This window comes from Apteryx mantelli, chromosome 18 (genome assembly GCF_036417845.1).
Source record: "Apteryx mantelli isolate bAptMan1 chromosome 18, bAptMan1.hap1, whole genome shotgun sequence".
NCBI classification, from domain to species: Eukaryota; Metazoa; Chordata; class Aves; order Apterygiformes; family Apterygidae; genus Apteryx; species Apteryx mantelli.
In genome coordinates, this window is record NC_089995.1 from 12,649,920 (window position 1) to 12,764,324 (window position 114,405).

Genomic DNA, 114,405 nt, shown 5'->3' on the forward strand with positions numbered 1-114,405 from the left:
TCTGCTCACCCACATGCATGACAAGGAGGGCACATGAAATCATCAATAGGTCATATAAATATATGCAATTTCAATGCTTACACCTCTATTTTCATCTTATTTTAAGCCTGTTTTTTCCCAGTTAGATCAGGGGGTCACTGAGCAATGAAGAAGCTCTGCTTAGAAGGTGAAATTCATCTTTGTGCAGAGGCTGCCACAAACGTCATCCCTTACATCCTCAGAATGGCTTGTAGAGGGATTTAGGTTGAAGTCATAGGCCACAGCTCCTCTAGCATGGACAATCAGTGGTCTGCTGTGCAGGGTCCCACATATTTCCAGGAATCAGAAATGAAACAGGACCCCACAGCCCCGTTCTTCAAGGATTTGTAGGTGACTAAAGTAAACCATTCCCTAGTCACACTCACAATTTACTATCATCACTTAAGGATACGTGATAAAGAACAAACCAGAGAGATACACATGCTTTACATACATTTACTTTACTTTCCTCATCACTGATGTAAGCCTTCTTTGGGCTTGGGTCAGAGTTGTTTAAGAAATGAAGATTTTCCCTTCCACCACATGGCTATTTCTTTCTTTCTTTCTTTTTTTCTTTCCTTCCTTCCTTCCTCTCTTTTTCTTTCTCTTTCTCTTTTTCTCTCTTTCTCCCTTCCTTTCCTTTCTTTCCTTTTTTTCTTTTTCTTTCTCTTTCCTGTTCATCCAAGTTCATTCCTGTTCAGCCAGTTCTACAGATAAATCTCCCCATTTGCTACAAAAACATGCCAATGTCTTCCCCTGCTTCCTCATTTTTCTCCGACATACCCTCTGTTCTTGGTACCAAAGTCTTGCAAGGTGCTATATTAACATCTGAGTTCTTTGTTTTCCTGTTTGGAAATTTATCTCACTCCAAATTCCTTTCTCATAGACAAACATACCTGGACTGGCTTCCTTTGGCTTAAGCTATCCTGGCAGTGCAGTATTCTCCCATTTGAATACAGAGTATCAACTTTTAATGATTTTCCACTGTTTTTGCTTTAGAAGGAAGACGACCCATCCCTGAAAGCTAACCATATGCACTGAGGAATTCACAACACAGAAATTTCCTACCAAATACATTTATAAACTGTACACAGATTCCTCAAATAATACACATGCACTGTGTTATACATTGAACAGATATAAATTTTAATTTCAGAGAGCTAATAAAAGCTTTACTGATATTTAAATTTCTGATCTGCCTATCAACTATCCATATTATCTCATCTTCGTAATCTCAGCAGCTTTGGAACATAATGTGAAAAAGCCAATGTATTAAAGAACTGGATCACTTAAAACTACTTCACATGCCATGCCCTTAGTTTATTATAATATAAAAAGAAATTATCTTAGCTTCTTTTCTGAATGAGATTCATGATCAGGTCCCAACTTTTCTCATTATATTTATGGTACAGAGCATTTCTACATTTGTAATAATATTAAATGATACAGCTTCCATCATGCATAAGCAATCGCCTCTCACTCATATACCGGTACTAATTCTCAGTTGCCCATTAGAGGGCATTATATTTTGGAACTATCACACCCACAATCTTTGAATTATTTGTAGATGAAAAGATTTGTAAAATGTGTAATGAATTTGCTCTTGTGCAATTTATAAAACTTAAAAAACTTCTAAGATTTCTTCATCCTCAAACATCATTGTAGTCTGACTGAGACATTATTAAAACTGAGCTGTTACTGGATTACTAATTATGTTCATTCCTATAAATGAACTTAACTTCTGAACGAGCTCATTGCAGGGTCATAAGAGCACGAATAGCATTACTTAGCTGCATTGTTGGCAGATAACAAATTAAACTGAAAAGGAGCATGGATTTCTAGTTATAGCAATTGCAGGTCATAGAATACTTTAGTTCTGTCATTGCTCCTACAGTACTTTAATGGCAACAAAGATTTTGACTTTAAAAGGTCAAATTATGTGAGGAAAAGTGTCATGTAAGTGTTTTAACACAGATATCTTGCTTAGATATCCCTATGTTACTTCACGATAAATTTTCTGATAAAAGCATGACGAACATTCTGAGACAAATTATGAGAATAATCATTATGGAGAAAGCCTGAAATCCATTGAAATCCAAATACATTTTCTGGCGACATTGTATTTGGCAGTCTCTTAATTCCTGCCTTTACTCCTACTGATGATAAACAATAATGATGTAATAGTAACAGGAATAACTCAAAACCAGAGCAACACTCTCTGGCTGCTGGAAAATTACAAAAGGAAAATTACAGTAAATCTACATAGCAACGAGCTGAGAGAACAAGCGGTGATGCAGATGGAAGATGAGTGCAGCAGAACAAATGCATAGTAAATCTACAAAGTCAGTTTTAAAATAATGGATTTCTATGCCATCTTGATTTGAGGTTCACATCTTGGCACACTGTGGGCTTGTTCAGAACTACGAAACAGAATTTGGGGATCTATAAATATTTTAGCACGTAGTAATTCTGTAGCAACTATTTTTTCAGTTTATCTTATATTTAGTATAAATCATTTTGATATACATGCACTTATAGAAAAATGAATGATAGAGAAAGAAGCACATTTATATCATAATGCACCTGCTTGAAAAAACAACATATTATGAAGGCTGATATTCTAATTATCGAAGAGCAGTAAAACAATTTGAATTAATTTTAAAAAGTGAAAATTACCATGGTCAGTCCTGATCTTCACTAAAGCCAATAGTGGTAACCTTTATTTACATGAAAGATAAACATGCTGTATCAGTGCAACAGAGAAATCCAGTAACCAAAAAGTGGATTTCTTCACATTCAATTGCTATTGCACCTACTGTGATGGATATAATGTCAAGTCATCTCACAGTATCTATCATGTTAACAGCTAGTAAATACAAGTTCAAGGTGGCCCTTCATTAGACCAAAGGTACTGAGAAGGCTGAAAAGGTCCTGTTCTCCCACTGGCCCCACAAGTTTCAGGTGAGTTCTGGGGCTCACTAGCCTTCTCTTGAGCTTTTTATCTGCCAAGATGCCTTTCAATTGCACCATCAGGATTACCTGTACTTCCAGGTTTACAGGTTAGATCTTAGGTATCCTGCGAATGCCTAAAGATTTCAGGCAGGTGATAACAACTTGGTGGAACCTGCAAATAGGAGATGGCTACAAGTCTTACTATTGCAGGTGAAAAGAGGTGAATATAGTGACATGCAAGGAGTAAATGGTTGATGTACATATTACAGAGGGACCTTCACATCCAGGACAAGGCAAATGTGTGTCTGTGGGGAAGCATATTTTGGGCTGTCTTTGAAGGCTGTATCTCCTCCCGTTTGTCTTAGTTACAGTGAGCAGGATGGAGCTATGTATCTTTTTTTCTCTGCTCTTTTATGCCTCATTAACTAAGCTATTGCTCTTTTCTCCACTTGCCCAGGATTTCTAGATGGCCAGCAGCATAACACATGTACCACGGGAGAGCAGCTCTGTACTCTCTACGATGCAAGTGCTCTAATGGGTCTGCAAGACAAACGCAGGGAAGTGTCATGTACATGTGCAGATCACCTCTACATCACACACACAGCCAATTCATATCCAGAGTGTGCCAGACCTACTACACCTACGTTTTGTTGCATCTGCCCATGTATTTCTTTCAGGGAAATCTCAGACAGAAACATGGCTCCCAGCACTTCCTTCATATCAAATGCTTGCAGCTACGATTCCAACTGATACTCTGCAGGGTTGCTAGAATTGATCTGGCTTTAAAGGAATAGAAAGTTATTAAACCAAAAGCCCAGGAGTGATCCACACCAGCAGAACTCAACTGACATCTCCTTTACTGAGTGAGACCAGAATTAGCCCATGGGATTTTTTATAATTCAGACCAAAACTGTGGTGTGCTATGACTATGGCATTGCCATGTTAATATCGTTGCCTACTCAGACGGTAAGTGCTACTGTATAAATAGGCAAAGAAAACATATTAACAAATTGCTTGGAACAGTAATAGAAGAATGTGACAAACGTGAAATTGCGTTCTGGGAAACTATTCCTCAAAAAAGCATTTGGAGAGAGACTAGATTTATGAGGCAATAATTAAAGAAAGCATAAAACCCTAGACCTTGGAGCGCTGTCCTCCTGGAACAGACTCTTATTTTAATGCATGCAAAGCTTGTTACTCTCTTCCTGCAAGATACTCCTCAAAACAAATCCATCTGTTCTGCAGGGCATCCTACTTAACAAGAAGGCTGTTTCAGCATTGACCCACTCAGCGCTGTCCTGTGCAATTCCAGCATGTGCTCCTGACGGCGAGCTCTTCCGGAGGGGAAACCTCCCACTTACCAGACACAGTTCTCCTATTGTACCGAGCCCTGCGCGCTTACTTCACTGTAAAACAACAGCGTGCTTGAAAAGCAAAGGCCTAGTAATTAGGAAAAGAGAAGTATTTCACAGCCAGAGCTAAACATTTAGATGCATTCGATACTTCTGCACAGTAATGTTGTCACACAGCATCGGCTCTCCCCCAGCAGTGAGCAGCTTTGTCCGCGATGTCAGGGAGCCCCCCTTTCGCAGAGCTGCGGTTAGGAAGCCTTGGCACCGTGCGGAGGGGCAGCTAACCCGCCGTATTGAACCACGCCAGCGGCGCTGGCACCGAGTGGCTGAGACCTCGCAAGAGGCCTGGAAACTGCCACCGTTATGCGCTGGCCCTGAAGATTACCCCGTGCGGACAGCTCTTTCCCTTCAGCCACAGCCCTGCTGGTTAAAAGAGAGCCCCCCGGGCACAAAGAGCTGCGGGGTGTAGTACTCTGCTGGCGTTTTTACTCCTTATTTTTACGTTACGGTTTTAATACAGAACGCTACAGAACCGCCCTCAGGTAGACAGCTCGCCTCAGGGAGACAGCCCGCCTCAGGGAGACAGCTCGCCTCAGGGAGACAGCCCGCCTCAGGGAGACAGCTAGCCTCAGGGAGACAGCTCGCCTCAGGGAGACAGCTCGCCTCAGGGAGACAGCCCGCCTCAGGGAGACAGCCCGCCTCAGGGAGACAGCCAGCCTCAGGGAGACAGCCCGCCTCAGGGAGACAGCTCGCCTCAGGGAGACAGCCCGCCTCAGGGAGACAGCTCGCCTCAGGGAGACAGCTCGCCTCAGGGCGGCAGCGCCACGCGCGGCGGCGGCGGCTCCGTCTCCGTAAAGGTCCAGCGCCCCCGCAGCGGCGCCCTGTGCGCTGTCCCTTTAAGGAGGCGGGCACCGGCAGCGGGCCGGGCGGGGCCGGCGCTCGGCTGGTCGGGTCTGCCCGCCCGCCGGCTGGGCGCGCAGAGCCGGGGCCGTTGCTATGCTGCGGCTGGTGCGCCTGGGCCCCCCGCGCCTGGCGGCCCTCGCCGCCCTGCCCCTGCCCCTGCCGCCGCCGCGGGGCTGCGGCGGCGCCGCCCGGCCGCGCCTCGGCCCGCCGCCGCCCCTCGTAGCGCCGCGGCGCGCGGCCGGCAGCGCCGCCAAGGTAGGTGAGCGGGGTGCGGCGGGGTCCTGCCGCCTCCCCCGCCGCGCGGCTCCGGCAGCGCCCGGCCCGGCCCGGCGGAACCGCTCCGGGGCGGCCGGGCCCCGCTCGGCGGGGAGCAGCGTGGGCCCGGCCCCAGCCGCCGCCGCCGCTCGGAAGCGCTGTCCGCGCGTGGGTGCGCAGCCTCGGGGCGGGCGGTGTTTCCACGTTCCGGCTCCGGCGCGGAGCGGCGCAAGCGAAGGCCTGGCGCCGAGCCGAGCCGCGCTCTCCGCTCCGCGTCGCGCCGGCCCGCGGGGTCGCGGCGCTTCCCCGTGGCAGGCGGCGGCCGTAGTTGTTTAAACCCGCTTACGCCCGGGTAGTCTGAGCTTTGCACGGAAAGCTTCGCTTACAGGTTGGCGTCTGTAGCTTAATTTTCAGGTTAATTCGTAGCGCCCCATTGCACAACATAAAAACTGCTGGTTTAGATTTGTTTTCATGCCTTAGTTCTTCCTAATGTTGAAATTTTTCTCTTTCTGAATGATAGGAATAAAACTGGTTTCCTAGAAGAAATATTATAGCAGAGTTATACTGAAAACAGTGTGGCTTTCTTTATTACTTTCCTTACATTATTCATGACATGACCATACTGAATAGTCAGTATCTGCTGAAGTGGTGCTTGTTTAGCATCTTCCTCCAATATCCATTCAGACATTGCCTGCATATGAGTCAGAGAGTGTGAGTGAATTAAAAGCTACTTGGGTGATGGGAACGAGCTGTTTTTCAGTCCTTGTGGCTCCATCCTGCAGACTGCCTGTAATACAGTGACCCTGGTGCACCTCTGAGGTTCCGGTGTGGCTGTGGCGTGTCAACAGCTCTCTGAAAAAGCTCCTCATATTTGGTTCCTTAAATAGATTGTGATCATCTTCAGATGAAAAAGTCATTATACGCTATTAAACTTTAAGATACCATTCAAACCTCACTTGGTTTTTTTTGTTTGTTTGTTTGTTTTTTAAGAAAATCATAGTGTTGAATAAACAGATCTTCTTGACTAAGCATGTGGAAACAGTGCTGGTTGAATTGTTAGGACAGCTTTTTGCAGAAGACATTGTGAGAAAATTGTGTTCAGTTTATGAGCTGGTTCTATTCAATAACTTGGTCATTTAAAGAATGCAGAAATACCTATTTTAACTCCTGTTGTTTTCCTCCTTCTCTATAATAAAACTGAAGAGTGAGAGAATGAGCTCTATAGTACTTGGTAACTTGAAGTAATCTGACTAACTGTGAATCCTTTCTTTTGCATAAGGACTTTGCTTTAAAATATATTTTAACATTTATTTACTTTCTAGTATTAACACTGTTTGGTTTAAGCAATAAAGGATTTTTTTTCTACTGAACATTTTTCTTTTTTAATCAAGTTTCAGTTTCTGTACAAATGTTGCATGGTACAAATCATGAGCCCCCCAAAATCATCTAACATCCTTTGTTATGTTTAACCATTTTTTATAAATGCAAATCAGAATAAATACATGTTAAGCTACACAGTTCCATAAATACATTTTTATGCATCAGTATTCTCTCAGTAAGAAGTACAAACTAATGCAAATTACAATTGAAAAGAAAGAAGCAGCAGCAAACTTCTTTTTTTGGTATGGTTAAAATCACTGACTGAACAAATTTATCCTACTATGAGCATCATAAGAAGAGCTTGAATTGCCTTCTAATTGACAAGTCCAAGAATGAATCAAAAGTGTTTTTCTTCTGGAGATCACAGTTTCAAGACACACAAATTAGCAGGACAAAGTGGTGCCAGGCACTCTGTAGCTGTACCTGTCCTGTGGGCCACAGCGGCCTTTAGTCCAGCTGCCACATTGTCACAACTGCTACTGAGTTCGGCTGAAAAGAAAGAACACTTCTGATCTTTCCTAATGACTTTTCACTAATTGGGGAAAGATCTGTGTGGAAACTTTCTCTTTTTCCGGCTAGTGTTTCTTCTATGGCAAGTCCAAGAACGTATCCAAGGGCTATATTAGTACTGTGGCCATATATATGCCCTTGTTTGTCTGCATTGCAATATCAGATTGCTTTGGGTGTATGTTAGTATAAAATTCTGCACTTTAAATTTACACAGATAAAGAAGTGTCAGTAAATTCTGCTATGACAACATTTTTTAAAGTGAAATTAGGCTGTTTAAACCAGCACTGGAATGTCTCTGTAGCCACCGTCTACACTGTGGCAATAGTATTGCTTGTTGCTGTCAACAGTAGCAGTTCCCTGGTTCTTTCTGTTCCCAGCTGATCCCCAGTGTGTGATCTGTAGGAACTTAAGTGTAGGACCTCTTTTTGTCAGCGTAAGTGCACTTGTATGTGATATCATGTAGGCTTCCAGTGCCATCAGTTGCTTAGCCCTTGAACAAAAAGTCACATTTTAAGAATACACTGTATAAAGCTGAGCAAGTGCAAGTAAAAAATCCCTTTGGCATCTCAATTTCATGTTTCAAGCAATTGTGTGGGTGTGCCATGGCACCCATTTGGGTCAGACACAGGATTGTGACCATAATAATGATGAAACTTGGATTGTGTGAGAACTTGCACCAAGCTCAGTGCATCCCTCCAATGTGATTAGGTGGAAAAAGGGGCTTGCATGGGCTTTGCCACAGAGAAAATGCTGTGCTGATGTGAAAAAACAAAAGCATGCTATTATCTTTCCCAAAGCATTCCAAACTGCACACAACCCGCTTTTTTCATTCTTCTGAACTGGTTCAACTGACTGGAATATGATACTATGCTCAATGCTAATAAATACTTTAAATTGTTTTCTTTTTAGGATGCAGGTGGAGCCTCTGAAAAGGCAGCCACAGATCCCAGTGGTGAAAACAAGAAACCCAACAAATCCCAGCAGCTCAAACAAGTTTTCAAAGAATATGGCGCTGTAGGGGTTTCATTCCATGTTGGAATTTCATTAGTATCTCTAGGAATCTTCTACCTGGCTGTGTCAAGGTGCGGTTTGTACTGTTGTCTGTAGCCTCTAGGTGACAGTTTAGCCAAGAAAAAAGTCTTACCATTGTGTGTACTTCTGGAAGGAGACATGGGCTCTGTGCCTGTTTGATCTATAAAGAAAAGTCTTTTGAATTTCAAGTATAAACTGTTGATAAGTAGAAGCAGATTTAATCTCAAATCAGGCATAAGTAAAGATGGATGCACTTTGTCCTTTCACATAGCTTCATAGTCCATAGGTGGGCTGGGAAAGAACAGAATGGAGACTGCACCAGAGTACTAGCCAGGCGAGAGAATTTATTCTTGTTCTGTGGAGATATCTTTTGTTATCAAATAGTAGTATGGCCTGTAGAGATAGAGCTACACGAAAGTGCTGGAGCTTACAAATGAGCTTATCTTTCTGGGTGTGAACTCAGTTCAAACTGCAGAAGCAACAGGCACTAAAACAAAAGTTTGGGAGACAAGTGGGATATTGTTTACGTGGCTTCTGGTGGGGTTGCATTAGTTGTAGAAATGTCTGTTGAGCACGAGATATTTCCATTGAGGAGACGGGGGCAGAGAATGTTTTGAGAAACTGTGTTTCTACCTAACTCTTGACTTCAGTGGGAATATGCAAACACTTGATTTCTGTCATTTATACATCAGGGCTCATGGTGGCAGTGAAAACTTTTTCCTTCAGGTACTATTTAAATCCCAGTTACAAAATATTGCACTGGCAAGTGAAGGGGAGGAAAATTGCAGTAACAACTTCTTCTGGAATATTACCCTGAATATGGGGACTACCATGAAAAGTGCTGTGTCTGTAGACAGTGAAAATGTTTATGGACTTGGTGGATAACAGTTATTTAATATCCGTAATACTTACTTTGCTTACTAGTTTTTAGATAAGATACTTGGCATTCAAACAGCTTTGTACTCTTCTGTTAGAAAACTCTAAGCCTAACAACAGGTATCTTGGTTTGGATCAAGTATCTTTAACTGGTACGTTTCATCAAGATACAAGACTAGACTTTATTTTAAATATTGAGAAAGTGAATTTCTAACATAAATTCACAAATTTCTAACTTTTTAAAACTCAAAAGTAGAGGAATTTTGATTTTTGATTGTTTTTTGAGGAAGTTGAGCATGTGTCTGAGTAGTCTCCATGCGTGCACTGCAGCTATACAGTTGCAAAACAGCGAAGATATTTGACTTCATAGGGACTTTCTCAATTTAATAAAAAAGTGCTTGTCTGAAAGTATTTGATATGTTGTTATTACAGAAGCAACTTGGGTGGTTACTGCTGAATTAATTTGTTGGGTTTATTCCTTATGTATTTAGCACTTAGATTCAAACTGACTTTCCAGAGTTGGAAGGGTAGTTGCTTTCTGTTGAATTCCCTGAACAAATAACATTTTTAATTCATATTCTTTAGTGTGTAATTTCAAAATAAACTAAAAAGTCTTGTTTTCTTCTTCCACAGTGGAGTGGATATGACTGCAATTCTCTTCAAACTTGGTTTCAGCGAATCATCGTTGCAATCTAAAATGGCTGCTGGTACAAGCACTTTTGTGTTGGCATATGCTGTTCACAAACTGTTTGCTCCAGTACGAATCAGCATTACTGTAGTTTCTGTGCCATTTATTGTCCGATACTTCCGAAAGACTGGTTTCTTTAAACCTCCTGCCCCAAAGTCATGATGATTTCCTGTTGGTTTTTGCTCAGTTTTTAACTGCTGTATATCCATGTAGCTTTTCCGTTTGCCAGATTTCTTTAGAAAATTTACTTGGATCATGTTAATGCTGACCTCCTCTTGCATTTCTTACCCATTCTTTCAGGTAAATGTGATACTGTGAGAAGTGCTGTCCTTATCTTCTGTCCCTTTTGCCACCTCTTCATTAGAAAAACCTGTTAAAAGTAGTATCAGGTATTCCCTGCAAGTGATAATATAAATGCTTGACAATGAGCAGCCTCTTTCGAACATGTAGTTCTGTGTCTTTATAATCTAGATTTTTGGGCCTTAACTTTTCTCTCGTTGAAACACAGTTGCTACAGTTCAGCACTTGTTTGTTATTGTACAGTCAGGAATTAAAATAAGATTAAGTTTCTCCCTAGTAGTCCTGTGGAACAAACAGTATCCTACTATATGAATAGTTCTTTGGGTAAATATAAATATTAGGATCCAAATTTGTATATAGGTATTTCTTTTGTTATGAAAGGCAGATGCTACGCCCCAGTCCTGCAGTATTAACACATATGCCTAACTAACTTCAGTGGGAGTTATGCATATGCTTAATTCTGCACAGTGATAATTGTTTTTGCCAGAATAGATGATGCAGTGCTCTGAAACTGTACCTCATTCGTGGTGCTTCCATATTTTACAATTTTGTTGTTTGAAAAAGTGCTTTCTTTATAGCTTAGTAACTGGTCTTACTGAAGTCTTTTTATTTTCTCTTTTTGATGTTTTTTTTTTTTTAATATGTGTACGCATAGACTCTGAAGAAATCCTGAGTCTATTGAAATCAGTGTAACCAGAATTACCTCCTATGCGAACATATTCCAAAGATCATCAAGTCAGAGGCAAGGTATCTATGGGCTTTAATGTGTTGAGATCTGACTTTGTACTGGGGACACATTTTTATATGAAAACTAACCATAGCAGCTTTCTGCTCCTGTGGCTGAAACTCAGACCTGCAACCTGAAGTCCAGACATTACAATTCATAGCTTCTCAAGAGCAATTCCTGTGCTTTTGTCTGACAGTGTGTTGAATGTACCAGTTAGAGATGCTTTTCATTTTCGTATTTGGATAGTATTCCCATACCATTTTTCAGCTGACCTAAGGATTGGATTCCAAAACTGGGTAGTCTAGTAAACGTGGCTTTCAGAGTTAGGGCTATGCTTCTGTGAGATGACTTGAGCCAGATTTAACAGTCTTTTGGATCTGTGCCTTCCTCCAGCTCCGTTCTTTTTACCCTATCTTTGTCTGTCTTCATGCTTCTGACACCTACCCCAAGGTGGCTGTGACACAGATCTGTTCATACAGGAACCTGATTCAACTAAAATTTTAGAAAATTACCCTGGTGGTCAAAATGACTTTTTTTTGCCAGGTTAGTGAATGGAGGGAGTCATGTGGTTGGGATGACAGCTGGCTGTAGGAGGGAAGGAAGAGCAGTTCATTTCTTTTTGTTATCAGAAAGCTATTAAATCAGGTCAGCCCTGATGTTAAACTGCATCCTAACTCCTCTCACATTCAAAACCAGTCCAAACCATGGACAGGTTTGAAGCTCCGCAAATCCTTAGGATCACAAGTGAACAAACTTAGTTTGTGCTCTAGGAAGACAAGTCATAGCCACATCTCTCCTTGGACCTCTCTTTTATTGCTGCTGCTTGGTTAACCCGAGTTTTTCTGTAGGACAAAAGAGGTAAAACTGGAGACATCTGATTTTCTTCCTCTCTGTCCTTTGAAAGCAAGCTGCTCTGTGAGCCTGCTTCCTAAAAACAGTCCCTTGACAATGGTTTCATCCTAGTTGGGCTGTGCTGCTTAGCCCAGATAAGACTTTGGTGTCTTATGATAGAAACACTTGCAGCAGTGAGCAGGTACACAGGCTAGAGGCTGATGTACAGTGTAAAGGTGGCCATATGTGACATATATCTAGAGATACATTATATAGTTTAAACACCTTTCAGTACCAGCCTTAGGAGTAGGACAGGAACCATACTGAGATTCAGCATTGCAGTCTGGACTGCTTCCATGAGAACAGTAAGCTGTGTCGTTCCTCTAACAGAGCTTATGTCGCGCACAACTGTTTGGCTTGCTCATTAGAGTGTGAAGCTAATGCTCTGCTGTTTTGTGTGCCAATGTGTACAGGAGGAGTAGCTGTCAAGTTCATTTTAAATAGCTTGTTTTCAACAAACAAACAAACTGGAATTGTCCCATTTAGTGCCTGCTTTGCATTATGGTTGCTGAAGCTGTCAGCTTCTCCAGAGTGCTAGTGGTCACCTTGCTGCTGTCTGAGCCTGCTCATAATTTGAGCCATTTGTCCCTTGAGAAAAAAAGCTTTCTGAAATCAGCTTGCCTGTCAGGGAAGCTCTGCCTTTTAGCCTTGATTTAGCTGCAAGACTATTATGTCTGTTACTTGGAGGGAAGTTTTTTGCTTTCTGATGATAATGGGATGTTTATTAGGTAAAAGTAGCAGTGTGTACATACACAGCTGTTGAAGGGTTACTATGCTGTGATAACATGCAACAAACTTCTGTAGTATTCTGTGACATATCACTTTCTAGAGTGGTCAGAGTTTGGGGTTTTTTTAAGCTTCAGCTGGGCTGTCAGTTTTTCTTAAGAGTGAATTTTACTCTGGCTTTTTTTTTTTTCCTGTTCACAGAAACTTTGTGCTCTTCTGTACATGCCTTCTGTCTTCTCTATGTGTTTAGGGGCACATTTTGTTATTCTTAAGAATAACAAATCAGTTCCAGAATAATCAGATGATAGCACCCTTGTTTTCCTTATTTGACCAGTCATTTCTAACAAGCATGTTTATTACTAAAGCTGGAAAAATAGCATTCCTTCTCACTTTTTCCCAAAAATAATTTTCTGTAAAGCAGATATAATTTAAAGCATATGCATCTAGAAGTTACTAAAAAAGTCACCAGCAGTAACTAGAGATTTTCTTGTAATAAAGAAACTAAGTTTCATTTAAATTATGATCAAACTTCAGATTACCTGTTAATTAGGTAAATTTGGTTGTATAAACTACTGGCTGTGTTTGTTTAGATAAACTTTTTGAAAAGTATATTTTAAATTAATTTGAGAATATATTTTGAATTTCAGAATCTTCAACTGTAAAGGATCACTTTTTAAAAATATTTGTAAAATAGTGGAAAAGGTCTTAAAAGTCCTATGATAATGAAAATACAATAAATGGTTTTCTCTTACAGTGTGTTTGCTTGAAGTGTTTTATTGGAAAATATTTGATTTGCATGTTTTGTCTTAAACTTTCTCCTGTAAATGGGGGGCGAGGGGGTATTATACAAGAAGTTAAAAACAAGTCACATTTATGCTAGTCTATTTTTAAGCAGTGAATTTTTGAATATCCTTTTTAAAACTGAAGTCAGAGCTGTAGCAGTAGTGATACCAGAATAAAATTTCTCTTCATGCTGTGTTTATTGCCACACAGCCTGGATTATACTTGAAAACAAAATTACTTACCCTGTTTCTTTTCCTCCCAGTTTAATTAGCTGGTACTACTTTGGTAAATGGGGGTCCAGACCAAAATAACAATGCAAGTCTTCCCGTTAGAATGGCATAACCTCTTTGCAACTTGTATGAGCTGACCAAGAGTCTTATAACAGCAGGTATGATTATTAGTTCTAAGTGCATAAAATATGGTTGGTTTGATAACAATGCTTTCCTGACCTTTTTCTTTAAAGTGCTTCCAAACCCTGCATGGTGGCTCTTGTGCCTGAATAACTGCATAAAAACTAACAGAATTGAGCCAGGTAAGTAGCCATGGCTGTGGTACTTCCCTTGATATCCTGTGTTTCAGTTGGATTCACCTTTAGATTAGAGAGTGACCAGAGCTACTTCAGCAATACCCACACTTTGAGGGAGAATATTGTTGGCTTACTTCTCAACACAGAGGAAGGTGAAGCATACTATTACTTTGTGATCACAGATGAGTCTCAGAGGGTACTGTAGTCTGGGTTTAAAGTTAAGTGCGCAGAAGCAGGCAGATGAACTTGATACAAGTACACTAGTAACTCTTACAGTACTAGTGACAGTATATAAGAAGTCTTTATTTAAGGAGTTGAGTGCTCACATATAAGACAAAGATTAATAGAGACAAAACACACACATCATTTTAGGACACTTAAGAGAAATGCATTCACCTCACTCAGTTTCAGATTACACCACAGTTGTGATACCCTTAGCAGCCCAATAAGTTAGGAGGCAGGTATCTCTGGGATTTGTTATTGCACTGTTCAGTAAGCTAGAACCACAACTGCCTCTTACTATTGGAGCAAGGAACCAATAATTAAGACAGACCACATCATAAGGGCCTTTGACAGCTTAATATTTAGCTTTACCCTTTATCAACATACCTGGCCCACATGTAATTGGATTTCAAGTATATTAAATATTCCACAACCTCCAGCTAAAGAGTCAAACAATTTTACATTGCTATTGCATTTTAAAATGACAACCAGCTCAAAGACTTATGTTCTCCTTCAACCACCCTTGGATTCCAAGGCCTGCTCTTTCTCTTGTAAGCATTACAGTAGTCACATTACAAGACTTGTCTCTCGTTGATCCAATGCAGTTACCCGTTACGACTATGTTCTTGATGTGGCAGCAACATCACTCTTTCTGCTGTTGGGCATCTTTGTAGAGTTTGCTGTAAGCCAGGGATGAACAAGTACATCCTTCAGGGGCAGCCGATGGAATGGGTTATGCTTTAGAAGCTTTGAAATTAAATCTCTTGCACCTTCTGTTACAAATGGAGGAAATCTGAATTCCACCTAAGAAAAGGAAATGACACTAAAGATGCAGAATTTCTTTGGTAATGACTAGAGAACTGAAGGGCTATAACTTTCTTCCTAGTTGTACTTGGGATGGTATGTCAGTCTTGTGGGCTATACACCTTAAACCTATTGAGATAAGGTAACTTCAGCATTATCTTAATAAAGCTTAACTTCCACAAGCATCAGAAAAGCTTGTAGCATTTTTTTTGTGCACTTTTGTCACAAGACTAGTTTGCTGGAGCCTTTCTATGATATGAAACAGGAAAATTAAAGCTTGCATTTTTTAGTAACAGCCTGAATGTTAAATACTCATTTTATAAACCAGAAAAGGAAAGAGGTAGAGAGCCTACATGGAGAAGGCTAACTGCTTTATGAAAGAGATAGGAGTTCCGATGCAGGTAGAAACAGGGTGGAACCAAGGAAGTCAAGCAAGGCAACTTGAGGTCTTTTACAGTCATTCCATAGAGCAACTAAAGACAGTTTTAGGAATTTAGTTTTGTCAGTATCTCATTAAGCCATACTACAATTCTAGTTAACTGACATTTGTTAAGCTTGAATAATACAAGAGAGCTGAAGGGCCACAAAAATCAGCTAGTTCAAGTAAGTGATGGCACATACCTTGGAAATAGCTCTGTAGGTTTCCTGGTATGTGTCTGCTTCAAAAGGTGGTTTCCCTACTAGGAACTCATAGCATAGAACCCCCAAGCTCCAAATATCCACCTTTTCATCATGTGTTCTTCCCTCAATCATTTCAGGAGGCAGATAGTCAAGTGTCCCACAAAGAGTTGTTCTCCTGAAGAAGAATTTATGTTTCAATTTGTCATCATTTATTCTTTATGGCAATTAGTATCTGTTTCAAGAGCCAGATAGAAGCTAATGCTGGCAGCCACCTGTACTTCTGTGCAGTCTACTCTAAATAGATGCAGCACCACCATAATATTTGGTAAAGAAATCCCAGCAGTAACTTCTCCTTTAAACAGGAAAGAAAAAGAGCCACATCCCAGTCATTGCAGTCACACTCCTACACTTCTCTCTTCATCTCGCTGGCTAGGTGAGATACAGGCTTCCTTTCTGTCAGATGCAATTCAGACTTTGAGGAATAATCCTAAATATATTGCTAGGGCCCAAGTTCTTTACTGCAGTGGCCCTGTTTTAAAAATTAAAGGATGGGTGTTTTCCAGTAGTTTTACAAGTTCACATTTACCTCTGTTTCACAGCTATAGATGTGACAAGAAAGCTAGTGTTTTCACCACAGAAGTATTTCACTGCATAAGGTTTTTATGCATTACATTCTTACCTAGAAGATGGAGCATGCACTGACCATCCAAAGTCAGCAATTTTTAATTCTCCATTTGAGCCAAGCAGCAAGTTTTCTGGTTTGATGTCTCGGTGAATCACACTCTTTGAATGACAGTATGACAGGGCATCTGCTAGTTCTGTGATGTACTGTATTTAAGAAGAAAGCAAATTTTCAAGTACGAAGGCACTGTTACTCTAGCTTTGTTGGCTACAGCATAGTACCAATTATGTAATACCTGGAAAATGCTATTAATTTAAATTTGAGTAATTATCTTAAGCCCTTGAAGTCTAACAATACAGCATCCACTTTGAGTGACCAAGCACTTGAAGTGACCAAGCACTTGAAGCACTAGGCAACACTGAACATTCGGTTATGTTAATGCTGCAGAGTAATTTGTCTTCCCAATTTATTCCTAAATATATTACAAGTGCATGAGCAAATAAATATCTAGGGAATCTCGGCTTCATACAACTAAGGACAGAATTTCATCCAAAGAGCTAGCTCTATGCTGCAGGTATTCCAAATATGAAGAGCAGATGTTTAAGAAGGTAGAACAACCTACAGTAGCAGTTCTTTGCTCATCAAACTTGGTAAGCTTCTGAAGCTCTTTGTAGACTTCTCCACGAGGTGCATACTCTAGAATAAGGTAGACTCTTGTAACATCATGGAAGTAGCCGTATAGTCTGAGAATGTTGGGATGCCTGCAAGAAGATAGAAATATTCCTCTGAACAAAGTATTTGTATGTATTACTTGATTCTTAGTTATAGGAGACAGTACAGTGGGTTTCTTTTTAGTTTCACTGTGAGAAATAATTCATTTAGTGCGTATACTCAGCAGTTTTGCTGTGCATACTGTGGGCTGGCAAGATAATGAACTTCATTTCCCTTTCCTGCTTCCCCTGCTTTCAAGGAAGGTCAGTATTGGTCTTCAGCATCTTGCAAGTACTCCTCAGCAATCTAGGGCTTTTTGCCACACTATACGATCATGTGTTTATGCTCCACTCTGTGTTGCTAAGCATGGGAAACAAACCCAGCACTGTGGGGACCCTAGCATTAGCGTTCAGTGGGAGCATGAATTATTTCAGCTCACATATCCGTTACGAGAGCTTTAATAGCAGATAAGCGCTATTTATCATAGGAACAGTTTAGGCTTCCTCATGGCAAGAGGCCAGCCCAGAGTTATGCTCAAGAAGATATGCATTAGCTTATCTCTCTACAGCACCTGGAAAAGTAGATTGCCATTAGAAAGTGCCTGTTCCTATTGTGTTTGAATTTAAGTTTAAAAGCTTTAAATGATTTTGTGGAACACACTCAATTTGATCAGCAAATTAGGCTTGTTTTCTAGGAAGCCAAATACTAGAATCAAGCTTAGACTCCTGAGAAGTTGCAGAGTTACCCATATAAATGCAATAAGTAGGAATAGCAGTAAGGAAGATTTTTATTACTGTGGTTGCTTCAGAGCAAACTAGACAAAGGTAAGATTTACGCCCTTGTACAAGAAGGCAAGAATTTTAACTAGCAATTTAAAGTTTTGTTTGTTTGGTTTTTTGTTTTTATTAAATAGCCTGTCTTCAAAAGGTCACTGTATGTTACCAGGAACAAGCTTATTTTATGGTTTTTCTTTGGGCACAAGCGAGGCAAACAATGTAATTGTTTACTAAACTTTACCTAAGATGAGACTGTATTTCAACTTCTCTTCGTAGCTGATGTTCTACTCCAGCTTCCTCCAATTGTGTTTTAAATAGCACTTTCAGTGCAAGAATAAATTTACTCTGCTTTTCACGTGCCAGGTAGACATTTCCAAATTTTCCTTTCCCCAGAGGTCGACCAATTTCAAAGTCATCAAGAGACCACTGCCTTCTGCAAAGAGATACGTTAAAGTATCAGAAGCCATACAAAGTATCCAGCTGTATTCTGGGTTTTCATTAATAGTGTTCCTGTTCAATAGGATACTTCCTGACCTGAGCTAGATTTTAGTCTTTAAGAGAACACCACCAAGAGGACAAAACATGCACTGAGACTTCAGAAGAGGAGCCTGAAAGCTGATCTCTTCCTTTCTAAAGCTTGCATGTAGAGATGCTAACATCAGCCACACGTTACTGCAAAAATCAAGACTGCATGTACCAGACCAGGCATATTTCAGTACAGTAAATACACAGGCACTTACTAGTGCATGTCAGAACTGTGTTTTAGAGCTAGCTATACTAAAAGTCTAATTCATCCCTAATCAGATTCCAACCTCTTGCACATATGAAGGAGGTGTATTTTCAATTGTACATCTTGTGATTAGAATAGTGTTTATCAGAGTTCTCTCAAGGGAAGAGCCATTACTCATTTAGCAAAAAGCTTTTCTTTAAATTACAGGAAGTTCCAGTTCCTGAGGATTTTCAGGTCAAAGTAAGCTTTCCCAGAGTTTCATTAAGAAATGTTATAGCTTTAAAGTGTTTGAACACTGTTCTCAACAATCAAGGGCCTTGAGTACTTAACTACGGCTAACTTGCTTAGGCACAGCATGTAGTCCTAGAAGTTAAAAGAAAGCCTAATTCAATGGGGCTCCATTAGCTAGAACATTTAGGTACACAACAACTTACTTTTTTGTCTCTTCATTTTTCTTTTTAGTAGTCTCTTCATTTTTCTGTTTAGATGTGCTTTCTGCTTCAGGATTTTTTGCTATGTATAAGTAAGGGGAGACTTATGAAACAAATCCATGAGCACAGTACAAAAATGCATGTGGGGAACAAGTATAATCTCAGTGTAGTATCAGCACCAATTCTTAGATGGCATCCAGTGTTATTTAAAAAAAGTAAACTTACTATTGCAAGGCAGCATAGCAGTTGAATTATCACTGCTATCGAGATGGAATTCCAAGAAAGCTTTTTTAAATTAAGAGAAACATTTAGAAGCTTCCCCCTCCCCGCCACCATCAATATAGCACTCTATTATTCATGTTAATCTCTTTGGTACACAAGATTATGATGAATTAGTGCTAATTTCTTTAATTCACAATTGACTAATAAGTATCTGGAAGTCTTTCAAGAGCAAGAAACACCCATATTGGCTCTAAACACATAATCCTGGCAACAGAAAGACAGTGCAGCAACATCCAAGATCAAGTGTTACAATTCTGTTTCTGGGTGCAGCCAGATATTTCTGTACAGGACTCCCACATATCATTAAGCTCAGCTTCAGAATTTTTGCACTGTATTCTGCTTCATAGAATAGAAGCATCCTGAGTGTCACAGCCATTTAAAAACATATACATCTTCATAATTACCAGATACTGGAGCCTGCTGAGGTTTTTCATTGTTCTTGCTTGGAACCTGAGGCCTAGTAGTTGGTTGGACCAGAGATTTTGGTCGAGGCTGCTGCACTGTCTGGTTGTTAGACAGTTTTTGGTTTGACAGTGCAGATTTTTGTGACTGTACAGGAACTCGCTGGGCCAAGTTTGAAGGACACAGAACACGTTGTGCTTGAACTCCACTGCTTAGTAACCGGCTCTGAGCAGAATGCTGAGGCACAGGGACACGTTTCGGGCCATCCCCGATGGGATTTACAGTCTTCAAAAAGAAAACATGATATTTTAATTATAGAATAGCACACTATAACCTTTATGGCCCCGTTCAATAGACATTGATATGGGTTGGGCGCAGGGAGAAGGGAATGTAGCACACTAATGAGAGGTGCTAGGATGTTCCGATCTTATGCTTTAAGGATGAAGTTGACTTATAGAATGCTGACATTTTCTTGTGGACAGCACATTCACTTACAGCTAGTGGAAAATCTTCAAATAAGTCTGAAGAGTATCAGTCAACAGTAGTAAGACTGACAGACCCCTTTTTCAAAGTCTTATCACTTGCCTACCCTGCTTTCTTTTGAGTCATTGATCCCTTGAATGCTATGCATCTTAATTTGCCTTGCTCAACATAAGAGGAGTTCAGCATTTTTTTTCCAGTCAGCAAAAGCTAGAGGTAGTCAAGGCTTATACTTAAGAAGTTCTTAGCTCTTCTAGGAAACTTTGCTTAAAATTCAGTTCAAACATTGATAATTAGCTTCTCACATTTATTTTGACCCTCAAATGATACCTATGTAATAGTTTATACTTCTTTCTTCCCCTAGACATTACTTAGTCTTCTGGTTCAGTTCACTAAAAATGTACTGACAGCTTGATTAAAAAAATATATATATATATATGTAGTATGTATGCACATGTGTATGTATATATATTAGTTTTACTCATGCTAATTCTAAAGCCTTACCAAAGATCTTTTTGTTTCTGAATTAAAAGAATGAGAAAGTATTTGTGCATCTGTATGCAAAAATTATTCAGTCAGGGTTATCTTGAGCACTCTTCACATGGATATGCTAGTAGCAACATTGACACAGTACTTGTTTTTGGAAATCATATCTGGAATAAATTACCCACATGCACTTGCTGTCCAGTTAAAGGCTATTAGATTATAAGCAAGATACAAGGAGGATTTCTTAATTAGAGAATGACATATCAATACCAGCAAGAAGGCGAGCAAGCCTTGGGCAATGTCCCCCCCCCCCCCCAAAAAAAAAATAAAATAAAATAAGGTTGGGAATTGTTTCCTGTGAACAGGAATCGCTACTTCAAGAGAAGTTTCCTGTTTTTGCTATTTAGAACAGTTACCAATAATCACCATAAACAACTTTAAGCCTATAGCTCTTGTAGGAGCATGTAAAACAGGACAATCAACCCGGCAAGTTATTTACCTTAGTAGCATGGCTATGGTGTCCAGAATGGTTCTCTTTAGTATTCTTGTCCATGATGCCTGAGGAGAAGGGCACATATAGATTAGCCTATACGTGACGCACAATTAACACAAACCAGCTCCACAGACAACACTGCGTCTCGGATCTTTCCCTCTGAGGCTCCCCGCCTGCACCCCGCCGCCTCCTCGCAGGCCGGGCAGCCTCTGAGGCCGGGCCTGCGCTCCACGCCGCAGCGCCCTTGCCCCCGGCTCCTAGTCTGCGCTCGCCGCCTGCCTGCCTGCCTGCCTCTCTCCCTCCCTCCGGCCGGGCCCTGAAGACACCTCCCGCGGGCACGGCCCTCCGGGGCATGGTCCCGGGCCCCGTCCCGCCACGGTCCCAGGCCCCGTCCCGCCACGGTCCCGGGCGCCCGCTCACCCCCGGCCTCGGCTCCCTCCGGCCGCCAACGCTGTTTGAATTCAAACCGCCCTCCCTTAAATACCCTTTAAACTACCGCCGCTTTCCATTGGCCCGTCTCCCGCCGCCCGCGCCCGCTGATTGGCTCCTTTTCAACCGACCCGCCCGCCCATTGGCTCGCCAAACGCTCCGCTCGTTGCGAGGCTGCGCCTCGTCGTGGTGAGACTCTGGGGCGCATGCGCAACGGCAGCCTGCTGCGTATCCCGCGTAGGGCCAACCCGCCCGCCCCCAAGGGCGGTGTTTGCGCTACATGCGTATTTTACGTACCGTCTCTCCGCCGCTGGCTCCTTCCGTACTCCAACTGCGTGGATCGGCGCCCCGTTTACACACTTTTCTCCGCAAAGTCTCTGCTTGGCCGGGTCTTCCGTTACGCAAATCGCGTACGTCCAGACCACCCACCTGTGGCAACGCTACAGCTACCATCCCTTCCTCACAGCCATTGAGGCCTCAGAGCGTGCAGCCGGCTGTGGGGGGAAGGGCTTCAGGTTAGTCCTGCATCCTGTGAGGCACGAACCCGCTTCCCTCGCCTCCTCCACACACACACCCTCCGCCTTGGGCTGAGGGAGAGGCTGTGCTGCCACCTCGCGTGAAGCCGAGCGCGAGTGGGGCTCGGGGCCATTGTGTCCTGCCAGCGAGGTAGGTGCCACGGGTGGCAGCTCCCAGCCCGGAGGACCCGCAGGACAGGCAGAGGGGAGAAGCAGGCCTCTGTCTCGCACTGCCCAGACGTGCAGCCCAGGGCAGCGCTCCGCGTGCCGTGAGCTCTTGAGGATAAGTGCGAAGGGGACGCCCACCGCCGCACAGCCCGCGAGGTGACGCCTGGCCAGAGGTACCTTCACCAGCCCGCGGACACGTGTGAGGGGGACAAGCAGACCGTCGTGTTACACCAGTGGTGACGTGCAGTTGCTTGCAGCTTCCAAAGCCTGACAGGTATTTGAAGAGACACGGAGTGGCAGTGAAGGATCAGTGCAGTCTGTGAGGACAAGCGTAACAGGAGCTTGGGGCTGTTGTGTTGTCTCAGAGGCCAGCTGCCTACGTGGTCCCACTCACACCTGTGAGGAGGACCCCAGCCACTGAGTGGCAAGCGACAGCCAAAACTAGGTTGAGTACGTTGAGCCTCTGAAGAAGCGTGATTGAAGGCAACTCTAACTGGCTCTGCAGCGTTGAGAACGAGTGGAAAGGCGAGTCTGGTGTGTCGGCTTTTACAAGTGATACAGGATAGGTAAAAAGAAGATGTCAGGTCGTCGTGTCGCTGCAGCATGTGATAGACGACAGCTCCCACGGGGCATGGGTAGCATGGCATCCCCCCTCCTTGACCCACGTCCACTTCGACTACCGTTTCTTGAGGCTGACGTGAGTAGGACTTCTGGGAGGGTGGTGTTTGTACTCTTGGGACAGGCTCTCAGCCTGCTGAGAGCCCGTGAAGTGCGGCAGCGTGAGGTGCTTGTTACTGTGTTGCCTAAGTTGTAGAACTCATCAGAGAGCCCTGCAGCACAGAGCAGCAATGCCAGGAACTTTGGTTTTTTAGCCCCTGTGAATGTCCCCGTGCTTGGGATACTGGTGTCCCAGCAGAAGCAGCGTTTCGAAGCGTTGCAGCTGGGACAGTAAAGAATCCTGGCTCCCGGTCTGCTGAGTTGAGTCACCCTCCTGCCAAGACCCGCACTGAGCTCCAGTGGGCCCCCCCACGCAGGTCACCTGGGCTGCCCGGTCACCTAGGCCTGCCTCCCGCATCCCACCCCGGAACACCGCCGCGCCTTCTCCAGCCGGGGCGCTGCCCTCCCCGGGGGCGGGCCGCGCTCGACGCCGCCGAGGGGCCCGGCCGCCCGCCCGGCCAAGCCGTGCCCCCCGGCCGCCCCATCGCTGCCCCCCATTGCCCCCCCGCCCCCCCCCCCAGGGCGCTCGGGGCGCGCTTGGCGCGTCACCGCTCACGTGACGGGGGGACCTGCCAGTGCCCGGGCGCGCGCGTGGTGTCACTGTCATGTGATGCTGCAATTCTCTCCTTCAAGAGTCGCCTCCAATCGATTTGCGGGCGCTCGATGCAGCAGCCTTCGCGGAGGAGCATTCTTCGGTCTCGGCCGCCGCCGCCACCTCCTCCCCTGCCGCCGCCGCCAATCGATGCGCTCAGGGCTCCGGTCGCCATTTTAGGGGGAGAGCGAGGGAGGCAGAAGGAAGGGTCGGTAGGTACCGGTGCTGCTCTGGGCGCTCCCTTGCTCTCGTCTCCGCTGCCTTGGCCGGGTTTCGCCCTCTGCAGCTCCCGCCCGAAGCTGCCTGTCCGCCCCCGGTGTCTGAAGCCTGCTCTCTGTGACCGCTGTGCTCCGGCTGAGCACTCTCCCCGCCCTCATTCAGTCCCTTTCCCCCACGCCCCCTCCCTCCCTGGTTATTGGTCCCCGAAACTGGTTATTGGTCTTATTACTCGGGGCTGGGAGAGGGTGCAGGGGAGGAAGAGGAGCATGTGCTGGGCGGGAGGAGGTGTGGAGAGGACGTGAGAGCCTCGGATGAAAGGGAGGGAACGGTCTGGGGCTGTGCGAGGGTGGTTAGCGTTTTGACTTCCCTGCACGTTTTCTGTTAATCGCCTTCCTGGCTCTGCGTGCCCGGGTCCACCTGTCTGCCGGCACTAGCAAGGCTAAATGAAAGATACTGACAGAATAATCTTGCTAAGTAATCCTGCCTTTTTTCACTAGATCATTTTCTTTATTGCTCCTTAATATGGTTCCCGTTCTATTTAATGGCAATATTTTAATTTCTGCAGCAAACAAGTGCAACAAGTTTCTTTCATTTTATAGCATTTTTCATTTCTCTGTTTAATACCGAATCTTACCTAAAATATGATAGTGTTAGCTATGGTCTTCTACTCAGAAGTTCAGCAGAAGGTCCTTTATGCTTTATTACAGTTGTTATATGTAACCCTCTTACCTGTGATTTTTCTTGTTTATTTGTTTATTTCAGGCCCCTCCAAGGCATTCCTTGCTCACAATGTATAGAACAAAAGTCAGCTTGAAAGATCGTCAGCAACTTTATAAACTAATCATTAGTCAGCTGTTATATGATGGGTACATAAATATTGCAAATGGTTTGATAAATGAGATAAAACCACAGTCAGTCTGTGCACCGTCTGAGCAACTGCTGCACCTAATTAAATTAGGTAAGCTAGAATAAAAAAATAACATAAAATTCCAGTTTCTAAATCCATAGTTTAAATCCATGTGAATTAAGACTTTAATGTTACTGAGAATACAAAGCTCATGTTTAGTGGTACTATAACATTTTTACATGTTTAGATACAGCCTTTGCCTCTGTGTTTTTTTGAGGTGCATTTCAGTTCTATGTTTCTTCTCTTAATATGCACTGAAAGCAAAAGAGATAAGTGAATGCTGTCAAAGTCTGTCTGTTTGAACTTCTGTAGCATGTAGGATTACCTGTCCAGGGTCCTGGGTGACTGACAGCCTTCTAAAAAGTATACTTCAGTAAACAGGATCATTGAGTCTACAGATGTGATAGAAATAGGTTGACCCACACAGTTCTCTATCAACAGTAGAAAATTTTTCAATATTACTCTCACTGAAAGAGTTGAAAAGGGAGTAAGCCCTTCTGTTGGCCATCCTTATTAGCCTTTATACGCTGGTCTGACAAAAACAAGCTTCACAGTCTAGGGCCTCAGCCAGGGTACAGTCTATTCTCTCTCTCTCTGAGAGTACATCTGTGCCATAGTATATAGTCAAAATACCTGAGCTGCTGTTAAAACAAAGTTATTGGAAGAGGCCTAGGCATAGCAGTATGTCCTCTGTGTATTGTAACTGAGCTGGTTCTGCTGCCTGAACTAGTTGAGTTCCAAGGGTATAAATATGTGAAGCTTTGTTTCTGTGTGAAATAAGAATAGTAGACTTGATTTGTAGATGAAAGCAATGAAAACTTTTCCATCACCTGTGATAGGTTGATGAGCACAGTTAGGCACATAGCTGAAAATTCTTGCATCCTGCCTTATTACAAGTTCCAGGCCTGACCTGTCTTCATCCTGTAGATGCATGCTGGAAATCAAAAAGTTAAATCTGTAGGGTGGGTGTGAACAGGAGTAATCATTTTTATTAGCAATGCTAGGGTAGTTTGTGGGATGGGATTTTTTTTCCTCAATACAATAAAACAAAAATTAAAAGAATCAGTAAAAAATCTGATCTAAAACATTTTTAACTTTAAATCTCATGTAATAATAGCGTTGAGGTTTGTTTCTCCCTTCTGTAAAAAGCTTGCTATAGGTCTGTCCATGGCTTCCCAAAGTGATTGGTAGTGCATTTATCAGTACTTAGTATAATATGATATTTGCTGGGTATATTTCTAAGGTTAAAATTACAAAGCTATGTTCTGCTCTAGTGTAGCCAAATTACCTCTCGTTTCGCATGACAAGTGTTGCTGTATAACTTCGTATGTTCTGCTAGCTCAGCTTTGAATAGGAGGGCTCATCTCTTTTAATGTCTGACTCATATAGCTGTTAGAGAAATCTGTAGCACAGATCTGGCCACAGCCTATCTGTCTATGGGGAAAGTTAGCATACTTTAAGTACATTAACTTCTCTTTTCAGGAATGGAGAACGATGACAGTGCTGTTCAATATGCAATTGGACGGTCAGATACGGTAGCACCAGGCACAGGAATTGACTTAGAATTTGATGCAGATGTACAAACCATGTCTCCTGAGGCTTCTGAATATGAAACTTGTTATGTCACATCTCATAAAGGACCATGTCGTGTAGCTACGTATAGCAGAGATGGACAGTTAATAGCTACAGGATCTGCTGATGCCTCAATAAAAATTCTTGATACGGAGAGAATGTTGGCCAAAAGTGCTATGCCTATTGAGGTAAAATATCACTTGAATTATAGCCACGTGGTTAATTTTTTGAAGTATTGTCTCTATTTTATGCTGTGTCTGTGCCTTATGGTTGGCCCAGTGGGTTGGACCAAATGTCTGTCTTGCCATATTTCCTATTCCAATTCCTATACTTACTTCTAACAGTTGTTGATGATTGCTATCTTGTGTGAACACAGTTTATTTTTGAACTCACTTACATTTTTGACCTTTACAGCCTCCAGTGCCTGTGTGTTTCACAACTTACTGTTTCACAGAACTCATATTTGTTCATGTTCATTTTTCTCTAATAAAGTTATCGAGTAGCAATTTAAAGGTTTGGGGGAGGGGTTTTTTTTTTGGTTTGGGGTTTATTTTTGCTTAGACATACCAAATTCTCAGCAGTATGCCATGTGAATAAAAGTTGCAGCTTTCCCCAGTTGGTACAGCTTCCTCTAATTCCCACGGCAATACAGTGCCTTGATTTGGACTGTTGAGGATGAAGGTGATGCTTAGTACCCTTGGACTGTGTTTTCTTGTGTCAGCTCTCTGCTATTGATACTGGTTTGGACAAGTCAATCTTTGTAAAGATACAGGGATGTTATTTGGTAATAATGTGTCATGGGCCTTCAAATAATTAAGACAATCACTATTGATTGTATGCCGAGTTATATGTCAGAAAGCTGGTTTTTGGCTGCTCAAGCATATACTAAAACTACATTTCCTGTCAGAAGTATGTTCTGCCTTCTAGGACTCTAACTTGTTGAATGTTCTTTGTAGGTCATGATGAATGAGACAGCACAGCAGAACATGGAAAATCACCCTGTTATTCGGACTCTGTATGATCATGTGGATGAAGTTACGTGTTTAGCTTTTCATCCAACAGAACAGATTCTAGCATCTGGTTCAAGGGACTACACACTTAAATTGTTTGACTATTCAAAACCTTCTGCCAAAAGAGCCTTCAAATATATACAGGTTAGATACAATAGTCCCATTCAGAGCAACCAAAGCTTGAATCTATAAGTACTGAGGTATCAGTGGCCGAATTGCATCTGATTTTTATATATGGCTAGGTAGGCAGGAGTATGCAATTACACAATTTACCGGCATTGTAGTAATTATATGTTAAGAGTTCATGCATAATAGATACCTATAGTCTTTAAAAATCTAGTGCCTGTTTAGTTTTTGTTACTCTAGACCTAATGTAATATTGATAGCTTTGAAGTCAATTATATTATCTTGGTTTTGGAGGGCAGTTTGGAATTATGTGGTGGTGGGGTTCGGGGTATGTGACTGGCTGACAAAACCTCCTCTCACAGTTATGTCATCCTTAAAATGAGTGGGCACTGCAAGCTGCTCAAGGACAAAAACTGTGATGCGCTTAAATGTTTTGTCTCATGTTGATACTCTGTGAAGCATTTTCTATTTTGTGAAAACATAACACATTATGCTAATGGATAATTTAACTTTTTTATAGCACTTTAACATCATTAGAATTAACCTTTTCTTGCAGATTTTTTTTTTCTTACTGATACTGATTATGTGTTTTTTGACCAAACAGGAGGCAGAGATGTTACGCTCGATCTCTTTTCATCCTTCTGGAGATTTCATACTTGTTGGTACCCAGCATCCTACCTTACGCCTTTATGATATCAATACTTTTCAGTGTTTTGTGTCTTGCAATCCTCAAGATCAGCATACTGATGCTATATGTTCAGTAAATTACAATGCAAGTGCAAATATGTACGTGACAGGAAGTAAGGATGGGTGCATCAAACTGTGGGATGGTGTTTCAAATCGCTGTATCACTACTTTTGAGAAGGCACATGATGGAGCTGAAGTCTGTTCTGCTATTTTTTCCAAAAATTCAAAGTATATCTTGTCAAGTGGAAAAGACTCTGTAGCTAAACTATGGGAGATATCCACTGGTCGAACGCTGGTCAAATATACAGGTATGTGGCAGGTGACCTTCAAAGTATCTTCTTTTTCAGGTTCTAACCAATGAGGGGGTGGTATTGTCAGAAGAATTAAGTCTTACTGCTGAAAAATAAATTGCGTCTAGAAGAGAAGCTGTGATTGTTGCATATCAGCCAGTGTCATAAACTGTTTAGTCTAGGTGGATTTACTTCATTGTTTTCAAAGGAAACTTATCTTTTAAAAATAGGGAAAGTAAAAAAGGAACATGAATAGCCTGTAATGATTAGGGCATCTGTGCAAAGGGTTTTGTTCTCTAGGTTTTCTTCTGAAATGTGTTAGAAACAGTGATTATTAAAGCAAAGCAGCATCGTGGCTTTTCTTGCTTGTGATCATTTTGATTTTTGTCGTTGTTGTATTTATGGCTAGGCTAGGGGCACAGCTTCAACTGGAAGGGTCAAAAGTGGCCTAATCCACTTCTGGCTAGAATAGGCCACTTGCCTGAAGAGTACCCCAGACTGAGGGGGAATTGAACATGCCTTCAAACAGTTGTTTTAACCATTAGACTGTAGTGCAAAAGATGGGTCTGGTAAGCCATGGAAATATTCTGAAAAATGGCTACATCTGTATGTTTTTGGAGGATGCAGTTGTGTGCAAGGTAAGCATACTCAGAGCATGCTGACAATATGATACTTTGATCTCAGTGGGACTTGGAAGCGAGTGAAAGATATGAAAACTTTGCACATAATAGCAGCTGTGTGAATGAAGAAGCTATTGGGTTGAACAGTAGTGTGCTTAAATATTATTAGACACAGTGGTAGCAGATAAGATGAGAGCAGGTTGGAATTTTGTATCTCAGCTTCTGGGACCAGTGTGTAGAGTACTTTATGTATACTAGCTGTGTTTTGCTCTCAACCAGCAGGGTGCAGCACCTCCTTAATAAACCTTGCAAAATGTCAGGTAGGATGGTGCTATGTTCCTTGCAAAAGAAATATCTACATATGAAACACAAATGCCAAAATTGGAGGGGTGTAGAGTGGAGGTATGACCAAGCTAGGTCATACAATGTGATACACACACATAAAAGAAACAAAAGTTGTCATTGACAGTGAGGATCTGTACATTCTACTAACAGTGGCCTTTCAAGTTAGTTACGGTTGCAAGCCTCATACAAAAAACGAATGTAAAACTGCTATTCAAGCAAAGTATTTGTGCTCAGACTGTGAATGGTGTGCCTTGATCTGCACAGTTGGAGTAGTTAAATCCCTTCTGTCCTCAATCTCTAAGAAATTCTAGAGTATACTATGTATGTAACTACAAAACAATATGCATAATTGATTTGACTGTTCTATGCACAATTTGTATACTAACTGAGAAAATAAGTCTCTTTAGACTGTAGCAGTTGGTATCTATGGGAGGTTTACTTTTAGGTCTTTGAAAATTTCCTGAAACTGATCCTACTTGGGTTCATATTTTACTGCACATATTTACTGAATCTTTTCATTATTTTCACAGGAGCTGGTTTGAGTGGACGACAAGTACACAGGACACAGGCTGTCTTCAACCATACAGAGGACTATGTGCTGCTTCCGGACGAAAGGACCATAAGTCTCTGCTGCTGGGATTCAAGAACTGCTGAACGGAGAAATCTTCTTTCTCTTGGGCACAACAGCATTGTCCGCTGTATTGTTCATTCTCCTACCAATCCTGGTTTCATGACTTGCAGTGATGACTACAGAGCTAGATTTTGGTACAGAAGGTCAACCACAGACTAAAGACAGCTTTATAAAACAGTGATTATCCAGACTCGTTATATCATCTTGTATTGATTGTACCGCCAACAGATGCCTAGATGAGAGCCATGCTGTGTCTGTTTTTTAATTCTGTCAAATGTGGCAGAAAAATATCAGAATACTGAGACTAAGTTTTTGCCCCACACTAATTTTTTTTATTAGTGTGTATGTGGCATTAATTTTTGTAAGTCATCTCTAATTGTACTCAAGGGAGAGGAGGGGGGAATAAAATGATCCTTGCAAGAAGGATTAAACTTGTTCTCCTGTCTCTAAATCCTGTGAAAGATAATGTGACTAAATCTTGCTCAAACTGGGCAGAATGAGCCAGTTTTGCTCTGCATTGTATCTGTGCAATCCCACTGAAGTCTGTTTAAAGAATGGATTACACAAGTAACAGCAGAACTTGGCAAATACTTTAATGAAGCCTTAAGCTGCTTTCAGTTCTGACTTATGCTTTGTAAAGCTCTGTTTTGTATCTTTTTAGTCTGTTTTTTGTGGGGGTTTTGTTTTGTTTTTTAATTGGCCAAGTGGACCTTCAATTCTGAGCCAGTCTTGTGCCATAAAAATTTGAAACACAATTTTAAATTGTTTAGATGAATTCAAGAAATGGTGTTCTAGTTCTGATATTAAAGCTCAGACTTGAAATCTTGTCTTTCATTTGAATTTATCTTAACAAGTGTGACTTGAAAGGAAGCTCGTGGTATTTTCAAGGGATATCCACACTGCAACTGCAAAAGGCTTATGTGGCAGTGCTGCACCGTGTGAAGATGAGAATAATTTTGCCATGGAAACCTATAGTATCCCCTCAAAGAAATAAATTGTTGCGCGTATTGATTTTTGTGTATGTACCTCAGAAATGTCACTTCATTTTATTTAGAAATTTGTATTCTGTAGTTGCAATGTGTTACACAGCACTTGAATGACATTCTTTTTTTAGTTCAAAAAACAAAAAATTCAAATAATTCTACTTATTATTCCTAATAGTGCAAGTTTCCCAGACATCATATTCACCAGATTTACAGATTATTAAGATACTCTGTGCTTAAACCTTCTGTAAACTTGAAAATTCACTACGTCTTACAGATTATCTGGCCTGCGCAAAGCTTTAAATATGTTCTTTCAAGCATTCTGTCTGCAGCTCCAGTGATGCAGTACTCCTGGGCTTCACAGTTGGGAGGCTTTCTTTAGTCATAATCTCAGCACTTGCTTTCGTTAGGATTTCCAAATATTAGATTGTTCTTACTGTCAATTAACTTTCCATTACCACTGATGAAGTATCTTGTCAAGGGCTGAAGAGGGTACAGGTTTTGTCTGTATTTAAATAAAAATTACCTTAAAAAGTTATTTAATATATGAAGAAGGAAATGTATTAGTTTTCTTTTCTATATAACAAAGGGCAAGCGAATTAAATATCAGAAGGTTCTGTTTTGGGAATGTGGTATAGTTTGCTGAGTTGGTCTGTTGCATTGCATGTGAACATGTGAACCGGACATAACTTTAGATTTACGGTTTGGAATGTAGGGTGGGGTTTGTTTGTTTGTTTGTTTGTTTGAAACAGATAGGGAATGCAATTTGTGTTTTGTTTTGTTTTTTTAGTCTTAATTTCTTTTGCATAGCAATAACTTTTTTCTTAGGCTTAGCAATCTCCTTCCCTCCCTCTTTCCCCTGCTGTTCCTCTGCCACCACCACCCCCCTTCCTTGCCCCCAATTTTTAGAAATGTGGGAAGCAAGAGGTGGTGGTTTATGTGGCTTTTTTGGTGGAGGAGCAAGGAGAGCAGGGAGAACCAGGGCTTTGTGGGAGGGAAAAGGGAAGTCCTGCCGCGCAGTTATTAATGCATGGTGAATTAGCTCAGTAACACCCGCCGTCTGGTAGAGTCAGCCTGCTAAATTGATGGCAGTGGTAATTTTTGCTAGGTTACTGATTTTTTTTTTTTTTCCTTTTAATTCTGTTAAAGAAGTTGCCTGTAGGTAACTCATTTGCTGCTGGTGAATCTTGTCTATTTTAAAAATGTAATTTGGGGGGGGGGTTTATTTATTAAACCACTGCTGTAGTTGATAAGGTAGCAAGCTGCTAGCTTTCACCTCATGCTTCCTTAGGTCTGTGGTCTTTTAGCTTGTAACATAAAAGCAGAGGTTTGTTCCTTAGGGCAAAAACATACTGAAGCAAACCCTTTTATTTCTTTTCGTATTGTGTATCATTTTGGTTGAGGCCAGGGGTTTGGGTTTGTGGAAGGGGGGGTTGTTCAGGGGAATAAAGACAGGAAAAAACTTACTCATCCTATATAAATAGATAATGCAATCAGGAGTAAAATACTTTTGGAGTGCGAAATGCCAGTGGCACTATGTGATGGCTGGAGGTGATTGATTTGGGATGAGAATGAGAAGGCAAGTTTGCTATATAAAAAGGCAGTGTTCAGAGTAAGCATGCTTTGGAAGTACTGTAAGAGGAGCTACTGCTGCATCTTGAAGAACACACCTAGTGTTCCTGTTAGATCTGCACTTGATTGAAGGGGGACATATCTCTCCACTGTACAAATTTGGAGGAATCTACATAGATGTTCTTTGTGTGATCAGACTTACTGGTCAGAGAAGCTTCACACCTGAAGCTGTGTTTGATGCTCTTGACATGTAGATGGCTACAAGTGTCACCAGTGTTTAGGGGAGAGTGGGATGCAGAAATCTGAGAGTAATGGAAGCAAGAAGGGGCTGCTGTTTTCCCTCTCTTATCTGCTGGCTATAAGGAAACTAGAAAACTGTGAAGCCATGTGTGAAGTCAAGAGAAAGCAGAGTATGCAGTTGTTGATTACTTTTTAGTGATTAATGTCCTTTTTCTTCCACTTGATGCTTTTGTAGTGGGTAGCTAGAATGTGATGGTATACTTCCAATTCAAACTAGAAGGCCTAAGGCTTGGTATAGGTTGTTCTTGTCAAGATACCTCTTTCAGGGGGATTTACTTACTTTGCTCACAGTAAAAAGTTACACTTCTACAATCCTTAGCATAGATATGATTCTGTCTTTAAGCAATACTATTTTAAGTGTTTTTGTTGCTGCAGAGAGGAAGAATGAAGTGCATGTAGCTGTAAGATATTTGTATTGATTGATTAAAATGTAGGTAGTTGCGTTAAGATGCTTTGCTTTTCACAGTAAGAATAAGAGATTTGCCAAGCTAGTTACCTTGCTCCATAGCTTAGGCAGGTAGTTCAAAAAATACTTCCCATCCTGCCTTTGAGCAGACACACTCAGAGGTAAAGTCCAGACAAACTGACCTGCACCTTCTCAGAAACACTATTTATTGTCACCCTTGTGCTATAAGCATCTGTTAAAATAGCCAAAAAAAAAAAAAAGCTCCAAAATTTGTTGTTGGTCTTAGGGTGAGTTTTGGAAAGGTCAAACAATAATGACTGTTTCTAATGCTCTTTCTAGTATTAGTAAGATAGTACAAGTCTCTGCTGAACTCATCACTGCTATGAGGCAGCTTTGATAGTGTCTTTGGATCATGGAACTTACTAACAGCCTCAGAACAGCTCTGTTTATCTTAAGAAAAACAAGAACAATCCAACGTTGCAACTACAGTACTGACCTTTCATGTGGTCTGTATTGGAATTGCTCTTCCTTGAAATATTCAAACTAGTGTTAAGCAAGCCTCAACCTTCTGGACTAATACAGCTGGTGAAGAGAGCATCTTTGCCACTCACTTGTCTGTGATAATAGAGAGCAAGCCTGGTAAACCTCTTTAGAGGAAGCGTCTTTTTCTGGGTGTTTTGGAAGCATGTTCTGTTCCCAAATCTGCATTTCCTCCCTGAGCAGTTCAGTGGGATTCTAAAGACGATTCCGTGACATAGGGGAGGAAGGGAGTTGAGGGTTGTGGGAAAGCTTTATCCTGTTCCTAATAAGTGTTCCTCAGTACTCTTAAGAGAATGAAGAGCATTATAGCATGGAGACAGCTGTCTCCTCAAGCTATGAGATGTGTGCGTATACCAAGTATACTTAGTTGCTAGGTGTACCTTTGGTTTTCAGATGTTCTGTTATTATGCCCTTCCAGAGTTGGAGGCTAATAACTTTGCAATTCTACTGTCTCAAGCTCTTTGTTCCTCAAAGCTTAAGGTCAGCTCTGTTTCCAGCTTAAAGAGGAAGCAAATGTGTAAACAAGCCTTTGTAAAACAGAACTCTTGCCCAAGACCATTAGCTGTCAAGGGCTTTGAACATCTGGCAAATGTTCACTACCCTTCTACAGAAGAGCAATCTTCCATTAGACAGCAGCTTTGACTCCACCGTGATGATGCTAGTTGAACAGCAGACATCTCTCTTCTGTCTTAATCTTACAGTTTTGACAAGCCTTCATTTTACAAAGGAACATCTTAGCACCCAGTCAGGGTCTCCTCTCTTTAGTCCTTCCGCATTACGGAAGGCAATTGTTGATTAGTAATTGTAGCCACCCAGCTGAGGAAACTAGGAAGCAAGGCTTGCCTGTATTCTGATGATGGGCTTTTTCAAGTGTGAAGACCTGAGGACGGGGAAACTTAAAAATGCCTGTCACTTTGCCTTCTTGGACCACTGGCTTGAAAGTAGTCAGAGAAACATCCCTAGATTTTGCCTATTCTTTGCACAGGGGTGGTTTGAAATTAGTCTCTACTGATCAGCTAAAAGTCCAGTGCACCCACTTGCCCTCCATCAGTTTTGCCATCTGTACCTCTTGGTAGCTATACTTTAGCAAGCTTCAGGATTTATCATCTCCACAGGAATGTTTCCTTCATCTGGCTAGAGGTCAGATGTATCCATCCAGCATGTAAACTCTCCTTGGTGCTACTCAAAAGAAACTATCATGGAAATGTGGTGAGGTAATTTGACAGGTAAAGCATTAGCTCAACAAACCATGCCCATCTAAAAGCAAAACAACTTTGGAGATAAATCATAATTAAAGTTTTGTATCTTTTTGGCCTTTGGGATTCTTTGACACACTGACTTGGCAGCCTTGTAACTGGCACACAGATCTAGCGAAGGCCTTTCCTAAATGGGCACTTGTGGAATTAGACTTGTTTGCCACCAGCTGAAACCAAACTTCAAACTTTCTACTTAAGAAGGGTACTGGTCTGCGACATACATTTTTCTCATTTCCTGGACACAGATGTCATCTTTCCACCAGAGCTGCCCTGGCATAATTTAAATCCTGGGAAAAAAAATAAATGCAATAAAGGGAAAATAAGATGATCGTAGTCCAGGTTAGGAAGTTTTGGCACGTGGCTGTGATGGACCCTTCAAGTGAGCTGCACCACAATTGCTCCACTCACGAGCCTAATGTTGCAAACAGCATTTACAGCCCACATCTAGTTTGCATGTGTTTAAGCCTTGATGCAGCTTGAAGGAGTCTTTCATAAAGAATTCAGCCCCAGATAATATGCAAGATTTCTGTTACTTCACAAAGCCCCTTCTTTGCATAACAAAAGATTGTACAGGGTGTTTTAAATGGTGAGACAGCTTTGAAAGACATGAAAAAATTTGGCTTAGAAATCTTGAATTAACATGATTGTGGCACTTCTTTCTATCGAGCATTGTGCAGCCCCTTGTGGTACATAGTATTCCTGTAGTCATTGCATTTCTAAAATAGGAAATACAGGAACATGTAGCGAAACAGAAGGGTGAGACTTCTGACTGATTAATTGCGACAAGTTGGTGACAGATCAAAAAAAATTCCACTTGCAGACAGACTTTCTTCTCAGTGCTGGATGCTATTAGGGTTTTTCTGGTTTGTTTTATTTTCTTTTTAATCTTTTGTCACAGAAACTGTCTTTTACGAGAATCTTTTGTACAACTTCCTAAATGCTTTTAAGGGTATAGCTGTCAGATGTGTTTTCTTGAGAAATAGTTCCTGACACACTGTGACTGTACAAAACCGAGGTCTCTTTACCCAGTGGTAGCTATGTGCATTGCTTAAAGCAACGCTGCTGGTGAACAACAACAATGGATAAAACCAGAAGAATCGACAGAACTGCAAAGGTATGTCTAGTTTTTGAGTACAGCATATAAATGGTTACAAAAAGTCCTGGTGCAGGTTTGATGTTTTGAATTCAAAATGATGCTTGGTGATACTGCAAATGTTTAGTATTCTAATTCTGAGATGGAAGGAGGGTTCATTAGGATGCTAACGTGCCTGATGTACCTCTGTGCTTTTTGTTGTGGCAAAATCATTAAGTGAAGGAAATGCCTTTTGGGGGAGGACTCTGAATAAAGCAGGATTCACAAATAGTAAACAGCTGTGAATAAACAAATTTGTGAAATAATAAACATGTACCTTCAAGGGTCCATCTGTCTTACTGCCATCCTGTAATAACATTTGATACGTGATTATATTGTCAGAGTGATAGTCAACATGACCTATTTGCACAATAGAGAATTTTCCTACATTAGAAGTAAAACAGCAGAATGTTTAAAGTACTGTTTTGTTTATTTTGAAAGATTGAAACTAGATTATAAGGTTTTTTTGAATTTATTCATTTATTCATATTGCATCTAATATAATTTTATATACATATATATATAAATTAACTTGCCGAAGCTGTAAGAGTCAGAGAATGCTGAAGTCTTGTCTCCTAATTCAGTGCTTTGTTTGTCCTACTGTCTGCAAGCTTAATAAGCAGTGTAATAGAATGATTCTTTTCGTCTTGGATTATCATCTCAATGTCTACTGTAAATAAACTGCTGGCTGGAATTTTGAAACAAAATATAGTGGAAAAAAAGTTTAGTCCCAGCTTGATGAGCCATTTGTTGCACTCAAATTTAAGAGGACAATTTTGCATGTTAAGCCATCAGAAACTGATGGAAAGCATTTTTTACCTCTCTTCCAGATAAAAGAGTTTCTATTTCTAGGTATGATATTTTCAGTTTTATTAAATGGCTTGCTGATGGCTAAATAAATTTAATGGTAGCAAGCTGATCTCCAGTTCTGCTCCGAGATCCTTAGGCACAGCTACATCACACCCGAAGTCAGGGGAAATAACAACTGAAAAAGTCAAGTTTCTTTCTACTATATCATTCATGAACTGTTTATAAGGTTCCCACTCTCCTAGCATCAGTATATTACTGTTTATTATAATAGCTGAACACTGTACTTAGCACACAAACACTAAGCATATGGTTTTTTATAGCATCTGGGCTTATTGAAGCACCAGGTACCAACCATCAGTAGCTTTACTATGACAGGTAACACTCTGCAGTTCTTGCTGTGCTCCAACTATTCCATCTTTGCAAGGTGAACTGCTTCTGAAAATGAGTTCAGCGTATGACTGCACCCAGAAAATGATGTTTGTTGTTGTTGTTGTTGTTGTTGTTGTTGTTGTTGTGTATGTGCCAGTGACAGCCTGCACAGGAAACGTTGCATGCCTGGGTGCAATTGAAAGCACAGTTACAGAACAGGCACAGGAAACAGCTGTCTTGCTGTTTGACAACATTTACTGTGCTGTTGCCAAAAGAAAAATAGGATCGTGTCCTAAGTACACATTAAGTTGATCTGAAGTTGGTCTCTTTTTCCCAAATGCCCAGCTTACATACTCTAGTCTTGTCCACAAACAAGGGATGAGCAGCAATGTGAGATGTGTTTCTGCGAGCCCTGCCTGCCCTTAGGAACACGTCTGCCTGGAGGCCCTTGGCGCTAAGACGCCCACAGCCACGCACCCAGCCTCCCTCCGCCTCCGATACCTGGCAGCAGTGTGTGTCTCAAAATAGGGTTTGCAACAGTTAATAGGTTGAGCAAGGAGTTACTTAAATAGCCAACAGGAAATGCCACAGAGAATAGTGAAGTCTCCGTCTTTCTGGGCCTCAAATACTTAATTTGGGGATATTCCCAGGGAAGCACTCAGCTGGAAGTGAACTCTGCCCATCTTTCCCTGGGGAAATCTTAGAGGTGAAGCTAGCTCTGTCATGGGCAAAACAGACTTGACTCAAGGAATTTTTTTTAATTTATTATAGTATTTTTATAGTATAAAAAATTGTAGTATTATTATAGTTTATTGTCAGTTGACACAAACTTGTAATCACCGATTCAGGTATTGAGAAGAAAGAAAACATAAACAGTTGAGGAAACGCTTAAGTAAACACCTTTCCTCCCCCTTGCCCAGGCTCAGCTTAAGGCAAACGCTTCTCCTCCCCCAGTCCTAGTCTCAGCTTGCCTTATTTCCATCCCGTTACACTCAGTCCATCCCAGTTCCTCCAAGGAGGTGATGGGCAGCGCAGGAGGTCGGGGTCTCTGTCTGCCACTCCGCCGGGATTCATGCTGCTTTTCCTCCCCTCCTTCACGCTTCTTACTGTTGCTGCTCCAGCGTGGTTCCTCCTTGGGCTGCAGTCTTGCTACTGGTGTCCCCAGCCTCAAGAGGGTCGCCCGCAGTCCCTCAGAGTATCCCCGTCCTGGCAAGGGTCGCCACGATCCCTCAGGGCGTCCCCATCCTGGCGAGGGTCACCACGATCCCTCGGGGCGTCCCCATACTGGCGAGGGTCACCACGATCCCTCGGGGCGTCCCCATCCCGGCGAGGGTCACCACGATCCCTCGGGGCGTCCCCATCCTGGCGAGGGTCACCACGATCCCTCGGGGCGTCCCCATCCTGGCGAGAGTTGCCACAATCCCTCGGGGCGTCCCCATCCTGGCGGGGGTCACCACGATCCCTCGGGGCGTCCCCATCCTGGCGAGGGTCACCACAATCCCTCGGGGCGTCCCCATCCTGGCGAGGGTCACCACGATCCCTCGGGGCGTCCCCATCCCAGCGAGGGTCACCACAATCCCTCGGGGCGTCCCCATCCTGGCGGGGGTCACCACAATCCCTCGGGGCGTCCCCATCCTGGCGAGAGTTGCCACAATCCCTCGGGGCGTCCCCATCCCGGCGAGGGCTGCCACGATCCCTCGGGCTGTCCCCATCCCGGCGAGGGTCGCCACGATCCCTCGGGGCATCCCCATCCCGGCGAGGGCTGCCACGATCCCTCGGGGCGTCCCCATCCTGGCGAGGGTCGCCACGATCCCTCGGGGCGTCCCCATCCCGGCGAGGGCTGCCACGATCCCTCGGGGCGTCCCCATCCCGGCGAGGGTCGCCACAATCCCTCGGGGCGTCCCCATCCTGGTGAGGGTCGCCACGATCCCTCGGGGCGTCCCCATCCCGGCGAGGGCTGCCACGATCCCTCAGGGCGTCCCCATCCCGGCGAGGGTCCCCCGCGGGCTGCGGTCCCTCTGGGGCGGCGCACCCCTTGGGCATGGAGCATCTCCCGGCACGAGCGTGTCTCCAGCCACGCGTGTCCCCAACCACCTCTCCTCTGCACGTCTCCTTCAGCGTCTCCCCGCTGTCTCCTTGCACGTCTCCTCGCGTGCTTCCTCCCCCTGGGGCTGCCGCTCCTTCGTCAGCGCGTTGGAGCGGAGCTGCCCCGTGCTGCCCGGCCTGGCTGACGTGGGGTGCGCGGTGGGGTGTGACGTGGGTCTCGGGGCCGGCTGCACCCAGCCGCGGCACCTCGCGGCCTCCCCCGCGCGGGCACCGCTGCGGCCCCCGACTGCCGAGCCCTGCCGCGTGCGCCCGGCCCTGCGCCCGTGCGGGTGCTGCTTGGGCGCTCATGCTTACATTAACTGGGTGCTCAGCATGAGCTAATGGGGCGCTCACGCGTGCGTGCCGTAAGCCCTGCGATTTATACCCAATACGAGCTCCAAAGACTTTGAGGGCTGTGCTCCTGGACTAGGTGCCTAAACTCTGCCTAAATTTAGGGTGGGGGCAGTAGGGGTTTGGACCTTTGTCTTTAGAATTTGGGCTGCTACCTGCTCACCTTCATCTCCCGGGTGTGCTGAAGGCCAGATGCTCTCCAGCCTCCGCGGTGCAACGTCTCTGAGCTATGGCCATGGTGCCCTGACGGGCTGGCGGCAGGGTTGGGTGGTCCACGGCTGCGAGGACGGGTGCCGCAGCCCCGGGCGCCAGGCCAAGCGAGGCGGCGGGGGGCGTCCGCTTCGCCGCACTGCAGTGCCTAGCTGCCCTCAGTTCAGGAGGTCTTCCAAAAGCAGTTTCGCGGCCTCTAGTTGCAGCCTCGCTCCTTGTATTTCTAGAACGTTGCAAATGCTGGTGGTACCTTACAGATTTCAGGGTAGTAAATTACCGGTTGTTCTTTACCCATTGCACGATGTGGAGTGTTCACACTAGTAAAAGCGCTGGTTGTAATCATAAGACAAAGAAAACAAACAAAACCAGAAGGCATTCGAGTGGACTGCTTCGTGCTAGGTAGTTTTCTGCATTTGGACAGTTGTATTAGCTGTTTGTCTGTTCCTAGTCCCCGTCCAGTTGTGCAGATTTTGTTGAGAAAGCATTTTCAATTCAACATTTTCTATTCAAGGTACGCTTCTTTTCTGCTTGCTTGTTTGTGGGTTTGGGAGTGAGTGCCTAATTTTGTCTTGAAGCTACTACAGAAAGAGGAAGGAAAACACTGTGGCTAGAAAAAAGGCAGGATGTATAAGGGCAAAGCCAGTAACAGCGTGCAAAACCAAAGATATTCAAAAGTAAAGAAGCAGTATAAGCTGCTCACTTGTGTAAGCATAACCTTGGCAGAGCTGTTGTTGAGCAGATAGCAACAACAATAACTATGGTATTAAACAATATTATTGTTAGATAGCATTAAACAATTTTTAAAAACTAAATAATTCAAAAACAAAACCCGTAACCTGCAGCTAATGTTTAGCTTTCCTCTCAAGTTCTGTGCCTTCAAATAAGGGGATTATTTTGCAGTGATTTACACAACTACAAAGGAGACGTGCTATCTTCTAGAGAAGTGAACATGAAAATTTCAAAGCGTAAGACCAAACCGCTTTTAGGTATGAAAAATGAGGAGCAAAATAATGATGCTGCAAAGGCTGCGAATATGCCTCAAAATCCAAGAAAATCATATTCTTGGCCCCGTATTTTCTATGCTCAGATGTAGCTGCAAAACGCAGACGGCATCCCCCGTGGGTCTTGGCACCGGGGACATCTGTGTGACCCTGTGCCAGGCCCTCGTTTGCATCGGCAGCTGCAGGCCAATTGCACCGCGGAGATGATTTTATTATGCAATTAGCTCCATTCGGTCCCAATAGCTGCTCTCCTCCGGGGCTGCCTGCAAATGCGGTGTAGGTGGAAGGAGGCTGGACATTTGCTCTGCAGGCGTCCAGACCCTCGAGCATTTCTGCCTGATCTGAAGAACGGGGCTGGGGGAGACGGGGCTGGGAGCGATCGCGTTCGCCTCGTTTTAGGGGATGGAGTAACAGGGAAGTAGAAGGCAGCAAGATGAAGGTCAATGTAAGTACGAGATAATTTTATTTCTCTTGCAATTAACTGCATTGTTTATCTCCTTTCTAATGAAAGTTTATATAGTGTAAATATCTGTATCTGTTGGGATCGCTTTTCAAAGGGTGCTGAGGATCCTCTTTACGAGTTACTAACAGAACACATGGTCTTAATTTTTAAAATACAATCCATACTTAGCTGAAAAAATGCTTTATCAAGAAGAACAATAGTCTGGCCAAGAAGGGTGAGGTTTTATACCATTAATATTAGGCAATGATATGCTTTACTACAAAAATACACTGAATGCTACTGACTGGCCCTTAGATACCTCTTGCCTTTTTCATTTTCCTGGGACTAACGAGCATAAATGATTAAAACTTGTCTTGAGTTTATACATTATCCTAAAGAGGAGCCACACATGTATTTTCACCATCGATTACTAGGAAATAGCTAATGCAAATGTGTTAAGAACTGGAGTCACTCTTTGATACAGAAATGTCGAGTAATTTGAAAATGAGTTACGTGAGGCTGGGAAAGCTTTTGCACTCTAGGATAATGATTGCCCCCGTCCTGTAGTGAGTGCTCTTCTGCAAAGAGAACTGAAGCTCAAAAGAGGAAAGCACCGGTGAGAGTGTTCATTTTTAGAAAATACTGTGCTGTTCTGGGAAGAGAGGGGTACCTTTACGTGGTGGACCATATCCATTTTATAATTATTTGTTAATACTTGGCTTCCAGGCTTCCAGGAGAGCGCACACGCAGATGCCTAGCATCCGTTTGCTTTGTGGTAGGTAGAAGATAGCCTTTCTCTGGCTATGAAAGCAAGCGAGTCTTTCAGGTGAGCTCACGGCTGATCTCCGGCAGCTGCCCCGCGGGGCAGGAAGCTCTGCGGTTCCCCTGGGCGGTGTGTTAATGACAGCGGAGCGGCTGTGTGCATTAGCGATTAGGGCAGGTGAAAAAACGCCGACTTCTTTTCCCAGAAAAAAAGCTGAAATTTCAGATAAATGAAGCCTTGCCCTAACAGGCTGTCTTGAAAAAATAACGTCTGGGGGCAGGTAATGGAAATGAGGGAGACGGGGGAAGCTGGTGCGTTTGGGAGTTGCAGTGCTGCCCCTGATTCATTATGAATCAGAGGGAGCAGCCTCTCTCGACCATCTGCTCCTTCAGTTATGGGTCAGTTATTATTCAGTTATTTAGTTGTTTCTACGACGTTCGTGAAGTCCGTAGCATCTCTCCTGCAAGTAGCACGAGATCAAGGGACAGCGTCCTGTCACACCTACACACCAAGGTGGAAGAGTATACAGCAGTCACTGCAAATAAAAAATTTGTAATTAGGGACATGGCCACACGCTATTTATTCTTGGAACGGTGATTTCAGCAGTCATGAGCGGAGCCCATTTTCTTGTCTGCTGGAGAAGTACAGGAGATAGAATTAGAGCATGACTGGCTGGTTCTGTTCTCTGCTAAATTTCTCTGTAATTGGTACTTTTTGGATGGAGGGGGAACCTAGAAAATGGTTTGCTTCAAAACAAAACCTATTATATGAGCCACGGCAAGATGGTCAGCTTACCTATTTTGCTCCCACGACCTATTCCAGGAATTTCTTGCCAATTCCCTGGGCAGGCAGAGGAAGACAAGCAAGGACCCAGTTCTAAAGAGTTAAGCATCTAATACTTAGAAGCCAGAAAGAGAAAATTAATGCTCATCAGAACTTTCTTCCTATATTTTTAAATCCATGTTTGGATATAAATTTTGTGTTAACATACAATGAAGATACTAAAAAGGTTCAGAAAAGTAAATTAATTTGAAGCACATGGGTAAAGAACCATAGCATGGCAGGAGGAGCCCAAACCCAGAAATACATATATATGTATTTTTTACACATCAAGAAATGGCAGTTTGTTTTTCCTGGAACTCAGGCACGAGACAGCACGTGTAAATACGAGGAATGGGAACAAAAACTGCGTGGCACTGAAAACGGTGGGATTTTTCTGCTGGTTTTAGTACAGCTAGAATTTGATTAACTCCATTTACGGAGAAAATGGAACTGAGGAAAATTAACAAAACTGATTTATAATCCCCATCACTGCATCTAGCTAAATGTGATTCCACACAGTTCTCCTCTAAGTGGTTCTACCTGAAGCTTGAAACTAGCAGTTCTTTATTTTATCAAAGACTGATTTGACCTTTCAGAACTTAAAACCTGATGATTAGAATCTGGTTCCATCCTCCAAAAATTAGTTAAGCCTTTGAATAGGAAATAAAAGCAAGTCCTGACATTCAATCCTGGTTTAAACTCAGGTCTTTAAAATGTCCATAGAAAAAGATATGGAACTTTTGTCTAACCAGAAGAAAATACACCAGCAAAACAATAAATACAGTGTAAGGAGCTTCTGCAAGTCACAGAAAATGTAGCACAGCAAGTGGGACATACAACAGCGCCCAGCTAGAAGGAGGTCACACACATGCGGAGAAAGATCAGAGCATTTAAGGTAAATTCTTTCTTCTGCATGTGTTGAAAGATGTTAGCTCTATCTACAAATAATTGAACTGGGCAAAAGTTAAATTGACTGAATTTGTGCTTCTATTTAAAAGGGACTTCTTTGGGAAACTTGTTCCCAGCTAACAGGGCAATGGAGAATGTTTATTTCTTCAGCTTTGTTCAGAGGTGAAGAGATTAACTGGAAACAGTTATGTAAACATGTCAAAGGGTATCACTGATGCATCAGCCTGACTGGTTTGCAAACACAGCCCACTGCCCTGAATTGTAGCTTTTCCTTCTCCTCAAATATTTTAAGTCTCATTTTCCTGCAATAAAAGTGCTTCATCCACAAAAGAAACTCCCATGATTAAAACTCTCTCTTCTTTAGATTATTTCAATAGGTTTTTAAAGAAGCAAAAATAAGGCAATAGAAGACAAAATATTTGCTTTTTTAGTTTGGAAATGAAGATGCTGTGAAGTATTAGCACAGCTACAGATCAGATGAAATAGTACATAACAGCAATCCGGAGCTTCCAAATACAAATTGCAGGAGTACAGAAATTATTTTGGCAGACTTGCAGGGAAGCTACTCAAATTAGCATTACATGGATAAATTTTCTAGCGACATTTGCATATATTTTAGACGAAATTTTATTTTCTGTGAATCGTATTATAGGCTCAGGATAAGGATCAGGATAGGAAAGGGATCTGAAGTTCCTAGTAATATTAAACACTGTATGAAGTTGTAAGGTATTTTTTGTTTCGCATCAGCATAAATATGTATATAGAGCACAGATGTCAGTCTATGTGAGTATTCTCATTTTGAGATTATAGAATCGTATTTTATAGAATTGTACAAAAAGGTACAATTATCAGCCTTATTGACTCTTAATTAAAATTTTTCATCTCTTTGTTAATACACACGAGTTAGCAGCTTTCGTCCTGAAGATCCCCAAGTGCTGCCTATGTTTTGTAGTGGATGTGTTGCTGGATGAGGACATACAAACAATAAGGATGTCATAAAGCAGATTTGTAGGGAGAGTTATTATCTTGCATTAGATCATTGCATTAGTCCAAAAAAAGGAGACCCACTTCCAGGTCCACACGGACTTTTCTTCAGGCCTGAGCTAACTGAACCCATGTTAGCAGAGGTCTTACATTGTAAAGCTATCGAATATGGTCGGCTCAACACATGCAAACTCATTTGCGTTGCTGAAACGAGGTCGTGGACCCTGGCGTGGGAGAGAAGAAGGTCTCGAAAGGAGGCCGCAGAGGCCGCAGGCTCTGCCTTCTGGCTCTGAGCTCTGTCGTCGTCTTGTCAAAGTCTGCTGTGTGAGAGAGAAGAGCAACGTGCTGCCTGCCGCGGTGCTTTCTCATGCGGCGGTGAACTGGCTCGAAGATGTTCTTCGTCTTAAAAAAGTTTTTCAGGGCCGCCAAAGGGCTGACAGGGAAGAAGCAACAAACGTCAAAGCAGAAAAACACTTTCATCTCTTCTATGTTGCTTTAGTACTGATGTTGCTTATTGTAAGGACGCATTAAAGAGATCACATAAAATAGCAAAGAACTATACACAGCTGGCCTAGATGGCGTTTTGTGGATGATAGTGTTAGACAGCCAGTTTCCGCTTCTCTGGTAATAAAGAAAAAATGCAGATCCCATTGGCTGCAAAGCACAGCTTCCTCCTATCCAAGCATCCCATAAGGTCTCTGCGATCCTGGGAATGCCGGACTTGTTTATACTTAATGGCAGGTCAGAGATGCTTCTGCTTACATGATAGAAGGGGCTGCCACAGTGATTCTTTACATATGTCCTAGACAGCTGAAAGTGTAGATAGGGCCTGATTTCTGACTAATAGCCTCAACTTAGACAAGCCAGATCCTGTACTACAAACAACCTCGCTCCACATGACCGTAGATGCAATTGGTAGACCTTAGCTGTCTATCTGTTTAGTCAGATCCAGCACTCACCTGTCATAAACATCCTGTAACTTTTATCCACAAATCTGCTCCCAATGTTACCGTGGTCGCAAAATCCAGTGGCTGGGATGAGTTCTTCTAAAAATGTCTCCGAAAATAGGAGCTCTTTGGAAAGCAGATTGGAACAGTTTGGGCATTCAGTGGCTCCTCAGTGATTCACTATATTTCTTAACGTGAGTGACAGATGGAGAAGGCAGGCTGCTGCCTGCGGAGCTGGAGCGGGCTGGGTGCTGGCGGAGAGGCAGGGCACGGCCAGGGGAACGACGGCGCTTTACGCAGCCTCCCCACACTTCGGTTTATTCAGTATGACCATACTCCCTTCCTGAGAGCATTGCTAAGCGTTTGACTTCAGCGAAACGTAGTCGTCACCAGTCTAGCTTTAACAACCGATGCAGCTCTGCTGCTGTAGCAGGACTGCCTAGCACCGGGACGGGGTCGCTACCACCTCAAACCCCACCAGAAGAGCAGCTAACCTGTAACGAGCCCTTTGCTGCCAAAGCTACACGGCTTCCCAGGACCTGAGCGAGCTAGGTCACTACCTGCTTGCGTGGAGCTCCTGTCAAATAGTTAAACACAGCAGCACTGCCTGCGGTTAGGCACTGCTGTCAGCTTGTGACAGCGTGTGTTTTACCAGCCCTAGCTGATCTTCGAGGTGTGCTGTAGCATCCTGTGCTAATACGGACCGATTCCACAGCTGCGACTCCTAAAAACTGCCGGAGCCTACGCTAACGGTTTCCAAGCTGCCTGCAGCTCTCTGATGATAACAGTGCATGAAAGAAATGCTTCACAAGTCTCTTTGCGCCAGCACCTACCACTGTCGGGGCCGGAGGGGCCAGGTGAGAAAGTAACCACAACACTCGGAAAGGAAATAAGAGAAAAAAGGGGGCTTACTAGTCCTCTAAATAGAGGAGCAAAGGAGGATAAAGAACAAAACACAAAGGCAGAGTTACTCAGCCTCTTATTTCCTATGCCTTGTGAAAATGTTCCTCCTTCTGTGATTTTGGGGGGATCAGAATTCAGCAGAAGGTAAGTTACTTGAGTTACATGGCGTTGCTCATATTGGTTTTACAACATATTGATGCAACTTTCTGCCAGGCTGTGGGCACTGAAAATATATATAGAAGCGTCTGTTCAAGGGAAGAGGTTGGGGTTTAGCTCTTTTCTTTGGTGGTGGTGGTGGTGGGGGGGGTTCTTTCGTTCGTTTTTTTTTTCATCCTCATATCTCGCTGCAACATGTTTCAGAACAGATGACTGACATGGGTGTTGTGAGGCTAAAAGGAACGAGAATAAATGAAGCAATGAATAAACTCTGAGGCCTGTGTAAATAGTCTTACAGCATATCCTAGAACTGCCATACACAGCTTTGTATTTGTGCCAGTTTGCCCTATAGTAAAACAATCCATTTTAAGAGGTATCTTTTAAAAGAGCTTTGCCTGGCACCTTCCTGTAGTTTGGTGGCTACAAATTACTAATATTTTCTGTGTTACAGGTGTCCCTACCTTCTTATAAAACTCCTTCAGAGACTAGTTCCAAGGCAAATGGATAAGAAATTTTCATCAAAATACTTCCCTAAGTATCTCCGCCCTTTTTAAAATGCCCTGAAAAATGTCACCAAGGGGCTGTAAGGGAAAGGCAGGCTGCAGGGCCTGAAATTCAAGATTTCTCAGCCAGTAAGATCAGTAATGCCTTTCTCTCAGTGTTGTCTGGAATCATATTTCTAGCAATGGCTGGCACATTGCTCCAGTGATGGAGCTGGTACTCCGGAAGGAAAATCGTGAAACATGCCATGATGTTGCTGTGCACTTAGGCAATGCTGAACTTGAGGAAGGATGGAAAAGACTTGCTTTCAAACTCTATAGTACTGACCATGTGTCCTGAAACATGAAATTTAATTTAGCATTGCCTTAGATGGAAGAGCCTTTGCACTTCTCTTTTTCCTGCTTGATAGCTCAGCTAAGACCTGACAGTCTTCCAGTTCATTCGCACTCTGCAGTCTGGAGTTTGGGGCCTGTCTCCATCACTTCTCCGTATAAGGCTGAAAATTTTAAGGTTCCAGCCTTACAGATGGGAGCCGATCTATGAGAACAGATTTGTTGTTCCAGCAAGGTCAGATTTTCGAAAGTGCCCAACGATTTTGAACACCTCCTGTTTAGCTCGCAATTGAGATGATTTCAAAGGTTCCTGGGCATTCATGTCGCCTCCTGATGTGAGCCCAAATGCCCTAATTTGAGCTCCACAAATTAGAGACCACCTTTAAAAATCTGAACCACTGTGATATGCTTTGAATTGGTATCTCACTGTGGGCTACTTGCCCTTGGATGTTTGCACAGCTTTTACTAACAAAACTAAAGGGATATGTGCTGTGCTTCATGCTAAGAAGAGACCCCTGTACTGAAAAAGCTTGTGACTTTCAGGTTGTAAGCTTAAAATTTAACTTTTTGTTCACTGTGGGCACCCCTGAATATATTCATCTGACATTACCAAATGAAATATTGGTCAGCTGAGTTTTGACAACATCTTTGTGGAATATCTTTGCTGTTGAATAGGATTCTCTGTTGCTTACGCTGACCTGGCTGTTCTCTCACTTTATTTGTTTTGCAATGGAAGCAGATTTAATTTGTCTAGAAAAACAGATGAGAGAATAGCTGAAATATTTTCTCCTCCTAATACTTGCTGCAGTCACGTTTGAATGTTGCTGAAGTGTTGCTGATGGGAAGAGGACCTCCTCACTTTGTATAACTTAGGCTGTAGTGTAGAGGTACCATTTGCAGAAATTCTCACTGATGTATACAGGCCAAAATTTGTCTTAGCAAAAGTCGGCATATTTACTCTAAAACAATTGAGATTTGAAATTAGACTTGTGTAGTTTTATATGTTGATTAACTAAAAAATTTGGCCCTATGATGTGTTCAGTTTGCTATTTCCACAAGAAAGAATTAGCTGGGAAAATGATGACAACTAGATGTCTTTTAAAACTATACTGTGAAACAAATTTTCCTCTTATTTGTACTGTATTGGTGCAATTAGGAAAGATAGTCTTGTTGTCTAAGGCACTAGACAGGGCCTCAGTTCCTCCGTGTTTGGACTTCCTGGCTCTGCCACTGGTTTCCTGTGTGAGCGTGGATAAGGCTCTTAATATTTCAGTTGCCTGTTTGCAAAAGGGGGAGAGTTCTCCTCCCTCCGCCTGCCCATCCTCTTCAGATCTTAACAAGAGGGACCATCCTTTAATGTGCTTTTTACAGTGCTCAATAAAAAGGTCTCAAATTGTAAGCCAAATCTAGAAGTGTCACTGATTAATAATAGGAAAAGTTGTCTCTCTCTCTTTTTTATTTTAATTACAGTTAATTAATTTAATTACAATTGCAACAATGTGTGAAGCCCAAATGCACCCCGGGCTGCACTCTGTGGTGAGATTCCTGAAGGCCTGACTGAAACACAGGTGGTTCAGAGCATTTGCCATTGTCCAAAGAGAGAGTGGGCTACCATGTCCAAGGCAAGAAGACTGTTTTAACCACACTACGACATAAGGAAAATGGAACTGTTGTTGTCCGTCTCGGACAGCTGCTGATGGACAAACCCATGTATCATAAAAAGGCCATTGTTCGTGGTCATCCTTACGAAGAAATGTACGCTACTAACAACAGGCCACTTTCATCAGCTGAGCTGACAAATTGATTTTCTTCTGCTGTTACTTCAAACCAGCTGTTGCTTTACAGCAAATGCTCTGGACAAAAATACAAGGCGTCATGTTTCCTATTTGGACACTATCTCTTTGGACATTACTTGCTCTTTCTGATAAGAAATTAATGCTAGAAGACATCCAGTGGGGAGCAGTCAGCCTCATTTTAAAGCTGAAGGCAAATGCAATGTTGTTGTACTGAAAAACACTATGTCTGCAGTTCTTTCTACAAAACTACCTTCTGCTACTACTTTTCATTAACTGTCATCTTGTAATGATTAAGCAAATACCAAGATCCTAAATATGCTAAAAATAAAACATGGTTATCCACACACTTATAATTGCCACAAATTTATAGGCTTCAACTGAGGCAGATAGGGCTGCTCTGAGGTCAAGGAGCTCTTTAGATCCCTGGGAAATATGAAAATTTGTTATCTCACAGATTTTCTGTGATCTTAGGAAAGTCACATACTCTTCTTCCTTAGTTTCCTGTCTAAAAGAATGACAATAAGAAGCGCTGCATGAGGATGCTGAAAGATGTATTAAAGATTGAAGTATCTGGATACTGGTGGTGTCTGTATTGTGGAGAGAAACACAGATGCTGCTTCAGGTGTGCTTGCTTGAAGATGAGCCAGTGAATGCACTGCCATGCCATGAAGATTACCAAGCTAATTGGTTTGGCATTACAGTACACAAGCATATTTAGATTTGTCCCCAAGCTGATGTGTCAGGTAAGAGAATCCCATTAGTGCAGGATTCTCTGCGTTAAGTAGTATCCAGCTTTCTCATCCGGGGCTGCATGGGCACAGCTAGCTGAAGTCTGTGTCTTCACAAGTCCTGTGGCAACTCAAAGATGCCTTGTGTGGACACCATCGATCACGGGCACTTTGCCTGTGTCATTTGCAGAATGTGATGCCACAGCAAGGATGTTAGGGAAGTAAATACCACTTTGTTGTGTGAGCTCTATTAGTCTCCCAGTGCTAGGAATAATAGAAATGCTTCTGTAGGTAATTCAAAACATATTCTCCTTATAATGGCTTCTAGTGCTTCAGGGTTAGAAGATGCAGCATTCAACACACCAAATGCTGCTCTTTGCTAGTATTTATGCCACTGGAATTACCACTGGACACTTATTAAAATCTTTAGGGTTGGCGTTACTGAGAGGTCTGTCTTCGTAAGGTTTTGAGAAAAGAAAAAAGGTTAAAGGAAAATAAGAAATGTTTTTTTCAGGTAAGAAACAATTAGCCTTGTTTATGTGCAGCTGAAGTCCTCAGACAAATTAGTTAGCAGTCAGGGAGGTGTGAGTTTTATTTTTGGTTTGGTGATACATTTCCTGTGTGACTTCTGACAAAGAATTTTTAGAATACCATTGAAGAAAGTACCTATTTTTCATATAGGGATTTTCATAAGGTCAAAGTAATGAATGTTAGCAGTGTTCTTCAAGAATCTCAGCAGGAAAGATGATGAAGAAATATATAACAGTATTATATTATTTATTTCTGTACTGCACTGAACATAGCGCATGCGTGCTGAAAATGCTTAACACTATGAAACCAATGCTCTGAGAGATGTTCTTCAGCATAGAAACTGGCGGGTTAGAATTAGACTGAAATTAAGGTGGAGATAATTGCTAAACTGGCAAATAGTGTAACATTTCTTTTGGTATAAACAATGCAAAGCCCACATTTTGTTTTTTTCTCTCCAGAATACTCTGGCGAAAGCACTATATGACAACAAAGCAGAGTGCTCAGATGAGCTGGCCTTCCGCAAAGGAGACATCCTGACAGTTCTTGACCAAAATGTCATTGGCAGTGAGGGCTGGTGGAAATGTTCCCTCCATGGGAGACAGGGCCTGGCTCCTGCCAATCGCCTCCAGCTCCTTGCTGGCTCTCAGGCAGACTTGCCACCTCTTTCCACCCAGAGTGACACCGCCGAACTGCCAGCTGGCCAGCAAAACATTTACCAGGTTCCCTCCATTCCCAAGTCTACCACATCCTCATCTACATATGAAAAGATGGAAGGGTGGGTTAAATTACCAGCTAGGACCTCTACTCTACCTGCCCAAGGAATATATCAGGTACCATCCTTGGCTGCACAGCTACTCAGTGAAAGGACCCAAAGCTCAACAAATCAGGTAAGAATATGAGCAGATAATAAAGTAAAAAATGTTATAATTAAAACAATTATTGGGAGATGGAAAATAATAAAGGCTATAGGTCTGAACATTTCAGCTGAATTTGCAGCAAAGTTATTCAAATAAATGATGTTTAGGAAACTCCTATAAATTCTATTACAGTATATAGTGTTATGCAAGAAGTGCTGTTCTGGGCAAAATATGATATTCTCCATTATTCTGTAGTCCCTCACTTTTTTTGACAGTTTAGGGCAGCTGTAGAATAGGACAGTAAGTAAAGAATACACCATTTGTTTGGGGGGATCTAGAAATGATTTATAAGCCCATTCCCAAAATTAAATTAGCAAGATACAGAACTTTCTCCTCTGATGGTCTACAACATGCATCTATACAGAGTCCTCTGGGCATATGTGGGGTCTTTGCAAACATCTGTGCAAGAAGATGGTTTGTGATAAATAAGCCACTCTTTGCTGAGATGGCTGTCTTTGGTCTAGTTTCTCCTGTTTCCAGGTCTTCAGCAAGCTCAGAGTGCTGCTGCTGTCTATCTCCTCTCCTGCTATTCAAGGTTGTCATTAGACTTGCATAAAAAAGACAGCTACCTGCTTTAGACATGCTGGAGGAGACAGGGATCCATTGCTCAATAGCAATAGCAAGTGCAAGCTGCTCTGTCAGTCTGTGTTTGCGTGGGGTGAGAGCAGTCACCAGCACTCACCAGTAGTCACCAGTCCCTGCAGCTGCAGGGGAGGTTGCAAGCCCCGTTCTCTGGGGTTTCATTACAGCTTCCTGGCCTGACCCTTTTTTCTCCCTGTTCCCTGTGTTTGGCATTCAAATGAAATATGTAAGTGGAAAACATAATTTGATTAAACGGAGCATCAAGTATCTTAACATTAAAAATTGTGCTTTCTTCAGCAAAAAAATCATGAGGAATCTTTTATAATGAAAGAATAATATGGCAGGTAGAGGACTTGTCCCATGTTCAGTCCCATGAGCTCTTCAGCCCTTGGTAGCTCTTTTAAACTAACTATTCCCTATATGAAAATCACGCTATAAACACTGGTTGACAGTAGGGCAAAGAAAAGAAATTCAGCCCTGAACTATAGCCTTTGGGGCTGATTTAATGATCACTGCATTTAGGGAACTCATTTAGGCAGCTTTCCTTCCACAGTGCCAAAAGGCAAGTTACAGCAGCTGAGGTGCGGGTTCCATGTTGAAGTGGCAAATGGGTGCTAGAAAACAGAGAAACTCAGTGCATCTGTGGTGACTGAAATCCACATTTTCAGCATTTCAGTTGCACATCCAAACTCCATGTGCAGTAACTGTAACTGCAAGCTCAAATTGGGTAACATCTGCAAAAAAGCCTTTTGCACTTGGTGTGACCCGATTTCTCTTCATTCCTAACCCTAAAAAAGGCATTTACAAATAGAGTGTGATATTGATACACATTTTCCATGTTGTGTTAGCAAATCAGGCCCTGAAATTGTCATCTATTTATTTTTTATTTGAATGAGTGGCACAAGCTAAGAGTTAGCTGGCTTTTTGTGTCTGTCATTTCATGAGCTTATACTGATGCCCTCTGATACCCAAGCCTTGTTTGCTTTAATAAAGAGCAAAACCATAATGTCCTAGCCTGCTTTTACTATTTAGAAGTTCAGATTTGCCTGAGCTGCCCCTTGCACAACGTCACAGCTGTTACTACAACAACTGTACTAGCGTGGTCCCAGCCACACACAGATGCAGGTGAAGGCATAAGAGGCGAACAGCCTATGCGAGTGCAGGACACAAGCCGAGGCGCTCTGGATCGCCCCGTGTAGATCCTATGGGACAACTGGCAAAGCTCCTGACATACTCAGCTGTTCTCTGAGCAGCTGCGTAAAGCCCCTGTAAGTCTTTGAGGGAGCTGATTGAAAGCAATAGAATAAAGCAAAATCCCCCAGAGCCTGTGTGCTTTCAGCCTACATAAAAGCATTGTCACTTCTTTATTTGTTGCCTAATACAAGTGCAGTTTCTTGCCCTACTGTGACTGAAAGTACTTTAAAATAATTTATTCTCCTCAGACATGATATTTAGTGAGTTTCCTTTTTGTTACATACTGAATAAGACTTGCCCATCTGAAAACAGGCTTGGGCTAAGGATATCTTTTATCCTGTCTTCTCAGGAAATTCTCTTTTATGCCTCTGTTAGTGCAAACAAGAAAATTAATCTCTAACTGACCTAGATAATGGAATTTCTATATCACGCTTCTCTGTTTATGGAGCTGGACAGGACATTGAAGTAACCAGGTTTATTCCTTCTGAGAGAGCAAATCTTACATTACTACAAAATAATCTCCGCCTGGACCTTCTTGCTGCTCCTGCCTCCACTAAATGTGGCTTGACCTAATGGCTCTGTGAGACTGCAGAAGTAGAAATTCCCCTGATTTCTTTTTTTGGTGGTTCTGCTTTTGGGCAGTCAAAAGACTTAGATGATATCTAAAGCTGTATTTTCTCCCAATCTTTCCTCCCCCTTGGTTAATAAGGCAGATTGTCTTTAATTTGTATGTGTTGATTCCTATCAGAAATAAAGTAGAAATGCTGGCAAAGGAGAATTAGAATTACAATTACAATTACAAGAAAAAATACCAGGCTTGTTTTTAAAGTTAGTTCTTGTCTACTAGCATCAATGAACAACTGAAAGGTTTTTAATCACTTAGGAGTGTTTCCTCTATATATGGCCTATTTAACAAATTAAGTTTTAAAAGAGGTCCTGAGCTCACTGAAGCTTTCTCATGATTTCTTTTCCCCCCCTAAGCACCTGCTTACTCTTCCGAGAGTGTGCCGGGCTTCCATCCCAAATATCAGACGTGAGGTATATGATGTTCCATCAATGCAGCGCCGAGAGTCCTTATTCACGCAGGTGAGTCCCATTATGGTACCCTAGTGCAGCGGGAGCCACGTTCCACGTCCCTCACAGGAGACCTTGGAACACATTTCAAAGGAAATTCTACCATTTTTCTGTTTGTTTTGAATTCTTCTGTAAAATCTGTCAGAAACTCATGCTTTTTTAGGGAAGTTCAAAACCTAAAGCAGTTCTCTTTTGAATTTGTTAGATATTTAGAGAAACATGTCTTAAATCCGGTTATGTTTCTAATGAACACTTTTAGTTTTACCTTGACTCAGTCACGAGGCACTTTTTCCACAGATGAACTCCCAGAGTCAGACAGCGTGGCCAGCCTCTTGGTTTACCTGTCAGGAAATGAGATTTGTCTCTTTGTCTCCTTTGTTGACTGGGAAGATTAAAGTGTTTTCTACAAACTGAAATGAAATGTTTACAGAAGAGGCATTAGTGCATGTACAAATGGAAACTAAAAGGTCACCCACACCACCCTCCCTCTGGGCAACAAAATGCAAGGGATTAGATCATGTAACCCTGATACATTCAGTGCAAGAGCAGCATGCCTTTCGGAGCTACCTCTTGAAGCAACCTGTCATATGATCTTTTTCTTGACACCGTGATTCCCGGGGGAGACTGAATGTCACCACACTTTCCCCACCTCCTCTCTGCAGTGTGTCAGGGTCACCAGGCTGGGAGAGGAGCCAGGCTCTCCTGCCCATGATGGAAAGATGGGCATGCAGCAGCGGAGCAAGTCCACAGAGCCTCCCTGGGCACCTTACGCTCCCTGACAGCACCTGGCAGCGTAAGATTCAGACCAGTTTAATTGACTTATTGTCAGGTTATCAACGGACGTCTTGTTCTGCCCACTTTATATGAATGGGGTGATCCCTGTCCAGACCGATAGCCAGGAGGGTTGGTGACAGCTTCCTTGCACCACCTAGCGCCCGTCTCCCTCTCATACAGCGGTGTGCCAAAGCACTTCAGCCGCTCGCCAGCAGACTGTGTCCTGACCCAAGCTGTAGGAACCAGGAGCTACGCAGCGTATGACCTGAAGGCCTTTGATACCACCAAAGTCTTCGGTGGGCTCTAAAAAGAACTGAAGCCAACCTGTGTGTTTTCCTTTGACTAGAGCGGTGCCACTCCACCCGCGAGAAGAAAGGGGTCTGCGCTCTTCGGATCCACTGAGTGTTTCTGGGAAGAGCCAAACCAGCTTTACGACATCCCGTCCAGCCCAGAAAAGGCAGGGACCATTATCCAGAAAGACTCTGCAGTGAGCAATGTAAGTAAGAATCATTGGACTTAAGAGAATAATATCTCTTTAGTACTGTGATGTTGGGCATGTGTTGAACCTCCCTAGAGGTGTATTTGTAGGTGAGGATGACAGTGATAGGACCAGCACATCTTCAGCACAGTACTTTGTATTTCATATTAAAGGAACAAATACTCTCTGGCTTTTGGTAGTCAGGGCACCTACCAGGACTAGGACTACCACTGGATTTGTATTTGCTTTTTAGGAAAAAAAAATCTTGCCTTATCATCTATTTACAGCAATGTGAAGAGCAAATTCCATGCCCTACATTCTTGAATGTTTGACTGTTTGTAATATTTAAGCAGACAGAAACAAACTGTCCACATTCTAATGGTGAGATATAACTCAAGTATACCATGATCTGCCACTGAGTCACTGCAAAGCTTTGGACAAGACACTCAATTCCAGTTTACCTGCTTAAAATAGCAATATTATTATTATTATTATAACTATAGAGCAAAAAATGTGTACTCAACATATAGCTTGGCTGAAAACAGTTCTCCCATCTCATTAATCTTTTTCAAGATTTGAAATGTGAAATGTGTTGAAATGTCCATATCAGGATATAACAAAGCAAAGACTCACACTGGAAGATAGATGATTCAGGCTTAAATCCTTGCTTTGCTTGCTTCAATTTGCTGTCCTGCCTGCCACAGTGGTTTCCCAAACACTGAGCTATTAGCTTTCCTGAGATGAATGCTATCCTTCCCTATTAATATTTGTGAAAGTGCATTTGGATTTGTGAAGCATTGTCAGGGCAGCAAAGGCTCATAGACCCAGAAGTGCAATGTGAAACTGCACCATCTCAGCGTAAAGCCTGAGGGGAGGAAAAGGGTCTGTCTCTCCATCGCTTTGTGCAGGCAGTCTCCTGCTGCCTCATTTTGGAAGTGCAGCGTACCTGGCTCTGGGCAACGACTATGAGGGAGGAATCAGCCTTCCCAACTCTTTCCCACTGTGTGAGAAGCCTCATACTTGGAGAACGGGCTGGTCTGAAATTTCATGACAAAGCAAATGTCTGGATGGGAAATCTTGATCAGCTGAGTGTGAAATATCTCAGCTTTCCTGAAGAGTTTTAGGAACCAAGAGGATTTTGACAGGCTCCTTCACAGGTGGGGGTCCTTGATCCCAGGGCTGACCATCGCTGCACAGGGAGTCTGGTGCCTCCTGTTTTTGTGGCTTTGAAGAGAACTGCCACAGGTTCACAGCTGCCCCATGACTGGAGAAGCCATTTGTGCATAGTACGTGGCTTCAGAGGCGCCAGTAGGATTGGCTCTGCCCCCAGCCTGGGACCTGGCATATTAGGCAATAGCTCATTGAAGCTGGCATTCTTGGCAGCTTCATGGCTGTTAACAATTTTACCGACCAGCTGCAATAGCCTGGGAGCAGATTTGCTTTCAGAGACATGGTCTATCATTCTTTCCAAAATCAAATTTTCTTAGAATTCTTTGTTCGTGGGAAATTCGGAAAATTCTGGCTGTGGTCTGAAACCGTCCCGTCTGCACTCCCCTTCTCAGTCACATTTTCTGCAAATTGTGAAGCTTGACTTTACCAATTCTCTTTAAAATTTTTGTTAGGCAGCAGTCTCTTCAATAGTTTCTTGTGGCTGCACACTCCTACGGTTCCTCGTGCTCCCTCCTGCTCATGCTTGTGAGGCATCCAGGTGTGATCTGTCCCAAAGTGCCTATTATTATTACTCTAGATTTTCTTACACAAGAAGTATTCTTGCATGCACATTTTCCAGCTTACAGATTTCAGCTGTGCACAAGCATTTATTATAAGGCACTAAATAAGATCTGTATCCAGCTTAGCAAACCTCTGTCAAGTAAAAATGTAAACTCATTGCAGCTATTTGAGAATGGTCCGTTGTGCCTTTTTGTGATTTATCTCTGTGAGTGTATGCACGTGAATGTGGCGGCAGGGGGGGATACTGGAAAATCAAGTGTTTTCCTCTTATTGAGAGACTGATAAAATCTTACTTGCTTCATTCTGTAAAACTGAGGATTTAACATTATCTGGTAATAAACTGGCATTCCACTTTTTTGGGGGGTAGTCATTTCAGAGAATTATGACTGTTTCCCACCCCAAAGGAGCCAGATTTCACTGTTTGGGAACAATGCTGTATGATTTAATTACCTGTGCTCAAACTACTTTATTCTTCATATGTGCAGTTTGTACATTTTATAAAGAAAATAAAATAAGAATTATGGGCTATACTTTTCAGTGGTGCAATTGCATTGATATTACTGGAGTTGCATACATTTACACCCTCTGAAAACTCAGTCTTGTTTCTTATTTCTCTTGTTTAGAAACACTGCTTATAAATCCTGTGTGCTCTGTTGTAGTTATATGACGTTCCTCCCAAAAGAGAACCTGATGTTTCAGAAAATGGATCTCAGAAAAAGTGCTGGGGCCTTTACAATACCTTGCCAAATCCTCGAAAGTCAGAATGGATTTATGATATTCCAGTTTCACCAGAGAAAAAAGGATTAAAACAAAGCCCTCTTGGCCATTCCTTGGAGAACCAGGTGCTGTATGATATACCACCAGCCAGGTACAGGGCACTGGCAACAAATACTGAAGCCAAAGTTGTAAATCCACAGTTATATGATATTCCAGCAACACAAAACAAAGCAATGTTTCCAGATGTCCCTCTTTATGATGTTCCATCTTCTCGGGACATGTTACTTTTGAGACAAAATGGTAGCCATGATGTACCCCCAAGTCTCTTGGCTCCAAAGGTTGAGAATCAGATTTCTGAAGTGAATGTTTATGATATTCCAAAAGCTATGCCCACTGCTTCGCAGTGCAGGAAGGAGATGGAAAAAAACAACAGTTCTGGAGACCAAGCATACCATGTTCCTCCACAGCTCTCAAGAGATGTAAAATTAGAACAGGACAGAGCATCTCTTTCTAGTGTGGACAGCAGAACCAGCACTACCTCTACATCCTCAGACTCTTCTGCTGAGTCCTTTTCTGTGTCATCATCAGAAGAGCCTGGCAAAGAAATTAAACTGGACCTTGAGGTAGCCATAGAGACACTGACTAGATTGCAGCACAGTGTATCCAGCTCAGTTGCAAGTTTAATGATCTTTGTGAGCAGTAAATGGAGATTACAAGAACACCTAGAGAAAAATATTGAAGAAATCCATAGAGCAGTCGACCATATAAAAGTATCGCTGGGAGAATTCTTGGCCTTTGCTCAAGCCATAAAGGTGAATGCCTCTTACCTCACTGATAATAACCTTCAGATCAGAATTAAAAAACAGCTAGAAATTCTTGTGAACTCATTCCAAATCTTAACAGAAACAAGAGAAGCATTAAACAACTGCAACTGGTTGCTAGAGCTGTTGATTATCAAGAAACCTCAGAACAACCCAGATGATCTTGATCGCTTTGTTATGGTAGCTCGCACAATTCCAGATGATATTAAGAGATTTGTATCCATCATCATTGCCAATGGAAAGCTTCTCTTCAGAAAGAATGACAAGGAAGAAGAAATGAAGCAATCAAAAATGAACACAGAATATAAAATGGCAAAACAAATCACACTGCCCAGAAGAGTAGAATTAGATTCACTTCAAAGAAATGCTCCTGATAAACCAAACCAAAGTCAAGTCTCTTCTGACAAACCAAAAGAAAATGCCATTGACGACTGTGATTATGTTCAGCTACAGGTTAGTATAACATGATTTTACTACCTATATTCTTCTTGACTGCTTGCAGATACTAAGCTATTATCATTGTTTTAACTTTGCATTAGTACAAACTTCTTTTTCCAGACTCTGTATGAATTCAGGATTGTATTGGAGTGCTAGGGGGCGCAGGTGCAATGATCAGTAATTATAGAGAGAACTGGAGTCACAGAATTTACCCAGGCAGCCAGGCAGCACTGAGAAAACATTTTAGCTTCCCCCTTTAAATTCATTTGATACATAGCTTTTAGCTGGGGTTTAAGTAATATATTTCCTCTCTTTAGACTATTAATTCTTTTCTTGCCAGTATATTTTCTGTGTTGACTCTGACACCATGATATAGGAAATGTTAACTTTCTAACTTGGGATGTATTAGAAAACCAGTTTTGCAGAAAAAAAATCATTTATAAACAAATTAAACTCTTACTGTGAATTATTAAATTTATTTGTTAGAAAGTTTCTGGAAGATTGTTAGAGGAATGGTTCTCCTTAGAAGTACCAAAACACCTGCTAAGAATCTAACTCTTTTAATTGATTTCACAAAGAAATGGTGGTTTCAGTCTTAGATCTTGCAGGATCAGACCCAAAAAATTACAGTTGCTTATAATAAAAGTATCATTGTAGTCCATGTAGGCTGCATATCACTTTAGCAAATAAAGGCTGCAAAGCAAGCAGACATTTTCCCTGAAATAAGGGAAAACCAAATCTATGTTGAAATATTTTATGTAAACCATTTCAACTTTGTTTTCATTTTGATTTATAACAGGCACAGAAAATTCGTTCAGCTACAGAGGTAGCAAAGAAGAATACAGATTCAAAAACAAAGGTATTCTTGCTTCTGAAAACTATTACTTATAAGGACTTCTTGTCCCTGATTTCTGTGCTTGGTAAAATTCAAAATAACTTGGGTTTGGACACGTATATTAATACATAGAGAGCTATTTGTTTTCTCTTTGATCATTCTCCCAGGACTAGTTCTTAGAACTACTGCTGAAAAACTGTGCAAAACATTTGTTTATTTTCTTTGTATGTAATGAACATAAGAATGTGAGTTAATATTTCAAAACATCTTATAATGCACTGGTTTAAGGATTGACTATCTGTTTTTCTACATTTTTGATCATTAATAACCTTCATGAAGTCAGTACCATTAAAAGTCAAGTCTACATGTTTTATATTATCTGCAAGTTGGAAGTCCAGACTGTATAAAGGATTGATGTTTAACTACAGCACTTTGTGTGCTATCCATTATTAAAATTGTGTTATCAGTGAAACCTGTTTGGGAAAAAGGTATTTGGGAGAAAATACTATTTTGAAATTGAGCACTTAAAGGAAAGAGAAACAATTGCAAAAGACCTCTGGGTAGTTTCCTAACTAACAAAACTCCATGGAAGTGAAGAAACGTGAAGAATACAGGGTAGAGCAAATAAAGAAACAATCAGTGTGCTGCCAAGCTGAGTTGTTTTTTTTTTAAACCTTTTTCTAGGTCTTACCATCTGCAAAAAGGAATATAATTCAAAGCAAGCAGGACTCTGCAAAGAAAATCACTCTTTCAGAACACTGTAGGCTGTGTTTTGGAGCACTTCACAAAGCAATTGGTGTCTTTACAAATAGTCTCAGCAATAACCAGCCACCTGAAATCTTCATATCACACAGCAAACTGATCATTATGGTGGGACAGAAGTTAGTGGATTCTCTCTGCCAAGAAACTCAAGAAAAAGATGCTCGTAATGACATTCTCCACAGCAGCAGCCGATTTTGTAGCCTCCTGAAGAATCTGGCTCTTGCCACCAAAAATGCTGTAATACAATATCCAAATGCAGACACAATGAGGGAACTTCAGAACCAAACTGATGAGCTGTCTAAATACACGCAGCAGTTCAGAGCAATGATGGAATGAAAGAAACTTCACTATTTTTAGAAATATTGGTGAAAACTTGAATTTCTCCATTGTTATGATTCCCTCTTCAGTCCTTTGGCATCTGGCAGTCAAAGAGGGCAAAAGCAGCTCCAGGAGGCCAATTTCCAGTCAGCGCTGAGAAGTCCTGTTGGGCTGCTCCTGCGGGTACTGATGCACTTGCAGCAGGTGAAGACCCTACAACAGCAGACTCTGTACCCCAGAAGAGGATTTGCAGAATTAAATCTGTACTTTCTTCTCCACCGTTCAGACCCTGCTTGGAAACCTATTCTTCTTAGTGTCCTGACAAGAATGTTTGCTGCGTATTAGAGCAAAATTATTTTAGTATCTGATTCTTTAAAATTTCCAAAAAACAACAGATGATAAATTTATTTTTCTATTTTTTTTTCTATTTGGGTATGTAAAGTCTCTTTAAATTTTGTGGCATATTGATCCGTAAATTATGACATGTTGCTATGTGAAACTATCATCAACTGTTCTAGAGGACTGTACTCAAATTTTGTAATTACTTTTTTTTTTAATCCACTTTGCAGTTGTTTAATGTATAAATGCAATGAGTGTATTACAGGACAAAATCTGGCAGGTACTAGGCAAAGCACAGACATTAATCAGAAATGCTCCAGCTGAGCACAGAACAAAAAGTGACTTGGAGGAATTCTGGCTCTCAGTAAATCCAGGGGGAAACCACCTCGGTGGTCTTCATTTACAGGCTGAAGCATTTCAACGTAGTGCTCCAACTGAAAAAAGAATATTAACTGCAGTCCCTAAAAATACAGAGACTTTGGAAAAGTTATTCCTACAAACCAGAAATAGGACATTATTTCTCCCTTGACACCTATAGCAACAGCGCTAGCAAGGGCAGGCAGACATTGCTCCTGCGGGGTTCCTAAGTGTGTATTTGGTGGGCTAATCTTCAGAGTTCATTAATTTTATCCTGCAATTTGCTGGATCTGAGCTACAACAATGATGAAGGCCCGGTAAACATTGGGATGGGTTGTATGTGTGTGTTATTTGTATTTTTCTCATTAATTTATTTAAAAGTTGTATCTGCAATTTTAAAGTCTGACCTTTCTTGGCAAAGTTGTACCTGGTTTTTATTTTTTTTTTCTAAAAATGGATAGTTAGTTTTGCTAGTATTTGCAGCTCCAGCTGATCTGTAATGCAAACGTGTACACATGCAGTTGTTGTCGGGCGGGGGGGGGGGGGGGGGGAAGGAACCTGGATTAATTTTATCCTCGTATCAGTTTTCATTTTGCAGTCACCATGTTATATATATTTAAATACAGACACATGTAAATACTATTGCAGTTGAACAGTCCAATGCAGTAAGTGCGTTTTTCGCTGTCTTTGTAGGTTTTATATTAAATTCACTCCCGAGCGTTACTGACTTTTCTCACCCAAACTGCGGCGGTGTCAACCCGGTGGGGGGCGGGGGAGGGGGGAGGTCCCACCCCAGCTCCTTTCAGTGGGGGGAACTCGGGCACTTCAGAGGCCCAAAACTGCGGTTTCTGTGGGTGGTTTCTCACAGAAAAAGGGGTAAATGCGCTCTAAACTCTCGCAGATGGCGTCCGACAGTGATTCGAGGGGGAGGCTGCGAACCTGGCTGGGCACCGTGGTACGTCCCACCCCCCCCGACGCCTCCCGGATGGACTCTCCCGCCGGGCCCGCAGCCCCACCCCTCCGCCCGTCGCTTTGCTGCTAACGCGCCCCAAGCCGGGCGGTTGCTATGGCACGGCGATGACGCCATCAGGGCCCGCCGGAAGTGTTCCTCCCTGTTGCGGAAGTATGTTGCCTGTGGGAGAGTGAACCCGGAAGCGCGGCGGCGAGCGGCGCCAGCGATGGGTTGCGATGGCGGCACCATCCCCAAGCGGCACGAGCTGGTGAAGGGGCCGCGGAAGGTCGAGAAGGTCGGAGGGGGCCTCGGGAGAGCTCTGGGGCCGCGCTGGGGCCGCGCTGGGGCTGCTCTGGGGCTGGGAGGCCGGGCGGTCGGGTCCCGCCGGTGCTGCCTGCCGCGGGGCCTGCCCGCCCCGGCAGAGCTCCCTGTAGGAGGTGAAGATCCAGGAAAAAAATCACTGAGCAAACGAGAAAAACTCGTGCGAGTTAGTGTTCACCGGTGTGAAATAAATTAAAAAAATCCGTTTCGTCCCCACACCGCTCTGCGGCTATACTGCCGTGCATGACAGTTCAGGTAGCTTTTAATTTTTGCTTTTCGTTTATGGCCTAATGTGCTGTAAAGCTTACATTTTCAAACTGGGACTTCAGGTAGCACCCTGTTATCCCCAGAATTGCTTGACTTGTTACATTTATTCCTTACTGCGAGTGGTACTGGTGGCTAGCTCTAGCAGATAAGAGATGCAGAATTAAGAGTAAGACAAAGGAGAAGAAGAGGGTAGTGGAAAACATATGAAGGGCAAAAAAGAAAAGAGAAGAGAACAGATGGAAGTGGCAAAGAGTAAAAAAACTGAGTTAGAATTAGGAAGATAGGTCCCATGTCAGATGCAGAAACGTGTTTGGTAGAGTGATATATAGAGGTGGATCCTTGAAACTGAGCATGACTTTCACTAAAAAGTTTTTGGTAAATATTTCATGGAATAGCTTTGCCTGCGGAAAATAGAATTGGTAAGATGCCTGAGGATTTGATCTGAATTTATATTAAATTAATTTGCATATTATAAATTGTTTTAAAATCAAAAGTCTTATTTTTTTTCTTTCAGGTTGACAAAAATGCTGAATTGGTGGCACGATGGTACTACTGTACTCTGAGTCAAGAGAAATTATGTCGACCAATTGTAGCCTGTGAGCTAGGCAGGTATGAATGTTTCCATGTAGAGTTCCTTATTAAAAGGTACTAATTTCTAAATAAAAGAATGTTACAAGAATCAAATATTCTTTCTATTAATTTATTGTTTTAGGTTGTATAATAAAGATGCCATCATTGAATTTTTGTTGGACAAGTCATCTGATAAAGCTCTTGTGGACGCTGCATCCCATATCAGGAGCATTAAGGTAAAAAGATGTCTAATTTTAAAGAGCACCATAAAAGTTAAAACATCCTATGATAACTCAATTTGCTAGTGTTCTCACTTGGTTCTAAATAAAAAAAAAAAAAAACAATTGTAAATGCATATTAAATCCAGTATCTCTTTTTTAGGTTAATGTGCAGGATGTGTTTGCTTTCCAGTACTAGAAGGGCAAATGTGATGGGCTGAAGGCTCTTTGCTGTATATACTGCATGGCAGCAGTGACCATAGACTTAATATCTAGGCATAGAATTCTTAATTTTCTGGACAGCAAAGTCTGTGCTAGTAGATTTTAGTCATTTAGTTTTGCTCTGAATACACAAGCATGGAAAATACCCCATGTCATGGACATATTGACTTTTTTTTGAGTAAATAAAAGTGAGGTTTGAATCAGAAAAGAGTCTAATGTTGAACAAACTTGTAAATTTTCTTTCTAAACGCTGCAAGCTTATCATTTACCATGGCGGCAGTCAGAAGGAGACCTCCAATGTGTATTTTCAAATGTCTTTAAAACATGCAACTATATTTATAAATATACAGAAATTCTCTGTTGTTGAACTTGTGTTAAAAAATCTCTAACAGAACAGAAAGAAAAAACCTTTTCAGTAACTAGAAACAACATTGTTATAAGTCTGCTATCAAAAAAAAGCTGTAATATAGTAAACAACCAAGAAAAAAATATCTTCAGGAATGTTATTATGGTTCAAGAATTCTCAGTAAACAACTTAAGCCTTTCATTTGTATCTTCCAGAGTGTTACAGAACTAAACCTTGCAGATAATCCAGCTTGGAGTGGTGATAAAGAGAGTATAAAAGGTGATAAATATGATGACATCCAGTGTGCACGCTTTATATGCCCTGTGGTGGGCTTGGAGATGAACGGAAGGCATAGGTCAGTATTTATGTTTCTGAATTTAGTTTTCAAAAATGAGTTATTCAAAACTGAATATAGAGCAGATAGGGTAATTTAAATCAGTAATGTAGAAACTCATATACTTACCCCAGTCTTTTTGGAGAATCTTTGCCTTCCAGTCTGAAGGGAGTTCAGGAGATCAAGAAGAGATGTCTGTCCTTTTTTCGCTTCCAATTCAAGAGGAGAGATGAAACATACTGCCTTTCCCAAATCAAATTATCTATATAAATGAAAGGAGCAGAGAGCAATGTTTGCAGAGAAAAAGCGGTGTACCATTGTTTGAAGGCCAAACCATAGGAGGTCTGTGTGAGCAAGGGGAGGAAGGTCGGATGAGACCTTCCTTTGCATCAGATGAAGCATTCTCACCTCTCCCTATGTTAAGATCAGAATGGAGATGGACTGCGTATTTATTATAACATTGTGCTAGTATCTGTTTTTTGGGGGGCTGAGGAAGGATGCTTCCCGTGCATTCTGCTTTGGGCAAATAAGCAATTTATTTTTCTGTGTTAACCCTAATGGGTGACGGAGGTCACCCACTTGATAGTGGACAAGTGTTTCTTCCTTCAGTGGTAAATTAGTGTGCAGATATTCAAATGGAATTAAAGAGACACCCTGAAAAGTAAAACTACTTTCACCAGAGCCCTCTTAATTTTTTTTTTAATCAGATGAGGGTGATGAACTGAAATGAGGTTGAAGAGGAGAGGAGTAACAGTAGCTCTCAACAAAGAATTTGGTGTGAAGCGGAAAGGAAGATGACATGAGCCACATGCTTAATTGCTTTAGATTGGCCTGAATAAATCTTTCCTGTAGACAGGACAGACCTGGGAGAGCAGATCCTTGGCTAGGGCCACTTGTTACAGCTTCACTAGAGGGCTGGAGTCTGAGAGCAAGTGAAACCAACAGGCTTAGAGTGTTGCAGAATGCGCCGGGAGTGCTGCATGGCAGCGTGACTGATTCCGGGGAAGCAGGGTGCTGGCCAATTTGTGAAGCAACCTTTGAAATATTGCAGATCAGGCATGAACTCTGCTCGTCCATGTACTCAAAGGGGATGAACAAAGTGTCATTTTGCTTTTCAAAATTATCAGACAAGAGTGCTTAAGTGCTTAGCTTTCTTCTGGCAGCTTTCTTTTGAATATTGGCAAATGTTGCACTAAAGGGATGAAGGTAAATGCTTAAAAACTCTAGAAAAATATTTTGCTGAACTTTGTACTTGAAGAGATAGTTGTATCCCCAAGCCTGTAAATGGTACTTGGAATCATGAATTGTTTCACTATGTACTTCTTTTTCCCTTTTCCCTTTCTTTTCTTGGGACATTTAATTTATTGTCCTGATCTAGACATAAGGGGATGTACACCACCACTTACACCACCACAACTGTGTTAAAAAGATAGCTTCCTTTCTCTATCTTGCTCATTTAGTAATTAGTAGTATCTACAGTTATGCTATATATTTAAATGGTGGAACCATTTAAATGGTATAAATTTATAGAAGACAAAACATTTATCACCTGCTTATTTTTATATCAAACAGGTTATTGGTTTATACAGAATTAATTTTAGTCGAATCTCTAGATTCAATATTTTGATTTTTTTTTTTAAAGGCAGTTTTTAATCTACTTATCAACTTCCAAAAATGAATATTTAATGAAGTTCAATGATCAGACACAGTAAGAGCCATGGTGGAGAGGGTCTGTCACTCATTAGGACAGTAAGCAGCAGGTAACTGCGCTATGATGATTCAAGGGGAACCTACGTAATTCAGTAGCAAATGTACAAAAACGTCTCAAGAGAATTCATTTTTCTAAGATCCCTTTGAGTGGTTCTTATATAGAGAGAATGAAATAACAAAATACATATTGTCATTTAATGTGTTTAAGGTGCTGATATCTTGGTTAGCTGTTAGAATGCATAAAGTGAAAGGTAGCTGTTTACTATTAGCCTGTTGTAATAATGGTTTCGTGTTAAATCAGCACTGCAGATCTATGTTTTAGACGCACAGAATTTCTTAAGATGACTGTAGGACTTTTCTTCTTTTCTTTAAAGGTTTTGCTTCTTGCGAAACTGTGGCTGTGTATTCTCTGAACGTGCTCTCAAAGAAATTAAAACGGAAGTTTGCCACAGGGTGAGTTTTTCTTCAGATTTAATAACAGTAGGGTCATATATGACCCTAAGTGATATATACATACAATTGCATTCACACCTACTATTTTAAAGTGTTTTGGTTTTTTTTTTCCTTAATCTGAATATCTAGATTGAAGTAGAACTTGTAAAGTTCTATTTTTTGGTGGCCTGAAATAATTCTGTATGGCCTTTTATAATGGAAATGTGTTTCTAAATAATTAATAATTAAATAATAATGATAAATGAATAATTAAATAATAAATAATTGTCACAATAAGTATTTTTGTTCTCAAGAGAGTTAGGTTTTACAATAACTACTTTCAAATTAATATTTTTTGTTTTATTTTTCAAAGGTTTGATCATTAATGTCAGTTTAAGAGGGTTGGGGGGATTGTTTTTATTACTGAATAATTCTGGTTTGTGATGATCACTGTCTTCTTTATGCATTTGAACTGATTATATTTTCACAATATGTTTTGATCCATGTATTTTTAAAGGAAGTTTGCCATTGCCTTTTTGGGGGCAACTCTTCATGTTTTTGGCAGTTATATGAATTACTGTAGAAAATATTGACTGCATTTCATTTTGTAGTGCTAGTGGTATCTCATTATATAGATTTCTTTAGCTAAGGGCAATGATATAAGTTGCAAATATTCTTTTTCGTATCACTACTTTTGTAATCGGTGATATTTGTGGTGATTATAGCTGCCACTTTTAAGGGGAGTTACTTTTCAGCAAACACCCTGATATTTGATACGATGTACAGTGTACTTGTACTAAACAAAAAAGAGCTGTGAACCAAATGCTTTCTTGGTAAATTGTTCAAGGTGATGTGGAATATTGTTAATTAAGTTTAGTCTCATATTACTATTCAAGGCTAGTTTAATCCTGGTAATGCCTCTGCTTTCCTGTTGCCCGATAACATTTGATTTTTATTGAGGTTTTTGTTTGTTTCTAACTTTGCTGTTGATAGATGGATACTGTATGATTAGTAAATACAGAAATGAGATGTTTTAGCCACAGTTTGTCCGGTGTAGTAATCTTAGAAAAAGAAAATGAATCCTTTATATGTTTTCTGGTGTTTGTTTGTTTGTTTTGCTTTTAGTAATCAAAAACTATTGATCACAATCTTATATTTGAATGCAAGCATATATATGAGCATATGAATTCTTGGCGATGTTCAGAGATGCTTCTAAAAGCATTCGAATGTGGATAATAGCTATTCTGTCTTTTATTATTGGACCACAAAGACAAATATCTCTCCAGAAGAACATTCTTTCTGGAATATGGCTTCCAGCAACAGATAATTTTCTGTGTGCAGCGGGATTTCAGGGACCTATTCGAGAAAATTAACTCCTGTGGGATTTTCACACTGCCTTTGTTAGTGCACAGAAATATCTGTATTTTAAAATCTTGCTGGGCTACAGTAAAGTGAGGCTGGGACTTCATACTCTCTTTAGGGTAGAAGTACGAGGAAACGAAGTGTGACAGCTGTTAGTTACGCCTGTTAGTGCAGTACCTAAGTCACCCAGCTACTTCAGCAGTGTCAGCAGTATACCTTATGGCCTAAAAAAGACTTCTACCCATTTCAGTATCATGCTGAGTATCCTTATGACTGTGTTTTAACTTTTGTCAGCAGTTAATAAGTGTTCTGTTTGTTCTGTCCAAAATCAGCACTAGTTAGACAGCTCTGAGACAAAATCTTGACTCCCTGTCCTTTGCACTTTTCCCTTTAGTTAAAACATAGCAGTTACAGTTGTCAGCACAGAGAGCAATGCTGTGCTTTAATGTTTTTTGTTACTTTTTCTTCTTTTTTTTTTTTTATTCAGAGAGTTATGTGACTTCCTATATTTCCTGGACATCACTGTTTTTATATACATTCTGTGCAGTGAATACAGTAAGGTTTTTGAAGCATGTTCAACATCTAGAATTATACATTCTACCGTATAATATTTGGTGATATCTATGATATGCAATATAGATGTCTCTAGCCAAGATTTCAAAAACTCAAGATTAAGAAAGAGATTATATTAGCTAGCTCTACTGAATCAAACTTTTAAAAAGTGTTTTTTTCAGTGTCTTGTAAATAACATGTATTTTTGATTTTTAAGAAAATTTATGCTGGTGACCTGAGCATATTGGACATGATTGCTCTGTGAACATATACGTTTTAGTCTGCATTTCCTTTGATTAAGATTGAAGAGTAATTCAGTAGATTTTTGAATATGTACTGATAAAGTTCTCATTCTATATCCATAATTGAGAAGGGGAGTAGAAGTTTTTGAAACAGGATCATGGGGAACTGGTTTCTGTCTTTTCTAGCAACTAACTTTTTTATCCAAAGCACTACTTAGCTGCATTCCCCCAGCACATTCTGTCTTTATGCCAAAAAAGAAATTTTGTGTATTATATATATTTTATGATTAGGGATTTCTAATTAACAAATAAAATCCTTTTCTGGTACATGTTCTTTCAAAGCGCAAAAATCTTCTGAAGTGCCGAATGTTTGCATGTTATAGATTAGCATATATGTTATCTGGACTTGTGCTATCTGTTATATTTTAAGAGTGATGATATGCTTTCTGAACCAAAATCCAACCTATGGAATCCACGTGGGCCACAGCATTTTCTTTCATGATCTTGCCACCTTCTGGTCTGCCTGCATTCACCCAGATGCCTGGCTGTGTAAGCCACTGCCACATCTGTGTGTGAGAAGGATTCATCATGATCTAGCTTTGGAGAGTGACACATGGATGTAGTTCAAGAATAATCTTGTTTTCACTTGTGTATTCTTAGTATCCAGTCTGTCTTTTTCGGTTTGTGGAATCTGTGCTTTTCCTTTATCCCAGGGGACAAGGTATATAGCATGGATATAAACTGGAGGAGAGTCAGTCTGGGAATTGTATGGCAATTTTTTTCCCCACTACTGTAAAATCCAAAAAAATGCGTTCAAAACAAACTCTTCTGTGCATTAATCTATGAGCCTACAGAGCAAAGCAGTCCTGATAGCCTGCTAATTTGTAAACAGGGATGGTTTCCCAAAGGACTTTGTCGAACAGATGCTGTAATGATGCAGTAAAAACATTCACCACAGACCTTAGATATCCAGCAGCCCAAACAGTAATTCTGCAGTCCTCACCTTCATACTCATATACTTTGAACTAGATCATCCGAACTAGATAATTAGCATATATTTACAGGTTGCAAAATGCACATCACAAGGCGCTGTGCTTCATAAAACTATAGGAAATGATTTTCCTCTGGTCAGAGCAGGAGAGGGTTGCCTCTTTTCCACGCTTCCTGGCCTGGCTCGTAGGAATGCTCGCCACTCTGTGGAAAGTCCCACAGACAGTTGTCTCACTGCTCATTTTGCATCTTTTCTTTTTTCCCTTGAGCAGCTCATAAAAGGAGTAGAGCAATCCGTTTGCCTAGTGAAATAAGTCTTCAGAAAAATGGAATACGTATGCACATTCTGACTAACTCAAGCAAAGGGGAAAAATCCGACATAAGAATTCAGCCTCCCTCAACTTATTTCAATCACGCTTACTGTTGTGCTAGATTTGAAAGGCTTTGTAGGGTCTCAGTACATGGAAGATGTAGCAGTTTCTCTGAGTTCTCTGGAAAAAAAGAGATTTCTTTTTCCTCGAGAGAAAGTTTACATGGAGAGCTGGCAATATTAAGTGTATGTATGTATTCACCTGCTTTTACTGGAAATATTAAAAAGACTGTACTGGTGCAAGGCAAAGATGTGAAAACGCAGGATGAAATTGTCATGGTTGGAGGACTTCTAGTGAAGAAACTGTGACTGATGTGCTAGGATTTCACATCTAAGTAGCAATACTGGAGCATTCGAGTTAAAAGTAGTATAAAAATGTGAGAACTCTAGGGCAAATGATTAGTCAGAATCTGAGTGTTGAGAGAGAGTGAGATTGTCTTTTATCATCTCAGGAGTAAATGTTTTGAACTATCTTGATAAAATATAACTCTTCTTGGCCAAAAATTTTTGGAAGAGCAATGAGAATTTATTTGTTGTGGTTTGTAGTGGGGACAGAGCTCAACAGGTGAAGGGTCAGGTGCAAATTTTGAAGATTCAAGCTATTTCAACTAAAACGTGTTGAAAAGAAGCTTCATTTAAAACAGAGCAGCTTATGAATACAAATGAAACTTATAATATTCTTTTACACGGAAATATCTTTTGTTTGAGCTATACGTTTGAAGTTTTGTACAGCGAGGGGAGAAAATTTAAACTATCAGTATGAAGCCACAAGCTAAAATGGGCAGGAAATGACTTTAGTTGGCAGGAAGGAAAACAACTTTGCTTTGTGTCACAAGATAATTCCGTAGCCGGAAGCCCTGAAGAAGAGCCGGCTTTCTGCTGTCCCCTGCTTCCTGTTTGCTGATCTTTGGGAAGAAATATGTGAAACAGAAACCGTCCTTTTAAAATTTGCACTTTTAAATGGAAAGTTCTTACCTACTGTTGTTTTTAATTCTCCAATAGACTACTAACATTAAAAAGGGCAGCAAGAAAGTTTCTAATCTCTTTTGTGTGTTTGATGGTATCTTAACCAAGATTGTCAGCTAATGGTAGTCTGTGTTGGTCTGTAGATGGGGCCAAAGTGATTAAATGTTCTGGTACTTCCGTTTTCTGACTGGCTTCCTAATTCCTGCGTGGGCCATCAGTCTTTGCTACCTTTTAGTTTGCAAGTCTGTTATTTGGCAATAGGTGAGTTTATTTAGAGAAGGTGGAATAAAAGAATTATGTTTAACAGTGTATAGTATCTGATATATTTAACCTCATCTTTGGAGGGGTTGAAAAAGGAGTTGTTACCAATTTTTATGTTGACTCTCCTGTCTGAGAAGTTACTGTTAGTATAGTGGTACTATACTAGAGGTAGTTTTTTGTCAGGATAGTGGTTATTGTATTTATGGTGGAAGTCCTTCTGGGAGTTCAGGTGGTCACTCCAGAATTCAAATGCTACCTGTACAATTTAGATGTTGTGTAGATGAGGTGATACAGCTATTCGGAGTATCTTGGTAAGGGAACTTGTGAAGATGTGGCATTTGGAAGCCCACCTTAGAAACAAGGGCAGGCAGTATGTAAGCAAGTTGCTGAATGCCTGTTTTACAATATTCTGAACAGGCTCTTCATGACGCTTCTCATGGAGCAGCTACAAGGCTGTTCATTAAGGCTGCATGCTGCTGTCTGTGGTGTAATTTAATGATTAGGCTGAAGACTGGATAAATGGAAAAGAACTTTCTTACTGTATGCTCAGTGTTGGAAAACAGTATGGATCTGGCGTAATCTAAAGGGCTGTCCCATTTTTGAGTTTGATTAAATTCTCTGTGTAAGGGGAGGGGGCAGAAGGTGGAGGAGAAGCATGAATGCATTGTTTCTAGCAGGGAATCTTGTTCAGCGGAAAATTTCAGCCTGTTCAGATTGGCCATGCTGTTCAAATGCAGTTTGGGGGCGGGGGGGTGTTTGTTTTGCTTTTTTTCTCTAGTTACAAATGCTTAGAGTCTACAATCACAGGATGCAGCTGAGTATTATCAATAAACATCATAAAGAAAATATACTTGTGATGTTGCTGTGGTAATTCATATATTCATTAGACAGTACTCTTTGGTTTCATTGCCTTACTGTTTTAAACAGTAGTGATTTGCAAATTTCATTTCCAAGCCAGTTATGATTCTTTCCTAATCCAAGTATAATATTCCCTGTAGTTCATATAATTAATACCTTGCTTATGATCATCATAGAAACCTGCCTTTTTTACATACTTTTTAAAATGTGATCTCTTGCACGTCTTTAAATTTTATTTTAAAATTTTATTTTAGAAATGTTTTCAGATTCAACAGACTAATACTAATACACATACCCAAACGTTTAACTTAGATATAGAACTGTTGTACATGTGCCTCGGGTTTTTTGAAACAGAAACTATGCATACATCTTTCAGATACAGAGATCGTGTGTTTACAATACGTTATAGGACAGACTGTTTCCTTGAACAAGGTCACATTGACACTATATGCTCTTAGATCAACAGTTATCAAAAGTTAGTAAATGTGTTGCTAAGATCTCAGAGTTTTGAATGATCTACTTGTTTAAAAAAATGTTTAAAGTTCTGTAAGTATATTAAATGCTCTGGTCAGCTATCACAGTTGCATTATGACTTTTTCTAACTGCTGTTAGCAGGAAGTAATACTTTAGAATTTAATGAGACTATGCCAATTAGATTAATGAGTGGAATATTGTTTCTTAATGTTTGAGGAAAAGGTGATTTAATTAGGATTTTCTGGAGTTTTTTATATATTAACGGAAAATTCCACCTATATAATTATTTAAGTAGGGTCACACTCCAATGAATTTTCTGGATTGACAGGTGTAGAGTCATACCTAAATTATATTTTAAGATTTTTTTTTCTAGTTTGACTAGTCTGATTCTGTAAGCCAAGCCCATGTTTTATTGTGTGTTACTATCAAATTTATCCTTTTGATTAATTCAGAAGGAAGATATGCAACAATTGTTCTGTAAGATAGTGACAAAAGGTGTAAGCTAGATATTGGGTTTGCTACAAAGACAATAAGATGATGAATGTAAGAACAACATAGAGTGGAAGTTGGCAGTGCCTTACAGTGGATTGAATGTGATTTAGTGAGAGATTCATTACTAATATTGCCATGATTAATACCTGCTAGAAACGCATTAGCTTCAGTAATGGCTTTCAGAGGAACTTTCAACAAGCCCAGTGTGAACATGCTGCATGGTTTGTTTTTTTTTCTCTGTGAAAAAGCATATTCAGCAATAATTGGCCATGAAATAAGCCATGGAATATACATGAGACTGAGTACAGGCCTTTGGACTGAGTTTGTGAATTTCTGTAAATAAATAGGGACCAGATGGTCTTTCCTTAAGTGGAAGTTCATCTAAAAGAAATTATGCTTCCAAGAAACTTGTGTGGGAAAATATGCACTAGAGTTTGAAGAACCTGGGAAGAAGTTTGGAATAAGAAACTAGGCTTTTTGTGTTCTACTGCTGGCTCATTCATTGATTTGTTTTGATTTTTGGAAAGATGCTTAATCTCTAAGTCAGTTTTCCTGCAGAAAGTGAATAATTGGTGCATATTGAAGTTTACATCTAAGCCACTCATAGACATTTCTTTATAATTTGTAGTTTCTAATCTTATAACAACATGCATTTTATTAGGTCATGTCAAAGTTCATCCCAAAAATGGGAGTTTATGTGGATTTACTGGAATAAAATTTTTGTCTGTAGTCTTGCCAAAAAGTTAGTAAAGGAAGACCAACAACTTGAAATGACTTCTCAAAATTCAAGTTTCTCCTAGTCCTTTTCCATCAGCAGCACGTAACTAAGGACCTTTGAGGAAAGGGTGTAGGAGTGGTCATGTAAGACTTTTAATCCAGTGACAGTGGAAGAGTTGCCATGCTGTATAAAACGCCACTGCCTATATCTTGTTTGTTTACCGACGTTGTGCTAGTCTTTTCAGTAGTACAACTGAAGAGATTAATTTATGAGTGCTGAAGAGGAAAGACCAACTCTTGCCTAGAAGAGGGCTGGATCCTAGTTCTTTTTTTATTGCTGTTCCCTGTTTTTGCTTATGTACTGTGTGGAAAGCCACTTTCTTACTGCAGACTAGTGCTGCATTTGGTCTACAAAGGTCTGGAAACTGAGATCCTTGTCCTGACTACTGCTAGGTATTATCTCCAATCCATGCAAATGGTTGCAAGGTTCAGGGAAAGTTTCGTTTCCCTCAGGCCAGGTACACTGGCGTTGAAAGGTGGCATTTCACACAGTTTTCATTTGTTCCCCAGCTCCAAATTTCCCATGTTTTCTTCCACTAAACTTGTGCAGAGACCCAGAAAACGGGGGTCTTGGCTAAAATTGCATAGCAGGATCTCTATTACTGTTATTGATACAGACCCCCTTTTCATCAGGAGCAAAGCATGGGTAGTGCAAGAGTGATGTTACCATGCTACACAATGAAATTAGAGGTGCAACTGGCCATGAGCAAAACAGTGAAACGGACTGTGTCTGAAACCGGCTGTCATTGCTTCTCTACCAGCTCTGAAGTTCTAGTGTAAATTTCAGTATTCAAAATAAGCTGCTTCATAAGGCATACAGTAGACCCCACTTTAACTAACTTGTGCTCTTAATATTTCACCTTTGTCCGGTCTGTGCTTCCGCTTTATTACTCTCATCCCAGTTAGTTCTTTCTGCAGCAGCAGACATAAGGAATGTGTTTTTTTTCCAGTTAAGTAACTCACTTAAAGGAGGAGTAAGAACTCCCCCCTTGTCTTTAGTAGGTTATAGACCTGCTGGACTGTTGACATATAGACTTTGTCATTTTTCTTTTTATTTTTAGAATTAACCCATTAACAGTTGTTGCTCTTTATTTTACTATAATAAGTAAAACTAACTGCTTATTTCACTGGTGAACAGTAGTACAGTATTGTGCGTATCCTTATGATGTAATACACAGAGCAAAGACTATAGCTAAAAATCTTGATGGTTTCTTTCAATATTTTGAGCAATGCTTAAATGTTACTTAGCTCAAACATTCAGTTTCATGTTAAAGTAGTTATTTTCCTGAAAACGCCAGTGATCTTCAATTGGGACTTCTGCTTGCTGCAGTACTTTAAGCCTGTAGCGTCTCTCTAGGCAGTCCATAACAAGTGGATATGTTGCAGATTCAAATTTGTTGGCAAATAAATGAGGTGATTCAATGATCCACTGTAAATCCCCTAGTCCATAGACACAAATGTCTCTGATGTAATGACCTGCAAGGACAAATTGAGGGTATATGAAAGCAGCAGAAAGCTGAATTGAATCATTTTAAAATAGACCTAAGTATCTGACAAACATGCTCGTCAAGTAAACCCCCTACTTTTCATTGAAATCTGACTAGTCAAGTTAAGGCATTGGTTAATGAAAATAGAGGAAAGTAAGCTTGCAAAACATCGAGTCCCTGAAAATACAAAATGTATGCAGCTCTGTCATTAACCTGTTAAATTATAGAAGCATTGTAATTGGAGGCTGAAAGAACAGTTGTCAGTGTGTGGATACTGTGATGATCTTTGCAAGAATATATCAGAAGGTTTTTGGACTGGATACAGTGGAGTAATTTAGTAGAACTGCTTGCTGTTTTATTTCATACTTTCAAAATAAAATATGCATGACTTCTGAGGCACACTTAATGGGTGGTTTAAAGCATAATATGTAATTTGCAATGAATGCTAGTCAGTTAATCAAATTCTAGGTTCATGATCAAATTCACCTTACCTTTGCAGCCTTTGTGTGTGGTTCCTTCTTGATCTTTCCATTTAACAGCTCGTATGTTTCCTTCCCAGGCTGCATTTGGAGTAGCACCTGGAGCGTCTTTAAAAACATAAGGTTCTGATAAGATTTGTTTCTATTTATTATAGGGATAATTTTCAGTGCTGAAGATATATATATTTTTTAAGTGTAGCCATGTTAAATATTTATTCAGATATTTAAATCATAAGAACATAGTTCTCCATTTTGTTGCTTTTTATTATTATTTTTGAGCGCATGAGCTTTTATGTAGCTAAGCATTTACTCTGTGTAATCAAATTTTTGTAGCCCTTTAGCTAATCGCCTGCACCATAATATTACTCCTCTGGAATCGAGCCTTGTTTTTCAAACCATCAGGAGATGTGACTGTTCAAGGGTCAGCATCAAGGCTGAAGAAATGACCGTACCTATGCAATGCATCCCCTTAACGGTGGTGTTAGGCTCTAAAACAGAAGTCACTAGCTCTCTATATCATAGACCTTACAATATTGTTGTTCTGGGAGATTACTCATAGTATAAATAAGATGCATCTTACCATTTAAACGATTCAGTGTGACCCAGTAGTGTTCATCCGGACTGTACGTGTCTCTTGACCATTCAAGCAATTCTTTTGCACGTGCATCAGTCAATGTAAACTCTACAAATTCTTTAGTGAGTATGTAATAGGCACTACCAAAATATATTGTCAAATTATATGGAGGTTTAGCTTTTATATTCTTTGTTGGATACACGTATGACTTTCCAGAATGTACATATTCTCTGTAACTAACCCGTGTCCTGTGTTTCATGTGAAGTGGTTGGACTACCCCAGGAGTCATATTTTTACCGTTCCATTTGCTTTTGATGTATTGTATAATGTCTTTGTTTGTTTTGATGGGATAATCTTGACCACATAAATTAATAACATAATTCCACTGAACTTTGGAATGGACTAGATCTCTCATGCAATTAATATCAGCTTGTAATCTTGAAAATCCTGCATAAACAACACTTTCTTTTTTTGAGGAAATAAAAATATTTTCAAAGCAGTTAACAATGTTTTGTACAGCAGCTTTATAATCTTTCGGTGACTTTTCATCAACATGTATGCAGTAAATATTCTGAGGCATATAAATAGCTCTTAGTAGCTTTACAAACATTTGCAGCTCCTTGTGAATTGTGATAATATATGCCAAGGAGAAATTTCCTTCTTCTTCAGACAGTGGTCTTGTTATAAAATGCAGATTCTTCAAAACCACAGAGCAGTTACAAGAAGTCTGAATGCAGCTGAGTGTTTCAGGTTGGTAGGTGTTCTGACAAAAGTTTCCAATTTGAGAGGCAACACTTTTCCCCACAAAAAGAGCTGAACAAAGTTCATCCGGGTAAAAACCACATTCTGTTGTATCTGTAGTAAATTTTTGTTCATTTGACTCTTCAGAAAGTGTGTTCTTTAGGTAGATAAAAGTGTAAATGAACATGCAGATAGCAATGCACACTAAAAATCCTGATTTTGTTGCATCAAGTGGGTTCATTTTTTATTTTCCAGATGCTGTCTTCTGGTCATAGTTTAATTAAGCATTCAGAACATCTGAAAGGAAAAGTGAGATAGAGAGAGGGAGAGAAACTTCCTGACATTTAAAAAAGAAAAGATCATGTGAGAGTGATTCATTTATAAATGCTGCGGTTACCCTCTTTCCAGTTACTAGCAGGGGCCGTGTGTGTGCCCATATGCATGCTCATGCTGTAGTATACTCAGCCAGTGGAAATGGTACCATGAAGCAAGTTTTGTGAGATGAACTAATTAGCCAAATAACCAGGCATGGCCTTGTCCACTTCATTGCTTGAGCAAGTGGAGCCTAGCCCATCGGATAAAAGCTTATTCTATCTTGAGTCAATAGGTAAGTCCTGTGTAGTAGGTTGGCCAGGGTCCAGCCCTCGCAATAGGGAAGATGTGTGAGCAGTGCACAGCTAAAGGACAGCCATTGCCGAGACTTGTTTGAGGCCTGGAAAACATAAGATTCTGCCAGAGAAGCAAATTTTAGTAAACTAAATCTCCTTTTTTGGGATACTCATCTGAAGAATGTAGTTGGATCTGTACATTCCACAGTCCATGAGTTGGACTGCGGAGTATATCCAGTTTCTGGATATGTGAGGGATATACATATGTATATCTGTATGTTCAAGTATATTGTATATCTGTCTGTACATAAAGGAAAAAAAAGCATTTTGGTTTGCTGTGTTAGCCATATACTGAGTGTATGTGTCATGCTTTATCTGTATTCAGAGCCAATGTACTTCCCATGCTGCTTGCAAGCACAGAGAGGTTCCACAGAAGCAGATACTTGGGGGAGGAACCAGTTCCAATGATGTTCCCAAATAAGGGTTATTTTTACTAGCCTCAACCTTACTGCTGTCAGCTGCAACTATAGTGTCCACGGGTTCGGAAGATTACACGCATGTTATTTTTTTCCTTACTCTCTAGTGTTGGTTCAGGAATGGTAAATATTTGCATAGTTTGTAATTTTTCTGGTGTTATTGCAAGATATTCTGAAATGGGTGCTGCTTTGTTGCAAATCAAGGGGACTTGCCAGTTCTGTTTGGCAGCATTATGTTCCAGTTCACTATGACCAGCTGGTACTCAGCAGCAGAAAAATTATTAAATAAACAAAGTGAAAAGTCTAAATTGTAATTCACAAAATACATCCTTTGTTCTTATAAAGTCAGCAAGGCTTTCTAACTTACTTGAGATCTCTTTTTGTCTCCATCATCTTTATATTACTGATTTTGAAAACAAACCATGTGGACAACACTCATGCCTTATTTTTAGCAGACTTGCATATCCTGAAATAAAGTATACTACTGCCAGTATTAACATTCATACAGAAGTGTATAATTTATATTGGTATCAGCATAGTAGGTTTCCATTGTGTATTTTCATGATTATCTTTTTCTTACAAATACCTTCCTTGCTGAAAAGTCAGAAGCATGACAACACAGAAGTTCCTGAATCCCGCAGCTATTACATGAAGTCTTTTCCTTGAAGCATTTGATACAGAACTTCCTAGACAAAATTCCTGGAAAGGGGGGGGGGAAAGATTCCATCAGCTGTCAGTATACTTAGTAGTTATATTAAGAAAGCTTTTATTTGCAGTTTTAGAGAGTATTCATGTTCTCTTGTACTTTATTCAAGTTAATTGTTTGTAGAGAAATTTGTATTTCACCTGTAAATATTTCTCTTTTTTCTGCTTTCTTTTAATGAAAATTCAGTATATGCCTGTTTTAGAAGCTTGAAAATAAGGAAGGCATTGCAGTTAAAGTAGAAATGAGACACAGTTTAAAAAGCTTTAAAAGCAGAAAATTTGAACCAGCAAACCAGATACTCTATAATACTAAAATTTTAAGAACTCATTAGGCTGTTGGAAAAGAATGTATTTATCTTATTGTCCTTACTGGTATGCACTGGATTTCATGCTGGAAGGACGCCTCTTTTCCACTTAGCATTCCGAAAAAAGGTGGATTTGCGTGTTAGGTGGAGGATTCATCCATTTTGCTTCTATGTCCTGTCAACAGTGCTCTTCAGTCTGCGTTGAATGCATAGGCCGAAGAAAAACATTATGAAATCAGGTCCCAGAAGATTTTTTTTTTTTTTTCTTAGCAGCTCCTAAGGGATACATTTACTTTGTAAACAAGCTTGATTGGGAGTCTTTCATCCATTTAAAGCAAAAACTTAAGCACTCGTGTCCACATCAACCTTTCAAAAAGAGAGTTGGAAAAGAAAATGCCTTTGAAAGGTGGAAGCAAGGATTTTCACAGTAAAAATGAAAGACGCCAGTGCTGTAGCCTGCTACCAGGTGACTAAGAGAGCCAAGACTAGATTAGCGTAATGGCTGCCAGGTGCCCAATGGCAGAGGTTAGGGAGAGGGAGTGTCCGTTAGGGAAGCACTGGTTTTTGTGGAGCTGGAGCCAGAGAAACTCTTTTGTTGTGAGTGAGTAATTACAGGAGAGGCACTGAGGTCACTCTGAGTTTGTGAATGTGATGAGATCTTTATGGTCTGTGTCACATGGAGAGTTCATCCTTGGCATATGAATTACACTGAAGACAGTGGGCAGTTATAAAAATATATATATATGTATATATAGGAGGCTTTAGACTGCTTAGAAAATCCTGCGCCTGTGCAGGATGAGTGCTGTCTCTTGTTTTTTCATTAAATACATCTCTGTGGATAGCTTGCAAAGGATAGTTCCCTAGGGAACCCGGCTATAACCTGTTTGTGTCTTACAGTTGCATTTTTATTATCCATCAAGTAATAGCTTCCAGGGATGTTTCGGGTTAAGTATTTGCTGTGGATTTTTCCTCTTGAACTCCATAGCATCTAGATGGTGTGTTCTATACGGCAGTGTGAATGTACCCAAGCACTCCGCTATCGGGTAAGAAGAAACAAGCCCTTCCCCAGTGTTAAAATATTTTGGGGGAATGACTGAATGATGAGGACTTGCCTTCAAGAACAGAATTACACATCTTTCAATCTGACAGTATATAACAGAATGAAAATGCTGGCTTTCTGCTAGTGTTTTTTCAGATTCAGAGCTAGTATCGTAGCTGTCATTCCCCGGGGCATGCAGTTTGTGTCACTTACAAGAATCCTCTAGCCCCTACACTGTTTTCTGCTGTTGAGGGCCATGCTGCCATATTTTCTCCTGCCCTTGAAGAGTATCTTCAGGATCTTACTGTTAAGACGATCCTCTGTTCAGGCGTAACCTTGTCTATGAGTATATTACCTTTTCTAATTATTATTGTTTTGCTAGAGTGCCATTATAGGTAGTTATTGATAACAAAATATCTCTCTGAAACTCAGAGAACCTTTTTTATGGTATGGATAGCTGTTCTAAATCTGGAGTGGCAAGTTGACTTAATTTACAGAAGTGCCAAGATTAGTGTTACGCATTTTTCAAAAAATAGCCCATTTGTAGGGATTTTCAAGCATCTTTGTAGCAGCTTTTGTGGATATTACTTAATGGAAAATTGTTGACTTAAACCTAGGCTGCTCCACCTCAATTAAAAAGGTGAACTCAGAAGAAAAGTGGAATTATATTTGTGCCTGAAAATATGCCTGTGAAATATCTTAGTTCATCGAGACCCCATTAGCTTGCAGTGCATTTCATAATCAAATCATTTTACAATTCTCTGTTTGTTCCTACCATAGAATTTTGTACTACATCATTGCATCTCTGAATCTTCTGTTTTGTCTATACTCTTTGTATTTGCTTAATACTAATGTTTAGATAAACCTCAGTTCAAATGACTTCATAATTCAGTGAAACAAATGTCTTAAGAATACTTCATCTTCTAATAATTAAATGGTTAAAAGGTATTAGCTCCTGTATTTCCAAATCTTTTTATAAGTCCGTTTTTTGTCTGAAAGAATGAAAAAATACTCATGCAGGTCTTAGTGTAGACATTTTATAAGTAAGTGAATGCTAATTCAGCCCTCTAAAAACTTAAGTGTTAAAATCAGTGCTTTTTGCTGCTTTTTACTTTGATACGCTTTTTCCTTCTGCCTGGGTAAGTCTGCTGAGTCTCCTTCTATGTTATGATAACCATCAAGTAAAAGAAAAAAATTTCTTCATCAAACCCAATTAATACTGCCTTAGAAATTTGAAATCATTTTTACTTTAAAATATTGGATCAGCATTTACTCATAAACGTGAAACAGATTTATGAAGGTGTACCTTTTCATGTGCTTTCTTTTTTGTTTGTTTGTATTTTTTTCTTTGCTGTATAGTATATTGACCTCATAACAATTTAAAACAAATAATATGATAGCTATTTAAACAGTTAAGTTAAATAAGTTATATTAAGTTATAGCGTTGTAAAAAATTTAAGCTCCTTTTAAAAGAGCATAACGGGTATTTGCAAGTACTGTGATTTTTCTGATACTAATAACGCTTGTAGTAATATGACTACTGTAGGTCTACAAAGTAAAAAAAATACGATTATTAGCCTTATTACAGGTTCAAATATTTTCAGAAGGGAAAAGTGAGAATACCTGAAGTGAAAATATTTGTTGCTCTACAAAAGTTAAAACATACTGGGCTTTAATAAAGAAAAAGCAACCCCCTTAAATTTGAAGTTCTAAAATCGAATTTATTCAGTCTTACCTTGCACAAAATTAGCCAGGAGAAGGCAGCATAATTTAATAAATAAAAAGCCCCATTGTCCTTCAGCAAAATTCAGACAGCATTCTTCGTTCTGTTGCTTGTGTAGAGGTCTCGCGTAAGTGAAAGGGGTTAAATATTAACATGAATGTTTTCATTTAAGGCTTCATCTGGCTTCCCGCAATGCTTAGCATATTTATTCTGCAGTAATGCTGTTTAGCCTCAGAAGAAATGTCCTCTGCTTCACAATAATGAGAGAAAACTTGATCTTCTCCAAATTTTTGTTGCCACTGTTCTGAGACAGCCTTTAAAGGGCTGAAATCAGTCTTTCAAATACGTAGAGAGTACATTGCTGATGATTATAAATAGTATTGCTCTACCTCAGAGGCTTTAACCTCTGCACTGCTAACGGAGCGTGCTAGATGATGAGAACTGGAAAGGAAACTAGCCCTCTCTCCTCCTCCTCCCCCCCCCCCAATTTTCTTAACTCTTTGCCTGCTGAAACTTTCCAACTTGCAGCAGATAAGTTTAGCAAGGAATTGCCTCAGGTCCTTTCTACTGTCTGGAAACTAAAAAGACCATAAATGAGCTATCTTCTTAGACTGACCATTTGCTGCGTTACTACTTTTATTAAGTTTTTTTTTTTTGGGGGGGGGGGGTTGTTAAGTGAAAAGTTAACAGTTCAAATATACGGGATTTATGAAGTTTTGGAGTACTGGAAATGAGTAGGAAAGTTGGTATGGTTTATACTTTTATGGATAAAAAAAAGGAAGTTGGTCAGAAATAAATATAGAGAGAACCTGAAAGTGAATTAAGGCACAGCTGTAGGTATTGCAGATACAAAATTATCATTGACTTTAAAGGAAATTCTGTAAATCATTCGTCATCTTTAACAGTATTTTTATATAGATGCTATAACTTTTGCGTGAAAGTTTAATGTTCTGTGAGCTAATATGTAGAAGACTTTTTCTCCTCTTCCCAAATTACCGTTTCCCCTTTGCCCCCTTGCCACCCTACTCAGACATAGAAAATGGTGCTCATCAAAGCTTACGCTCCCAAACTTCCAATGAACAAGCTTCTGGAAAAGCATCTCTCCCAGAACATGTTTTTAGTTAAAGATTATTGTGTTTTGTAACTCCCTGTTAATATATCGGCTTGTGGTGAATGGGCTGCCAAGCGAGCAGCGATTCGGTCCCTGATTGAATAGGGCATCTGTTCACTCCGCCTTTCTAAATGCTGCCCTGTTTAAAGCGGGACAATCCGTTTGTCGTGATATATGTTCCGTAATCTGTTGGGAATTGTTTTGGAAAAGTATTCATGGTTTTGTGCATTTCCTAGTAATGATCATATTTAGGAAGACTGGAGGAATTAGTTTACTATTTATGATTTGGGAATAGGATTTCAGGTTTCTCGCAGGACATTAAACAGTAAGGGATGTAAAAATCTAGATATGAAAGCATAATTTACCTGTTATTTATTTGTGTTTGAACTGGAGAAGTCATGGATGGGACTACATCATCTTAGATGCTGTACAAACATTTGTCTGTCAAAAGTAGTTTGCAGTAGGAAATAAGGTACAAACCTTGTCTTATGTTGCTGAAATTTAGAGTAGAAGAAGGTTTTAGAATCAAGAGAAATCTTTATAAAGCAAATTTCATTATTGCTAAAAAGCTCTTCTATTTTATCCTCTAAGAAAGACAAAAACCCTTCCACACATTAAAATGACTTGAAATTTGAAAGATTTTAATTATTCTAGAAAGTAGGTTTTCTATTACTTTTACTAGTTTAAGTGCAAAAGATGTCATTTGTGCCTAAGCTAATATGCCTTTTACAGCTCTTAATCTTTAGAACAGTAAGGATAGTAAGTTTTCAATGTATTTTTGTTTGTTTGTAAAGTAGATATGTGTATGTAGGATACATAAATGTATGATTATCAGATTTTGAAGACTTTTTGATTAATCCTTCTATACATGCACATCTGTTAATTCCTTGATACAAGTATGTTAAGCCATTTTGAATATGCTTTTATAATTGGATCCTGAAAGGGCTTTTGCACAAAAATTACACAGCTCGTCTGTTGTCTGCTTCAGTCAACATCCCACTTTTCTACAATTACAGCTTGAATGTTGCATAAAGATTTGCCAGTTGCTGTTTTAGTGCTTTTATCCGTTGCAAATAGCGTTCAGATTTAATCTGATATAGGGATGTCCTCTGGTCAGGATGCTGCAAAGACAAGAACTACAGCACAATATAAACAAGGTACACAAAAGAAGACCTTGTGATATCTTAAGACAAACATCTGCTCCAGAAGAACTTAATCTGAGAAAGCAACCTTTCTGAGTTTTCAAAACTTAAATTAGTTTTTGCTTTTTATCTCAGCATTCCAAAATGTTGAGATAAAATCCCTTTTTTGCATAAACGGAAAGTTGGTTTTTTTAAATCAGAATGAAAACTTTGCATTCAACAGTGCTGACAATTAAAAAATGTTTGATGTTCATCCAAATAATAAATAGTACCTAGTGGAGTTAGTGAAACACAGGAAAGTGGAGTGGGTTCTGTGTGTATAACTTCCTGTAATTAAAATACGTTTGGAAAGGTTTGGTCACTCCCTGTAACATAATTTGGCTGTTGTCATGGCAAGAAATTATCTGTTCCAGTGAATGAAAACAGGACACTGTCTTCATTTCCCCTTTCTTGTAAATGCTTTTCATTTCAGAACTATTCCACCTGTGTTTTCCAGATGGCAACCCTGGGTTGTTTTGATCTAAAAGCATAAATTAAGACAGGTTGTTTGTTTGTTTCTTTGTTTTGTATGTAATATTTGTTCAAGTAAAAAAAAAGTTAAGAATGTTGTTCACAAAAGATTGCATGAAATAAATACGCAATTTCCATAGCCCTTTTGCATGGAATACTTCTGAACTTGTTTTAGAATTTGCTATGCAGATTGATACATGAGCTGCTTGTAAATGTGGTTACCAAAAGCTCACAATTCACTACTAAGATAAGTATTTATCCTTTCCAGGAAAAATAATGCTATCGTTTGGTATTATTGTGCTCAGTGATAAAAACTACTGAGATTTTCCCTCTGAGGGAAAGTGAGCAGCTGTATTAAAAGAGAAGAACTATTGGAAAAGACAAAGAAAAGGCAAAGGACAAAGCGAAGGGATGGAGAGCTCCTTGGAGATTTTAAACATAGGTTTACTTTTAACAAAGGTTCACCAACATAAAGATCTTGAAAAATTACTGTTTTTGTCCTTTTTTTCCTTGAAGTGTGGTGTTCCCTTTCAAGAGGAAGATGTGATTATCCTTAATGGTAATAAAGAAGATGTGGAAATATTGAAGAAAAGAATGGAGGATAGAAGACTTAAAAGTAAACTAGAAAAGGTAATCTTTTTATATTGTTTTAAAAAAAAATGCAGTAGTTCCTGTCCGTAATGAAATCTTCTATTAGATCTCATAACTTTTTTTGCTAACTTTATACAGACTGCAGGATTTACTCAGTAACCTGCACTGTACTTTGGTGCTAGTTTTAAAAGTAAAACTCGCTCACACAAGACTGTCCATATGCATATTCCACTGATAGTGTGTTTAAGTTCTATGCACCAAAACTTTCTTTTGACTAACAGGCAGTGCATGGTGCTCTGAAAATCAGAATTCAATGCTGAGGGTATAAAAGACAGTGTGCCAGTTATTCTTTAGGTTTTTCTTGAAACGAACAACTAGTATTAGTTAACTGCGATAATGAGCAAGATCTTTTTCTTTATTTCATTTCTTTATTTCTATTTTATTATGATAGCAGGTTATTAGTTTCTGTTCTCCAAGTATCCTCTGCTGGCCACTGGCAGAAACAGGATGTTGGGGTATGTGGGTTCCTGGTCAGATTCTCAAAGAACTCTACTGGGAAATTTTTTCATGTTTTGTGGTTTTTGTAGTTCTGTGTAATTACTGGCAATGCTAATTTCCAGCACACTGAAGTCTTTTTTTCTTTTTTTCTTTTTTTTCCAATCTAACCAGGCAAAATGCCACTGAAATTTAGTTTTTGATAAAGCAGTAGTACCTCAGCTCTGTGGTACTGTACTATCAAATGACAGTTCTGCACATGGGGCCTTTTCCAGCAGTGCTATTTTTTCTAAACTAGCATTGCTATTCTGGAAGATGACAATGCAAGCAAAAGCTGTAGCGTTGACTCAGTTCAGACTCAGTTCAGTTGGGTCTCAAGAGCATAAATCATCATCGTCTGAAACTTTCAGCAACTGAGACTGTAGATGGAGGTTGATCATCTCACCCCTGTTTCTGTAGCCGATTTTGTCTGCCTCTAAGATTAGATGTACAGGATTTTCCTAGATTCTTTAGAAACAAATACTTGCTAATTTACCAGCAAGTATATGGGTCCTTTTTGTTGCTGGGTCCTTTTTCATCTGCACCGATACAGCTTCACTGGGCCTTGGCAATATGACAAAAGGATGGTTACCCAGAGAAATCCTGGTGTTCTGATTCCTCTCTGTTAACAGCCTCTGCACTTAGTGCCCTGTAACTTCTGGCCTAAGAATGGGAGGAAAATACTGTAAATTTTATGCTGTTTTTTCAGATGGTTCTCTCATTGTTCTTTTCAGTACTTGGTAATTGAATGTTTAAAAGGGCTTTAAAGATTATTTGAAGATAGAGTACTGCAGATCCCAGTAGATGAGTAATCAGCCCCAAAATCGTGGTCACTGCACTCCATTTTCGTTAGGAAGGTAGCCATCTCTGTAAATGAGGTACCTATGGCTTTGGCTGCAGTGGTCTGGAATAGGCTGAAAGCTGAAGCCATCCCCAACTCCTGCAAGATAGAGACGAAGTACTAAAGATTGCTGGGCGCTTCTGTGTCTTACTGTGACAGCACAGTTGCTTGTGATGGCAGACAAGAGGAAATTATGCTTTGGCCTTTGGATTCTGTCTGCCATTACTGGGGGGAAAAAAAACTTTTTTGTTTAGTGCAGACTTACATCACTGGCAGGTACATTTTTGCAAATCTCTTAGCAGACCTTGTGTATTTTGTCCTCAAGTTCTGGTGCCTTTTACAATACTGCCTTCCCTTGCTGCACCAAGTGATCTTTGTGCAACCAAAACCAGTCTTCACTACTGTTATTGGCATGATTTGTTCTGAGATCTATCAGCTCCAGCACCAGAGGGCAAGTGTCTTGTTTTGGCACCGTTGACACTGCTGTTTAGACTTCTTCCTCGTCTTCACCTTTCAACTAGGGGAGCAGTCTAAGTGGACTTACTGCAGTTGGAGCCGGAAATGCAAATTCCTTTTCGTTATGACCATGAGACAAAGCATAAGGATGACACAGCTACCACTAGCATAAAAAATTATTCAAGCTCAAGTGTGTTAAATGTTCCATGTAATTAAATATATATAATATATACATACATATATATATGTCTGCAAACGCCTCATAACTTAGATCCTAGACACTAAAAGGTAACTTTTCTTAATAAACCTGTCCGTAATACTGAGAGGTTTTTCATATGCCCTTAACAACAGGAGAGCCAAGTCTGCTTTTAGAATAGTAACCCTCTACCACCACCTTCTGGCTAAGCTCTGCAGTAACGTGGTATGGCATTTGTTTCCTCAAGGATTAGTCATGTTCTTGACAGCTTGGGTCATATAACATATTTAAGATATTTATTTTTATTGAATTTGTGCAGCCTTTTTGAAATATGTACACCATTCTGCATGTGTACTGAATCAGCTTTTGTGATAATAATGCCAGTGGCTGTTTTAATACATTTCATTTTTCAATGTGACATTTTATGTAATCCAGGGCAGTAATGGGATTCCTGTTGTTGCTGCTGCAGGTTTTTTTATTATTATTATTATTTTGGGCACACATAAATGGACTTGGAAAGTCTGGTCTGCAGATGGTCTTAAAAAATCCATATTAACTATTCTGTGCACCTTTTCTTCCCAAGCAATCAAGCACAAATGGTCCAGTTACTGAATTATACCCAGGAGGGATATTCTGTTAACTAAATAAAATAAAGTGGGTATGAGATGCATGATTATTCTGAAATTTTTATTTTAAACTGTCTTTATTGATTACAGGTAACTGTGTCCTGTTTAATGTCTTATAGTTTAGTGTCCTGCCACATGGGTTCAGAATATCAGATTATCATAATGATAAAAATAGGTGTACAAACCAAAATACTGCATTCAGACAGCTTAATTTCAGCCTGTGCACTTGTCCGTGAGGTGCCTTCATGGTTTCCAAGATTATTATCTTTCCATATAGAAATAATTTCAAAAGTGTGGAGCAATATTATGGAAGGAACAGTTCCACTGCATAAAAAAATAAAAAGTAGCAAATGTATTTGATATACAATGCCAAAATTGGAGTTGTGTGTCTGTCTTTTCAGTATATTATTAGATTTCTGCTTGTATTGTTTCAGAAATCAAAGAAATGCAAGTCAGCAGAATCAGCTTCTCAGCAAGATACCAATGAAGGTAATGTCACAGCTACAAATGATATGTACCCTTCTGAGTCATTAAACAGATTCATGATTTCACTTATTTCTTCATAGATTCTCCAGGTCCATCAAAGGTTAACAATGGAAAAGATTGTATCAATTCCACTTCTAAAGAAAAGAGGCAGATTATATTCACCAAAAGTTCAGGTTGGTGCTTATACTTCGATCTAACTGTGAAAAAGTTAACAAATGGTTCTGCTTTGAAAAATATTGTAGGAGAGATCCTTCTCTGGCTATTTTATACCAGAATTTTTGGAAGCTACCCTATCACTCCCCTTCTTTGTGACCAAAATTGTGTTATGGTACCACAATTTGCATGAAGAACTTCTCAGGCTGGAACTTTACAAATGCATAGGTATGTTTTGTGTGTAATCTTTGTGCACATGAGCACGGGTGTGAGAACCCAGGAGGAGTTTTCTGTTTGATTCTTCCTTACTGACTTACGTAACCTCATTCTGAAACTGATTAAGGACCCTGAATTGGAACTTGGGAAGACCAACATTTAACAATTTTTTAAATTATTTGCTTTAGTCTCTCCCACTTAAAAAGAAAGTGAAAGACTGTTTGTCACTTTAACCACATTGCCATTCCTTGTGTATTCCTTCCCTTTTCCCTTTTCCCTTTTCCCTTTTCCCTTTTCCCTTTTCCCTAAGGAAAAGAATACAGCTTTAACTTTCTCTTAAAACAGACCTTTGCTTTAATATCTGCAAAATCTGCCAAATTGACTATGCTGAAAGTGTGCAAGGACTACTTTTTGTCACATTTTCCTTATTCTGCCCTCTTTGCCTGTGTCCCATCTGCTATCCTTTGTCCTATACTTTGATTAAATGCTCCGCAGAGTAGGGATGACCTTTTTGTTTTCCTTTCATAAAACACCTAAAAGAGGATCTTTACTCACGTTTATTATTTGCAAATGCTGCAGTATCAGAGATAGCTAATAAAATAATAGACACTTCTCAACGCCTAGCATTTTCTTCCACTGTGAGACAAGGCAGACTGAAGTTTGTTTGTCATTCCAATATTGCTGTGCTTTAAGTTGGTGGGGAAAGAGATTCTTACTGGTACAGGTCAGGGGGTTGGTGTGTTTGTTTTATTGTCAAGGAGATAGTGTGAGGACAATTAGTAGTTGTTTCCCTTAAGTATAAGTGAGGATGGACAAAAAATCTTTTTTGGCAGTCCATTTCAATGAAGTGCATTAAAATGTCCCAAGCTAATGACTTTATTTTTAATCTGCCATTTTAGCTACTAATCTCCTATGTGTCACTGTTAGCAGTGGAATACAACTGCAGGATGTACTGATATATCTACAGCAGTCGCGCAGCTATGATTAAACTTGGCTGTCCTTTAGTCCAGTGATGGTGCCATCTCTTTAGGTAATAAGTATTATGTAATATGTATGTGTCTGCAATTCCTACTGACACTTTCGTCCAGAGCAGTAAGAATGGGCACATTTTTAAGGTCAGTCAGAGTTTCATGGTGAAGTATTCGATTGTGTGTGTTACAAGCACAGAAAAAGACTATATAATTTGTTTGAAGAGTCTAAGAATAGTTGAATGATGAGCTTCAGATAAACTGTCTGAGAAGCTGAGAGAATTTCCATTAGAAATGTCTTACCTGCCACCTACTGTCGGTGTTTATTAAGGATAGACTTTTAAAAAATATTTCATTCCAGATTATTATAATTGCTTATAGGTGCTTAGGAACATAGTAATTCTAGTAATGCTTGACATTTTTCTTTTCTAAGAGTGTTATGTGAAGGAAAAATATCACTTTTGAAATGTCAGGTCATTGGTTTATGTTTCTGACAGCAGTTGTATTGCCAAACTAGCAGGGGAACAGGAGGAGAGAAGGGAAATAGAGAAAAGTCCATGGAGTGAGGAGAAGATGGGCAGTGGAATGCCAGTAGCATAGGAATTAATTTGTGAACATGGCACCCTAAGGTTTCTGGACTTCCAGCATACATATTCTTTCTTTCTAATCCAGTGTTTGGTAATTCTTTCCAGACAGCTATTAGTGGCATTAAGAGCAGCATTCTCCAAAGATAAAAAGTTATGATCCATGACGATTTAAGATTATACATGTAATTCTCATGACTGCATGCACAAATCAGTTAAATGCATTTTCAGACAGGCCCCCTACTAGCTATTTCCATGCAGTTGTGCCTAAATTATACTAAATATATGGAGTTTCTGCTTTCTTTGCTCAAGAGACATAGTATGCACTTTTTAAAATACTGTCCTTGTACTTTGGAGAAAATTAAATAGTTGGTAAGAAGCAGGGTTTCTTATAGCAGTAGATAAAAACACCGAGAGAAATGGCATCAGAAACAGTGGGATGGGCATTTTCCTGTCCCAAATATAAAATGATGCAGACCATTGTTATTGCTTATAAATGACTTTGCAAAGAATAAAGGGAGTAGATAGATTCCCTGGGGATAGTATGTCACAAGTTTAGCTTTTGTCATTTGATAGCTAATTTTCAAACAATAGTTCAGGGTGGTGGAATACTTTCATGTTTCTTTCTTAAGACTAGAGTCGGAGCCATTTCTCACATAGAGGAATAAATGTTGTCAGTACTGAATTACAGTGCAAGGAGTTTCCACAAGCAGGAAAGAATTACTCTCTCTCCAAGTTTTCTAAATGCATTTTGAGAATAAATTCCATAAGCTAGGAACATGTTTTCTTTTTAGTTCAATTATAAGATATGTTTGTGAGAGTCAGTCTTGAATAAATTTATATACTTCATTTCTATACACATTACTTTTTAGATATTTTGATTTATCAGTTTTAATTTAAATGCTTTTGTCAGTTGTGGGTTGTTACACATGCTTCATTTTGTTGCTTTTTCTCTAGCAGATAGTGGAAGTTCATCTGTACCAGGAAAAGTCAATAAAGGCTCTTCCAGTACCACGAAGAGATCCATTGCAGACAGTGAGGAGAAATCTGAGGCGTACAAATCTATTTTTACATCACACAGCTCAGCAAAACGCTCAAAGGAAGAGTGTTCCAATTGGATTACTCACACAGCATACTATTTCTGAAACAATGATGTGCCTGATTGTAACATTCATTACCGCTTTCCTTCCCTAAGGCTTTTTCTGTACAACTCTGATACAGAACATTTGTTGTAATCTGATGTTATCTGGAATTATTCAGTTTGCAAGTTGTTTATAAACCTGTGAATAGCTAATGAACTTGTGTTAGTTGCAACTTCTATTAAATAAGAAATAGATGACCAAAATCCATGTTCTATCGGCAGACGTCATTTTAAAATGAGGGATTATTTACACAAAATAGTTTTTTTGTTGTTGTTGTTGTTTTTTATGGGTGGATGCCATCATTCTTAGTCGCACTAGACAGTGTCCTCAGTAGTGGGGAGAGAGGGTAGGAGGATCTGCCTAGTGTTCACTGTTATTGATATTTGCTGAAGCTGTAATTGCAGTTTTCATTGTAGTAGTCCAGAAGTCTAAACTTCTTGAAACTTTTTGATAGTAAGAAGAGCAATAATACTTTGTTTTACTAGCTATCTGAGCCCTCAATAGAATGAGTATACATTTCTTAAAGGTTCTGTAGGTATTTTCAAGTAATGTACGTTTTGATGGAGTATATGAAAGCATAGTCATCTTGAAAATATTTGTACAATATTCTTATTGAACATATTATTGTAGTCTGCTTTTAATAACAGGATATGTACTTGTAAATCATTATATATAAATATGGGCCTGTAATTGCATGGCTGTTTTTTCCCCCAAAGGCTTAGGGATTTTGTTGTTAGTGGTGTTTGTTTTAAAGTTTGAAGTATCAGGTCTAAGTTTCCCTTCTTTTGTTAGAAACTCATAATAGAGTGGAACAAAAGTGTGAGCTTCCTTCCTCTTCCGCTGAAACAGTGAGGTTCTGTGTATATCTCTGAGGAGGAATTTGCCATTCTGACCTGAATTCAGGCTTTTCAGCTTAAATGAAGAATATGAGCACTTGCACAGGGGGAGAAAATTATGTCTTGAAACAGAATAGAACGGCAGGCAGATCTGAACTGGCTTTTTAAGGAGAAAGGATTTGGCATAAGTATCACACAAGTCAGAAACCCACTGGCAGCTGATGGAGGGAACCCTTCAAGGCTGAAGTTAGTGTCTTTGAACACTTCTCTCCTTCTGCAGGCAACTGAAATGTGCTGCTTTCAGAACATCTGTAGTACACATTGTTTTATTTTCTGACAAAATTCTTAACAGCAAACAAATATTTGACTTAATTTCTTCTTACACAAAGATGCAAAGTATATTATGTTTTGCTATAGTATGAGTTTTGCTTCTATATTGACGCATATTATCCCTGCGACTGATTTAAATAAAATTTGCGGCTGTCATATAACCATAACACTTCATGTTAAGCTGAACAGATAAACAGATGTTCATTTTGCCAGTATTAGAACAGAATAACCTTGGAATTTTAGTCATCATGTATTATCATGGACTTTTGGGGGGCCTTTTTATTCTTAGAATTTTTCAAACACAGAAATACTTTTAAAGTGTTAGTGTTCCATTGCAGTGATTTTGTGGCTGAGTGATATTTGAATCCAATAGTATCTGCATGACATGATCAGAGGGGAGGCTGGAAGCTTTTCACCTTCCTTTCTTCCTCTTTTTAAATTAAAATCTGCTTTTATAATTGTGGTTCAAACTAACTAGAATAGAAGCGCAAAAAAAGAGTCTTTTAAAACCACTACATGATGTTACATTGTTACTTTTTTGTGTGAAAATGATTAATTATCCTCATAATTTATTTTTAAAAGTGTCCCCCTTTACAGTTGGCAATAGTTAATTGGAAATTCAAATGTTGTGTTTATACCTGCGTAGGTGGTCTTCATGGTTCGAGTGTGTTGAATGAAACTGCTCAGATTTTATTATTATTTTGATAGGCATAATTAAAAACTGGCTCGTTTTAGAATTTATATGGTGGTAAGCATTTTTGTTTTCCAAAGATGCGAATGCATCTATACATCACATCAAACAGTTTGAGGTTTACTTGAGCTTCCAGGAAGCACTTAGCCACATTTTATATGCGTGTCTAGTAATCAGTTTTGTTCTCCCTGTCTTGTATTTCTTTTTTTCTTTGCTATTATCCTTTATTATTTGTTAGTTACAGATAGTGAAATTACTGCACTAAAAGATATACAGTGGCAGTCCCTTTATTTGCAATGTAATTCTGTTTTGACAATACATGTTAAATTCCTATTAGTATTTTGTAGGAGTGCATTTTTCTTTTATTTAGACCAGTTATAAATCTTAAGGGGAATTAACTTAATGCTTTTGACTTAGTTATTACTTTGCTAAAGAATATGAGAAAATATAATACACATTGTTGCTTCCTCTTCCTTGATGATATGTTAGGTAAAATCCAGTTTGCTCACATGGTAACAGGTTTTCCTGGTCATTGGGGCACTGTAGTGACTTTTTTTTTTCCTGACCTTCTCAGAGGACCTATTAAAATAAGTTCACGACTGTCATGATTTTGTTAGCAAACTGATTCTTCATATACACATAGCATTTTTATCTGGAATTGATAGTTTGTGCTATGCCACTTCGTTAGGAAAGCTTTTGTTTGGTAGTTCACCATCCTGACTTTGTGGATGGATTTCTTAAAATGTTTACAGTTTATAGAAGTGTTGTCAGTGACAGATGAGGTCTTCTCCTTCCTTTTACCAAAAACAGCTGTGAAGGAATGTGATATATTGTTGGCATGTGATGCAATTCATCACCACAATTGGCTTTTGTTAGTGTAAAATAGAAGAGCAAAAAACTGACACTTCTGTTGTTGGCAGGCTGGGCTAGGCAGTTGAGACTGGAACGTTGACTTGGCAAGTTTTAATACATTCAAGCAAATAGTTTGCTTGAGGTTGTTTGCTTTGTTGTGGTTTTCTTTTTGTGGGGGAGGGCAATTTAATTTTCTTTTAATGTAGGTGAATTTGAATGTTGGTGAAAGTTGAAGACTGCAGAAGTTTTAGAATCTGAAACCTTCTATATTTCTGAGGTGCCACAGAAGGCTCTACAGCATTGCATCCATGTGTCTGTTTGGAGGAGTTCACAGAACAGTTAGTTCTGTTTCCATGAAGTTCAAGCCTTGGCCTCTCTTCTGAAGAGTTTAAAAAGGATCCAATTAATGTCAGTTGTATAATAGTGGGATTTTTTTGTGATGTGGAACCTGCCCACTGGGAACTGGACTGAAATTCAACAGCTTCCTTTGCATAGCCCAATAATCAGATGCTGGTCATGAAACCTGGCCCAGATATGCATCAGTGAAAAGGGGTTGTAAAGCCATATACTTTGTTTTACAGTCCTGCAGATTATCTCTTTGCACACTTGCACGGCTTTCAGTACTTTCAATATTTGTACCTGTAAAACTGAAAAATTGAGGGTGTCCATCCACTAAAACTCAGTGGACGTGAGCCTGGTACTGGTTGTCAGTACTATAGTTGTATTCCCTGATCACACCAAAACAGACGTGATATTTCCTGCAACCTCACAGCAGATCCTGAAAGCTCTTGCTTTCTCCTTGTCCCTCATGGTGATACACAACAGCATGTGGCCTGGTGAGGCTGCGTAGCCTCTGGCCTTGTGGAGCAGCTATGATGCACTGCTGCAGCTGATAAACCTGTGGTAGCCTGCTCCATGCGGTGACCTGGGAAGGTGCCTGGAGGTGCTGACACTCTGTGGCTTTTCCCTTCCTGGAGGACAGTGAACCTTGCACACCGAACACCTGCGAGTCCGGGAGCCCACAAAGGTGAGTTTGGGGTGGATTTTTCTCTTGGTTCCCACACACTGCAGTAAAGGTGACCTCTCTCCTTTACTGCCTAGTCCCTCCCAGTATCTCCATTCCTTGCACATCTCCTGACTCATTCCCAGTACCGTCAGCTCCTTCCTGAGCCTTTTAACTAGGAGCTGAGCTGCAGGTATGTGCTGATCGGACAGCTGGCAGGTAGCTGCAGAGCTCAGGAAGCATCCTGTCCTTCTGTAATAGCATTGCTGTTGGAGGTCTCATCTCTAGCCATTTTTTTCCACAAAATCTCTAAAAAATGTTGCATCTTCAAGACTTCTACATCTCTGTGAATCTTAGTTGAAATTAGACTGGCTTGTAATGTTGCTGAGACCAGTGGGGGTGTAGCAGCCCTGTTTTTTTAGCATGCGAGAGTAAAATCCTCCAGAGAAGACGAAGCACTCCCAGCATCCAGGGGGAAGGCAGAGGTGAAGAGGAGGAACCAATCTCTGTTTTGGGGAGATTAGAATTCAGCAGCATCCTGCTCCTAAAACTCTGTAATTAGTGAATAATAAACTTCAAGGGACACAATTCATTCTGTAAGGGTATTTTAGGTTTTATTTCCCACAGCTTCTTCAGCACTGATCATAGAATTAACTTTAACGGGAATAAAGTTTGAGAGGCATAGAGTGGGAAAATACATCCGGTTTGCTAAAAAGGTTGGGAGATTTTATTGGAAATTCCCATCTCTTCTGCTTCAGTCTCCCACTTCACACCATGAGATCATCACATGCCTATCAAATTGACCAAAAACACTTAAAGTGTTTTTCCCTTTAAAAAATGATGTTTGTTAGATTAAAATATTTCTTATTAATGTCCTATTCTTAGCAAAACTGAACGAACACAATTGTCTTCAAGCGTCCTGTCTTGTCTTGCTTGCTTTGCAGCCTAGACGCCAGTTGCAGTTGGTATATTTTGCTCAAGATTCAGAACTGTGGTGACCCTGCCAAATAGTTTCTTACTTGCATTTAAAAATAAAAGGGCTGTTTATACATTACAATCCACAGAGGGTCTGAAATCAGTATGTCCGAAGATGAATACAAATCATAGACAAAAAGTGTTTTGTTGGAAGGCTTCACAAATATGGAACTGATTACTACTAGACAGCGCCGATTTCCTTCTGTAAGATGGAACTGATATAATTCCTTCCTGACAGCTAGAAATTAGAATTAGGTTGGATTTTTGTCTGTTTTGGACTTGACCAACCTTCAAAATGAGCAAAAAGGATGGAGTCCTCATCCGTCTGCAGTTGATGGGAATTTTGTCCGTAAACCAGGTTTTTAATCTAAATACCCATCCGACTGCCCAGTTACTGTGGAGGTATGGCTAACTTCATAGCCGTGGTTTTGTCGAGCACTTAACTTCACGTGGATTAAAATCTCTTTTACAGGTCAGTGGCAGAATTCAATTTGTGAACTGACCACAGATTTTTTTTCAGGGAAGAACAGATTTCACCAGGACATTGCATAAAATGAAATTCTCTTTTAAAAGTTTGGCCCTAGCATTTCTGTTCAGCTCTTTATAGCAGATCCAGCATCTGTTCAACCTTTGTGTAATGTTTGTCAGCATCACCTCTCTAAGGGACTTTTCTCAAAAACTCTTGTTTAATTCAGTGAAATAAGTGCATGAGTTAGTGAAAAACAACCCCTTTCCATATTGAAGCATTTATCTATCAGACTTCACCACTACTTTTCTTTCATCCAATTTTTCCTCTTGTTCCCTCTCATTTGCCGCCTTTGTTTCTGCTGCTTATAGAAATCTGTCAGTACATTCCCTGACGATTACCAGGACAGCAGAGAGCACCGAATGATCAGGGTGACTGACGCTCTGGATTTGCAGTCCTGCTTGCTCTGTGCCATTTTTGAGCTGATCTGCAGGGGCTGTGTCAGGCCGGCTCGCCCGACTGACCCTTCCTCGTCTTGCAGGCCACGTCCTGGATCTGGTGGCAGCGTGACTCAGGATGGACTCGGGAGCCTCAGCTTGCCAGCGGATGGATTGCTATTTTGCTACCTGTGGGGCAGTTTTTAAAGAGAGGAGCTGTATCCCCAGCGGAGATCATAAGGCACTCAAACTGTATGTTGCTTTTCCGTGTTGCTGTTAAGGATGTGTTTCCTTCTTCCTTCTGTGACCTTGCACAGATGGTTCAGTCTTTTGGTCCCTTCTCTCCCAAGTAGATACTTCCCCACTGTATGAGGATGTCTGAAGACTTAATCATGTTTGCTGGACACAAGATGACCATATTAGTGCACAGGATAATTTGTAAACAGAAGACGCGAGGAGGAATGTTTTTCCATGGGCTGTTGAAGGTTGACTTGACTCTGGAAAGAAATATGTTGTTAGATTAAGCCTAAAATAGAAACAGTTTAACAGTGCAAGTTTTCCTAATAATCATAAATGTCACATTTTTATGCCATGAGTTTCCTTTTTTTTTTAAATTAAAAGTAATTCTGTGGAATCACTTAATATCCAGTTTGCAGTGATAAGTGGTTTTTGTCATTAGCTTTGAAAAGGCTGCAATGAACAGGATGGGTGTAGCTTTCTTCAACTTGCCTACAAAGCCAAAGAAATGCAAAGCAGCTTATTGCTCAATTATGCTGACTTTAGCAAACTCCGTAGGACAAATTAAAAAAAGAAAAAGAGAATATCTAGTCTCAACCTGGATATTTAATGGGTCCCAAAATGTGCTGAACTCTGTAGTCTGAATGGGCTCTTTAGTGTGGTGTCAAATAAGTTAAAAAGCAAGGGAGCTTTATAAAGCTTGCTTCATTGTTTAAACTTGTTTAACTCATGTTAAGGCTAATGTACATTTATTCAGACTGACAAAGTGCTGAATTTACACAACAGGGATAGTAATAATTAGGTCAGATACTTTTTAAATGGCAATGGGGGGGGTGGGAATACTTGAATCTTTTATGCTTATGAATGGAAATGATTATTAGCACTGACTGAGGCCAACCACAATACGCTCTTCTCACCCCCGCAACAGCTCCCCTTTTACATCCAGTTTTGCGAGTGCCATGTCCTAGCTCCCATCCCGCTGGTTCGAGCCCTGTAGTCTTGCATGAGCAGCAGCTGTCAGTCAGGCTTTGCTTTATACGTTACTTATGAGAACATGGTATTCCTAATATGATTACATGTAGTTTTAGTATGCCCGTAACTGTACTTTGAAGCTGGCCCTCCTATTCCCTGCTGGGATCTGATTGAGACCAATAAATTATACCAACAAAGATGAAAACCAAGTCATTAAAACTGCATTGTCTGCTCAAGCTTATAAAGTAGAACTCTAGTCTTTCATATTGTCTACCTGAATATATAAGAGCTAGGTAGTTTTATTGCTAATGTTTCCCTTAACATCTCTCACTCAGAGATGAGGATGAGGTGAGATGTCTGTATCTTGCACCTTTCTTGGAGATATTTGGTGTTGGTGATTCCTGAGACAATCCCGGATTAGTTAGTCTATGGAACTGATCCAGCACAGCAGGATTTGTTTCTCCAAGAACATTTTTTCTCTGCTTTCCTCATATTGAGCAAGCACTCTTGTTTAATTCAGCGAAACAGAATCTGCTTGCCTTTGAATTGCGGTCAGCAGCCTGCATGCTGGGCTGGTTGGTTCTCTTAACTTGTAGCCATTTGCTTCCCCATTGAGATCTGTGCTACTCATAGCTCATTTGGTTTGCATGTTTCCATTCTTTAAGGAATCATTAAACACTCTCAAGCATACTTGTTGGACTAGCTGCAGCGTCTGCAGCCAGCTGCAAAGAGCAAGGTCGATAGTCAGAACGATCTTAGCATTCCCGTGTTTAAAAAACACGTAAGAGAATTGGAATTTGACTGAATGGGTGAAATTTAGTCACACACACCAAGTACGTTTGATTTAGTATGCGAAAATGTGCACAAAGGTGTGCTCCCAGTGCGTGAAGTTTCCAAAGCAGTGACTGGGCAGAGGTGCATCTGTAATGTCTCCCTGGGTGGGAGATGTGATGCTGTAGCAGGCGTCTGCTTCAAACTGAGATATAACTTCCTGAGTCAAAAACTCTACTTTGGGTCACTAAACCGTATCTGCTCGTTAGGACTTTTTTCTCTTCGGCTTTGTGCCAAAATATTGTAGTGAATACATACGAGCTGCACTTGGTCACATTATCCATGTGGTGGCACCAAAAGTACAGCCCAGAGAAAGGCTGCGGTTGAAGCCGGTAACTGTTAAGTTACAGGAGAAGGAGAGACGCATGCAAAAATAGAGGGAACCCTTCCATAGTCGGGCAGCGAAGGGTCTGAGCAGAGCATCAGGACACACTCGAAGCGTGCGTTCGCGGAGCAGACGTGCGCTGCGCAATGGATGCTGCGTGTTCCCTGTTGAATGGCGACGATTTGTAAAGCAGGGACTGCGTTGTCCCTCTCCCTGCTGCTTTGCTCATCCCAGTGAGACATCTTCGCAGATCCAAAGCCGAACTTCTTCCCTTCTAAACCTTCTTGTTTGCTTTCTCTGCTGCCCAAAGTTTCTGAAACTCCCTAACTGTGCTGTAAGTCATCTCAATTTTTCAAGCTTAATAATTGGCTCTAGGTAATAATAGCATTGCTAAAACTTTCCCTTCTGTCACCTACAAAAACGTGAACTAATTTCCTGTAGCTCCATATAGTAATAAATAGACGTTGTTATAGCATTACATTGGGGTCCAGAATGCAGAAAGTGCCCCTGCATGCAAGCTGGGTAGCACAAAAGTTTGCTATGATGCCTGCCCTGAAGACTGATTACAGGATGAATCTGCTGTCTCTGTCGTTCTTTCCCTCTTTTTCAGTTGTTTTCATGTGTATGCTCTGTTGGTAAGCTCTTAACATCAGGGAATGCGTCTCAATTATAAGGGGAGAAATAGCAGTAATAATAAAGAGATGGACTGCAAAAAGGGGGAAGACATCTCTGGTGGGAGAAGACAGTAGAGAAACAGTGCCTGTCTTTTAATAGGACGACTCAAGTGAAAACAGCAGGATTTATTTGATTGTTTGATACACTTATTTTTCAAAGCGAGTTGGTCAGAAAATAGCATATTTGTTCTACAGAAAGTTCCAGTGCTTCAGAACTTCTTTCTGTTCCAAATGAGAAAGAAAAGCACAAACTACTCCCTGAAGTAACGTTCTGTAAAATGCTGATTTGGAATAGTTGAGCTGGGTCCATTGCTTGTGTCATTCCCACTATATTCAAATATTCTCTCTTGTAAAAATGAGCTACTGATGGAATTAACATTTTAGTGTATCTCAAAGTTGAAATGAAATTAAATATTTTGTCCCCTCACCACCTAAAAACACTGTAAATAGCAGCGCATTCAGGATTTAAATCCTATTTTCTGCCACTTCCATTTCACTGAAAAGTTTTCAGCAACTCTCTTTGCAATGTTTAGTATTTCGTGTTTGATTTAGAGAGATTCCCAAGTCAAGTTGCCTGTAGTTAGAATTTTAAAAACAAAAGAGGAAAAGAAAAACTCATCTTCTATTTTAGGGTCTTGCAGTACCAGAAATGCAAACATTGCAGAGTGAATATTTAACTAGTGCATGAGAATCTAAAAAAGTGTAAAGCAAATGCAATGCAACAAGTCTATTTGCCTTGTTCAACTACCGCAGCATTAAGACGTTAAAAATAGATTTACAGATTTCATAATGTGATTGCAACATTCGCACAGGTTGGGATTTTAATTTAACTTTGAACTGGATAGTGCAGATTGCACGGAGACCAGAATGGACTATATTCTAATGGGAGAATTTGCCTTATACAGAATTAACATATCAAAGGCATAGAATGACTTCTTGAGAAGATGGCACAATGCTTGCAAGGTTGGCCATCCTACTGTAACTGTTGGCATCGGAGCAGGATTTCAGACCATTCCAGGCAGTAGGGCGTTAGGGAGGCGCTTGGTCTGTCTTTTTTCATGCTCCTTTGTGCTGAGCACATATGACACAGCTGGTCATGGTACAGCTTGGTACACTTTGCTCCTATCTTCCGTTGGCGTTAGAGGTCCGAACAGGCAGCCTTCTGGTGGGTGACCAGCTGCTCGGAGCAGTGCTGGCGGGTCAGTCGTTTCTAGCAGCGTGCCATCCTGGTGGAAGTCACATTGCCATTGAAAGCAGAACTGTAGTTTGGCCAGGACTACCTCTGTTCATGGCACTGTAGGTTAACTTGTGTTCTTTGAAGACATTTGAATCTGCAAGCAGTACTTTTTGTGAACTCTCTGGTATTCCAGTGCATGTTATTCAGCCTGTTTTGGAAATGGCATCGTTTGGGTTGCCTTGGCAGTAAAATAGGAATGTGTGTATATCTTAGAGCTGAAGAGCCCTTCCTGTGTTGGTTCTGCCCCAGTTCTCTGGAGTGCGCTCTGTGCGCCTTCCCCTGCGCTGAGGTGGTCCTGAGGCAATGCCACCGCTCCGGGTAGAGTTGGTGCCCCGTCAGATGCGGATCTTTACAGTTTCTGGTCAAATCTTGGGGAAGTTTGCAGAATTTGCTGTTAGGAGGAGAATCTGGGCCGTGTCTGTGAAGTACTCCAGCTCTCAGCGCTGGGTTACTGTTTGTGATTTTTTTTTTTTTTGAGGAAAAATATTCAAAAACTAAGACAAGGCAGTGTTTTATCACTATTGGCAGGGTCAGTGAGTAGATGTCATCCTCTTGTAGTTCTTCCCTAACAGCTGCCAGAGTGCTCTGACTCAGGTATAGTCAATAATGTTGGTTTGAATGCCCATCAGTCAATATTGCTAGGAAAGGAAGGGAGGGATGTAGTCAAAGAAATTGTCTGCATCACTAACAAGGATAGATAGTTGCAGTAAAGATTTTGGAAATACAGGCGAAGAGGAGAGTGGCAGAAAGGGTGCAGTGGTAGTCAGGTCCTTAACTGTGATGGCCTGGTATGGTGGAGCGTCAGCCCACAGTGCTGTTAGTTTTAGCTCTGCACGGGATACTGCTTCACTTTGGGATGCGCTCCTCATTACAACTGTGCCTGAAATGGACTTTTTTCTCACTGTGGAAAAATAAAAAAGTAAAATCCAGGCTATTCCCTTCACCCTTTCACTCCAGGATCAGAGTCTGCCACCATCTAGGCCTTGAAAGGCAGAACACAATTCAGACCTTCCTGCACATGCGAGTGTGCACCCTTGAAAGCGCTGTGTCCATTGCACAGTACTTTGCACCCCTGCACACATACGTCAGATAGGATTTCACCACATGCGTTAATTCCTTCTAAGAAAGCATGTTCTTTGGCCCAGTCCCTACCTATGTGTAGTCGTACGTCTCACTGTGAAAAACCCTCTCTGAGTCTCTAAGTATCTTGGCATCACGGACTTTTCTCTGCTTCCTGTGTTACTGCTGATGTATCCCATCCCGTGGTTATCTAGACCTTCTGTGACCAAACAGGTCTATTCCTCACACGTGATGAGCGGCAACACCTGGTACCTCATGAAAAAATAGTCATGGGTCTTGTCAGAGGCCCTAATACAAATTAAGAAGCCCCATCATAGAAATTTGGAACTTTCTAGCTGTTTGCCTTCGTGGGTCCTGAGGAACAGCAACTCTTCGACAACAGGTTCTCCTTGAAAGCTGAGCTCTCAGTATTGCATGAGTTAGCTATTGTCAAGCAGAACTGGAAGCGATATATTTGCAAATATCGATAGCCTGATGTCCGTCTGCACCAAGACATTGCAACTCTCCGCTGGCGTGGTAAGCTTTGTGTGCTTTTCTAGGATAGTGGCATTTCGTGATCACAAGGATTACCCTTGCTCTTCAACAGTGTTAGAAAATGATCCATATGAAAAGGCTGAGTGATGGGATGAGCAAAAGGAGTTAGGAAAACTATATAATTTGGTCTGAGAACTCTGATGCCTTCTGGGTAGTAGCATATAATACACAGCATGAAATATCCCATCAAACACAGACAGCACAGACATGGAGCAATGTTGAGCAAGAAGTTTGACCAGAGCACCGATTATTGATTTCAAAACATCCCAGTGCTATGTGGCCACAACAATCTGAGGCAAAATTGGAGCAGTCAGAAAGAATCAAAGGAGCGCAGACATGCTGCTCACAACTACTGTTGAAGATCACTTAATGCAGATATGCAACAGCTGCAACAAGTTTCATGCGGAGACATGCCTTCATATTTAATTTAAGCGCAGGAATCGGCACTCGCAGGGGAAGGAATGCTGTCTGAAAGTCATAGCGAACCTTCTGCAGCTGGAACCAAATTCATACTGAATCTTATCAAAAGTGAAGGAGCTGTGAGCAGCCTAATAGGTATTTTCATTGCAACAACTTGGGTAGTAACAGCAGAAGTTGAGGATTATGAATTGGGCTATCTTCTTGCATCTCCAGAAATGGCAAATGAGGTTGTCTGTATGCTTGCATTGTTGCTGTCTGCAAGATAGTTGTCCTGAGGATAAGGATGCTATGATTTGCCAGAGCGCAAATTAAGTCATTCCTTTTACACCTGATCTTTTTTTAATCTACATTGCTGCTTTCAGCCATTTACAGCAGCCCCAGGGATTCGTGGGCAACGGCCAAGCGACCTGTGAATGATAACAAAGAAACGTAACAAACTTATGTTCACTCTACAGTGATCCCACTGAAAAGTGTCTAGAGATCCCCCAGCATTCAACATGCTGGAAACAAGTAATCTCCACTAATAGTTAGTTGGATTCACCAAAATTGGCGAGCATCTAGTTTTGCCTTCTAAAAGGAGTTTGAGTGGTTCCCTTCTGAGGGCCACAGACAATTCTTCACTGCAGTTGTTTTTAACACAAAAATATTGGATTTTGATGACTCAGCAAAACTGTCAAGAAACAGGTTGTGCTACAGAGTACATCTCAAACGACACTTTGAAAATCACTATATTTTTATGCGATCTCTTTGCTTTGTTTCTTCCAAATCAGAAGCCATCTAGCTGAGGAATCTATTGTCTCTTGCTATTATACTCTTTGGGGCTGAGCTCCACTAGCACACTGGGTAAAAATCATGACAATATTCACAGCTAGTAACTACTGATTTTTTTTTTCTGCTCATCTTTTGAAGTTGCACAGTGTTCAATAGAAATCTTATTCAGAAATGAAGCTTCAAATTTATCTGAAGCAAAGCAGCAAATGCTTGAGGAATAGCTTTATTCCTCACTATTAGCTCTGGATTCAAGATCTGTAGATTATTGAAACTATTTTGGTTAATTCAGCTTGGAGAACTACCGTAAATTGGGTTTTTTTTGTTTTTTTTTTTTTGTTTTTAATCTCTGAGGACTTCTTTCATCAGTAGGTGCTACTGTAGTCTGCAATGACTTTTGCTCCTTATGGGCAAAAGTTAAACATGAATTTGTATCATGATTGCATTAAGACCTGTGCTGCAAAAACTTTAATTGATATTGCTGTGATCTCTCTTGTCTTAACAGTGTAGGCAAACTAAAGCCCCACAGATCTACTTAAACTTCCCATAGCAAGCTTGTATGATATACTGTACTCCAATGTATTTTTATTAAGCTTCTCTGAAATTATTTTCAAAGGGCAAAAATCTAGGCTTAGCTTGCTACAGAGTTTAATGGAGCCCAACTGTTACCCATAGTCTTTAAAGAACATGCTGTAACCTTTTTGCTAAACAATCTGCTCTGCTGTTACCAAGTTTTACCCAATATTCAAATGAAACTTATTCCTTTTCAACTTTTGCCAAGCTGAGGTTATTAAGAAAGAGATACAAATTAAAAGAATTAAAAATGCAGCTCTAATTAAACACATATGAGCAGTTAAGAGCCGGCTCTGCCCTGGTTATCTGTGCACATAGAAATATCACACACAACTTAAAACAGCCGTAGTCTCTATTAAGTGCTTGCTCAAGGCACCACCAAACAATGTAATAATATGCTGTGCATTTCTCTAGAGCTTTTCATATACAGGTCCCAAAATGCTTTCAAAAATTAGATGAGCCATTGCTATGAAGTTTCTCCTATAAAGGAGAAGAAACTGAGGCAGAAAGGAGAGGAGCGTTCTGCTGAAGCTCATACGATTGGGCATTAGGAGCAGACCTGGGGACCACGACTGTGCAGTCAGTCCCCGTCCGCCTGTGGAGCGTCCCCCTTTACAGATTATTTCACATCATTGCAGAGCTGTAACACTGCTTCCTCCTGTTGATGACTTCTTGCCTCCTTGCGTCTCCAAAAAACGTGAAGTACCTCGCCTCAGCCATGGGAAAGTGCTCTGGTTGTCCCAAAAAGCGTGCCAGTGGCATGAGACAGGGTGGGTTGCGTTTCCGAGCCTCAAACTGAGCTGACGTTTCTTTCCGGAAGAATGTAAAATGCAACCAAAACTTATCAAGCAATTTTGACTTTCTATGACAAAAGTGAGTTGGCATCTCTTAATAAGTATCCAAACAAGCCCTTGAAGACACATAATCACAAAACAGCATGTGCGATCAGAGCTCGGCATTTTAAGGGATTAGAGGGGGATTAGGACGTTTGTAAATTCCTCACCAACCTTTTGTAGAGACAGGATGGAATATTTTTTAAAGAATTCACAAGCGGCAACTGTCTGTTAAAAGCCTTCATTCCTCTCTGATTTGTGCTGGGTGTGGATCACTTTGTGATTTTTTTAAAAGGTAGCATAACATAGCTCATCAGTCTAGGCTGCATATAAATCCTGCTTTGTATGATTCCTCATATGTTTCAAGTGTTTTATGTTTCACATGAAGAACGGGAAAACCTCCTCGCAACAGAATATAACAGGTCCTTTCATTCCCCTGCTGGTGCTGCTGGTTTAACACACCCACCCAAGGGAATAATATCACCTGGGGAAAAAAAACGAGTGAATTTTGATCTGCAAGCAGTGTTCCAGAAAAGCCACTCATATTCTACTACTTCTGGGGCCAACATATCACAATCAGCTTGAAAAATCACAGTAAATAATCAGGGTTCACCAGACAGGATGACAGGACTTACCTGCTTTTTCTGAGGAAGGGAGATGAAGCTGGACAGGAAAGGAGAGGAACACCCTGACTCGCGCCTGGATCCGGGTTTGATGCTCTGGTGGATCATCGGGATGTGGTATTAAACAGTGCTGCTAGAGCTTCGCTGAAGCCCACCGTTACGCTGCGTTTCAGCTGAAGGTGAAAGCACAGCTAGAGGCATGCACTGTGCGGGCAGATCTCGACATCCCTTAGGCGAAAAGGAATAGCAAGCACTATGTAAAAACATTGTTTGCTTGACCAGGTTAATTTTTCAATATTATATCTGGCTACCGGTTGATGGAAAACTTTCTAGCAAGAATTGTCCTTGTCCTCAGGTAAGGAGGTCTCCCAGTACCTCGCACTAACGTACTTAGTTTGGAGCAGAGGTGAGGCTTTCCCCGTTTCTCTCTTTGCCCCAGATTTTAGCTGTGTTTGGGGGGATGGATAAAGCACAGGTAAGTTCCAGCTCAGGCTCCAGGATGAAGCTGACAGGGCCACAGGACCCAGGGTCTGTGGTCTCGTCCTCACCAAGGCTACTACGGACCGACTCCGCTCTCTTTACGGCCCCGCTCTGCTTCCTTGAAGGGCGCAGTAATTCTTGTCTACTCGCAGATCTGCCAAGGACAGGTCAACCAAAAAGGCTGCAATCTTTGGGCAGAGCTTTTCCAAAAGGATGAATATTCAGAGCTATCAACCTGGCAGTCTCCTCCGTATCAGCATTTCTCACCACTATTTCTTTAGCCAAAGCTGATCTTAGCCATGCAAGTTACTTTGGATTAAGGAAGTGAATTAAAGCACCCTGTCTGGTCCTTAATAATCCATGCATGATCACTTAGCAGAGAACATGAATCTGAAGAGGAATCAGAGTGATCATTTATGAAGTCCTTCAGGAACTGATAAATCTTCTTTCTGGATAACTCCATACGTGAGCAAACCATATAGCAGCTACAGTGTCTCTGCCTTTAACAATTGCATGTATTCTCATAAGCATTTCTTGTTTCTTTTGTTTGTAATTTCTGCATTTACCAAGGTGCAATCGTAAGGGGATTTGCCTGGAAAAGTTTGAAAGAAATATGTGCAGGACTTGGAGAAGGGAGAGAATGAAATTACTAGTCACAGGGTCAGACTTCTGGCCTTTTGGTGGTGGATGAGTTGTTGACTCAAGGATCGGTAGAGGTGACTAGGCCACTACCCAGGCAGCAATAGCAACATCCCTGCAAAGAAGAGCGAGGGGGTGCAGGAAAAGCGAGGGGGTCCAACCCACCCCATTTCAGTTTGACTGGTTCTGCACTCCCTTCTGGCTCCTTGTTCACTTGGAGGCACTTTTGAGTAATATTTGAAGTGGTGTTTATTTGCCCAATTCTGTGTGGATAAGTAGGGCACAGGGATGTTAATTTTCGTTACTACTTGTCCTTCAGACCAGGCCAGAGAGTTCTGGCCCAAGGCCAAACTGAAGAGTTAATGTATTGCTGGCAATACTCTAACCATAGGTAGTTTGCACTTGGGTGCTTCTCTCTGTAGAAACCCAAACACGGTATTTCATATGGTCACCCCTTAGGAAATACAATAATTCACATTCGTTTAATTAACCCGGAGAGTCCACTGTGCTGAAATGCAGCCACCTGCGAGGAAGAGCCTAGCGAGCACCGGGGCGAAATGGGAGAAAGGTTCCAATTTTAAACCAGAGGAGTAGGTATAAATCTTCCCTTTAGAAGTGGGGAGGGATTAGTACATACAGGCCCAGCGGGAGCCCGCTTTATTGCTAATTGCGTCTTCACATTTTAACCATATGAGAAAAAAAGATAATCCTTGAATATTTAATGTCCCATTTCTTCGTGATCACAGAGATTAATTGGGAAATGAAAGTAACTGAAAGAGAGGGGCAGAGTCCAGAGAGCTAAAGCAAGCGGCAGCACCAAGCCTGGGCCCAGGTAAGGCACGGGTTGTGCAATGGAAAAGCACTTACCACCTTAAAAGGTAAGGGTTTTGCTCTACTCGGCCTGCTTTTCTCCTCCTCCTCCATGTTTTAATAATTCCTGGGTGACTGATACTGACCTTGAGGTCAGGAGACTCCAGTTAACAGCCAGGAAATGCCCTTCCCATTGGTCATTATTGCCTAATTAACAACTCGAAATATTTCACAATAAATGTCAATGACACAAGATGGCCATTCCGAGGGGTGGGGGCTGCCATCACTTGGCAGCATTTGCATTTAAAAGCCCCCCAGTGAGATGCAGAGGGCTGAGTGGGCGCCTCAACTGTCGCTAATGTCTCCGTCCCTCGGTCTCGGCTCCAGGCTCCAAGCGGTGCTTCTGGCCCCACTTGCACCGGGAAGAAAGTTTTCACAAATGCAAAGCTTAGAAATGACTGGTTTTAAGGCCAGGTATTTCCAACCAATGCCACGATACCAGAACTAGCTTATAAAAACTAGGACTAATGAAATCGGCTCGGAAGGGCCCATTCCCTCCCTTTTATTGGTCTCTGGTGGGACAACGGCTTGAACCCACAGCAGGCAGGGCTGAGCCACCGGCTTCTGGGGCCTTGCAGGGGCTGCCAGGGAGCAGGAGCAATTCCCAGATTTTTCACAGGAGCACTCCCTATCCAAGGGATTTTACAGCAGGGCTTGTGGCACGTTGACAGGTTTGTTAAAAAAAGCAAAGTTTTAGAAACAACCTCCCCTCCTAACTAAAGAGGAAGGTAATGGGAGAGGGAAATGCACGTTAACAGCCTGGTTGGCTAAGGTGCAAAAACAACGTGGCTGTGGAGTAAGTGGGAGCAAAGGCTTGAGCTAGCAACTCGGTGCCAAGTCCGTGCGAATCCTCCAAGGGCCGCTTCACGTCACTAATCTGGCAGAAAATTCATGCAGCAAAACCAGGGTATGGAAGGGTCCAACAAGCGCCAGGGCTGCGTCGTGCTGCTGGGAGCAGACACAGGGCAGCTAGTGAGCCATGGGTTGGTTCAGCTGCCCGTGGAAATGCAGCCTCAGGCCGTGTTCACCATAAGCGGATCTGGGCACGGCCACAGCACCCAGCAGCACGCATCCAATGGGTGTCAGGAGTGCAAGGTCACGGTTAGCTCCACCGAGACGGTGCACACGAGGTGGCACCTATACCAGCGTGGTGCTTTGTCCTGCTGCACTAAGGAGTCCGCCAGTGCCATGGCCAATTCATCCCTTGAAAAAATGCATATATATTGCACCAGCAGAGGGAATTGGCGCCAGTGTGCTCATGAAATTGTTCATCTGGCATCCAGATGCCTTAAAACTGGATTTGGCATCTTCTGGAAGCACAACCTTACACAGAGAATTAATATGGAGCAGCTAACTTCCGTACCCTTGTAATTTAACATTGACTTCCATCTGTGGGCATTGAAAGTGTTGTGGTGATGTATCTGCATAGCTATACAAATGTATCGCACATGCTGATGTAATAAATATAGCTTATACTGCTGCTCCTGTTAAAGCTGCCGTGGAGTGACCAGAGCAGATGAGCCACTGGCCAGTTTCTTTCAGGAACGAATAACAGGGTGCAGAAATGTTCTCCCATGTTACACCACAGTGTTAAAGGAGTCAAACCAAAACCAAATACACCTGAAAAAGCATTTACTACTATAAATGATGCTGGAAATGAATACAGATGAAATACAAAATATTCTCTAAATGCATTTTGCAATTTTAATTTGTTCATTGGGGACACTTGGGCTTCAGTCAATGTCACTGTTTCCTTTGGGTAGCCAGAGTCCTTTCTATTTGTGTTAGTCACCTATCTGTAATAAAGGGGGAAAATAGAAATAAAATTAGATTGTCACCGTAGGATGTCTGAGGACTGGAAGAACTGTGTAAGGTAACAAAAGTTCTTATGCTGGGAGTGTCTTTTAAAAAGTTCTCAAAGCTGATCAGCCAGGAGTGTAAACTGGGCATCCTAACACCCCTGTTCCTGCTCTATCCATCCTATACCTTACCCCAGAATAAATCCCTGGGCGTTCTCGGGTCATGTTTGCTTTTTCTCAGACTAGCTTCCCAGCTAATGCTTTTAGAAGCAGGTTTGAAATTAAGATTTCCATATTTATGTTCCTATTAACATAGATACATTATACAACCTAATGAGCTTATGTAACAAATTGCTGCTACATGATGTTGTTAACGATTCAAGAGAGGAGCTGTACTTAGGCAGATAAGAGAATGGCATTTGCAATGGCACCAGCTCTGGTAAAATTACAAGGAGCATCAATTGCATGCGTCAGGTAGACTGCCCTGAGACTGGAGCCTGGAGGTCTCAGGCACGGTCCAACCCTGCCGATGAGGCATGCGCGTTGTGAGCCATGTCTGCAACCCACTTTCCGAACTTAAACAGGGAGATAGGGCCAACAGCCCACGCCCAGGGACTTTCCATTTTAGATGGATGGCTAATGCCAAGAGCAGGACACGACGTGGCTGCGGATCTCAGCAGAGCGAGTATCACCTCGTTGCCATCGCAGGCTTCCTGTGTTGAGCGAGACCCTTTGGGCATGTCTGCAGAGACCTGAGCTTTCTGTTTGTGCTTGGAGCTGGCTAGATCAGCGGGGTTTGGGAGGCTGCCAGCCAGCTCTGCCTGAGCCAGTATGCCTGCCCCGGTGGGGAATTGGTATCTCAGGCACAGCGAGGGTTTGTGCTGCTCCTAGATCTCATCTGGCCAGCTTGGGGCAGGGGCAGAGCAAGCTGGAGGTGTTTGCAGCTTGCAGATATGCTTTACATCTCTCTGTGTTTCCACCTTCCCAGCTATAAACAATATTACTATCCCCAAACCTTAGGGACAAGAAGACAGTATGCTGCCTTGGCTAATGCAAGGCTGACGAAGACCAAGAAAGCGTAGCAGATATTCAGCTGGTTTGAGACCCGCTCCTAAAGGTGTAAATTCTCCCTTGATGTGTGCAGGTGCAATCCTCGTTATTGGCAACATGGTCTCCAGAGAAAATACAGCTTTTTGGAAAGGTAGGCTGGAGATTTAGGAAGGTAAGTACTCAGGCCCTTCCCCACCCCAGTAGGTGCAAACAGTTTCGTATAGACAAGTGAGTAGACTGTGACTCTTTTGCCCAGAGTCCCAGAAAGCCATCAGCTGTGGTAGCACAAGTGTGAACTCATCCCCCCCTCCTATTCATTGCAAAGCCTCCCTGTGACTATTTACATGCCACATTATTAAGTCGGGCCAGGTTCAGACTCTGGAAGGCACAGCGAGGCTGTTGAGGTTTGGCTTTCTTTGCTGGAGAAAGCCACAGGCATAAGTGGCAGCTGGTTCCCTGGGCATGAGTAGGAGTCCAGGTCATCACAGGGAGCTGGGGTCTCTGGTGGGTTCTGGTCTCATGGCTGTGTTTTGCTGAGTGCCATGGTGGCTATGTTGGCTTTAAATGCTGGCTAGCAAAGGACATCCACTACCTGCCTTGCCAGAGCAACGCAGCACCTTGGAAACACGAGCAAACTTGAACCAGCGAAGAGATTGGTGCTGTTTGTGGCGGTGGTGCTCTGAGCTGCTACTAACCATGCTACAAGCAGATTTACAGTCCTGTTGAAATGCAAGCAAGGATTCCTTTGGCAAAACTATGCTGGGATAAGCTATGCTGACAGAAGAGCACTTTAGCTGGTGTATTCTGTGTTTACACAAGAGGAGTGCTTTATCGGTCTCGCTACACTGGCAAATCTCCCCTTGGGCTACTCTTCTCCCTGCACCTCTGTCATTTAGCCGTACCGGCAAAGTCTCCAGGGAGAGACATGTTTGGCACTCAGTGAGGGCACTCCTCGATAGCCTAGCTGTGCCTGCACGGGGAAGTTGGCCAGCCTCCCGTCTGGGGCAGGCAGTACCTAGCAGTGTGGACTGAATCTGGAGGTTCAGGTCATTCTGGCAGTGCACCAGCACACGCCCTACGTGTGGACATGGTGTGATCTGGGGTAACCCGTAATTTGCATGGGTGCAGCTTGACCTGATTTGAGCCCAAGTCTGATGCTCGATTTGCATCCATTCAGCTGAGCTAGTTTTGTTTTGCTGTTCTGACTGTTTTCAATTCTAAGGTGGCCAAGCACAAGGAAGTGGTGGCCTTATTCCTCTCCTCTAAGCATCAGACCTGGCTTTGAAAAGCAACCATCCACCTTGTACTAATATGGCTCTTGGTTGCGAGAACCATCTTCGCTGCCCTCAAAGATCCTGCTTGTTCCTCGATGGACCCTTGCCCCACGAATCCCCAAAACAAGCCTTTGCAGTCCCTGGAGGCAGGGCACAGCTCTGCTGCCCACGCGTGGCCCCTTGTAGGCTTCCCTCCGTGGCTCTCCGAGGCCGTGCTTCCAGGGTCATCCAACAGTACAGATCTGATCTGGATCAGGTGTGGGCCCACAGCTGCCTTTCTGCTGAATTAGCCAAAGCATGTGGTTACATTCAGCTTTCGTATCATCTTCTCTGCGAGTTTGTGTTGGCTATGGGGTGGGCAAATGACAGCTTATACAGCATAAAACTGCTGGTAGCAAGTTAACATGTCAGCCTCTTCTTTGATATATTTTTACTGCTGGAATGAATTTATAGCATCTCGGTGCTTCCCGGTGACATATTTTTGTACTAGTAGTATGATCTTTCCTGCAAGTGCTATGTCAAAGGCTGCAAATCCAGCAAACACCTCCGTACTTAAGCTTCTCAGGACTGATAGGTACTGGGCACTTTTTGCTACTGCAGCAGATGAAAATTTAACATAGTCAACTAGAGAGCGAGGGGTCAGGCATGGAGAGCCATATATGCCAGACTGCGGTTGTGTTCCCATGCACAACTATCTTGATAACAGCAGTGCTGGGAAATCTTGGAGCATGGGAGCATGTGTGCAGATGGAGGGGGAAGACAGGAGGGGTGACAGAAAAAAAGTCTTAAGCCTGGAAGTGAAGATGTCTGAAGGAATCCCTGAATTCAGATTCGAACTGAAGCACCCTGGAAAGTATTTCCTCCAGTTTGTTACTGAATATTAAAGAGCGCAGATTTTCAGTGCAAGGAAAATCATCTGAGCATCCCAAGCCTGTGCCCTTCTGCAATCATATCTGCATGCAATTCAGGGAGCATAGATAGTAGGTTTCTAAGTAGTGTGAATTCTTACAGTTCTGAGTATCTCCTCTGTGCCTTTGCAGCAACGGTGCTTCCTTGAGTTGGGCAAATAATTTTGTATGGAAAAATGGAGTTAAAAAAACCCCCAGATCCTACATATATTTGTTAGAGTAACTGTGCAATGTTATCAATGGACCCATGTCTCTGCAGGTACACCTGCAAAATGAAGTCCTTGAGAACGAAGCTTGGAGCAGGTT

General features: G+C 41.1%; 6 protein-coding genes across 14 annotated transcripts; 4 read left to right on the top strand and 2 right to left on the bottom strand.

Annotated features, from left to right (window-relative positions):
• Positions 1-5,318: 5,318 nt before the first annotated feature.
• Positions 5,319-13,319, top strand: FAM210B (family with sequence similarity 210 member B). The gene is made up of 3 exons (XM_067307966.1): positions 5,319-5,480; positions 8,280-8,452; positions 9,912-13,319. The coding sequence occupies exons 1-3, from the start codon at positions 5,319-5,321 to the stop codon at positions 10,126-10,128; spliced, it is 552 nt and encodes a 183-aa protein (XP_067164067.1). The 3' UTR covers positions 10,129-13,319.
• Positions 13,320-14,160: 841 nt separating this feature from the next.
• Positions 14,161-21,790, bottom strand: AURKA (aurora kinase A). 2 transcript variants are annotated; one of them, XM_013951431.2, is made up of 9 exons: positions 21,706-21,790; positions 20,986-21,044; positions 19,523-19,805; positions 18,840-18,918; positions 17,917-18,108; positions 16,811-16,949; positions 16,246-16,394; positions 15,567-15,741; positions 14,161-14,945 (listed from the first exon to the last, which is right to left on the bottom strand). In XM_013951431.2, the coding sequence occupies exons 2-9, from the start codon at positions 21,037-21,039 to the stop codon at positions 14,760-14,762; spliced, it is 1,257 nt and encodes a 418-aa protein (XP_013806885.1). In that variant the 5' UTR covers positions 21,040-21,044; positions 21,706-21,790; the 3' UTR covers positions 14,161-14,759. The 2 variants fall into 2 exon arrangements, with proteins under 2 accessions (XP_013806885.1, XP_013806884.1); XM_013951430.2 differs by lacking the exon at positions 21,706-21,790 and adding an exon at positions 21,400-21,423.
• A 506-nt stretch (positions 21,791-22,296) lies between these two features.
• Positions 22,297-31,385, top strand: CSTF1 (cleavage stimulation factor subunit 1). 4 transcript variants are annotated; one of them, XM_013951428.2, is made up of 7 exons: positions 22,669-22,788; positions 23,442-23,612; positions 24,382-24,577; positions 26,009-26,286; positions 27,055-27,252; positions 27,839-28,229; positions 29,707-31,385. In XM_013951428.2, the coding sequence occupies exons 1-7, from the start codon at positions 22,669-22,671 to the stop codon at positions 29,964-29,966; spliced, it is 1,614 nt and encodes a 537-aa protein (XP_013806882.1). In that variant the 3' UTR covers positions 29,967-31,385. The 4 variants fall into 4 exon arrangements, with proteins under 4 accessions (XP_067163522.1, XP_013806882.1, XP_067163521.1 ...); XM_067307421.1 differs by lacking the exons at positions 22,669-22,788; positions 23,442-23,612 and adding an exon at positions 22,297-22,365 and having other exon boundaries at positions 29,707-31,383; XM_067307420.1 differs by lacking the exon at positions 27,055-27,252.
• Positions 31,386-35,460: 4,075 nt separating this feature from the next.
• Positions 35,461-62,498, top strand: CASS4 (Cas scaffold protein family member 4). Of its 3 annotated transcripts, none has more exons than XM_067307782.1 (7): positions 35,461-35,978; positions 51,095-51,523; positions 54,311-54,415; positions 55,524-55,673; positions 58,046-59,377; positions 60,162-60,221; positions 60,882-62,498. In XM_067307782.1, the coding sequence occupies exons 1-7, from the start codon at positions 35,943-35,945 to the stop codon at positions 61,293-61,295; spliced, it is 2,526 nt and encodes an 841-aa protein (XP_067163883.1). In that variant the 5' UTR covers positions 35,461-35,942; the 3' UTR covers positions 61,296-62,498. The 3 variants fall into 3 exon arrangements, with proteins under 3 accessions (XP_067163883.1, XP_067163885.1, XP_067163886.1); XM_067307784.1 differs by lacking the exon at positions 35,461-35,978 and adding an exon at positions 41,256-41,267; XM_067307785.1 differs by lacking the exons at positions 35,461-35,978; positions 60,162-60,221 and adding an exon at positions 41,256-41,267.
• A 586-nt stretch (positions 62,499-63,084) lies between these two features.
• On the top strand, positions 63,085-94,289 carry RTF2 (replication termination factor 2). 2 transcript variants are annotated; one of them, XM_067307556.1, is made up of 9 exons: positions 63,085-63,220; positions 64,028-64,122; positions 64,226-64,319; positions 65,085-65,224; positions 67,288-67,366; positions 86,106-86,219; positions 89,268-89,322; positions 89,400-89,492; positions 92,198-94,289. In XM_067307556.1, the coding sequence occupies exons 1-9, from the start codon at positions 63,152-63,154 to the stop codon at positions 92,383-92,385; spliced, it is 927 nt and encodes a 308-aa protein (XP_067163657.1). In that variant the 5' UTR covers positions 63,085-63,151; the 3' UTR covers positions 92,386-94,289. The 2 variants fall into 2 exon arrangements, with proteins under 2 accessions (XP_067163657.1, XP_067163658.1); XM_067307557.1 differs by having other exon boundaries at positions 92,201-94,289.
• LOC106491751 (beta-1,3-galactosyl-O-glycosyl-glycoprotein beta-1,6-N-acetylglucosaminyltransferase 7) lies at positions 73,241-83,240 on the bottom strand. 2 transcript variants are annotated; one of them, XM_067307801.1, is made up of 6 exons: positions 82,839-83,240; positions 80,130-80,260; positions 79,641-79,753; positions 77,236-78,267; positions 76,668-76,763; positions 73,241-76,165 (listed from the first exon to the last, which is right to left on the bottom strand). In XM_067307801.1, exons 4-6 carry the CDS (start codon positions 78,209-78,211, stop codon positions 75,939-75,941), a joined length of 1,299 nt encoding a protein of 432 aa, XP_067163902.1. In that variant the 5' UTR covers positions 78,212-78,267; positions 79,641-79,753; positions 80,130-80,260; positions 82,839-83,240; the 3' UTR covers positions 73,241-75,938. The 2 variants fall into 2 exon arrangements, with proteins under 2 accessions (XP_067163902.1, XP_013806875.1); XM_013951421.2 differs by lacking the exons at positions 79,641-79,753; positions 80,130-80,260.
• Positions 94,290-114,405: the final 20,116 nt, after the last annotated feature.

Coding starts and splice junctions, on each gene's coding strand:
- FAM210B (XM_067307966.1), top strand. CDS start 5,319: ATGCTGCGGCTGGTGCGCCTGGGCCCCCCGCGCCTGGCGGCCCTCGCC. Junction 5,481..8,279: donor CGGCCGGCAGCGCCGCCAAG/GTAGGTGAGCGG, acceptor TTTTCTTTTTAG/GATGCAGGTGGAGCCTCTGA. Junction 8,453..9,911: donor TTCTACCTGGCTGTGTCAAG/GTGCGGTTTGTA, acceptor CTTCTTCCACAG/TGGAGTGGATATGACTGCAA.
- AURKA (XM_013951431.2), bottom strand. CDS start 21,039: ATGGACAAGAATACTAAAGAGAACCATTCTGGACACCATAGCCATGCT. Junction 18,109..18,839: donor AAAAATGAAGAGACAAAAAA/GTAAGTTGTTGT, acceptor ATCTCTTTGCAG/AAGGCAGTGGTCTCTTGATG. Junction 15,742..16,245: donor GTGCATGCTCCATCTTCTAG/GTAAGAATGTAA, acceptor ATTCTTCTTCAG/GAGAACAACTCTTTGTGGGA.
- CSTF1 (XM_013951428.2), top strand. CDS start 22,669: ATGTCAGGTCGTCGTGTCGCTGCAGCATGTGATAGACGACAGCTCCCA. Junction 23,613..24,381: donor GGAGGCAGAAGGAAGGGTCG/GTAGGTACCGGT, acceptor TGTTTATTTCAG/GCCCCTCCAAGGCATTCCTT. Junction 27,253..27,838: donor GAGCCTTCAAATATATACAG/GTTAGATACAAT, acceptor TTGACCAAACAG/GAGGCAGAGATGTTACGCTC.
- CASS4 (XM_067307782.1), top strand. CDS start 35,943: ATGGATAAAACCAGAAGAATCGACAGAACTGCAAAG. Junction 55,674..58,045: donor AAGACTCTGCAGTGAGCAAT/GTAAGTAAGAAT, acceptor GCTCTGTTGTAG/TTATATGACGTTCCTCCCAA. Junction 59,378..60,161: donor GTGATTATGTTCAGCTACAG/GTTAGTATAACA, acceptor GATTTATAACAG/GCACAGAAAATTCGTTCAGC.
- RTF2 (XM_067307556.1), top strand. CDS start 63,152: ATGGGTTGCGATGGCGGCACCATCCCCAAGCGGCACGAGCTGGTGAAG. Junction 86,220..89,267: donor TTAAAAGTAAACTAGAAAAG/GTAATCTTTTTA, acceptor GTATTGTTTCAG/AAATCAAAGAAATGCAAGTC. Junction 89,323..89,399: donor TCAGCAAGATACCAATGAAG/GTAATGTCACAG, acceptor ATTTCTTCATAG/ATTCTCCAGGTCCATCAAAG.
- LOC106491751 (XM_013951421.2), bottom strand. CDS start 78,211: ATGAACCCACTTGATGCAACAAAATCAGGATTTTTAGTGTGCATTGCT. Junction 76,764..77,235: donor CACACTGAATCGTTTAAATG/GTAAGATGCATC, acceptor ATGTTTTTAAAG/ACGCTCCAGGTGCTACTCCA. Junction 76,166..76,667: donor CACACACAAAGGCTGCAAAG/GTAAGGTGAATT, acceptor TTGTCCTTGCAG/GTCATTACATCAGAGACATT.